The sequence below is a fragment of the Salvia splendens genome, chromosome 19 (genome assembly GCF_004379255.2).
Source record: "Salvia splendens isolate huo1 chromosome 19, SspV2, whole genome shotgun sequence".
NCBI classification, from domain to species: Eukaryota; Viridiplantae; Streptophyta; class Magnoliopsida; order Lamiales; family Lamiaceae; genus Salvia; species Salvia splendens.
The window spans coordinates 2,208,656-2,348,269 of NC_056050.1; the positions used below are offsets into that span (position 1 = coordinate 2,208,656).

The 139,614-nt window shown below is 36.7% G+C and overlaps 18 protein-coding genes and 1 pseudogene across 26 annotated transcripts in view; 8 read left to right on the top strand and 11 right to left on the bottom strand.

The window, feature by feature from the left end:
- LOC121779887 overlaps positions 1-2,721 on the bottom strand; it is a 4,879-nt gene extending 2,158 nt beyond the window's left edge. Inside the window, exons 1-7 of the mRNA XM_042177339.1 lie at positions 2,570-2,721; positions 1,843-1,902; positions 1,716-1,769; positions 1,570-1,630; positions 1,325-1,401; positions 603-652; positions 410-492 (exon numbers count right to left, since the gene is read on the bottom strand). Coding sequence (XP_042033273.1) covers positions 410-492; positions 603-652; positions 1,325-1,401; positions 1,570-1,630; positions 1,716-1,769; positions 1,843-1,902; positions 2,570-2,608 — 424 coding nt within the window. The 5' untranslated portion in view covers positions 2,609-2,721. The remainder of the gene's footprint in view (positions 1-409; positions 493-602; positions 653-1,324; positions 1,402-1,569; positions 1,631-1,715; positions 1,770-1,842; positions 1,903-2,569) is intronic.
- An 11,768-nt stretch (positions 2,722-14,489) lies between these two features.
- LOC121779333 (ethylene-responsive transcription factor ERF014-like) lies at positions 14,490-15,429 on the bottom strand. The gene has a single exon (XM_042176655.1). It carries the CDS (start codon positions 15,318-15,320, stop codon positions 14,748-14,750), a length of 573 nt encoding a protein of 190 aa, XP_042032589.1. The 5' UTR covers positions 15,321-15,429; the 3' UTR covers positions 14,490-14,747.
- Positions 15,430-22,477: 7,048 nt separating this feature from the next.
- On the top strand, positions 22,478-25,073 carry LOC121780437 (transmembrane emp24 domain-containing protein p24delta4-like). The gene is made up of 4 exons (XM_042178068.1): positions 22,478-22,799; positions 23,779-23,988; positions 24,136-24,212; positions 24,631-25,073. The coding sequence occupies exons 1-4, from the start codon at positions 22,578-22,580 to the stop codon at positions 24,773-24,775; spliced, it is 654 nt and encodes a 217-aa protein (XP_042034002.1). The 5' UTR covers positions 22,478-22,577; the 3' UTR covers positions 24,776-25,073.
- A 1,768-nt stretch (positions 25,074-26,841) lies between these two features.
- LOC121779879 lies at positions 26,842-34,981 on the top strand. Its single transcript, XM_042177330.1, has 9 exons — positions 26,842-26,979; positions 27,074-29,079; positions 29,479-29,614; positions 29,764-29,846; positions 32,149-32,387; positions 33,198-33,284; positions 33,722-33,821; positions 34,161-34,371; positions 34,477-34,981. The coding sequence occupies exons 2-9, from the start codon at positions 27,088-27,090 to the stop codon at positions 34,749-34,751; spliced, it is 3,123 nt and encodes a 1,040-aa protein (XP_042033264.1). The 5' UTR covers positions 26,842-26,979; positions 27,074-27,087; the 3' UTR covers positions 34,752-34,981.
- Positions 34,982-36,323: 1,342 nt separating this feature from the next.
- LOC121780184 lies at positions 36,324-47,030 on the top strand. 3 transcript variants are annotated; one of them, XM_042177701.1, is made up of 21 exons: positions 36,324-36,603; positions 38,076-38,142; positions 38,305-38,427; positions 38,624-38,823; positions 38,942-39,008; positions 39,170-39,292; positions 39,470-39,672; positions 39,818-39,985; positions 40,102-40,383; positions 40,545-40,636; positions 40,872-40,956; positions 41,226-41,423; positions 42,275-42,334; positions 42,985-43,064; positions 43,832-44,142; positions 44,213-44,304; positions 44,384-44,513; positions 44,639-45,819; positions 45,900-46,189; positions 46,376-46,549; positions 46,631-47,030. In XM_042177701.1, the coding sequence occupies exons 1-21, from the start codon at positions 36,385-36,387 to the stop codon at positions 46,755-46,757; spliced, it is 4,272 nt and encodes a 1,423-aa protein (XP_042033635.1). In that variant the 5' UTR covers positions 36,324-36,384; the 3' UTR covers positions 46,758-47,030. The 3 variants fall into 3 exon arrangements, with proteins under 3 accessions (XP_042033635.1, XP_042033637.1, XP_042033636.1); XM_042177703.1 differs by having other exon boundaries at positions 40,557-40,636; XM_042177702.1 differs by having other exon boundaries at positions 36,325-36,603; positions 46,379-46,549.
- A 2,395-nt stretch (positions 47,031-49,425) lies between these two features.
- On the bottom strand, positions 49,426-52,466 carry LOC121780380 (UDP-galactose transporter 1-like). The gene is made up of 5 exons (XM_042177971.1): positions 52,056-52,466; positions 51,143-51,392; positions 50,712-50,919; positions 49,917-50,148; positions 49,426-49,825 (listed from the first exon to the last, which is right to left on the bottom strand). Exons 1-5 carry the CDS (start codon positions 52,164-52,166, stop codon positions 49,604-49,606), a joined length of 1,023 nt encoding a protein of 340 aa, XP_042033905.1. The 5' UTR covers positions 52,167-52,466; the 3' UTR covers positions 49,426-49,603.
- Positions 52,467-55,634: 3,168 nt separating this feature from the next.
- On the bottom strand, positions 55,635-57,715 carry LOC121778504. The gene is made up of 2 exons (XM_042175866.1): positions 57,377-57,715; positions 55,635-55,951 (listed from the first exon to the last, which is right to left on the bottom strand). The coding sequence occupies exons 1-2, from the start codon at positions 57,675-57,677 to the stop codon at positions 55,899-55,901; spliced, it is 354 nt and encodes a 117-aa protein (XP_042031800.1). The 5' UTR covers positions 57,678-57,715; the 3' UTR covers positions 55,635-55,898.
- A 625-nt stretch (positions 57,716-58,340) lies between these two features.
- On the top strand, positions 58,341-61,701 carry LOC121780001 (mediator of RNA polymerase II transcription subunit 19a-like). Its single transcript, XM_042177515.1, has 7 exons — positions 58,341-58,485; positions 59,354-59,414; positions 60,010-60,296; positions 60,474-60,638; positions 61,001-61,060; positions 61,154-61,244; positions 61,398-61,701. The coding sequence occupies exons 2-6, from the start codon at positions 59,390-59,392 to the stop codon at positions 61,202-61,204; spliced, it is 588 nt and encodes a 195-aa protein (XP_042033449.1). The 5' UTR covers positions 58,341-58,485; positions 59,354-59,389; the 3' UTR covers positions 61,205-61,244; positions 61,398-61,701.
- A 2,205-nt stretch (positions 61,702-63,906) lies between these two features.
- On the top strand, positions 63,907-65,184 carry LOC121780134 (cytosolic sulfotransferase 5-like). The gene is made up of 2 exons (XM_042177657.1): positions 63,907-63,930; positions 64,321-65,184. The coding sequence occupies exons 1-2, from the start codon at positions 63,907-63,909 to the stop codon at positions 65,155-65,157; spliced, it is 861 nt and encodes a 286-aa protein (XP_042033591.1). The 3' UTR covers positions 65,158-65,184.
- Positions 65,185-72,205: 7,021 nt separating this feature from the next.
- On the top strand, positions 72,206-73,837 carry LOC121778691. Its single transcript, XM_042176086.1, has 2 exons — positions 72,206-72,481; positions 73,371-73,837. The coding sequence occupies exons 1-2, from the start codon at positions 72,280-72,282 to the stop codon at positions 73,634-73,636; spliced, it is 468 nt and encodes a 155-aa protein (XP_042032020.1). The 5' UTR covers positions 72,206-72,279; the 3' UTR covers positions 73,637-73,837.
- A 6,432-nt stretch (positions 73,838-80,269) lies between these two features.
- Positions 80,270-84,834, bottom strand: LOC121778330 (uncharacterized protein At4g08330, chloroplastic-like). 2 transcript variants are annotated; one of them, XR_006045657.1, is made up of 3 exons: positions 84,512-84,834; positions 81,906-82,409; positions 80,270-80,536 (listed from the first exon to the last, which is right to left on the bottom strand). XR_006045657.1 is itself a non-coding variant. In XM_042175659.1 (2 exons), exons 1-2 carry the CDS (start codon positions 84,592-84,594, stop codon positions 82,010-82,012), a joined length of 483 nt encoding a protein of 160 aa, XP_042031593.1. In that variant the 5' UTR covers positions 84,595-84,834; the 3' UTR covers positions 80,270-82,009. The 2 variants fall into 2 exon arrangements, 1 of the variants encoding a protein (XP_042031593.1); XM_042175659.1 differs by having other exon boundaries at positions 80,270-82,409.
- A 1,481-nt stretch (positions 84,835-86,315) lies between these two features.
- Positions 86,316-89,382, top strand: LOC121779620 (annotated as a pseudogene).
- A 4,532-nt stretch (positions 89,383-93,914) lies between these two features.
- LOC121779619 (BTB/POZ domain-containing protein At1g21780-like) lies at positions 93,915-96,373 on the top strand. 2 transcript variants are annotated; one of them, XM_042176968.1, is made up of 4 exons: positions 93,915-94,080; positions 94,167-94,312; positions 95,329-95,444; positions 95,584-96,373. In XM_042176968.1, the coding sequence occupies exons 1-4, from the start codon at positions 93,959-93,961 to the stop codon at positions 96,187-96,189; spliced, it is 990 nt and encodes a 329-aa protein (XP_042032902.1). In that variant the 5' UTR covers positions 93,915-93,958; the 3' UTR covers positions 96,190-96,373. The 2 variants fall into 2 exon arrangements, with proteins under 2 accessions (XP_042032902.1, XP_042032903.1); XM_042176969.1 differs by having other exon boundaries at positions 93,915-94,074.
- Positions 96,374-98,036: 1,663 nt separating this feature from the next.
- LOC121780178 (chlorophyllide a oxygenase, chloroplastic-like) lies at positions 98,037-101,590 on the bottom strand. Its single transcript, XM_042177696.1, has 9 exons — positions 101,353-101,590; positions 100,516-100,752; positions 100,275-100,379; positions 99,843-100,109; positions 99,510-99,657; positions 99,244-99,428; positions 99,043-99,155; positions 98,625-98,922; positions 98,037-98,543 (listed from the first exon to the last, which is right to left on the bottom strand). The coding sequence occupies exons 1-9, from the start codon at positions 101,428-101,430 to the stop codon at positions 98,364-98,366; spliced, it is 1,611 nt and encodes a 536-aa protein (XP_042033630.1). The 5' UTR covers positions 101,431-101,590; the 3' UTR covers positions 98,037-98,363.
- A 3,645-nt stretch (positions 101,591-105,235) lies between these two features.
- LOC121780030 (filament-like plant protein) lies at positions 105,236-108,812 on the bottom strand. Its single transcript, XM_042177549.1, has 5 exons — positions 108,523-108,812; positions 107,956-108,103; positions 107,110-107,302; positions 105,740-107,001; positions 105,236-105,649 (listed from the first exon to the last, which is right to left on the bottom strand). Exons 2-5 carry the CDS (start codon positions 108,064-108,066, stop codon positions 105,380-105,382), a joined length of 1,836 nt encoding a protein of 611 aa, XP_042033483.1. The 5' UTR covers positions 108,067-108,103; positions 108,523-108,812; the 3' UTR covers positions 105,236-105,379.
- Positions 108,813-110,375: 1,563 nt separating this feature from the next.
- Positions 110,376-114,692, bottom strand: LOC121780304 (delta-aminolevulinic acid dehydratase, chloroplastic-like). Of its 4 annotated transcripts, none has more exons than XM_042177861.1 (13): positions 114,484-114,692; positions 113,766-114,088; positions 113,314-113,425; positions 113,158-113,231; positions 112,632-112,733; positions 112,459-112,542; positions 112,296-112,365; positions 111,785-111,840; positions 111,456-111,577; positions 111,300-111,371; positions 111,138-111,219; positions 110,979-111,056; positions 110,376-110,700 (listed from the first exon to the last, which is right to left on the bottom strand). In XM_042177861.1, exons 2-13 carry the CDS (start codon positions 114,060-114,062, stop codon positions 110,533-110,535), a joined length of 1,317 nt encoding a protein of 438 aa, XP_042033795.1. In that variant the 5' UTR covers positions 114,063-114,088; positions 114,484-114,692; the 3' UTR covers positions 110,376-110,532. The 4 variants fall into 4 exon arrangements, with proteins under 4 accessions (XP_042033795.1, XP_042033797.1, XP_042033796.1 ...); XM_042177863.1 differs by having other exon boundaries at positions 112,665-112,733; positions 114,484-114,689; XM_042177862.1 differs by lacking the exon at positions 114,484-114,692 and adding an exon at positions 114,393-114,460.
- Positions 114,693-117,823: 3,131 nt separating this feature from the next.
- Positions 117,824-118,763, bottom strand: LOC121780137 (B3 domain-containing protein REM1-like). Its single transcript, XM_042177659.1, has 3 exons — positions 118,698-118,763; positions 118,348-118,549; positions 117,824-118,263 (listed from the first exon to the last, which is right to left on the bottom strand). Exons 1-3 carry the CDS (start codon positions 118,761-118,763, stop codon positions 117,824-117,826), a joined length of 708 nt encoding a protein of 235 aa, XP_042033593.1.
- Positions 118,764-130,050: 11,287 nt separating this feature from the next.
- On the bottom strand, positions 130,051-134,305 carry LOC121778379 (protein disulfide-isomerase-like). Of its 2 annotated transcripts, none has more exons than XM_042175725.1 (11): positions 134,000-134,305; positions 133,602-133,632; positions 133,210-133,497; positions 132,940-133,128; positions 132,692-132,817; positions 131,967-132,104; positions 131,763-131,882; positions 131,399-131,516; positions 131,090-131,202; positions 130,533-130,729; positions 130,051-130,432 (listed from the first exon to the last, which is right to left on the bottom strand). In XM_042175725.1, exons 1-10 carry the CDS (start codon positions 134,173-134,175, stop codon positions 130,538-130,540), a joined length of 1,491 nt encoding a protein of 496 aa, XP_042031659.1. In that variant the 5' UTR covers positions 134,176-134,305; the 3' UTR covers positions 130,051-130,432; positions 130,533-130,537. The 2 variants fall into 2 exon arrangements, with proteins under 2 accessions (XP_042031659.1, XP_042031658.1); XM_042175724.1 differs by having other exon boundaries at positions 130,051-130,436; positions 134,000-134,304.
- A 1,693-nt stretch (positions 134,306-135,998) lies between these two features.
- Positions 135,999-139,614, bottom strand: part of LOC121780308 (nitrate regulatory gene2 protein-like) — a 4,933-nt gene continuing 1,317 nt past the window's right edge. The window contains exons 1-4 of the mRNA XM_042177867.1: positions 138,976-139,614; positions 138,145-138,359; positions 137,650-137,873; positions 135,999-137,136 (exon numbers count right to left, since the gene is read on the bottom strand). The exon at positions 138,976-139,614 is cut by the window's right edge and continues 1,317 nt beyond it. Coding sequence (XP_042033801.1) covers positions 136,350-137,136; positions 137,650-137,873; positions 138,145-138,359; positions 138,976-139,614 — 1,865 coding nt within the window. The 3' untranslated portion in view covers positions 135,999-136,349. The remainder of the gene's footprint in view (positions 137,137-137,649; positions 137,874-138,144; positions 138,360-138,975) is intronic.

The following is a 139,614-nucleotide window of genomic DNA, read 5'->3' on the forward strand; positions in this document are numbered from 1 at the left end:
TAATTTGTCTTTATTAAGTGTGGGAAATTTCAAAACAAACAATACATGTGTACTTTGGGCTAGAAAGCGAAATTACCTTTTTTATTATGGATTTTATTATTAGAAATACGCTGAAACTCATCTAGCATATCCTATTATACAAGCATTACATTCCAGTCGATAGATTTTTAATAAAAGTCCTCATTCCTACACCCCACATCACAAATTTGATTTTCAGCCTCTTCCTTGAACAATCAAAGACTCAATTCTCCAAATACTCCCCTATTATTTCCAGCAAAACACTCCATATACTGCATGCGTGAAAATTCTCTGGACAGTTCCTCTTTTGGTAATCCAGTTCTCAAACTCCAATGTGTACAAGCAAGAACCTTATTCAACTCAAAATAATATAAATATTATTATCACTTACCAATTGACATGTCATTTGACAACGGATGGAAGAAACAGCGTTCTTGACTTTTAAATCCTTTATCTAACAACAAGGAAACATTCCTTCACAAAAGCAAAAAGGAACTATTTCAATATGCAATTTCATATTCCAGAGAAATGCAGTAAGAACTTTTCATACATTGATGAGCCCAAAAAACCAAAATGAAATGTACCTTGCCGATTCATTCACAAGTGCAAAGGGTGTAACACAACCTAGGGGCACCTATTATAATAAAATAAATGCAAATAGATATAAGCCCATTTATCATTAGAATCAGTAAATGCATCAAGATATTTAGATGAATATCCTACTCAGCGACATAGCAAGAAAATGTATGCCCCTACTCCCTAGGGAAACTAAATTTTTTAAAAAAATAGATGTTATTTATTAAAAAGAATGTAATATCATAAAAATTATCACTTCAATGAAAAATCAATAGTTAAACATGACTACCTCACAAAATTTCTTTTCGATATAATTTTCTTGAAAACACTGCATGATAGCTAAATTTGGCACATTTCATATCTACTTTGGTGCAAACTTCCCCCTCCATTTACATAATAAGATATAGAATAGTTGATCACGACTTGATTTGCTCCCAAGTACGAACAGATATTCTCATACAAAAAATACTAAATGCTCATAATGAGTTCATACAAATCAAGCAAAACTTAGATAACCTTAATCAACCAGCAAATAGTAGTGTGAGCTAACAGAACTAGATTTAAGGATATTATTCCCATGGAAAAAAATACTAACAAAAAAAGAGTATACTTAATCAAGCTGTATTAACAACAAATCTATATTCACATAAAATATAGTGATAGTTAAAAAAATAAATCTCTCTATTCAAATAAGTCAGTTAATAACATCATTAATAAAAGACAGACATACGTGAAGAATCTCTGAAAGTGCCTCTTCTGGAGCCATTCTTACACCTCCTTTTCCCAGACCAAGTCTCTGAGACAGAACTGCGTGGTTCAAATTGAGAGTCCAACATGAATTAGTAAATTGACATTACAAAGTTCCTTATCTTCAGACACCAAACTTTATAGTTGAAGTCCTTCAGTGGAACATAACATAGCAGTGAGCCTATGAAAAACAGATGGATGATCAGTGGGAAAAAAAAGCATATATACCTTTCAGATCCACCTTTGTGTCCGCCAAAGCAGAAACGATATAGTATCTCTGTTTCTTGTCCTGATTATAACAGAGAGCAAACATTGAAGACTTTGATATAAATAAGTAAGAACGAAAAATCAAGCATTTATCATCACTGTCTCACCTTCAAGAACAAATTCTTGCTCAGTGCACCTTTCGCGTTCCCAACATATTTCGCCTGGTTCAAACAACAAGGTCACGTCAAATTAGAAAATTCGATAAACAAATGAATAGCTTCAACGGTCTGTTACCTGTGCTTCCACTGTCAATACAACCGGATGCTCAAACTGGGAGAAACCTATTTGAAGCTCCTGAAGATAAAGTAGCAAAGAGATTAAAAACTAAGCAGTAATTTTTTTTGACAAATAAGGATTGATGTATCTAATGGTAATGGGTGACTGGATCTAATAACATCACAAATTTCCTAACTTCAAAGCAGTATTTCCAGAATAGACGTAAATAATAACCCTGTGGATTATCTGCAGCTGTTTAATAGTCAATACACTGGCTAAATTAAACTAAAAACCTTACTACAGCAAATTCAAGTCTTACAAATTGTTCAGTTTCTGATAACCAACGTATTTTTCCATAAACTAACCTCCTTAAACTAATTTAGCACAATTAACATACGATTTAATTTCAATTAATTATCCAGTATCCTCAAGAGCACGTAAACTGGAATAATCAAATTAATCATCCAGCTCCACGGCTGCAGTTGATATAATTAATCAGCTCAAGTGAATTAATCCAAAGCTGATTCTACCGCGACGCTACATTTACTAAAAAGCATATAAACAAAATCAAGCTCCGTCCTCAAATTAACTTTATATTGCTGCGCGAGCATAAAAGCATACGAAACAAAAACAAAAATCCAATTCAATGTGAATATCGTCTGCATTAAAAACTGGCCAAAACACAAGTTTCGCCCCATTGCAATAATTGAAGAATGCGACCAATAATTGGAAGATAAAAATGAACCTGTAAACGAGTAAGGAGCTGCTCCTTCGTGATAGCCATCTCTCTTCCGATGAAGCGCCGGTTAAATTTTTCTTCAAGCGGCAGAGTGAAATTTGCTGTTGTATCCACTCCAAGAGAGGGCAAAATGTATTTCACTTTGTTTATATTATATGTTTCCAATAATACCCTCCACCAGAATAGAAATGTTTTAGCTTGAGATTAATTTTATCTTAAAACTTTATTAGTACTTCCTTCTTCCCTTAAATTTTGTCACATTTTGACCAGACCCTTTAAAAAATGTGATGGAAAGTGGATTGAAGAGGTTTTTACTTTTTAGTGGAATGTACGTCCTAATTTTATAGTATAATATATAATGTGAGTGAGAATGAGTTAGTAGAATATGTGTCCACTCCTAAAAATGGTAATTTACTAAAAAGTGAAATGTGGCAAATTTTGTGAGACGTATAAAAATAGAAATATGTGACAAATTATAAAATGCGGCACAAAGGAGTAATTTATAGTGTTTCATGTCTAAAATTTTAAGTGTATAAACCACTTGATGAAATTTGGAGGGAAGTGGAGTAAATGGCCGATGCTACTGGAAGGATTCCTCTTTGGATAATAGGTACTGTAACTGGTATTCTTGTGATCGGTTTAGTAGGCATTTTCTTTTATGGTTCATATTCCGGATTAGGTTCATCCTTGTATTAATCGTAAGGTTGGGAATCGGTTCGGTTCGGTTCTAACCGAACTGAAAAGTCGGTTAACCTACTCCCCAATTTTCCGAAAACAAAGAACCGGAACCGGAACCGAGAAGGAATCGGTTCGGTTCGGTTAGGAACCGATTTTACACGGTTCGGTTCGGTTCTAACCGATAGGAACCGAATTGGGAAAAAAAATTAACAAGTTGTTGCCGGGATTCGATCCCTAGTCAATGTGTGAGAAAAATGGCCAGCCTACCACTTGCGCTACAATGCTCTTTGTTTTTCTTATGTTTGTATAAATAATTATGTTTATATTTCGTATTATAAATTAAAAATAATGTTTTGAATAGGGAAATAATAAAAGAATTTTTGAGGGAAAATAAATAATAGAAATTGGAGACTTTTAATTTCGGTTCCCTCGGTTCTTTCGGGTATAATCGATCGGTTATCGGTTAACCGATAACCGATCATGGCTTCAAACGGGAACCGAAACCGAACCGATAACCGAATTTATCGGTTCGGTTATCGGTTAACCGACTAACGAATGACCGAATTCTCAGCCCTAATTAATCGGATGAATGGAGTGGTGACATGAAAGCGTAGAAACTCAATGGGATTCTCTTTTTTAGTTTGTCTGATTCGATGGGAAAAGGCCCGTTGGGTTCTTAAGAATCAGAGTCTTTTTTTGTCTAAATGACAAAGTGAAATTCTTTTGTCTACCAGTGTTTGTATTCCCAATTTCGAGTTTTCTTTAATTTTGTGGATGATTTATAGAAGAGAATTAATAACTTAATTTGAGCGACTGAGTGAGCGACGATGTATCCTCACTCTCCTCTTCTCCATTTTTTTTCCTTTTCAATTTTTATCACTTTCATTTATTTTTCTTTTTTCTAATTTCCATGGTTTACCAATGTAAATTCATGATTCACTGCTTTTCAACAGTACCCAGTATTTCCTCTCACTCATCCAATACCCAATTCCTCATCTTTTCTGTAAATATTGCTTCCTCTTAGTTTCAATTCGTATTTTTTTCTGGTTTTGTTCGAGAATAACAATGAGTAAATTTTAGAAACAAAATTGATTAAATTTTGACATCCACGTTCCTCCAATTTTTCTATTTTCCGAAGAGAGTGTTCGGGTCGAGAACAGAGAAATGTTTAAAGAAATTAAGAGAGGGAGGAAGAGTACCGCCAAAAAAACAAGGGAGAAATTACTGATGTTGGAAAATAATTGATGAGAAAGAAACAAGTTGAAATAATTAATCTTACTGGAATAAATCATAAATCATCTGGGTCTCACCGAAATTGAGATTACAAAAATCAAGAAGAAATAAATTGATTTTGAGAAGAATTCAAGTGTGGTGATTTGAGGAGAGAGAATCAATGAGGTCATTTTTTAAAAAATACAGTACTAAAAGTTTAACACAAAACAGTGTTAAATTTTTATTTTCTTTCCTAAAACAACATTATTTATGCGTTGATACAAAAAAATCATTTCATACGCGAAATGAATCAATTTTTTAGGCACATCTTGTCAAAATGCTGAAAACTGGAAACATTTTGATAAAAAGGAACTAAAATTATACTTCAATTTTTTCAATAAATCAAAGATATTATAAATAATTAAATACGAGTTCTATGGGGCTCTGCTGTTATTGGGCTTGTAATTCTATGATCCATAAAGCCAACTTTTTTAAAATTATACCAGATCCATAAAGCCCACTGTTATAATTACTGTATTAATTAGAAATCACTTTGGTTTTACATAATTTTCATAAATTATTTTTGTGACTACACTATTTTTCAATTTATACCAAAATAGAAACGACAAAATAGTTTTCCACGATGCCCTTAATCAGTTTGTCATTTTTTTGAATAATTTTTAATTATTGCAACGATTGATTGTATGTGTAAATGTTTATGTTTTCGATTATATCATAAAGTTTATTGGATTCATGATCTATGAAACTTAATGACGCAAGCGAATATCAATGTGTAGGATTAATCACGTACATAGCATATGGACAGTGTAATGTATATACTATAAACAAATAATTTCTCATTATTGGATCTAACTTATATGATCAATACCACGATGTTTTTGGATTATATTGCATAATATAGAAAAGAAAAAGTTATGTCATATGTCACAGTATTCAAGAGCGGCTTAGGTTCCCCAAAGACAAAGATCGACATGTGGTAATCACAAATTTAGACTCATATATATAGAAAACAATGGGATGTCTTATTTTGATGAATAGATTCTCCATATTGCACATGACATGTTTGCAAAACAAACTTCAAATAACAAGTTCATTGAGAAATGGTCGGACATAATGAAGAAGATTGTTGCCGGTGACAGAAGTGGTGCGACTGTCATCGCTCGCCAAGCATCTAAATAAGAATCGAAGTGATTTCCAACTATTTTCTAGATGAGTGGATTCTATGTTGCACATTATATGTTAATTTCAAACAATAAACTTCAAACAATTAGCTATACATTGTCTAGTGGATCGGGAAACATAATTCATGGGTTAAACACAATGGAAAAAGGTTGTTGTTAGTGTCAGAAGCGGAGGTGGTGCAACGGTTATTGCTGGCAATGGATCAGACAAAGAATGAAAGTGGACCATATCCCGAAGGATTAGAGTGTGATTTGTTATCGACCCAAAAGACTGAATTTAATGGAGTTTTTCGGTCCTCATAAATCAGCGGTGAAATCGATCTATCCCTATCTCCACATGAATATGTCATTATTTGTGGGTTATAATTACTCTCAAAAATCCAATTTCATAAACTTATCCAAATATTTCATACTAATATGTTATTCTTAATTACATTGGTGATAGCACCATCATTATCCATTTGAATATGGATACTATTGAGATGAAGTGTAGGGAGGGTAGAAACTATTTATCCTGCCAAATCTATCTACCTACTAGCAATTAATACAACACGATAAAAAAAATGGCCAATTTAATAGTGTTGGATGACCTGCAACAATTTTATATTTTTGTTTTAATTGAACATGACCAAGTACAATGTAAGGGAAAATAAAAGAAATGGAACCATGCACTTTAACCTTCTATAAAAAAATAGACAGCTCCATGTGCAAAATCGGCTTCGGATCAGATATTGACATTGGTCACACAAACTTCTTCGAAATCATGTGATCATGAAATAACTCTTGTGTCGTTTCTATCTTTTTATTTTCAAACCACAATAACCTCTAAATAATTAGCATATCTTAAATTAAATTTGATGGGGTACGGACTAAACAAGCCCAATAGCAGTGATGGCCCATCAGCCCAAAGACCAAGGAAGAGTATCAGTTCGGCATTACCAAAGAGTTCGGCCCTAGCCTACAGCTCGGTAAAAGCCGACCAATCAGTTCGGCATTACCAAAGAGTTCGGCCCCAGCCTACAGCTCGGTAAAAGCTGACCAATCAAGCTCTACTCTCAGATCGGCAAAAGCTGCTCGGCAATAGTTCAGCAGTTCGGTCTCAGTATTCGACCGAACTGGGAGATAGTGGACTCATGCAGAACCTCCACGACCTCCACTACACGATCTATTCAGTGGTGGACCCATGCAAGATCTCATGACCTCCACGACATCCACGATCTAATTAGTGATGATGTAAGCCACGACCTAGTTAGTGGTGATGCAAGCCACGATCTTAGTTCAATGTATAAATAGAACTTAGATCAGATAGGAAAGTTCTCTATAGATCAAATATCAAATAGCAAGTCTGTATTGTAAGCTGTAGAAAACAGATCAAGCAATACAACTCTGCCCTCTTTTCTTCCCGTGGACGTAGATTTACCTCAGTAAATCGAACCACGTAAATCTCTGTATCGTGATCTGTATTTTCCTGCATTCATCACCATCAAAAATTCGCCAAACCATCACTGGCGCCGTCTGTGGGAAACAGAGAACCAAATTTGTGATAAAGCGAATTTTTGACCCATTTTCCACCCCAAAAAAATGCATACCAGATCACATACTACCCGTAATACCGTTCGTGAAAACCATGAGGAAGCTAGTCCAGCCCGCAGGTCCGGAAAACAGCCTCGGGAGACATCTACTTCCAGTTTTCACGATGAAGGAACAAGCCGCTCAAAAGGTCCACACACCGAGTCTTCCCAGCAGCCTGATTTGAATGAGGCTGTCAAGCTGTTCTTGGCTGAGAAGCAGGATGAGTTCTTAGCCTTCCTGCAAAAGAGCCAAGAGCCGAAGACAAAAACGGTGGATTCTCCTTCCTCATCCAGACATGAAAGTCACTACCGCAGTAGTGCCGTGTCTTCCAGGAAGAAGAATCCTCAACCCCGACATGTTCCTGTTCCTCCTCAGTACCGGAATCACAGGAGATCTCCATCTCCTCCATACCGAAGAGATGTCGGGTTCGCCATGTACGGAGCATTGAAGACTCCGTTCTCGGACGATATCACCCGAACTCCCCTTCCACAGAACTACCGAACTCCGTCGATGACTTATGATGGGTTAGTGGATCCTCATGATTTCTTGGGACGCTATCAGTATAATATGGCGAACCAAGGTCTCAATGAGGTTCACATGTGTAAGCTGTTTCCCGAGCTGCTTATCGGGAACGCAAGAAGGTGGTTCGATAGCCTCCCCCAAGGCAGCATTAGATCTTACCGAGATCTAATGGATGCTTTCCACAGGAGGTTCTTTCAGAAAGCGGAAGCCCGAATCACTTCGGCTCAGCTGCTTTCTACACGTCAAGGTCGCGACGAAAAGATCAGCGACTTTATGACGAGGTTCCACAAGGAATGCCTACAAGTAGATTATCTCAATGATCTACTTGTCATTTCGGCATTCCAAAATGGAATCCTGCCCGGAGCTCTCTACAGAAAGCTCGTGGAATGCAGTCCGCAAACAGCTCAAGAGATGTGGGACATTGCGGACCAGTTTTCTCGTGCCGATGAGGCAGACCGTCGAAAACGGTCTTTAGACAGCTCATCTAGAGAAGACAAAAAGAAGCCCGATCATAGCGATCAGAGGCTTCCTCGCCGAACTCCTTCCCCACTAAAGGAGGGATAGCGGTCATCCGAGGTGATCAAAAAAGAGCAAGTGTTTGCAGATTGCGCTTAAAAGTGCCGAGCAATCAGCTCGGCACCATCAAGCATAGCAATCACAGCAGCCGGAGTCAGAGGCAGGCGAAATGACCGAAGTCACACCGGAGCCGAACTCGATGGTGTATGGCACTGAAGCCGTGATTCCGGTTGAGATCGGCATACCCAGTCCCCGAACTCTTAATTTCTCGGCAGAACTGAATGAGGACGGACTGAGAGCCGAACTAGATCTGGCCGAAGAAAGAAGAGAATTGGCCTGCATAAAAACAGCCAAGTACAAGGAGCAAGTAGCCCGGTATTATAACCAAAGGGTGAAAAAGCTGCAATTTCAAGTGGGAGATCTTGTCTTGAGAAACAACGAAGTAAGCCGAGCAGAAAAGCTGGGCAAACTCGAACCCACATGGGAAGGTCCATATCGGGTGTCAGAAGTCCTCGGCAAAGGGTCTTGTAAATTGACTCACATGTCAGGAGAACAAGCACCCCGAACATGGTACGTTTCCAACCTCAAGAAGTTCCATTTGTAAGAGACAGTCCGGTCAGTCAGTCTTGTGTCTAGTTCGGTCCTAGGGGTATGTGCTTTCTTTATTTTTTACTTGTGTTTCATGTTTGTCTATGTGCGTTTTGTTTGTCTATGTGCGTTTTGTCTGTCTATGTGCGTGTCGTCTCTTACAAATGTTACTGAGGTATCTTGTTCTTCAAAGGCTGATCCCCTTTTTAGAACATATATAAGCCAACGATTGTGAGTCCAAGCTTCTAAGGAGGATACAAGACCACAATTCAGCTTAAAAAACAAGCAGTTCGTCTGAAACGAACTGCAACAATAAGCCAACGATTGTGAGTCCAAGCTTCTAAGGAGGATACAAGACCACAATTCGGCTTAAGAAACAAGCAGTTCGTCTGAAACGAACTGCAACAAAGGGAAAGTCCGATCCACGCGATAAAACTCGCCGAATTAGGACAAGGGAAAGTCCGATCCACGCGATAAAACTCGCCGAATTAGGACAAGGGAAAGTCCGATCCACGCGATAAAACTCGCCAAATTAGGACAAGGGAAAGTCCGATCCGAGCGATAAAACTCGCCAAATTAGGACACAAGCTTAGTCCGGTCAAAGAAATTTACTTCATAAGACCAAAGACGAGTCCGGTCAAAGAAGTTTACTTCATAAGACCAAAGACGAGTCCGGTCAAAGAAGTTTATTTCATAAGACCGAGGACTAAGTCCGGTCAAAGAAGTTTACTTCATAAGACCAAAGACGAGTCCGGTCAAAGAAGCTTACTTCATAAGACCGAGGACGAGTCCGGTCAAAGAAGTTTACTTCATAAGACCGAGGACGAGCACGATGAAATTTTTTCGCTGAGCTGTAAATACGCAGTGATAGAAGCGAAATGAAGATTTCATTTATTAAAATTTGTTCGGCATACAATTCTGCTGCCCTACGAGAAGGCGTTACGCCATTACAAAGGACTATTCTACTGTCCCTGGTTGCTAAAGTTGAGCCATCTATTCACAAAATCCTCGTGAAGCCGAGTTCGGGTGTTCTCGGCAGCTGAAGAATAAGCAGGTCGACGAGATGCTCTAATCGACCTACCGCCTCTTCCCTGAGCCCGGGAAGCTCTAGCACCTCGGCGGCGAAGAGTCTCTTCACGAAGCATTTGTTGATCTTGCTCACTCATAATCACAGCTCCTCTACGAACTTCAGTCCGTCCTTGTCTTGACGTTTCCGGTTGCTCCTGAGTCCGTTCTCGTCTTGACGTTTCCGGCTGTTCCTGAGTTCGTTGCTGACTTGGAGTAGGGTTTTGAGCAAGTGAATCAGAAGTTTGAGCTGGAGTGCGAGCATCTGTTGGCGGGAAATGCCTAAGGAATCTCTCGATTGAAGGACGCCGGGAAAGAATGATGTCGTACCGAGAAGCATAGCGCCGCAATGAATTCACGACTTGTTGGCAAACCGAGCTCTCCAGCGCATTGTTCCTCCGGAGTACATGATATTCCTCCCACAGTTCGTCAACTCGTTCCTGAACTTCAGAGATGGTCATTCCCCCGCGCCTGCAGATGAAATCCTCATACGCAGTCCTCTCAGCGACGGCGGTATTCAGCTCGGCCTCCAGATCTTTCTTTTCGGACTCTAAGTTCTTATTGTCGGCCTCCAGCTTCACTGAACGAGCCAAGAGTTCGTCATTCTTCACCTGGTCAGCTATGGCTCTTTTCTCAGCTTCGTCTAAAGCCGAAGAGTACAGCCGCTTCCAGTGAAGTACCTCCAGCTCCTTAAGAGTTCAGAATATAGAGCAGCTATGTCAGTTCGACATTTCAGATTACTGAGCAGGTAGTAAACCACAACAGGAGTAAAAGAGAGTACGACAGGCTATACGAAGACACAAGAGCAGAAAGAAGAATTTTTTCATTCATAAGAAAAAATTTTTTCTACACAAGGGCTTCAAGGCCGTTTTACAAGAAGGAAGAAACTAAACTAAGAGAAGGGAGACGAAATCATACTCCGCCAGCTTCGTCTCCGCCTTCTCGGTGAGGTTCAGCTTCCTTCTCCTTGTCTGCTTCAGCTTCAGCCTCGGCCTCCCTGCTCTCCCCAGCCTGCTCGGCGCCACCGTAGCCGATCTGCTGCGCCTCCTGCTCGGCCTGCTCATCGCCGGTCTGCCGCTCATGCTGCTCGGTCTCACCCTCTCCATGGAAAATTGGAGCGGGTGAAACTGACCCTATGGAGGCAAAGATAGCCTCCATGTTCTCATCGCGGTCAGCTCGGCAACTACGAACTTGGTCTGCAGAAAGCAGGACCGAGGACGAAGCAAGCTCCTCAAGCACCGGCAGACTCTGAAGCCGAGCTGCTATCTCTCGGCCGTACAGCGGCAGGATGACTTCGGGACCCTGCTCGGCTTTATCGGTCATCAGTTTCAGCAGATCACCGACAAAGGCTGAAAATTGGTTGCTCAGAAAGAGTTTCTCCGCGAAAGCACGGAGAGCCTCTCCTTGGGTAACCACGGCGGCAGCATCCCTCCGTTTCGTCTGCTCTCGCTGGATGACGAGCTGGTTTTTGGCAAACTGAGCTTCATCCTGGGCCGAAATCCTAGCAGCTCTGGCTTTCTCAAAGTTTGCCTCAGCCTGCTCGGCCCGGTGACAAGCAGCCGCCAACTTCCTCTGCATCTCAGCATAGTCGTTGGACGCTTTGGAGAGTTCAACGGCGACGAGCTTGGAGAGCATATCGTTCCTCTGAAAATGGAAAAAGCAAAAAGTCAACAGAGGGGCTACAAAAAATACAGGAAAAAAGCAAGGCCAGAAAATCAAGAAGAGAATTCACCTCGGCGAAGTCCGTGGGCCATAAAAAGGGCTCACAGATATGTTCCGAAGGAGGCGCCAAGACCACGTCTTTCTCTGGCGCTCTCGGGGGCTTCTGGGTCTTCCCCTTCCTACTTGCCGAAGTCGACTCCGGTTTCTTTGGATCCGAAGAGGTTTTTTGCCTCTTCGGATTCTTCTCGGCATCAGGCGCCGAGCTGGTAGCCTTCTCTTTCTCCGGCTCCTTAAGCTCGGAGGATTTGCGGCTAATCTTATTCAGCATGTACACTGCCAAAAAGCAAGAAAGCAAAGTTAGTTTTCGCCACAAAAGCAGTAAGGCACAAAAAAGAATTCCTCACCCTCGGTCTCTTCATCCGAAGACGAGGATTCGAACACGAAGTCGCCCTTGACGAGCTCAGACTCCAGGTACTGCTTCCTAATCATAGGAATCTTATTGAGCTCGCCCTCGAGCTCGGCCAACGGTTCTAACCGAGGATGAGGAATCACGGACTTCGGCCCTCTCCAAGGAAAGCCCGGAGCCGCTGTCCTATTATAAAAAAAGAAGCGATGTTGCCACTTTGGCCACTTGGTTTTGCAGAAGGCCCTAAAAGGCTGTAAAGGGATCAAGTAAAACCAAGATCCTTTCCTCTTAAACTGGAAAAAATTAAGGATTGCCCTCAGAGACAGATCCTTATCTAGCCTACGCAGTTCGGCAGCAAAGGCCGATAAGTGCCTCCAAGAATTCGGAGTCACCTGACCTAAAGGGAGTTGAAAGAAATCAAGAAGCTCTACAAAAGGTGGGGGAAGAGGGAAACGAAGCCCGCATTCTAAGCAGGCTTCGTAAACGGTGGCATAACCCTCCGGCGGCTCGTTAGCCCTATGATCGTCGTCGGGAACCACCGCCTTCCCCCTGGGAAGAAGATATTTTTCGTATATGGATATCACAGTATCCTTACTCAAGACGCTGTGAAAATACTCTACGGTCTTCTCCCCAGATTCTTTCCGGCTAGAAGACCCCTTACCCCTTTTCCTACCGCTACCTGACTCAGAAGAAGAAGAAGAAGACATAGTTCTTACTCTTCGAAAGTCTGAAGAAATTCTGAAAAAATTCTTGAAAGCGGAAGAAAATTTTTACGCGAAGAAGATAGAGTGCAGAAGAAGCTATAGCAAAAGTATTCAAATGATGAGGAAGGGACATATTTATCAGATTCAGAGAAAATTTCAAAATCATCGCACCGTTTCGAATCCCACCTTTTCAGGATTCAACGGCCGGATTTTACTGTCGCATTTAATGCAGTCACGCGCAAGGCACGTCCCCTGACGTCAGCCTCCCCCGTACCTTTATCAAAATGCCGAAGTGACTCGCTTCGCCGAAGTGATTCACTTCGCTTTTCGGGGGGGTAGTGATGGGGTACGGACTAAACAAGCCCAATAGCAGTGATGGCCCATCAGCCCAAAGACCAAGGAAGAGTATCAGTTCGGCATTACCAAAGAGTTCGGCCCTAGCCTACAGCTCGGTAAAAGCCGACCAATCAGTTCGGCATTACCAAAGAGTTCGGCCCCAGCCTACAGCTCGGTAAAAGCTGACCAATCAAGCTCTACTCTCAGATCGGCAAAAGCTGCTCGGCAATAGTTCAGCAGTTCGGTCTCAGTATTCGACCGAACTGGGAGATAGTGGACTCATGCAGAACCTCCACGACCTCCACTACACGATCTATTCAGTGGTGGACCCATGCAAGATCTCATGACCTCCACGACATCCACGATCTAATTAGTGATGATGTAAGACACGACCTAATTAGTGATGATGTAAGCCACGACCTAGTTAGTGGTGATGCAAGCCACGATCTTAGTTCAATGTATAAATAGAACTTAGATCAGATAGGAAAGTTCTCTATAGATCAAATATCAAATAGCAAGTCTGTATTGTAAGCTGTAGAAAACAGATCAAGCAATACAACTCTGCCCTCTTTTCTTCCCGTGGACGTAGATTTACCTCAGTAAATCGAACCACGTAAATCTCTGTATCGTGATCTGTATTTTCCTGCATTCATCACCATCAAAAATTCGCCAAACCATCAAAATTCGAGTCGGTACCAACGAGAAATCTTAAGTGAATTTAACATCTCCTATTGATTTCTCCATTTATTTAAATTGAGTTTATGAGGTTATAACGTGTCGAAGAGTGATGCCATATAATATAACTATTCAAACAAAGTTTATTAGATTTTTTTTAAAATAAAAACTTTATAAAATAAACATTCAAATTAGATTTTAAATTAACACCAATGAATAAAATAGAGCAATTAATATTTACTAATATTGATTTTTGTATATTGACTGTGGCTACATAGTTTTACTGAAGATCGAAAATTTTTAGTAGTACATGGTACGGAGTAATACTAATACTCCATTTGTTCCACTCTAAGTGACACATTTTTCTTTTTTAGGGATGTCTCACTTTAAATGAAGTATTTTTAAATATGAAAACAACATTCTTTCTACTTTTTTCTTTATCTTACTTTATTATCTTCACTTTACTAACATAATAATACACATAAAATTCTTTGTTGAATTAGAAATGCCATAACCACACTATTGCCACATGAGAATCGTAGATGAAAAAACACTCTTTTCTTCTCATTTGACTTGTCGCATTTATATTTACTTAACATTATTAATGTATGAATTGCACACCTTTATACTGTAAATTCATTTAAATAACCGCGTTAAACAATATGTCAACTATTACACCTCGAACTTGTCATTCTAGATGCTTTGAACTAATATGCCACTGTAAAAGATCCATAATCCTTGGAAGTTGGAACAACTCAATGGAAACAAAACTTCACTCTATATTTATGTAGAGAATATGAATTAAAATGTTATTACAAGCGACAAATCCCACATATATAGATACATAACTATTTAATAGAGTCAAATTCACTCAAAAGAGCCCATGAAAAAATGTCACTCTCTTGCAAATGAAACCCCAAATCTTCAACTCAATAAATTACAAAAATTATAATATATGTATAATTTCCGTCCTAATAAAGTCAGTAATGTCTTCATCAAAATAAACTGAAGATCATCATCCAATAAATAAACAATAAAAAAAAAAATCAAGAAAAGCTCCACAACCGAATATCGCCATCTTCATACGAATAATCCTCCATCATCAAAGGATCGTAAAACACCCCATTAATCATCTCATTGTACTTCGGGGAATCAAAGTTGTACCACGCCGCCACGTCCTTCTCCTCCTCGAAATAGTCCGCCCCCGCCGCCAAAATCCGGTCGTCTTCGATCTGATACGAAGACGACAGCGAGGGCGACTCGCCCTCGCTCGACGTCGGCGACACAGGGCTAGGGTTTCTAGAACCTTCTAGAATTTCAGCACTAGCCGCGGCCGCGGCGGCTATTCTTTGGATTGATTTGGGAGACATGGTTTGATCGGCGTTGATGTGTGAGATCTTGGAGGAAGCGGGGAAGTTGAGGTTGGCGGAGGATCCCTTGAGGCAAAGGAGCGCGGCGTCGTAGGCTCGCGCCGCCGCCTCCGCCGTGGAGTAGGAGCCGAGCCAAATCCTCGTTTTTTGATTGGGCGCTCTGATCTCGGAGACCCATGATCCCCAGCTTCTCATTCTCACTCCCTTGAATCTCCTTTTTGAGTTTTGAGGTGGTGGCGACGACGACATTGATGATGATGACGATGACGGCGATGAAATTTTGGTTTATGTCTTGACCATTTTTGGGAAAATTGATGTTTTGTTGTGTGTGTGTTTTTTTGCTTGTTTTGGTGTTGGAAATGGGATGATGAGGTTGTGGAAGATGGTGAAATTGAGGGTATTTATAGATTGTTCTTTTGGAAAAAAAATTATAAAAAGATGTAAGAAATAAAGTTTAAAATGAAACTATAGTTTTGGTCAAAGTTTAGTTAATTGTGACATGGTTGACAGATAATTGCCAGTGTTAATTCTGAGATTAATTAAAAGAATGAAAAAGAAGAGAGCTTCCTACTCACTTCATATGATAATGACTTTGTTTTTACTTATTACTATCATTTTTAACTGCTGAAATCTATTGTTCCCTCGATTCGTCCTATAAAAATAGATATAATAGGGCATGAATGTACTAAAATAACCCTGAAAATAGTCACATTCGAAGGTGACTATTTTTATGAGACTCGGGATAGTAGTATTTATTAGTGTGGTGAAAATGATAAGATAAAATATTAATTTCGAGTTTGAGAATTAAAAATGGGTTTATGGGGTGGTGTTAATTTTAGAAAGTCATTAATTGATTATAGTATTATATATGTATCCAATTTGGAACTTTTGATGTGTGAAAAGAAGGAAAAATTGAGGCAAATATGCTTTGTAGAGTAATTAGTAACATGGTGAGACAGCTGAGAAATGCCTAACTTTTCAATGGCCAACAGAGTTTTGCTTGGAAAAAGGCAAGCTTATGGAAGCATAGGCAGCACTAATAAATAATTTTATATTTGGAAATTAAATTAGTTTTCACCATTAAAGCTTCTTGACTTAGACAACAAGCTATCCGATTTAGACCTAGGAGTTTTTTACTTGGTAGTATGTCTTATTAGAATAAGAGTCTTGTAGTTAAAAAAAGTCATACACCAAGAAAGTTAATAAAGTTAAACTTTGTTGGATGTTGGAAGTCAGAGGCAATGCGGTAAGAATTGACAGTGAGAAGCAGATGGAGAACATAAGTTAATTAACCGGGACGGGGAAGAGATATCGATAACAAATTGAGTGAAATTTTCTATAGGATTTATTTTTGGGTTACTTCCGAAAATCCGACACAAATCAGAATTTGGGAAATACTAATATTTTGATTTGTTTATTGATTGGAGTAGAAAATTTTAATATGTTAAGAATTTACATCGAGATCGAAGATAATTAGATGGGAAGTTGGTCATCATTAATTATTACTCCCTCCCTCCCCCAAAATTCGTCATCATTTGACCCGGCATTGGGGTTTTAAGAAATATAATAGAAATTGAGTTGAAAAAGTTAGTGGCATGTGAGTCTTACTTTTATATATTAGTTTTAAAATAAAATGTGAGTGAGAATGAGTTAGTGGAATGTGGGGTCCATTACCAAAAATGATAAAAAGTGAAATGTGACAAATTTTCAGGGACGGATGGAGTATAACATAATAACATGGATACATGATCGTTACATAATGATGTTATTGATGAAGTATGAAAATGGGAAAAAAATTTGTGGGATGGGTACATAATTATTTTATACAAAGCATGTGTAATAACTAGAGGGAAATAGAAATCTAGAATCTTAGAAAAAATCACATAGAACAAGACTTGGTAATAATTTGAAAAAAATTTACCAGAAGTGGACAATGGAGTCACTTGATCACATGGGGTAGGATATATTTTAATGGGGTTTTAGGGTAACATCTTAGACCAAGTACTTAATAATAATGGGCTATAATTCATAGCAATAAATCTGAATATTCTACTAGTATAGAATAATGCAATTCTAGAGATAGAAACACTTTGGATTCTGTTGATGAGCAGCTTCATGGTTTCATTAGGAGTGTGCTTATAAGTTGTCTGTAGGCATGTCAAATCGGGTATCGGCGGATACCTGATCCCGAATTTCCCAAAACTAATACCCGATATTCGATCTGAAATTTATTTCGGGTATCTGGATATCCGACTCGGGTATCCAGTCCCGAAAAATTGGATATCCAGTCCCAATTTTGATTATGATTTTGTTAAAATAAATTATTTGCTTCTATAAAGTTAATGGGTTAGAAAAATTAAATTGCACATAGCAACATGGATATGATATCATTCATTTCTGATAAGCATCCTATATTCTTCAGTTAAAGATGAAAACATTGCATAGGTTGGATTTATTAAATTTTATCAAAATTTTAGGTGATTAAAATTTTCTTCTTGCGCGAGTATTATTAAATTCTTATAACTTATCCATGCACCTTAATTTATTAATCGACGCAAATCCCTCCCCTAAATTGGATTTACAAAAGATACAATTGATTATGAAACACACACAATCACTATTTTAATTTTTTATTTCTTAAATAATTTAAATATTTGAAAATCAGAATAAATACATAATTCATAAATTTAAATCGGATAATTCGGTATACCCGATCGGGTATCGGGTATCGGGTAACCCGATATCCGATGATCCAAAAATCCAGTATCCGAAAAATCAGGTTTCGGGTATCCAATTACCCTACTTTTTCGGGTTTGGATATAGGATATCCAATACCCGGTATCCATTTTGACAGGCCATCCTAGTTGTGTGAACATAATCCATCACTAAATATACATTAAAAATTTTAACAAGAATAATAGAACAATAAATATTACTTTATTACTATTATTCTTTTAACCCTTTGCAAGAATGAAAAAACAGCTGGTGCTTTTCTGTCATCGTGAAACTACTCAAAAACGCGTTCTATCTCTATAAATGAAGATTGAATTATTTTATAAATATAATATTTTGCAGAGAATATAAGTACTAATTATTTATGGGAGCAACAAGCTTACGGCTGCAGGAATTGACTTGTAGCATTCAAATTCTTTACATTGGATGAACATGCTTCAATCTATTAGTACTACTTTATGTGTTTAACATTTTGGAATAAGTAATTAAGTGAGATACACGAGAGAAGATATTTAGGGTTGAGAATATTTTCTCAATGTGGGGTCGCTCAGGTTTCACATTTTTAGTTTAATTTTATGCAAATTATTGTATGGCTCAGTTGGCTTAAATTTTGGGCGAAATGGAAGTATAAAAACATTTTAGACACCTTTCATCATTTTTATTTAAATCGATTTTCTGTGCGCATGCACACGGTTAGCTCATAGAAGGCGGGGGAGAGGAGAAGGAGGGTACATACACATATGAGCATGTCCTCTCAACCACACTACTAAATTCGATATACTAAAATTATATATATAAAAACTTCGGATTGAACTAAAATCCTCGAATTATTTCGTAAAGTCTAACGTAAAGCAGATGAAGATCCACTAAGAGCATGCTCGAGGATGTGAAGCCCTATGCAGCACATTTGTGACAAAAACTTGTGTGATTAAAAATTATTTTTCTTACGATTATAAATTACTCACTTTGTTCAAAGTTACCGGTGATATGAATAAGTTATTATGAATGAAAGTCACAATGGGTTTTTTAGATTAATACAAAAATGCTCGAGACAAGCAGTCAAAAGCTATACAGCAAACAACCAAAACCGGAAAAGCAACAGCCTAACACCATCCTAACCAAACAAAAGATAAAAGAAGAGTCAACACCAACCAACAACAAAGCCTAAGAAACACATGCAGCAATAAATCACGAACATAAGCCAAAACACAAGGTTGCCCTAAATTAAAAAAAAAAGAAAAAAAAGAAAAAGGGATACTCTTTCGCTTAAATTTTATTGTTGTTCGAGTTTGACATGCGCTTCCAAACTTGTTCATTCTCACTGTGGGCACATGAGAGCGCGCGCCTCCACGTTTGTTCATTCTCGTTCTCCTAAAGCCGTTAGATTATCGGTAACCGTCAAAGGCGGGACGAAGTGTACGTATGGTTGGGACGGCAGTATGAACTCGTGGGTATGGAAAGGACAGCTCCGTACGTACCTTAGCTAGCATTCATTAATGAAAAGGATAGTTTAACTTGCACATTTTTATGTAGGCCATTGTTTTTTATTAACGCCAGCTATTTGTGTTGGATCAAAAATCTGCATTTGCCCCATAAATATTGAATCTCTGCATTTCCTTTCCTTGATTTTATGGTTTGATTCTTGGAGTTGGTAGAATGTACCATCCATCCATGTTCCCTAGAAATCTCTAGGAAGTATCCTACTTACTAGATTATTTTTAATTTGTTTATCTTATTTATGCCATGTTTGGTAAATTATTATGAACACTTTTGATAAATTATTATATCTATAAAAATTATTATGAACACTTTTTTCTCATTATATTTTCTATTATTATATCTAATAAGGTGAGTTCCATTATTTATCATTATTATATCTAATAAGGTGAGTTCCATTATTTACCAACAATATTATGAACACTTTTTTCTCATTATATTTTCCACTTTATCAATTATACATACTATCTTATATTCATATTGTTCGTATGTGATATGAGATACGTATAGTGCATCCTACCTGTCGTACTTACAGTAAGATATGAAAAATAAAACAGTATAACTTAGTAACTAGGAGTAACATTGAAGTATTAGATGATTTAACGCAATTTTTTGAATAATGAGAATAGCATGCATATTAAAATATTTTAGTAAAATAATTTAATGTGAAAATATAAAAACAATATTAAAAGCGTGTAATTCAAAATAGCAAAAAATGGCATATAATTTTATTTTATGTGCAGTATACATTTTAAGATCCATACTCGAGCTACTATTTTAGGATACACATAAAATTTTCAAATATGTTTATTTCAATTAATGTACATGACTATATTCCGTTAGCAATGCGTGAGCATTTTTTAGGATGTATACACAGTTTTTTGCTTATTTTAATTATGTAGGAAAAGGTTCATCTCCTGCACGTTTAATAAATTCATAGATTTATATAATGAAGCTTTTTACTCAATATAATTTAATCATAAGAAGATAATACTACTATTGTTTGATAGTTGATACTTATATCTTAAAAACCGTGTTTCTAATTTTTACAATGAAATACTATGACCGATGAGAAAATGAGAAATTATTGGCTTCGATCTGATTTTGAAAAAAGAGAACATAATTACAATTTCAAATTCAATATGGACATAATAAAAATGTTGTACTTATTTTGCATAGACAAATTAATTGTGATTCGTTATACTATATTTTAGAAGAAGGTGTCATTTTATTTGCAAGAATATGATTTGAAATATTCCCAACATAAATAACAATGTCAAGTTCAGTAGTTTTATAGGCCTAACTAAGACCTAAGTAACGGCCCATTTGAAAAATCAAAAAGTAAAATATAAGCCTGTTTTTTTATTTCATTCAACTCAAAGCCCAATATCAAAAGAAAAACTGTAGTAGAGGGAAAAAATAGTTGAGTTTTTAGTTGAAAGAGAAAAGGTAAATAATGATGATGTACTTTTTTTCAAAAATGAAACTGTGATATATTTTATGTGATAACAAAAAAATAAAAAATGTGGTTAATTGTATTAATGATGATAATAGTGTGGTTAAATATATTAATGATGATTTACTTTTAAAAGAAAAAATGTGACATTAATTATCAATTATTGGAGTAATAAATAACACAAATAAATGCCAATAGAAATAGTTACATTCATCTTAATGGTCTTATGTAGATAAATATTGTTGTGAAGGGTTTTGATCTGCAAAACTAAATTTAAATACAGAAACGCAGAACAATATCATGCGTAGAGCACTTTTAGGGCATAGTTAGTTAATTTTTAGGTCATGCTAATAAAGCATGACCTAAAATTATCTTAGCATGACATTAAACCCAAATATTATAATATGACCTAAAATTACTTAATTATGACCTTTCGTGTTTTTGGTTTATTATTGACTATTAGATCATCTAATCATAGGACCAAGATTTGGGCTGCATTTCTGGATTTAAATGCATTTTTATTTTGATAATCTCCCTTGTCGTGAATGTCACAATTTTAAGTTATACTCTATTCATCCCTTAAAAATAGAAATGTTTCCCTTTTTTGGTTCGTTTCTAAAAAATAGAAATATTATATTATAAGAAATTTCTTTATTTCTAAGAGCATCCGCAATGGAGAATGTCCCGCCGGACACCCGCGCGGGACGTCCACCATTAGGCGAGGGAGGGGCGGAAGCGGATGTCGGCTGCGGACATCCGCGACTTTCCGGCGATGTCCGTCGGGACGTCCGCCATTGCGGTGCCACGACGGACGTCTTGATTTTTGATTTTTTTTTTAAAATTGTATATATATACGGCTCGTTGCAAACTCTCTATATATAATTTTTTTAAAAACTCTAACGCATGTATTATCTTCGAAAATGAAGGCCTAAAAAAAACATATCATATAGACCCCAGTTCGTCTAGCGGCGAACATAGAGATTCAAGGCATACCATGTACTTTGTTTGAATCGTTTTTTGGTTTGGGATGGTTTTTTTTGTGAACTATGTACTTTTTTTAATTTAAATATGTATGTTTTTTTAAAAAATAAAATCGTTGCATTTTCCCCGTATTCGTGTCAAAATTTTAATTCCGTAAATTGCATATTTGTGAATTTGTGAATTTTTATTATTGTGAATGTCCGTCATTGTGCAATAGGATGTCCTTATGACGTGACAGTGCAGTGGGAGGTCCTTATGACATGGCAGAAGGTGTTTTTGGGAAGTCCGTCGGGACATCCGCACCATTGCGGATGCTCTAATGAGGTGGCATCAATTTTCCGCTATAACATTTTTCTTTCTATCTCTTACTTCACTAATTTACATTAAAATTCATGTCCTTCCAAAAGTTTATATTTTTAATTGACAATAGATACTGACGTTTAATATATTAAAATATTAATAAAAAAGTTAAACTGTATTAATAAGGAAAGAAGATAAATATTATTTTTTATATAAAAAGACAAATATGATTATTTTTAAAAATTAATATATTCCTCACAAATTCAACTGTAGCGGGTGAACAAGACAAGAACACTCCACATACATTCATCTACCGCCCTATTCATACTACGTGGCAAAACATGATTGGCACTCATAGTTGAAACGGCGTGGAGATAATACCCAAAGTTTACAGTTAGTCTCTGCGCGTCGAATCCACACACCTATTTATATCCAATTCCCAGCCGAAAAAATTCAATCATCATTGCTACTATTCGAATCACTTCTATCAAAAATCGTCCGAACTTGTCCTTTCAATTCCCAACAGTTGAGGATCGATTATGAAGTCAGGGGAAGCGCGTTGGTTGTGGACGCTGCTCATGGTGGCAGCGGCTGCTTTCCCGGCGGCGCGTGGTGTGTGGTTGGACTTGCCGACCACGGGATCGAAGTGCATCTCCGAGGAGCTGCACAACAACGCCGTCGTTTTGGCCGATTACTACGCCTTCATCGGGGAGGACTACGATGTCAATGGTACTACTGTGGCTCCGTCTATCACCGTTAAGGTAAATATACTTTGCTTGCATTTAAGTAATTGATTTCGATCATCGGACTCGATTTTTGTTGTAATCTGCTGATGTTTAGAATAAAAAAATATAAAGGAACAAAAATTGAAGCAGAAGGAGATAGGAAAATGTTGTGAAGTTTTCAATTAAGTTAGGTTCTACAATTGAACTCGTTTATTGTTTGTTTCAGTGAGTGATGAATTAAATTGTTTGTTTATTTTGAAGTTTGAGATCAACACTTTGGTTTGTAAACAATGTCTTTTGCTCCTTTACTCTTTTCATTCAGGTTAAAAAAGATATGGTTTGGTTATTCTTTACTTGAGGTTGCTGCTTTCTGGTTAGCTGACAGTGTGATTAATGACTTATACATTGAAATGAGTTATAGTATAGTGTCCACTTGAATGAATTTTTTTTGGTCTGAAGAATTTGCTGATGGATGTGGATAGTGGATTTGAACTTGTTTAAAGAAATTTTTCCTTGAACCGAGACTAAAAATTTGTTTTCATTTTTTTTTCATTTCAATCCGTCCATCCAAACACATATTTTCTGCTGCATATGTTTGAGGGTATCCTAGATCTGTACATAGAATAGCTACTGAATCCTCGAACTATTGTCACGTCTAGCTAGTGATGAATCATAGGGAATCGGGGTTCTAAGCCGTTGTAATTCAATGAAATAGTTAAACTCTGTCAATGCCTGTATTTGTGGAGTGCATTTTTGACCACTTAAAGAGAACACTTTTTCTGCAATAAGAAATTTAAGAGACTTATTATCTGATTACATCTTGCTGAATTTGAGGGGCATCTAGGTTTCATGTATAAGTTGCTTATATTTAAACTGAATATTGTGCGGAAGAAGCTCAGTTTTGAGAAAGTTATCATTCCGTTGGCTTTAATGTGGGTGGTAGAGACATTTTGATGATAAAAAATGAAAAAAATTGCTTATGTGTAATTTTATCTTTCAACACGACGCTTTCTAGGTTACATCACCATATGGGAATGAGATCCATCATAAAGAAAAAGTCGCTCACGGTCAGTTTGCCTTCACAGCAACTGAGGCTGGGAGCTACATAGCATGCTTTTCCCTTGATGGTGATCAAGGAGGTAAAAAGGTTACTGTTGGTATCGACTGGAAAACTGGAATTGCTGCCAAAGATTGGGACACTGTTGCGAGGAAGGAAAAGATTGAGGTAACAATGGCGATTCAACCCTGTGTTTTTCATGCTATATGCTGATAATCTCATAATTCTCATTGATGCCTCTCCTCTCTCTTAGTGCATATGTTCTTACCTTATCATAAACTCTAATTGTGGTTTGGAAATTATAAATAAATGCAGGGGCTTGAACTCGAGTTGAAAAAATTAGAAGCAGCAGTGGAAACTATCCATGATAATTTGATTCGTCTGGTAACCAGGTAAATCCCAATCTGATTACATCTATATGCACTTTACTCCTGTAATGCTTCAACTGCTATATCTATTCCTGTCTTTTCCATGCGTTCCAATTGAAAAATCATTGTAGCCACATATGTTCCGAAATTCTTAGTATCAATTACCAGCGATAACGACCCTCTCAAATAATTGAAAATGGAGAGGTCATGATAAGTGTGTTTGTGGTGCTTTGTGATGTAACCCAAACCACTTGTTGTTTTCTACTTTTTGCTCATGGTGCTGTGGGTTTATCTACTTGATTTGCTATTTCTTATCCATTTCTTTGTGAAACAAACTTGTGGTCTACTTGGGAAGCAAAATACACGTATCTCAGTCGAATCACACTTTATCTTGAGCTATGTATGACTGCACTATTCTGAATTTGCTATGTGATGGATGCAGGGAGGCAGAGATGAGGGGGGTTAGCGAGACTACTAATGCTAGAGTTGCGTGGTATAGTTTGATGGCCCTCGCCATCTGCATCGTGGCTTCGATTCTCCAGGTGCTGTATCTAAGGCGATATTTCAGGAAGAAGAAGCTCATTTAGACCCTGTGCAGGACTAGGTTTTTTCTTCTTACAGAAACCAAATCCCATAACAAGTTTTTGAAGAAATCAGGCAATTATATCATTGATATATACAGCAGAGTGATGTAGTATCCCATTTCGAGTCCCTTTTGATTGACATATTTGTAATTTTGCTGGTGTTCGGATTCGGGTCCGGATCATGACCTATCCGATGAGCTTAATCCGTCGATTAAATTAAAAATGGGATGAAATAGACTAGAGATTGTATACAAAAACCAATTCTGAAGGCAAAAATACTGGAGTATGTGTATTGCTGAAACCATAATGTTTCATGATCAATTTAGTTTAATATTAAGACTTAGAAATATAATTATTGAAACTTAACTACTGACTAACTCGAAAATTGAAAATTTAGGATTGATACACAAGCACACTAGTCAATCCTGACTAACTTGAAATTGAAAATTTAGGACCGAGTCCAAAATAAAAATTTTGTCTGAAATCGAGATGTCTGAATATGCTGGGCCCATTAACTATACGAATATATTTGACGATGTCCAACTAAAAAAAGTTACTAAAAGTGTTTTAATTTACACGCAGCGTGTTTAGGATTCAAATACTAAATTTAATATTAATATCATAAATTACTAACTAATTAAAAAATGTTAAATAATTTTAGAATTATGAATTATATTTAGTAAGAATTATTATTATATTATGTTTAGTGTATTATTATTATTTTAGAATGATAGCATGTTAAATTAAATTTATAACAATTCTGATGTTATTAATTAATGGTAACGTATTAAGAAAATCAGTAATATAATATCAAAATTATAAACCAAAAAAATAAAAACAAAAACATAATGATTATTATTATATTCTTGTTAACTTATCAAGTAAATCTTATTATAATTTTAAAAATTATTATAATTATTATATCAATAAAACTTTTAAGTCAAAAATCTTACCGAATTATTACGTCAATTAGTTAATTCTGTTATTGTGTCAATTGGTTAATTGAATTTAATAATTAATATAAGTGCAAATTCCTAATAAATTTTTTTGATATTTCCAAAACATGATTAAGAACTATTTTCCCTGTAATTATATTCCAAGGAATCACAATCCACTCAACTCTTCAAGTCATCTCCAAACCCTGTTCATTTGACTCGTCGCCTCCAATCTTACAAGCCGATGTTGCCTCTCTCTTTTGTCTTCACATTGTCTTGCATCATTTGTGTTTGATTTCACTAGCAAGGTAAGCATGGAAATTGAGTGTCTAGCACTATATTGCACTATATGTGTATAATTCGGGGGTGTTCGGTTTGCAAGATTGTATCCCAGATTAAATATGTAGTATGTTTGGTTCATAAGATTCAATCCCACAATTCAATACTAGATGGATAATCATGGGATAATTAGTCATAGCTAACCCCTATGACAAAAATAATCTCAAGACTCAATTCTAGATTGTATCTTGATACTATTTTATCTAGCAAACCGAACACCACATTCGGAGACTACGGAAATGGAGTGTCTCTATATTTTTTTTACAGATTATTTGATACTCATTACCTTTTTAGATTTTAGTAATCAATTTATGAATTTTAATATTATATTTTTGAATTATCCGGATCGGATTAGACACAATAGTTTGGATTTCGCATTTGAATTTTGGGCAAATTTTCATAAATTTTTGAATCTCCAGATTAGATTGGGATGGACAAAAATTCAACCATATGCCAATGCTTTTATTCATGTTCTAGTTTCCTTGATTTTATTCATTATATTATAACTCTTGGCATAAAAATCTAATACTACTAATATACAGTATACTATACTCCAACGAACAACTAAATAACTAATGATTTTTTTGGAATTAAAATGAATTTTCTGAAGGTTCCAAACAAGTCAACTGATGCCTCTGAAATTCAAAAATATTTTTAATGAGGAAAATAACAATAATGGAGGGAAAAATTCCCAGATGTCGCAGGATGCGAAATTACAATTGCACCCCCCACAGACCCATAAATTTAAATGGAAAGCTGCAATAAATGTAATTTGCTGTCTTTACAAATCCCCCAATACTCTTTAAAAAGAATACTAAAACCCTCTCTCTCTCTCTCTCTCTCTTTGCAGAAGCTACACAGCATATAGATACAATCAATCTGTACGTATCGACTCGGCTACATTTCTCTGCGTTCACTTCCGCTGCTCTACCGGTAAGATTTGTGATTTTCGGTGTTTTACTCGTACCTGTTTGGTCCAATTGGGAGATGATTGGAGCGTTTTTTAATTTTAATTTTTTTGATGCAGGTAACAGTGGAAGGATGTCGATTGAGGTGGGGGAAGGGAGCGGAGAAGTTGAAGTTGAGTTGATTGATCTGAACAAAGAGCCGCCGGTGGAGAGGAAAAGGAAAAGGGGGGAGAAGAGTAATTCGTCCAACCATAAGGGGAATGGAGGGGCTGACGGTATACCTAAAAGTAGTAGGGTTTTGAGGTCGCGAACGGTTGCCATGAGTGATGGTGAGAAACAAGTGATTGGTATGGAAATAGTGAAGCTGGATGACAAGGACGAGGAGGAAGGCCAGGGTGTTGAGTTTTTGGGTATGAGTGAGGCGATTGATGAGAAGAAGAAGGGTAGGCGGGGGAGACCTCGTAAAACGGAAGGTAAGGGTGAGGTTTCGTCGCCGAGTCAGCAGAAGGAGAGGCTGGGGAGGCCTCTAAAAGAGAAAGGTGCAATAGTTGTTTTTCCTTCAGGTAGTCCTGAGGAGAGTGTTAGGCGGCGTGGGAGGCCTCGGAAAGTAGAAAGGGAAGTCGCGTCGGCTCCCTCATTGGAAATGGTAACATCTCAACCGGAGAAGGTTGACGGGAGAAGTAATGGAGGTAGCAGGGGTCGCGGAAGGCCGAGGAAAGCAGAAACTGAACCTGTGGCAGCTTCCTCTTTGGAAGTGACAATATTCCAATCGAAGAAGGTTGATAATGGAAGTAATGGGGGTGGTAGAGGTCGAGGAAGGCCGAGGAAAGTAGAAAGTGAAAGTCTTGCTTGGTCATTGGATAAGAAACATTTGCAGCCGAAGATGGTTGATGGTGAGAGTAATGGGAGTGGTAGAGGTCGGGGAAGGCCACGGAAAGTAGAAAGCGAAAGTCAGGCTTCGCCATTGGATAAGAAATATTTGCTTCGGAACAAGGTCAATGATAGTGGTAATGGGGGTGGTAGAGGTCGAGGAAGGCCAAGTATTAAGGAAAAGGGGGAAATGTTACCAAAGGTAGAGAATGGGAATGTAGGGTTGAAAATCAAGAAAAAAGTTGTCAAGAGAGGTATAGACCGTAAAAAATCAGGAGATAAGGTTCTGTTGAAGAGGTTAAAGGTTGGTAATAGTGATTTGAGGAATGGTGTTTTGCAGCAGAAAAAGAAAAAAGAGATAAAAGAAGGTGCTGAAGATAAGGAAACGGGGTTAAGGTATCAGAAGCAATTAATTAGGGATGAAATAGTTGCTATGCTTAAGAAGGCTGGATGGTCTGTTGAATACAGGCAGAGACTTTCCAAAGACTACCAGGATGCAGTCTATGTTGATCGGGATGGGAGAGGTCACTGGTCGGTGACATTGGCTTACAAAAAGCTTAAGGAGAAGATTGATAATGGAACTGCCGATAATATTGATGTTTTGGCATTTACTCCTATCCCAGAGGAGACCTTTAGGATGCTATTCAGAATGACTGAGCCAGGCAAGAAGAAAGGTAAACATAAGAAGAATGCCACAGTAAGGACAATCAGAAGAGCAACTAAGGAGTCATCATCTAAAAGTAAATCAGCAGGTGGGAAGATTAAATCAAGACGGACTTTGTTGGCCCGTAAGCCTAGGAATGGGTCTGATTCTGATGATTATGAGTTATATGATGGAAAACGCACTTTGCTTGCGTGGATGATTGATTTGGGAACAGTACCCCTTGGCGCGAAGGTGGAGTATAAGAGAGGGAGGAGTAAAAGAACGCTAATTGAGGGAAAGATTACGAAGGAAGGAATCTGTTGTGATTGCTGTAATGTAACTCATACAATACGGGGCTTTGAGTCTCATGCAGAAAAGACACCTGGAAAACCATTTCGGAATATATATCTGGATTCAGGGAATTCTCTCCTTCAGTGCTTACTAGATTCCTGGGGAAAACATGTGGAAACTGATAAGATTGAATTTGTTTGTGTGGATGTGGAAGGGGATGATCCAAATGATGACACATGTGTTGTGTGTGGTGATGGTGGTGACTTGATATGCTGTGATGGTTGTCCATCGACTTTCCATAACAGTTGTTTGCGTATTGAAGTAAGAATGCATGGAACCTTCTTCTCACATTTTGCTTTCCCTGTCTGTCTTTGTTCTTGGCCCTTAACTATTAAATGCGATTCTCAATATCTGCATTGACAAGTGACAGCCGAAATTTGATTTTGTACATGCTTTAACAATTGCTGTTCTCAAAATTCTGAAGTTTTTTACTATCCTTATAATCATAAACACCACAAATTTTAAGCAATGTAAAGTTCCTTAAATGTTGCTAGGTAATTGTATCATTCATCTGTGTTAAACTGATGAAATTGGCTGTGATATTTATTGTAATTTAATATTAAATGAGTTTACTCTTTAATCTGACCCATTCCTGGAGTTGGATATTATGATTTTTCCTGAATTGAAGTGGTCTAGCACTCATAAGTTCAATTTCTGCAGATTCCTTCTGGAGATTGGTACTGTGTCTACTGTTCATGCAAGTTTTGTGGCTCTGCATGTGAAAGTACCTCAACCAGTGATGATGAACACAATTTATCTTCTGAATTGTTGGCATGCTGTTTGTGCGAGGAAAAATGTAAGCTTAATATGTGCCTCCATGTTACCAAATGGTCTCTGAACTTGTCTATATCCTTGTTCACAGCTTATGTAATGGTTTTCCTAAAAGAAAAGCTTATGTAATAGTTACTTCTTAACTGATTATTCACGATTTCTAACTTTTTGCAGTTCACTTGCATTGCACCAAAGAGAATATGGCTGACGATTTGCAAGATGAAAATAATTCCTTTTGTGGGAAACAATGCTTAATGGTATTTAATGCTTGCTTTCACAAATTAATTACTTTTGGCTTTCAGAAAATATTTTCGTTACTTGTGATATTGGTTCCGAGAATATTTATTTTACTTATGATATTGCTGACATACCTATATGTAATGCACATTTGTCGGTGATAATTTTCTTAATTAGCATGTGTAACACGCCAAATGATAGTTATGATACTAAGTTTTTCGGTTATTTTTTTACTTTCTGTTTTGTGTCCCAATAATGACATGAGTGACATGACATGATACGATAGAGTAAACACCATCCCTAAACCAAAACCAAGACCTGCTGATTTAAATAAACTTTAGCTTTAAGGCATAAATATTTGTCCATTAACTTCTCTAGGCTGTGGAGCCATGGAGGGTGGGGGTTGAGGACTATTAACAGTACGAAACTTTGATGGGCTATGCTAGAACGTTCTTGGAATTGGCATACGGTTCTACCAAAATGGTAACCCAAACTTATTAGAGAAGTGTATTAAATCATCTTTTTAAAATTTATTTTATTTTCCAAAGAAAAGATACACCACAGTTTTCTCCATTGGAGACATGATGTCCTCATTGCGTTCTGTCCTATGCAAGACTGTCCGGTGAATATCTCTCCCAAGACAGCGCTATTCTATCATTATAACATGCTGTTAACATTCCATTAATTCCGCTAATTAACTTCTAAATTTGCTTTTAGCGGTTGTGCAGCCAAAATGATAACACTTAAAACATTTTTGGCTTAAACCATCAAAGCCCATGGACATGTACTATTAACTCATCATTTAATGCTTGCAACATGTGCAATGTCCCTGCGAGCTGTCATTCGTGTCTTTCTTCCTAGAATAGCTAGCCTTTTCGAATTCTTCAGGAGAGGAATATAATACTACGCATTAGGAATTCTCAACCATTTGTTTTCCATCCATTCGGTTAAGAAACAAATGATAATAAATTACCAGAAAGACGTGGCTAGAATAAAATGAGGCGCAATATGAGATTTCATGTTAGGATGGAGAATCGATGCCAAAACCTCTAAAAATAGACAAATGAGAGATGAAATACTCCTTGGCCAAACCATTTAGGGCCTATTTGGTTCCTGGAAGAGATATGTCAAGATAGGTAGAGCAAGATAAGAAACTTGGGCTTTGTGTCAGGATGCACACATAAGATTTTTTCGTTGTTGTTTGGTAAAGAAAGTAATAATCTAAGATTGTGTATTATATAACACATGAAATGGTGCAATCACTCTTATTGGAATATATTTATATATTTTCTTTTATGTACGTATTAGTGATGAAACTATTAATTAAATAAACTAATTTAATAAATTATTGCTTATGAATCATCTAATCACGATTGTAATTGCCACCTATCAAAGAAATTCTAGGAATTGATGGTAGTATTCTTGGCCATTTGGTATCCCTTCGTTCTTTTATATAAATAAAGTAATATAGGATTTGAATAAATCAGGAACTGATATTTAATTATGGAGTGAAAGGCGGAGGACGAATGATACAGGGAAAGTGTTTGCTAAATGCACAAACCAGAAATATTGCACATGAGATGTATTCTGAATTAACTGAAAGGGCTGACTTTGATAAATAGCCTAGACGTGCATACCATTTTTGTTCAAAAATAAGCCAAAAAGTGAAAAAGTACGTCAAATGTGACTATACCGTATAGAATAGATGCTTTAAATGTCAAGATTTTTGTAGAGACTGCATATGTGAAACCCCCAAATAATAAATACCTTTACGTAGTTCAATCTAAATAATACTAACAACTAAGATAACTAAAGAAAATCTGCAGGGAATGATCTCTATGATGATAACATTTATTGTTTAAATATACATTGTTCTTTCTGTGTTAGTAACAACATTATGCATTCCTTTCTGGCATGTGCACCTAGTGACTTATATTGGACTTTTTGAAAAATAAGATTTCTTTTCAACTAGTTGTCGCTCTCGTGACTTAGCCGCCCCTTTTATTGAACCTATCTCTAGGTTGATACCATTTATGCACTATCAAGCATTTTATGTGCTTTACAGTGCATAAGCCTTTTGGTTTTCTTGAATTCCCTACTGGAGTTAAAAGTAATTTCTAAACTTTTAAGTGGGTTTCATATGTAGAAGTCACTCATGACACTTACACCTCACATCAGGTATTCATTTTGCTGCTTGAATTGCTACAGCTCCAAATTTCCCAATTAAAATTTGCCCTCTGAAAGTCTGAAATAGTGAAATATTTTTAATTTATGACTCATTTATTAGTTTGCCACTGATATATCTCGCATTTTCATCTACAGATCTTGGACCGGTTACAGGATCTTCTTGGTGTTAGACATGAAATGGGAGAAGAATTTTCCTATACCATTCTTCAGCATCGTGTTATTAATGATGATGCATCACTTTTTGGTAATTCCTTGAAGATAGAAAGCAATTCCAAGTTGGCTGTTACTTTCTCTGTGATGGATGAATGTTTTGAACCCATCATTGATGATCGAAGTGGAAGCAATATGATTCATAACGTTGTCTACAACTGTGGGTAAGCTTTTCCTACCTCACTTTTTCTCACTTAGGTCTTTACTTGTCAATATATGTTTCGGTATATGGTAATTTGATATACTTTTGATGGTAGTCCACTTCATGAACTTGTTTTAGTTTCACATATACATTACTCTCTCTATTCCTTATAAGTGTGCTCATTTTGCCATTCTAGCCCGTCCCTAATAATGTGTAAAAACGTGCACTTCCCATTTTTGTAAACTACCGTACCATTAACCCCTTATCTTTTACCCTCACTATATCAACTTTTTTACACAAAAGCTAAGCATGACCCACACATTTACCTAACATTTACAATTAAATACAATATCCCTACAACAAACGTGCGGTCCTCATTCCTCTCATCTATACACTTGCCTATCATTTACTAAACCCATGTCGAAAAAAGTATGAGCACACTTATAAGAGCGGAAGGAGTATAATCTTTACCTTAAAGCATTTAAAACTAAGGAGCTTACTATTGAATAAGTAGAAGAAATAGGGAAAAGGCATACAAAGAGAGGGCTAATCAAATTTTCTGTGCTTTGTGTTTAAATGAAGAGTCAGAGTTGTAACTAAGTTATGCACGAAAGTGTTACCTACAAAAGTACAGATTGAAGCCCATAGTTTTGGAGAACAATTGTTGCCTCTTTCCTACTTTAATATGTTTAACTTTCTTTGGTGTATTATATGCTAGTATGCAGTCTTTTGCTTGTTCCGGTTAACATTGAAAGCAGGCACTGTTCTATTTTAGTTTGATTTCAGATAAACTGCATATTTCATTCCTCAATTAATGTTCTATTTTTTGTAGGTCCAATATTAGACGGTTGAATTATGATGGATTTTGTACCATAGTTCTAGAGAAGGGTGATGAAATTGTCTCGGCAGCGTCGATAAGGTCAGCGATTTTCTACTATGGTCTGTATGGACCTGTACATGTTTTATTTACCTTATCTGTCTGTCTGATAGAAAGTGCTTTAGATGTACCTCGTGAATTAGTAAGTCTAGTATTGGCTGACTAATTCATGAAGGAATTACCCTTGTGAAAATATATGTTAATCCTGCAAAGCCCATGAGAATCTTACTTGAAGAAGTAGCATTTTTCAGTGACCATCCAATTTCTTTCATCTGCTGTTTCCTGCAAAGATTTTTTGTATTGTTTAATGTCTTTCGCCAGTCATCACTCGTCATGGATTCCTGGAATAAGTCAATCTGATGTTATTTACACAGTCCACTTAGTTTTTCTTTTGGTGCCTGTTTTAGATCCCTAACTAGTATCTATCTACTGACATGTGTCTTACTGACATATGTCTTTACGTTATTTCTGAAAAGCAGGATCCATGGAAAACAGTTAGCTGAGATGCCTTTTGTCGGAACTCGGTTCAATTACCGGCGTCAAGGGATGTGCAGCAGGCTTTTAACTGCAGTTGATACGGTATGCTTTCTTTCTTTAGAAGATCTCAGTAAATTTTTTTCGTGTAATGCAATATATGCTGTAGTTAAAATGTCCAAAGTTCCCCCATTATTTCCTTTTTGTGGGTAAATATCCATAAATTTCAACAGCATTACTTTATTGTACAAATTCTGGGATCTGATGTATTGTTGGTCTTTCTCTTCAAATTCTACTGCTATCGATAAATCCATCAGCGTTCCCAAAAATAAAGGCAATTTGCCACCATCGCTGCGCGAATTTGAAGTCTGCTTTTCTTGGTGGTCTGATATGATCTATTTTCCTGATTATGCATTTTGGTATCATTGTGTACAATCTCGTCAGATCCTGTCCACTCTCGGTGTCGAGAAACTGGTAATACCAGCCTTATCTGAACTGAATGAGACATGGACGAAAGTATTTGGCTTCGTCCCCCTTGAAGAATCAGAGAGGCAACAAATGCAGCATATGAGCATGATCGTGTTCCCAGGGGTGGACATGCTGCAGAAACCTGTATCAGGCCAACAGTCCGTTAAACCGGTAAACGAGTCAGCAGGTATTGATCCTTTTTTCTGCTTATATATGTGCGTGCAAGTGTGTGCAAATCTGGTGCATGTTGTAGCATAATTTCATGCTGAGGCCACAGCTACCTGTACTGCAGCTGAAGAGAAGCAGTGCAAGGACACTGGAGGCGAAGCTGCTGCCTCAGATGAAGACAAAGCTCGGTCTGACAGGGAAGCTGCTGCCTTGCCCGATCCATTGTTGAGCAAGGAAGGTGATGCCTTTTATGAGGCTATTAACTGCGAACCTTCTCATAATGGGGTTTGTCGCTGCAACCCTGATGAGCCCCAGGAGGAGAGTCTTCCCTCCAAAGCCAATACCGGTATTGACTGCAATGTTGAAGCACCGGAGCCGGCTGATGAGTCCAATGCCTGAGGAGGTGATGGGTTTTGTCAAATAGGGAGGACTGTTGTAAATTGTAGTGACTCTGGTGTTTTGAGGCAGGGGTAGTGAAGCCGGAGCTTACTTTTTAGAAATCCCTTTATTAATATAAACCCAAGTAAATAGGGGTTTAATTTTCCCTACATTTTAGTTGAGATGTCTAGAGTTAAATTTTGTATATAACATTAATCACCTGATTATTGAATGTACATCTTTTTGAGAAAGTAGCTTAATCTCGTGCTAACAAAATTGTAGAAGCTCATACGGGTCGTGAAGGGCAGGGCACGACACGACGAGGGCAAGATTGTGCATGCACCATTGTTGCATGATTGTGCATGCACCATTGTTGCACAATGCGGTCGCGATGTTGCGCAATAATTGCACAACACAATGAGAATGTTGCGCGATAATGACACAACACGAGACAAATAAGGAAAAAAGCTTGTGTGCGAACCCTCCTCCATATTTGTCTACCACTTCCCTTTCTCATTTCACTTCTTCTTTGCAATCACTTCCCCCTCATCCCAAAATAAGCGAAATAGTGGGCACTTAGTTGTTCGCTTGAGATTTTCTAATCAATTTATTGGAATATTAATAAAATTTGGTCAAATTATAATATATTACACAATGTTAAAAATCATCTAAAAAAATCATAATATTTGGTTGCAATTATTCCACAATGAAATTTTTTGATTGTATGCATGACATTGTTGATATAGACAACAATGTCTTTCTTTAGAAATGATGACATAATCTAACTCATTGACGATGACATCCACATATAATTTTCCGACTGTCATATCAAATATATATAATCACACAAACATTCGATGATGTATAGTTGCAGATAAATTTAAACTTTATGGTCTTTCCTAATGTTCTTCAAAGTAGTGCAAACCATATTTTGATTAAATTTCATGATTTTTTCGGTAATTTATTAATTTTAAAAAGAATAATTGTTATTTAAATCATAAATTTCAATGTTAGTCCCATAAATTTTGAAAATTTAAAATAAAATTATAAGTTTTCAATTTTTTCCAACCGCTTTGTGATGGTCAAAATTAAAATTGTCAAGACACCAAAATCACATTGTGCAAGACAAATCATCGTTGTTTTAATTAACTTCCAACATAAAATAACGTTTTTTTTTCAAAATAATACTTTAGTTACATCATATGGAGTATGATTTTGTCATATTCATTTCAGTTTTAATAATATAAGTAAAAAAATTATAGTAGTAATAAAATAAATAGTAGTAGTAGTGATACCATATTAAAATGTTGAATTCGACCTTAATCTGCAAGCTCGGTCGAGCAGGATTAGTCGGATTCCGCCGAATTCGGTACACTGTGGTTAAAAAAAAATGTTGAATTCGAGTTATATATACTATTGGGCTACAGCCCGTCCGGCCCATTGCACGATAAGGCGCGGGAAATATAAAACTGGAGGGAAAAGAGAAGGCAAATTCCGCGCGGGAACAATTATCGGGAAATACATATTTGCTTTTACTTTTCTGCCTCGATAAAAACCGATATTTACCTTTTCTACCCAGTTCCACAATACAAATTCATTACAGCAGAACTCTTGGTCAATTCCGATTCTCCAAATTTTGAGCCCTAATTCAGCTATGGAGGGGAAGGGCACGAAGCGACGATTGGTTCAAGCGACGCTGTTTCCTCACAAGGAGCCTGCAATTAATGCCAGTGAAAACTGCGTCTCGGACAGAGAAGATGCGGTGGTAGAAGAGGAGGATGAGGAGTGGTGTGGAAGTAACAAAAAACGGAGGGGAACTAAAAGGAAGGGAAATTCTAAGCTGAAAAAGACGCCCCGAGCTAATGCGAAGAAGGTACCTTTGTAGATTGTATCGATCACATTATGCATTGTCCTATTTATGATATTTGCTGGTGATGAAAAGGGAGAATTTTGTTTAGAGGAGAATTTCCTTTGAGTTTAGTACTTTGATTACAATATATGCGTATAAATGTTTTGACAGGAGGTAGCGTATAAAATTGGGTGCTCAAATTACGGTATATGTGTGGGAAGAAGAATATTTTCCGAATTTGATAGGGTTTAATACTTTATAAACATTCAGCTCAGCTATTATTTTTGTCTGAAGTGAGGTCCTATGAAAGAAAGTAGTTGTGGATGACTTTGCTAATCAGTCTAGATGTATTCATGTTTTGGTTTGGAATGTTTTCTCTTAATCTAGCTAGATCATTTATCGAATGAATCTTCTTATTAGATAAGGTTTCTAGTGCACCTTTTCCCAATGTTTGTGATCCAACATTGGGAAATGTTGGATCCATGTATATGACAAACACAGAACTTCCAAAGGGACCAAAATAAAATGGAGTATGCTGAGTTTGAACAAAAGATAATCTAAACAAGGATATAAGTTGGAGCATGGATGCATGAATGTGGTTATGAATTAATTCACTAGAGGTACTAGGAAAATGCTAAACAGTAACTCTATGGTGACATTGTAGTTTTAACCTAAAAGTCACAAGCATGCATTCTAAGGATTCAGACTGATATTGTCCCAAAATCTACTACCTCTGTCCCATGCTACTCGCATTATGCTTTTTCACCCCGTCCCAAACTACTTACACTATTTCTATTTTAAGTAAGAATTAGGGTATTTAATTTAGATATTAGAGTTAATTAAGTGTTCCCTTATTAAGTATTCCCTTATTACACTTAAAGTGCGAGTAGCATGGGACATAGGGAATAGTATGTAAGTATTTATACAAAAAATGGTCTCTTCATTAGTTAGGAATTTTATATGCTGCTATGGCAGCACCAGTTGATATGGTAAGTTAGGTTGGGTGATCTAGCTGCTGGTTTTAATTTTGAGGGGAAGTAGGGGTGTTGGTCCTCTTAGCAGTTGATGGGCAGATCTGCATTTTGTGATATTACTCCATTCTGATTATAAAAAACTCAGGCTTGAGTAAATATTTGTTTATCTATTTATTAGTTCCAAAGTTAGCACTTAATGTTAACTGGAACGGAAAATTCAAAATAAAATCAATATATTGCCAAAAAGTGCAGCAAATTTGTCATTTTTTGAAATCAATCCAAAGTATTTCATAAATTGATTTTCAAATTCAGCTGTTCAGGTGGACTAATTTCGTTAGTTAGTTATCACATTCTTTATTAAACATTGATTTAAACAAATCTTAATAGTAAGTGGATGAAATTGATAAAATTAAACATTTTGAATTAAATTGCAATAAATGCAAAGAAACCTTAATTTATAATTTATATTGATTATCTATCTTATGAATGCACTTTTTTTTTTGTGTCTTCTTGACTTTTCAGGAGATAGAAAATGGAAAAGAAACTCCCACAAAACAAGTTAATGCCAGTGACTCCCCAGTTATTCCTAGTAAGTCCATACCCAGCCGAAATTCTCCTGATACTATGTCTTAAATAGGATGAGGAGTAGAGAATGATATTCCTTGCTTAGCCAGTGAGCTATGTCATAGAAAGTTACAGTTGAGGATCAATGGAGTACTTATTCCATTGTCATGCTTACATTTTTTTGCAGAGTCGATTTTTTTTGTGAAAGTCTCTGAGCAGCGTCAGCTTAAAAGGCAGCAAAACCAGCTTGTATCCACAGACTCCCCTGAAGAAAATGGTGATATCTGTTCAGTCCCCAGCTTTGTTGCAAGTATGTTATTACCATGCGATTTCTGAAAGTTGAACGAGCTCTGATTCATACATAGCTGTTATGTTGTGTCACAGTTGTTCTCTTCCATATTCCATCTCGTTGAGATGCTGCTGGTGGCTTATCTCCAAGATATTTGACATCATTTAGAAGTCTATACTATTTACTAACTTACTATCATCGATAAAATTATCCTTAGATGGTAGGACTACTCCTCAAAAGAAGAAGCAGCAATGTAAATCAACCCCGAGGAAGGAAAAGAGTTCAATTGCCAGCAAGAAGATGAAAAGGGGCAAAAGAGAATTACAATTTGATCACATCCAATTTGATCTTCCATCCGATGAACAGCCTATGCAAAAACTCCCTGATCAAAGATTGGAGGCAAAATTGACAGCAGAGGTATAATAATCTGATAGCCCTCTCCCAGAAGTCTGTGCTTTTTCTGTTTAATTTGGTATAGAAGAATGTTTATGTTTCACCAAATGTGTGTATTTGTGGACTTCTCTTAACTATTCAGGAGATAGAAAAAGGCAAAGAAACTCCAACAACGCAAGTTAATGTTGGTGATCCCCCAGTTGTTCTCAGTAAGTCCACACTTAGCTGCAATTCTCATGATACTTTGTCTTAAATAGGATTAGGAGTAGAGAAAGCTACTCCTTGCTTAGCTAGTGAGTCTTGTCATAGAAAGGTACGGTTAAGGATCAATTATGTACTCATGCCATAGTCTTCTTTCATTTGTTTGCAGAGTCGAGTTTCTTTCTGAAGGTCTCTGAGCAGCGTCAGCTGAAAAGGCAGCAAAACCAGCTGGTATCTGCAGACTCCCCTGAAGAAAAGGGTGATATCTGTTCAGTTCCGAGCTCTGTTGCAAGTATGCTATTTCCATGCCAAGTTCAGAAAGTTGAACGGGTTTTATTTCATTCATACACAGTTGTGCTCTTCCATTGTTCCTTCTGCTGGTGGTGGCTTATCTATGAGATATTTAACATAGTAAGAAGAAGACTATACTATTTTACTAACTTGCTATCATCTATAAAATTATCCTTAGATTGTACGACTACTCCTCAAAAGCAGAAGCAGCGGGGTAAATCAACCCCAAGGAAGGAAAGGAGGAGTTCAACGCCCAGCAAGAAGATGAAAAGTGGCAAAAGAGAATTACAATTTGATCACATCCAATTTGATCTTCCACCAGATAAACAGCCTTTGCAAACGCTTCCTGATCTGAGATTGGAGGCAAAATTGACGGCAGAGGTATATTAGCTTAATACTCCCTCCCAGATGTGTGTTTTTGTGTTTGATTTGGTATAGAATGTTTATATTTAACCAAAGTTTGAAGGATTATTACATTTCATTATTATACTACTAGAGTTGTTTTCAGAAATTCTCATGTTTGTAGGAAAACACACGCATGTTTTCTGGACGACAAATTCATCCCTTTTTTATGTCAAGGAAAGGGGGGAAAACAAGTCAATCGTTGGCTGATCCAGAAAGCAATTGGTCCTCTATTGGGAGAAAGGAAAAAGGTGTTGCTTTCAACCCTATCCATGTATTTGAGAATGTTCAGGTATGTTCTCTATTTGTTTTTTACAACTAGGACAGAGGATGTTCTTCAGCAGTTCTGCTACACATGCAAATGTTTTAAGAGGTGATTTCTTGTGTAAAATTTAAATCTGCACTCAGGACTATCATTCAACTTTCAATTGGGGACATTGGATATTTTCTGAAAGAAATGCAACCAGTGAGCTGCAATGCGGAAGCGCACCACTTTATGAAGGATCCATGGCTTCCTTAAATTTTGATAACTCTATGAATGTCCCACTGTTCGCCCCAACATCATTACACCAAAACCCTCATCAGTGTTCTGTACCACAAGAACAGGTTTCTATTGTAGATCAGGATTTAAACTTGATGCCAAAATGTACAGAGGATTTGCCTGCTGGATGTATTGAATCCGTATTGCAGGTAATATTTAGTAGCTATGTTAACTTGTGGTTTAGCAGTGTGATCTAAATGATGAACTTGATGTACTAAGAATATGTTCTCTTCTCAAATCGTGGAACCCCTTTCTCTTTTGCCAAATATTTTCGTATGCCGTGTCAAGAGAATGATTACAATATTTTCAGGATCATAAACAGGAAAGTAATGGTTTTGCCAGCAAGATTCACTTAGGTGGGAACTTGGATCGCCAGCTTGAGGAGAAACTTCTCCAGGAAAGGTAATATGTTTAATTTGTTGTTATGTCTTATGGAATGTATTATAGAAAGTATCTGAGGAGGAAAATTTGTTAGAAAACCTTATTTTTAATTTCATTTGAAAAAATAGTTTCAAAACTTTTAGCAAATGTTTGCATTGTGCCACCCTCTTTAGACACCTGAACACCCATAGGAGTTAAGACTGCTTTAACATGGCAGAAATGATTGTGAATTATTTTTTGTTTTGTTACAAACCAGGATCATGTCTCATTATCATACTAGTCACAACCAGCCTGAGAATTGCCTATGGACGGACAAGTACCAGCCTCTGAATGCCAAGCAGGTTAGTATCCGACACATGATCTCACAAAAAATCCAGTCTGATTCCTAATCTGTTGTATATTTAATTTTATATTTTCACAGTTAATTACATATTAAGATAAATTCATTATAAATAAAAGTGACTTTCTGAAATATCTCACGTCAACATTCTATGCAATTTGAAGCAAAAGCATACTGCTTAAGTTGTCTATCTCTTTATCTCTATGTCATAATCCATCTTTTGAACTCATATTTTCTAGTAAAAAGTCGTAAACATGGTTTTCTTGCCAGATTTGTGGTAATCCCGAATCGGTGAACTTTTTACGCGAATGGCTTCATCTTTGGCACACAAGGGGTTCTCTGATCATTAGGGGTTGCACTGACGAAGTTAATTCTACTCCAAAAGATGATGATTTTGATTATCAGCAAACTGATGACGATGGTGAAGAAAGCTTGAAGAATGTTCTTTTAGTTACTGGACCTGTTGGGGTATACAGTATTTAAATTTAGCTTTTCTGTTTACAAAATTTTAGTTCTTATATCTGCTTTGAGTTAGGGTTATTATTGAACGTAGTTGATATGTTGCGTGTACATGTTTGAACTTGAATCTGAAACACTAACCTTGAGATTGAGTACCCTTGATCAAGCTTAATGTTACGTGTTTGATCTTGATCTGCTTGAAAACGGGATGAACTCAACTTTGATTCAATCATTTATTATGAGTAGTATAAACCTGTAGTAAATAATTTAAATTATACTTATTACTTTGTTGTTTCTTGTAGTTAGGAGGAGTTAGGACATACTATAAGTAAAAACCTAAAACATTTTGAGGACAATTCGTGAGCTTTGGGATCCTTGTGAGCCAGGTACTGCTGGGCTCAATTTCTATCCCCAGTGATACTTGAAAAAGCTTCAATTCAAACAATAACTTTGAGCTGAGCTTTGAATTAGTCTCCAAACCAGTCTGAGTAGCTTGTACTTTGCCCACTCATTGTCAGTTCTCGGTTGGCACCCTTACTTTGGAAGAATTCATGCTTCATTCTATTTCTTCCATTTTCCCTCTCTTAAGTTGGTATAGTGCTGCCACTAGGGTTATTAAACAAAATTGATGACTAACTTAGTTAAAGATAGCCTTCCTTTCCGAAATGTGATTACCTTGATGGAGATGTCATACAAAGTCAGTTTTAAATCCCATCCATCATACTGTCACATAAAATGTTATCCTTTCAGTCTTGGTTTCTTCCAGTTATTGAATAACTAATGCATAAGTTCACCACAAGTCTTAAAAGAAAAAAATAAAAATGCCCTTGTTGATCTACATTGCTTGCTTTGTCTTGCAGAGTGGGAAATCTGCTGCCATCTATGCTTGTGCCAGAGATCAAGGATTTCAGATTATTGAGGTACTGCTTATTGGAGAGTAAAATAGCTAAGTTTTATGTCATGTGAAAATCATACACCTTCCATCCCCCAAAAGTAAAGCATGTTGGACTTGTGCCGGTTTTTAAAAAATTGTTGGTAGACAATGTGTGGTTTTTTGGTTAACAATATGTGCTTATTTGTGTACTAACTTCTGAAGGGGGATGCTTATTAGTTGAACTTTGTTAATTCTGTTCCACCAGTTTTTACTTTGTTTTAGTGTGGGCACACTCAATGAATAAAAAACATTTAACTGCAAGCTTATAACATCGTTTCAGAGATTGCCTCCCGTTGTTTCATTGTTTACATGCCTTTAGCCAATATTTATAAATTATGGTGTAGTGTTCATTGTTTTGTTCCATGATTGTTCATGAGTTTATTATGTACTTTAAAACCCAAGCTAACTGACACGTATACTAATCACTAGATTTACTAGACAATCAAGTATTGAATGTGATTAGGCACCTGAGGTTACCCACTAACCTCTAGAACAATAGGACTTTATGTCATGAAATTCTGTATATGTTTTTATGCTTATGTATGTGTTAAGCTTAAAAGTTTCAATTATAATTGGATGCTTGTTAAGACCTTGTCTGGTTCATGATATATCTGTTTTGTTTACCTTTCTCCCTAGATCAATGCATCAGACTGGCGTAGTGAAGCACTAGTGAAGCAAAAGTTCGGGGAGGCTGTTGAATCTCATTGGCTCCAACGGTTTGTCCGAAAATCAATTTTAGATTTCTTATAATGCCAAGCTTTGAGATACCACATTTTTCTGCAACTGAGTGAATGAATTTCTTTGTAAGCATAACATGATGTGACAAGAAAAAGTGAAAAACTAGAATCCAATTGATATGGAAAATAGTTACTCTGTTAGGACTTAGGAAGGCTGTTTATACAACATTGCCTTTCAGAAGCTAAGCACAAAGGCAGAAAAGGTAAAAAGGATCGAAGTTGAAGGTCTTAATTATTTTGTTTGGTAGGATATCACTATATTACTAAAGTTGGTAACTCGGTATCACTTGAGTAGTTAATAGTCTTTCAGTTTTTATGTGCTTCCGGATGAGCTGAGGATCCCTTCATCACGGGGTTAAAACAATGTCAGGAAAATGATTAATTATAGATTAAGTATAAATATGGTCCAATGTTTCTTTAGTTGCACCCACCTATGTCATTACGCAGTTCTTACAGGCTGTACTGACTTACATGAATGGATACACAAGTTAAGAAAATCTAAACAGGTTTCTTCCGTGTCTTCTTTGTGCTTCGACTTCCATCACCATCCAAGTTGGCTAATCAAGGCCTTCCAAATGCATATTTAGAAGTTGCATGCCCAAAATAGAAATTATTGCTTGAGCATAATCAAGGACATGAATTTATATTTCTGATTTGACTCGTTGAAATGGATGTTATAGGCTTTCTGGAAGTTCATTTGTTTTTATGACTGGATTAATATAAGTAGAATACTTGTTTTGTTTCAGCACAGTAGAAAATGGAACAAGTACGGGAAAAAAATCCTTATCAAAGTTCTTCAAGGCCGTTGACACCGATATGCAATGCTCCAATGATGAAGTAATTGAACTGATACACTTACCAGATGAGGAGTTGGGGGATGTATATTCATCACCTAAGAAATCAGTCAATAAGAGACCTACTAATTGTCAGAATGAAGTTAAAACCTTGATTCTTTTTGAAGATGTGGATGCTTCGATTTCTGAAGATCATGGCTTTATATCTACTATACAGCAACTTGCAGTGACTGCCAAAAGGCCTATGATATTGACAAGCAATAGTAAGACCTTGTATTAGTAATTTTCCTTTTCTCGCCTCAAGCTGACTAACATCTGTTCATCAATTATTAGGTGGCAAACCTGCCCTCCCGAAAAGTTTGGACAAGTTGGAGTTAAAATTTTCTCTCCCATCAGTTGAGGAGCTACTTGGACTTGCCAATATGGTATGAATTGCCGGTGATTTTATTATAAAATCCTGTTTTGGTTATCTCTCATTTTTACAGCATTGTGCTGCCATTTTAGATTTGTGCTGCAGAAAAAGCTGAAATTCATCCATATTTGCTTCAAAGATTTGTCGATCATTGTCGAGGAGACATCCGCAGAACTATACTGCTACTCCAGTTCTGGTGTCAGGGTCAAACTCTTAGGACAGGCAAGCTTCATCAACTTGTTTCTTCTTTGCAATATTAGTCTGAAAAAAACAAAGGAATCAAGTAACCACATGCAGAGTGAACTTGGATTGTCAAACGGCCTCACTAAACTTGTTTTTTTATCCAGGGAATGAACAGCCAACGACATATTGGCCAGTTCCGTTTGACCTTGATGCTGGACATCACATTTTACCAAAAATAATACTTTGGGCTTGTCCTTCACGGCTCTCGGAGCTGGTGGAGGTAGAGATTGTCAAGTCTTTGGCTTTGATAAAGGAAACCGAAAGTGTCATGGGTGAAATTAAGGTTGATGAGGTAAACTATTATAGCGCTGATGATATAAGTATGCAAGAAAATGAACAAGACCCTATTGAGGTGAAGAAGGAAAAGATGTTAAGCTTTCAGTCACTTGATGAAGCAGAATGTACACCATTTGAGGTTGATCCAGAGCTTTTGGATATCTGTTGCTCTCCAGTCGCATCGACTCAGAAAAATAGCCGGAAAAGGGTTAATACAGTTCTTTCCTCAGATTCTGAAGATGAATTTGCATGTGGAAACATTCCTCTCGCTTCTACTGGTGAATTACATGAGATGAAAAACACTTTTCATTGTTTATCCACTGAAATACATCACACCCCAGCTGAGCCAGCCTTCCAATTCAAAGTTGACAATTTGGAAGAAAGTTGTTCTCGGCTTCCACAAATTGTTGATAATTCCCTTGTGGAGGATGCAAGCAGATTACATGACATGTCAATTGTTCCAGAATCGACTTTTGTCCATGAGACTGAGATTATCCAGGAAACAGAGTTATTTTCCACAACTGTAACTTATTGTAATTTTTCCAAAGAAGCAGAATCAAATTGGGCATTCCAAAACCAAGATTCAATGCCCGACCTCAAAACTGCTGCTGGTTCTCAGCTGGCTAAATCTTTGCATATATTCCCGAGTGACCTTGAAATGGTAGGAAGCGATTTTGTTGCTGTTACAGCTTCTGGATGTCAAGAAGAGGTTGGGGATTCTCTTTCAAAATCTGAGCCAGATGTTCCTAGAGAGTTTCAACTTTTGGATGAATGTAGTCGAGTGGATATCATGTGGACAATGAAATCCCTAGACTGTGCAGTAGCTGATCAGAAAATTGACATCATGAAAGAAACATGGAAAAGCCTTCATAATCAGTCTGAGGATTTCAAAAAGTACGTCACTGCAGAAGAGAGATCTGCTTGTCAAGTTTTGAAATTTTCACATGGAATGAGTAATTTGATCTCAGAGGCTGATTTATTACTTAAAGACTGCCTTACGATATTATGTGTAAGTACACTGTCCATTTTGATGCACCTTGTTCTTGCCATTCAGATGTGCATAATGAAATATAGGTTTGTCTGCCACAGGATTCTTTGTCGCCATTGATGATTCCTAGTGAAAAAACACATTCGTATAATTATGATGATAATCAATTGGAGATGTCATCAATTCTAGCTCAGCATGGAATGTGCTACTACGCTAAAGAAATTACTTCGTTACAGTCAACAATGGGATGCCAAAACAATTTGGATTTGGCCTCAGAGATGTTGTCGTCCTCAGCAAACTCAGTTGCATTAGGCAAATTGGCTAGTCAGAACAGGAGAAAGGCCAATAGATCTAGTACAGAAACGACGGGATGCTCCTATATTCTAAAAAGGTGTGAGATTAACTCACTTGATGCCCAATCTCATTCACTTACACTGTTGTTTTTCCTCTTTAGAAGGCGCAATAAAAGTAATTAACCAGGCTATTTGTTAGCATAAGATACACCTTGATCCCTTTTTGCTTGTGCTACCTATATCCCACGATGCAACTAATTCCAAACTTATCTTGTTTTGAGAAGCAGTGAATCAGACTTAGCCCTTGACGATATACTTCAGACTGCAGTCCCTTCAAGGTCGTACCTAGCTGCTAAGGGTAGTGCATTTCATGAATACATCTCAACATTAGGCCAGATTTCAAGATATGAAACCTCTCGTTTGTCCAACTGCATCGACAATAAGAGAAAGGGAAGAGGGTATGAGCTCTCTGTCAAGCTACCTCCTGCAATGCTAGAAATTTATTGCTATGCTAGTAACATTATCTTCGTTTTGCACAGAGGTCGTGTCCCTCAGAACTATTTGTCCGGTTCGTTAGCAATGTCATCGGAGGAAATACAGTTGCTGGATCGACATACCAGCTACGGAGAAGGTCATCGTCCTGCTGGTGATGGAAGTCTCAGATAATAAATCTCAGGCAACATTTATTTGCATAGTTAAAGCATGCTGATTTCTAAGGGTTCTTTCTTGACATAGTAATAATTAGTACTTTTTGAAGGATGTTCATTGATTTTCTTAACCACAGGAGATTGCTAATTGTAGGTGTTTTTTTAATTAATTTTTGAGTTGGAATTTTAGGTACAGTTGTAGCATTTTAAAAGGTATAGTGATCTAGCTAGCTCTTGTTGTTCAATTGAATACTACGATGGAAAGTAGCAATAAAAGGTCATATTTATATAACATGCTTAGAAAATTTCTTGCTTATTCTTATGCTTAATTGATGTTGGATATTAATTTTAAGTTGATCTATCAAACTTTCTGAAGAATCGAGTTATGACCATAAAATTTGGAATACGCCAAATTTCAAAAGAAGAAATAAAAATTCATATACGTATTTGTTAACCAAAATTATAAAATTAAATAAAATATCCAAAAATGTTGAGATCCTGTAATATAAAGTCTCTATTTAACAAAAAAAGATGAACACTCTTGCAAGATCATCCTTTATTTTATTAATTTAGATAGATTTCCGCTAAAACACTAGAATTATGTACTGACATGGATTAATAATTTAAAGCCCGCAAATATGTATCAAAAGCATCAAATTCGACCTTCGATTTTCTTCCTCTTTTCTGCTGAAGGAGGGAGAATCTCCTTCAAGTCTTCAGCTCTTTAAAATATTACTATTACTTTTGTAACATATATTCTCTATGTCCCAACTTTATACACTTCAAGATATTCAGTTTGACAATCATTAGATACTTATTTCCTTACCCAAAATATACAATGCTGATACGAAGCTCCTTATAATGAAATAAAACAAATCATGAAAACTTACGGGTATCTAGCATCACCAACCCTGCCTGTGTATGAGACCTGCTGCCGAGTTCTTCTCATATCACACGCTGCCTGCAAAGAATTTGTTCGCCTCAGATTAGCAACTACACCAGACAGCCTTTCCATTCTCTTATAAGGGTGCACCCATGCTCCAGTTGAAAAGGCGACCATTAGTGATGATCGAGGCATCCAGGTAGTGGTCGATGGACTGCACCTCTCTATCCTTGTAGAGATCTCTCGCCTCTTCGCATGTTTGATATGCACAGCAAGTTCTCGTTCAAGAAGCTCACCTGCCAACTCCACCCTCTTGTTCCTGAAATCATCTCTGTTGTCAACTTTGCGGCGTCCTCTGTAGGCATCCAGCAGGCACTTGACCATAGAAGCAAGAAAAGAAGCTTTACTCCTAAGGTTGGGAAAGAGATAGGTATGTATTAAAGTGATTCTGTAGATGGAAACTTACTGCCCTGCATCAGTTTCATGATATGCCCCTACTACATTGCCAGCGTATTTGCTCCTGGGCAATGAATGTGTACACTACACCAATCGTTGATGACAATTAATCAACTGTTTGAAGCAACTTTAAGCCAACAGAAGACAATGAACTTGGTACAGCTTAAAATGTCAAAGGATTTTTCATATTAAACTAGTGTTCCATTAATTTTATTTGCCCACCTTTTATACATTTTTTAAAATTTATATTGAGTCAAAGTTAGATATTTTGAGGAAGTAATATTTTTATATTAGTGGATTTTTAAAATGTCTAACTTAAGATAGTAAATTTTAAGAGTATTTATTTATATGAAACTTTGAAATATTAACTTGTTTAGTATTTTGCACCACAACTCAAATTTAAGATTACTTTTAGTTGTGAATATGCTATTTTAGGCTACTATTCACAACCACTACAAGTGTTAATTATGAACCAAAAATTGTAGACATAATTCTCAATAATTACTTTTTCTATTGTGAGCTATCATTCAGTACTCAGAATATTTTTATTGTGAATTATAATTTTTAGACTATTAGTAACAGCTCGGAATTATTTTTAGAAGAGAATGTCAGTTTCTAAATAATTATTCACAAGTCGAAATATTCTTGGTTGTGAATGACAATATTTTGAATATTATTCACAATTCAAAATACTCTGGTTGACATGAGGGATTGGTTGTCAATTACAACCTGAAATACTTTTAGTTGTGAATTGCGAATGAGAATAGTTAGATTATCATTCACAATTCAAATATTCCTTTATTGTGCATGGGAGTTTTTGGACACCATTTACAATTAAAGTTACTTTAGGTTTAAGCTATCATTCACAACTAAAAATATATTTTGCTGTGGAAAAAATATTTTATGTTAAACTTTAATTTACAACTTGAAATTACTATGAATTATGAATGAGAAATTTTGGGATTATTATTTCTAATTCAAAAACTACTTGATCTAACAACAACAAAAAAAATAAGTATAAGAGTCTTATACATCTTTCAAACTCAGAAATATTTTTGTATGTGAATGGGGGATTTCACTCAAAATTATTTTACAAGTTTACAATTCAATTGACACACAGTTTTCCGTTTAACCAAGATTCGAATTTGTCATACTTGTTTTCATTTTTATTGCAACCTTGTATTTTATGATTATTATAGCCAAAAATGTTCTAGCCATATTTTTCCTTTTCAAAGTCTTTCATTTTTTTTTGCTAAATTTGTTGTGTAAATACGCAATGTTTTGAAAGGAATTTCTTTTCCTAGAAAAAAAAAAAAATCAAAATGAGCATTTGCAGAAAACAAAGATGTAAAGGCAAAACAAATAAGCTCTTCTCATTGCCAAAAAACATGTAGGCTATTAGATTTGTGGTTCTCTTACAAGAATGAAATTCGTCGATCGGCATTGGTTAAAATGAATAAGGCTGCAATATATTTATATGTATATGTATGTATATATGATCGGTTAAGAGGGGGCTGTAGCAAGAGTCATACTTTGCTGTCCAGTTTGTCGCTGACCAACGGGAGCAGCTCCGTTTTGCTCCGTGGAGTGTGAGGCAAGGCGGGCGCGCCCGGGGATTGGTTCGACAGCATCTGCCTCACGTACCCGTAGAAGGTGCACCCCACGAGCGTCACCCCACATCCGATGGCGTTCATGACGGAGATCGGATTCCGGAAGATGAGCCAAGAACACGCGAACGCAACTGCAACCTGATGCGACAAAGGGGAGTCGGATTTCAAGAATTAACGCGAGGATTTCAAATTTCAATTGATCTCGAGAGTGAGATGGTTAGTTACGCACCTTGAGATTTCCAGCGACGTTGAAGGTCACAGCAGTGGTGGAGTGAATGACGTAAAAAATCGAGAAATTGAGGCAGAAGGCCAGTACTCCAGACCCGAAAATGATGACGAGGGACGAAAAGAGAGAGGGGCACGTGAGAAGCCAGTCCGTGACCCCTTGCCCTTCCAGCACCATTGCCGGCCCAGCCAAGATCATAGTTGCGAAAGGAGCCATGTAGTAAACTGTGTTTATGCTGCAGTCGGCTCAAAAACCATCAACTTATAATCAGTAAATATCAAACGAAACGAAGCGGTCAAAGCAAGACGTAAAAAGAGTTGATATCAACTCATTGTAGTGATAAAATAACTCTGCAGATCAAGCAGGACGGGCTTATTCTAAGAAGTCGTGATTATATAAACGAGGAGTCCTTTGAACCGAATATTTTCCTAGAACAAATTCTTTCATCACAAATACTTAGCTCTCTCTTCCCTCCAGAAAGTTATCAACAGCAGCAGCACAAACTAAATAACTGTTGAAATGAATCTCAATACAGCCGAGAACGATGAGAAAAATATGTTTCTTGAAAGGGAATATGATGCACTAATTAGAAAGGAATACCCTTCTACAAAAGCACCAGTGAGAAAGGTAAGGGAATTTATTCGAGAAACTATTACTTCAAGTCAAAATCAAACTTAGGAAAATGGACGTCGAGGAAGAACAAATCATGAATGCTGCTATCTCTAATCTCTATGCTGTTATTCGTGGTAAGAAACAGTTTATGATGGACATGTGTAGGTGAAGGACTATGATTGTTACCTGTCAAATTTGTACCCGTGCAACAAAGACTCTGCTAGAATGGTTTTTGTAGATGTAGCAATGCAACCAAATAAAGCAGCGCAAAATCCTAGCATGTTAAAACTCAGCTCCGTGACTGACGAGAGCAGAATCCCACCAACAATGGGAATCAGAGCAGCCCAAATTCGCCAGTCGAAGTGCTTTTTCCAGATTAGCCACTGCAAGATGACTTTCAAAAGCCAATAAAGTTATTCAGCAATGTCACGCCAAATTTTTCAAAAATCATCATAATTTCATTCAATATAATCTACTCCATCAAAGTTCATTCATGTAGGTAAACGGAAATTGTTCGCAAATCATATGTATGTGACATCTCAGTTTTTCAAGATCGGCTCCTAGCAAACAGTTCTAGACATATCGAGATTGTGATTTGAATTTCATTCAACACTCACCTGTTGTTGCAGGGGTAAACGACTTGATCGTTTGCATGAAGGAAACAGGAATATAGCGAAGGCTCACATTTCCCAAAACAATGTTTATGCAAAATATAAACGACATGGGAAAAATTCTCCTCCAGCGATCTTCTGGATCAACTTGAATAAGAGGCTTAAGTTTCAGCACTTTAATAACCAAGTATGCACCAATTGCCGAAGCAATAAAATGAATACACGATACTGTTAACGGAAACTTGAACTCCAGCTTCTGCAAAGATAAAGGCAGTTAATTTTGCAAGCAACAACATATGAACAAACAACTCAGTCAAAGATTTAGCAAATTGACACATCAATCAATATCCAAAATACACAAAATTACACTCTACGAACATGCAAATATAAAAATGAATACGGCATGTAACTACACTGACGAAAAGTCATCCACACTCGTATGCATAAATTCTCTATGCTGACACTCACACAATGCAATCTAGATACATGTTATTAACATTGAAACAAATAGGCAACCACTACATATTGCACATTCAAACTATGCAACCACATATATGTATAGATGCACATTTATACTAGCAACACCAATATATAGCTATATAAACACCCTTCTATCCACCAGGCCAAAAAATTCCAACTTAGAAGCTAAAAGGTTCAAACTTCACAGAGCACAAATGCTTCAAAATAAGTTAAAAAAGGAAGCATTGTAATCAGTATACACTATTCAAGATACCAAACACACATAATTCTGAGTTTAATCAGCATCACAAGTCTAAAAGTGTACCAATTTATTCCACCATTTAGAGTAACTTCCATTCAAAATATTGGAAGAGTGAACACAAAATATTAACATCACAGCAAAAAGTAATGCATGTAAAGCTCAAGAAATCAAACAACATCAAAACTAAACAGCACAAACCTGAAAGATCCATTTGTTCATGATGATAACAGTGACATTGAAGCCCCACCATTGAACAATAGCCAATATAGATCGAATTACACTCCACTGGCACAACCTGCTCTCCTCCATGATATGATCGAATAAAAATTCGATCTTTATCCCGAAAAGGTGTTCAAAATTCAAGACAAAGAGGCCCAACAAGCTGAAAACGGAAACCCCAGAATGAAATTCAGTGAGAACAAATTGAATTTGAGTAGCGGCGCAAGGCTCAATGCAGCAAGCCGGAATTATGCCATTATAAATTCCGAGGAAAAAGGGGAGCTTTCTATGTGTTTGTTTGATAATTTTGCTCCCAAAATTTGATTTTTGAGAAGGAATTTGAGACGTCTTTGAATGGAATCCATGGAAAATGGACCCCTCACACAAATTGTGTTTATGGGAATTCCAACTGTTACGTATTTTTCACAATATTATATTTATTTATTTTGTTTGTTTTTTAAAGCAAAGTGCTGTAATTAATTACTGCTATTAGTCGATTTAATTACTATTATTAGGTGGGCTGAATTTAGCTGCCTACTATTTTCCAAGGTGTTTGGCTATTTTCCTTTTTAGGGGACGTCAGAATGGAAAATAGATAAAAGTATAATATTCTATTTGTATTTGATACAAATTTTAAGAAATACTACTATTAATAGTAAAAATTTGATACAACATGAATCATATTTTTATAGTAGTTTGTTAATAAAATTGGAAAATATTAATTGAAAAAAATTGACGAAATATGAATCATATTTTTAGTAGTTTAATATATACTAATGAGACGAATGTAATAATTTCATGTAGGGTGAGATTCACTAGTAATTTTTTAATTTAATGAAATATTCCTTAATCATAATAGATAAATAGATAGATGTATTGCATATTACACTCTTATTCTTCTGCTATATGTTAGGGAAATGATACAAATTACTTTGTTGATGTGTTAATGATGAGATGGATACTATTCATTAAAAGGAAATGGAATAGCAATTAATCTAGTTAATAAATTAATGATAACACAAAAGTAACGCAACAACAAAATGTATGCATTGAATATTTATTTCCAATTTTACCATTTTGATTTTTTGGTGGAGGACGAATTTGGTCTTATTTTTTATAATTAAATTTGGTCATATTTTTATGCGAATAGTATTTTAAAATAAAATATTTTTTTTGGTAAGGACTATTCAAGTTTTTCTGTGTGTAGATCAGTTGCTCTATTTCAGGTCAGAAATCTCCCACTTATAGTCGTACAAAATTGTTGCTATTTCTTCTACCGGAAAATAAATGTATTAATTAATTGGATGTATTTCAGATAACATTAGTGACACCGATAACTGAAAACATAATCAAATATCATAAATATTTTACGTAAATAAATAAATTTGGTACCAAATCGGTCCAACATATGAAATAGAATGGCCTATATTAATTATTATTTTTAAATCAATTGGATAGAAAGAGTAATATATTCTTAATTAACTTTTTTCATTCACGCACGCTCCTTATTAAAAATAAAATGACCCACTAATAGCACAACTAAAAAACTACTTATACTTATAATACTCCTTCCATCCCACAATAAGAGTCTTATTTTGCCATTTCCGTCCGTCCCATAATAAAAGTCCTATTTCAATTTTACCATAAATGGTAAGTAGGCCGACATTCTACCAACTTATTTCACTCATATTTTATTATAAAACTAATATATATATATATATATATATATATATATATAACTCAAATTTCACTAACTTATTCAACTTACTTTTATTTATATTTCTTATAATCCGTGCTCAAACTAAATATGACTCATATTTTGAGACGGAGGGAGTAGTGCAGACAAAATAAAGAATTCCAACCTTCCAATGCCCTACAAAGAGTACAATGAATATTCATGGAAGATGCCTTGGATACTTCCAAATAAACAAATTCAAGTTACTAGGGCAACACAGAATTAAACAAAATCAAAATTCTTGTGCTCCATTCTAATTTCTACACACTCAATGACAAACACTACAAGAGAGCAACGTCAAATTCTTGAAATCTCTTATTCCATTTAATAAAATTCAAGGGAAACAAAAAAATTGTTTAGTTGATAAATTATTTTCTCTTTTAACCAATAAATTAGAGATTCGAGTCAACACAAAAATGAGTTAAATAAAAAATAATCACTACATCTGTCCAAAAAAAAGTCATATATTTTCCATTTTGATATGTCCAAAATTACTTCATTTATATTTTTAGAAACATTTTCACATCGGTTAACATTACTAATGACATGATTTCCACTTTTAACTAACATTCCTTTAATCATTTTTAACTTTCTCTCTCATACTCACCAATTGCACATTAAAACACTGTCATCCTTCCTCTATGGAACTATTTTTAGGACACAAAAAGTGTACTATTATTCATCTTTAAAAATAATAGTAATAAATAATTAAAACTAGAAAGCAATTATTGTAACTAACTTGTAGCCTTTTCTGAGATCCAGTAACTAAGTATTTCTTCCTTTGTCCGTCATTAATTATTCCATTTGGGCAAAACACGGGTTTTAAGAAACACTCCATCAAGGAGCGTGAATGAAAAAAAGTTAATTGAATGTGATACTTAGTTACAAAAACTAAGTATCGCGTGAGACATGTAATGACGAATATCCCGAAATTGCAAAATGAAACATTTAATGATGAATGAGAGTGTACATAACAACAAACACCTGTATCATTTCCCTTTGGAAAAGTACCAAACATCATATTTAGTAGCATGCGTGCATAGTATGCAAAGGTGGTCAATTTAAGATGATGTAAAAGTCACATAAGTAAAAGGGGTGGTTTTTGGAGAAGCAGCAAGCAAAGGTTCACACACTTAAGGAAATCAATAAATTATTTCACTACATTATAAAAAGGGTGGTGCACATGTAGCTAAGATATTAAGCCAAGCATGTAAGAGAATCAATTCTAACAAACTTGCTGTGACAATTCAATAAAGGCAAACAATGGAAACACTGCACATGGTCAGGATTCAAAGCTTCTTCCAAAATAAGATTTGCTATCAGTTTTTCATCAACAAAAGATTATTATCAAATTTCATCTCTAAACAGCAAGTACAGTAACTCAAAATGACCACTGTTTCTAGCCTTATTAGCTAAACATAAAAATCAAATATCTATGAGTATGAAGCCAGCATGATACGCGAATTTTGTCATATAATTCCACTGTGCACCTAGAAACGAACATATCACATCAATAATAGATGTCAACAGAGTACGCTGATGCCCAGGAAGAAAATAAACCAGGGAAGTGGACAAGTACCAGACCTTAGTTGCAGTCAAATTCAAAGCATTGTTAATTGTGCTCCTAAGTTGGTGAGAAAGTAACTCAGAGTTGGAAAACTTCACAATCTAGTATTAAATTGATTCTATAAGCCCAGTCCACTACAAAAAGTTGGTAGATAGGCCCATCTGAACATATACTGAGCAATCAAGCTTAATCTGTAGCAATTTCAATATTTTATACTTTTCTCTTTCCTATGCCATAATTTGAGGCCTCAGTAGAATGGTTACTCAACAAGACAGTTGATTAAAAGAGTAACATGCTTCTCAAGCGTTTTATGTGAAATGACATAACCATATAACATCCAACAACCGTGGACATACAAGAAGTTGGTAGTGTCACGAGTCATATTATCGGAGTAGAACACAGGGCAGGATAGTTGCAAGCTTTCTCTAGTTTCATTCTGGTACCAGTTGATGCTACTTACCACAAAATGCTAGCGTTTTCTCTCACACCTAAAATTATTTTTTCTGGATCCGATGACCTTCTACATAATGAGCCTTTCCTTGGAAGGGTTTCCTTCTTGCGCATTGTCTCCAGCTGCAATCAAAGAACGAGGTGCATGACTATGAGAGTTTGCATACAAGACCAAGAATACTTCAAAACCATAGTGTAAGGAACATAATGCACTTTTTTCTATAACTCTTTAGTAATTTTAGGGCATCATGGCCTCAAAATTAAATTTCATAAAAATAGAAATTGCTATTGTTCTTTCAAGAACATAACCGAAAGAAAAAACGCAAGGATATCTCTTGTAGCATAAGTTTCTATAATTCCATAATCATACAATAAGTTTCTTAGGCCAGATCGGGAGCAGAACATGGAGTTTGGTGCAATTAATATGACAAACCAGCCAAACCTTAACGGCCAGTTTGAAAAAGTGAACTAATATCTGAAAACCATCTCAAGAGAAACCAGATACTGCATTTGCTATACATAAAAATGATTGGTGGACAGAGACTGCCACATACCAATAAAGTAATACTAATACTATACATAATCACATTCTTCTTCTTCTTAACTATGATTCTTTACTATGCATAAAAGAGATGTAATCATATAGAATCAACGGAAGCAAATTATGTTTTTCTTTTCTACTGGTCTGGAAGTAGTTACTTGAACAGCACACACTTTTTTTTTTCAATCTCCAGTTAAACTGATTATATTCTGGAATTCTAGTTGTTGAGGGCCTTTTGTGTGCCAAAAAGACTTAACTGATAACTACTCAACTACCTCGGCCATGACTCCGATCACAATAGCCTCCATTTGTTTAAATCAAACTATGAACGCTACGACCGCATAACTTTGTTCTGTTTAACACATCAATGAGGTTTCAGCTACTCTCTGGACTAGTATGATCACTGAAGCTAGAAATGCGCAAAGGAAAACGGAATTATGCTTGATTCTTCCTCTTTTTTCCACATGCTACCCAAAACTTCATTGCTGTCCAACTTCAGCTGTTCAAAATTTTACGAGAATTTTCTACTGTACTTGGTGACCGACCCTTCTCATGCTTGGATGTGTTTAGTTCTACCAAATCAGTGTCTACTTCTACTAAACCATTACCATTGATCTTCGTTGGACTGTCTATCCTCTTCCCCAACTGAACCACCACTTGTAAATTGCAATACTATCCCCCGTCGCCAAGAGACAAATTATCGATTGCTTATTGCTTAACACAACACTGACATATACATTTGCTTTACATTAAAACTTTCTTCACTCACACGATTTTGAAATAGCAAATCAGCCTAAAGTAACACAAATTTCCCATAATACCAAGAATCTGTTTCGCAATTACCATATGCTATCAAATGAAAATCACATACATATGCAACGAACATCAACAATTGAGCTTAAATAACAAAATCAAAATAATACTCAAGGTACAATAAACCTCCAATAGCGAAACTCACAACACATAGATGCAGCACTAGGAGAAAAAAAAGCGGAGAGTGAAATTACCAGATACGGCGACAGATTCAACAACATCGCCGTAGATAGCCTGCAGAGTGGAGAGTGGGACGAGAGCCTTCTCCGGATCAGCCTTTGCCTCCGAGTATAGCGTCTGCTTCCATTCCCAAATCGTATTCTTCATCTGACTGTTTGTTTTCACCAACGCCTCGTTCTCCGCCTCGAGCGCCCGGACCGTCTGCGTCTGCTCCCACGACCGCGCCGCCAGAGCGCAGAAAACGGCTCCCATAAACGTGTTCACGACGGCGTTGCTGCTGGCCGCCCGATTCAGCGCGCCGATTACTCGATCCATTTCTCTCCGGCGAGGGTTTTGCCTCTTTTGTTTCTTTGCTAAAACCTCTCACCTTTTACGATAGCTGATTTATTTCTCTCGGGCCGAGTCCATTGGGCTTTGCAATATATCGGCCCAACATCGACGAGCCTATTATTATTGGCGCGAAGGTTTGCAACGAAAATGAAACGAAATTCGATCTGAAACTCCAATAAATATATATTGAATAATTTGTAGTATGATTCAATTAGATTAACTCTTTTATCTACCTCTACATTTTTCTCCTCTTATTTAATTATATTGCCATTTTTTGTTTATTTTTTCTATTTAACCAATTTAAGATTGTCAAGTTTCGATACTAATATTATTTTCGAGTTTTCGGTAAATTTTGTAAATTGTATTTTATTTAAATCACTATAATATCCTACCTTCATTTTAATCATATAGATTTAATTGGAATTGTTAAAAGAATTGAGAATGCCATTGCCTCATTGGTAAGGAAAAATATGAAACTTTCTATAATGCCTAAATTTTTTTATGACGAATTAATGCTTGAGAGTTAAATAAAAATACATACTGATACTCTTATAAATATGATTTAAAAGTTAATGAGAAAAAGAAAGTGAATTAAGCTATATAATTGTGGGTGAGGAAAAATATATTATTAAAACATTCTGTATCACAACCCTTTACAGATCCAACAAATAGTGGGAGAGTTTATTCTCAAACAATCGTTTGATTCCCAAAACCTAAAATCGGTTAAATGAGTGAGAGAATCTGATTTGAGACGCAATCGAATTCACAGAAAATCCGAGGCGAACATTCTGCAGTGAGTTTTTCGTTTCGTTTCAAAATTTCCTTGTTGGTTTTATCTAACATTATCAGTTTTCTGGATTTTTCAATGTATTCTGAACTTCAATTGACTGTTATTCGTGATTTAATGCATGAATTTTTTTCCATCGCTATCGTAGTTCAATTATGCTGTGAATGTGGACAGGTTTCTTGGGTGTTTTCGTTGAATTTCGTGGTTGGTTAATTCATGTAGTTGTATTATCATAAATTCATGATACGGATAATCTTTCGCGTTTCTGCTGTTAGAAGTAATAGCTACTCCTTTGCTGAATGCAATTGGTGCTTGGCTAATGTTTTTGATTACATCAATTGGCAAAGTTCACAAACAGGTTAATTACAAAGCACATCCAAAATTTTCGAGTCCGTGCAAATTATTATATTATTTTTTGGAAACCTGAAAGCCTAAATTTGCTGAAATTGTCTTAGGGATTCAGATGTTTCACCTTTTAAAGAAAAAGAAAATGTTTAGAAGTTTATACTTGTCTTGTATTTGGGCGAATGCTGTTAGAAATCCTGAAAAATATAGACCATCGTATGGTTAAGTGCGAGTTTGTAAAGTTAATATAGCTAGCCTAGTGATCTGAAACAAGTACATATAGTCAATGCAAATGATCATGATGTTTAGGTGTTTTGTTGCAAGTGCTGTTCAGACTTTGCAAAAGTTGCAGTTCGCAAGTTTAGTTCATGTTGAAATTTAAGGATAGGAATTTATTGGCCGGATATGTATTTTGGCAATTAGGGGGTAGGATGCACTGTATAGTTTCTTGTATGGTTCAACTATGTTCTCTAGATAAGGGTTTAGCTTGCTGTTGATTAATCGTTTGTGCTGTGCTTTAACGTACCAGGGGTTAGTGCTCTCTTGTTGCCTCCCAGCTGATAAAATGGATGGTAATAGGTTTGGAAAAGGTATGATAAATTGCTTATAATGATGAGAGTTTGTTATTACTTTTTGGTATTGCACCATGGCTCATTTTGAGCTTGTTTTCCCTTCTCTAATTCATTTCACATAGACATAAAAGAAATTTCTATCCACAAATAGAGAGTATGAAGATGCATAATAACCTCTTTCTAGAGCTAGCCTTTTAACTCCCTTGTAATAGTTTGAACATTATTGTGAAGTTTCAGTTAGGTTCCATTTAACTTTAATGGGCCATGTCTTTTTAGACATAATGGAAAAGCCTAGAGAATACATGGAGTCATGGACTGACCAAACAAGTTCAGGTTCCTCTTAATTTTATTATTCAAGGAACAGATGGTGATTAATTTAATCTAAGTTTCTGATAGTTTGAGACGTAAAGAGTTCCCATTTCAAGACTGGTATGCTGCATTTCAGGGCCACAAATCTGTAACATTTAAGTCCGGTCTTGTGAGCAAAAGGAATTCTATCTATTTAGCTGTTTCCCTTATCAATTATCTCAATTGCTTTTCCAACATTCTCAGCTTGCAATTCAATTAACATCCTAAGTTGATACTAACCAACTTGGCACTCTTATGAAAGTAGGGCCAAGAGAACTTACAGGTGCTCGAGATCTTATAAGTCACTTCAAGTTATTACCTCATCATGATTTTTTCTGCAAAAATCCACGTCCTGTGTCAGTACTGGACACACACTACCTCTCCAACGTGGTTGGTGATACAGAGATCAGGAAAGGGGAAGGGATGCAATTGGATCAGCTTGTTCAGACTACATTTTCAAGACATAGTTCTGCATGTATAAAGCCATTTAACTTAGATTTACTTGGAGAAGCCTTCCACCTTCAGGAATCAGCTCCTGTCAACCTGTCTCCTGTAAGAAGTTCATCGAGTATTTCTTTGATATTGTACTTTTTTCATAAATTCCCCTTACAGTCGTTTGTTTATTCTAAATTTAGGACTCAGCTTGAGTCTCTCTATATCTAGAATCATAACTTAACTTCGATAAATTTTAAGCTAAAATTAGTATTAACAACCCATGCTGTTTTTTAGGCCGAGAAGGGAATCCCCACGATTGCTGTAAAATCCAAAACTGAGTCTAAAGTGAAGGACAAGCACAGAAAGCACAAGGACAAACACAAGGTGAAGGATAAAGACCGTAAGAAGCACAAAAGAAGTAAAGAGGAGAAGGAGAAAAAGCGAGAGAAGCGCGAAAAGGTTTTTAACTAATGCCACTCTTGCTGCTTTTCTTGGGTAAAAAGTGTAATCTAATCTGACATATTAGATTTACAAGCTAGTTGAATGACTTTCAACTCTTGCTTTGCATCCACCATTCTGTTAAGTGAAACACGATGTCCTTGATTGTTCCCTTTTCTTTCGTTCACTAATTGAGAAGTGTGAAAGAGGAAATAGAGATGTCTTATAAGTGGTTAAAATCAGTCTCGTCCAAACTTTAATTTGTTTCACTTTTATACTAATTTCTTCTAAGACCCTTTTATCTAGAAATAGTTTACCTCCTCCGATACCTCTAAGTTTTTCAATAATTTGACTCTGCTATGTAAATCATGATGGTGATTCAGAGAAAGAAGCGTGATGGAGATGATGATACCAGTGGGGTTAAGAAGCACAAGAAAAGTAAGGTAACATGGAGAAGAACAATATTGGTTAGAGCTCCTTAATCTTTTTTTTTCACCAATGCCTCTTTCTTTTCTCACTTGTTTGACTATATGCAGCATAAGAGCTCAAAGATTGACGAGGTGGGGGCGAAATGGTTTCCCGCATAAAGGGCTGTGAATGACCTCTCCATGTCTTTATGTTGCTGAGGTACAGCTATGAACTTTGCAAAACATTCTACATTATCCATTTTCAAGGAATTCTATATCCGAGGCTTGGAGCTAACTGAAAACCTATGATCTTACACAAATCCACACGAGCTTTTGTCATCTTGGTGTTGCTTGATTGTCTTTCTTGACGCAGAATACCAAGAAAGGTGAATCGTTGTAGAATTTCTTTCAAGAAGATTTCAAATGCTGCAAATGGTATATATATATATACACCAATGCCTCTTTCAAGAACATGTGCTTGACATTCCCTCGTGATGCTTCAGTCGAATGAACGAATATCTGCTCGAAACAACAAATAAAGTTTGTTGTTACCATTGCTTTTGGAATTCACTTCCAAATTACGACTCTTTTTCAGTATTATATCTTACAGATGAATTTACTGCATGTATTGGTTTTACATATTTTCAGTGAAATGATAATTCAACTATTAAGGTCTAGTATTAATTATGATATTCTTATGCTAAAGTCGAATATATTTTTCTATCTAAAAAAATTGAAGTAAATTGACGCCCGTATTATTTTCTATACAATAAATTATTACATTGGTGTTAGATATTTTAAATGGATATTAACAATGTCTAATACGTCATATCTCAATTAATTACTACTATTTGTACTACTTTAGGCCAAAGGTTACACTTTGCCACAGTCATGACTCATGAGATTGATATTAGTGTAGCCAAGTAAAACAAAATTCAGGTGTGATTTGGTGAACAAATACCTTTCACAAAATCAAGACCTCGTTTTCTATTTTCTATTATTGCTAAATACCGGACAAGAACTGCAAGAACATTACCGGTCTACTTTTATATAAGCAGTCAAATTGATTATGTTAACACCATGTATCAAAACATTTGAAGAGATGCAATATACAATAAATTACTGTAATATGGTTCTAGTTTTATGTACTACTTCATTCGTCCCTGAAAATTTGTCACTTATATTCATTTTCGTCCATTCCTAAAAAAATGCACTTTATACTTTTCAACCTACATTCTATTTCATTTCTTAAAACTCATGCCGAGTCAAATGGTGACAAAATATTAGGAATGGAAGGAGTATTAATTTTATAATAAAATATAATTAAATAAATTAATAATTTTGTAATACAATATAAGTTATTTATCTTATATAATAAAGTGAATTGAGATAAATAATAATGGAAGGACCAAAGTAGCAAAATTGGATATGCATAGCTAGAATAATGAGAATACTACTCCCTCCGTCCAGCCACTTCTTTTGACGCAAGATTTAATGAATTGATATTGAAAAAGTCAAAGTGTAGAGAGTAAAATATGAGAGAGAAAAAATAGAGTGAAAAAATAAAGTAGCTAGGTGGAAAAATAAAGTACTAAGAAGGTTGATTTTTTACTTAAAATGAAAATGATTCATTTTTAATGGGACATCTAAAAAAATGATTCACTTACAGTCAAACGGATTGACTAGTACTCCTTCCGTCCATGAAATATTGTCCAAGTTTGACTAGACACGGATGTTAAGAAATGTAAAGAAAAATGAATTGAAAAAAATTAGTGGAATGAGGGTTCCACATTTATATATTAATTTTATAATAGAATGTAACTGTAAAGAGTTAGTGAAAAGTTGAGTCCATTTACTAAAATTAGAAAAAAAACAAAATGAATAACTTTTCATGAACGGACTAAAATAATAAAACTGGACAACATTTCATGTACGGAGTGAGTAATATTTTGTTACCCAAAATGAATTGAATACGACAACTTGTACATGGTAGGCACGTTAGGTTCGCAATTCGATTATAAACTACACACTGTTCGACGAGGTATAAATTAAAAAGTTATATCCCACCACAACTGCTGCATATTTTATTGGAATAAATAAATTTTATAGATTTGAAATGATTGGAACATGAGTCTTTATGTTTAAAAAACACAGAAAACTTGAATTGATTATAAACTTGAATTAACTAATCAATTTGGGTTGCCACATGATCATGTATTGAGAATACTTCATCAACGAGATTATCGATTAATGATTATTGAACTATGCGATCAGATCTCAATCTATTTAATTTCATTAAAAAACACGAAGCTATAATTAATATTTTTGGCATCGATCAAGAGTTTTATTTCTCAGTAAATCTTTCAAGTTTCAATGGGGTACGAAGCGGTGTTACCGGTGCATATCAGCATGGTTAAAACAATTTATTATTTATTCCTCCCTCCGTTCCTCATAAATTTGATTTAACTCAGCTTTCAGAAATATTAGTATAATAAAAAATAAGTTGAAAGGTTAGTGAATTTTAAGTTATACTAGTATTAATAGGAGTAATTAAAAAAAAATATATGAGTAGAATAAAATTAGTGAATTTTCAGATCCATTACCAAAAATAAATGACGAACGAAGTACATACATAAATTAAGGAAGTATGAAAATACATAGGATTTGAAACCAATCTTTTATTGTAAAATTTTTTTAATAAGATGAGTACTATCATTTTCCATTACAACTTTTTTATTCACATAGTATTTTTTACTTCAATAATTTTGCACTATTTTTAATATACGAAGTAAGTATATTTATTAATCAAATTGACTACACGCATGCACAAAGTATGCTGATACACACTTAACAATATTTAATCATCATTAAAAATACTAACAATGAATAATGATCCATGCATCACGGTAGCTACCAACCTTTCATCACTATATATTCAATCAAAACCATCTTTTAAATCCATTTTCATTCAAAAAAAATGTCATCAAACTCCGCCGACGATAGCAACTCCGGTACCCCAAAATCCCCCTTCTGGGAAGAGCCAGGCGTCCGTAAATTTTAAAAAAATTAAAAGACGCATGAGGGAGATGCGTCTCTCCCTAAGACGCATAAGCGTCATGCGTCGTTAAAAAAAATTCAGAAATATTGAGAGACGCATGTTCCTCATGCGTCTCCCACAAAGACGCATAATCGTCATGTGTTTCATTAAAAGGAGACGCATGAGGGTCATGCGTCTCTCCCAAAGGCGGAATAAAAAAAAAGTCCAGTACACTCGAGGAATGATAATTGCAGTCTAGAACCAAAAAAGAAAAAACCCCCTCACCCTACGAGAGGGCTTCTGGCTCCCCACCTTCCTCCTCAACTCCGCCGCCTCCTTCCCCCAAAACTTCCACGCCCGCGAGGACGACGTCGTCCTCACCTCCCCAATCAAAACCGGCACCACCTGGCTCATGGCCATCTCCCACTCCCTTCTCCACAAACCCAAATCCAATGATACCTACAATGCCGATGCCGATGTCCTAACCAACAACCCTCATTCCCTGGTCCCCACAGTCGAATTCGAGCTGTGGTCCCCCACCACAAACGTCAACATCTTCGACCCCACCCCCCTCCTCCACACCCACCTCCCCCTCCCCCTCCTCCCTGCCTCCGCGGCAAAAATCGTCTACATCGCGCGCAATCCCAGGGACACCGTCATCTCCATGTGGCACTTCTTCAACGCCATGATCCAGCCACTGCCGCTGGAGAGGGCGGTGGAGTGCTTCTGCTCCGGGGCCCACCCCTTCGGCCCGTTTGCGGGCCACGTGGCGGAGTACTGGCTGGAGAGCAGGAGGCGGCCGGAGACGGTGCTGTTTGTGAAGTATGAGGACATGAAGAGGGACCCGAAGATGGGGGTTTTGAGGATTGCGGAGTTTCTCGGGAGGGCGGTGGCGGGGACGGGGGAGGTAGAGGAGATTCTGTGGCGGTGCAGTTTGGAGAGGCTCAAGGGTTCGGAGGTGAATGCGGCGGCGCATTCGGCTTATTTTAGGGAAGGGGAGGTCGGAGATTGGAGGAATTATTTGACGGCGGAGATGGAAGAGGGGATTCATCGGAGCGTGGGCGTTAAGCTCGAGGCACTGGGCCTCTTTTTCTAAAAGACGACGAAGTGCAGTTCAGTTTATTAAGACGCTTCTCATCCAACTAATTGTTGGCTGGGGATGCCAGTCAACAAGTGTGTGTGAGTGTTTGTAAGCAATGTTTTAAAAACCAGACCGGACCGGCCGGTTCGACCGGTCGAACCGCGAGTCGGTAGGTAGTCTGGTCCGGTTCACCCCTTTAAACCACTACTGCATTGAACCGCCGTGAATCGGTGAAACCGGCCGGTTGGACCGTGAACCGGAAACCGGTTTTCTAATTTTTTTTTAAAATTTTTTAAAAATTTGTTGTTGGTAGAGGTTGAACTCATGAGCTCTCTTCTAGTTAAGAAGACCTCTACCACTCCACTACATGAGCTCATTGAACAATTTGAACATTAAATATTTTTATACATTAACCATTAATTTTATCTACAAAAACTAATAATTCATTTTAATTTTATTATTCTTTAATATAATTGTTAATTATAATATATATAATTATCATCCTTTATATTTTAATGATTCTCTACTTACCACCTATATTATTATTAGTACCATATAAGATTCATTATTTACTATAAATAATTTTTTTATATTACATACTTAATTTATATACCTTAGCTATTGACATTAATGAATAATCTTATCTAAACTAATTAATAAGTACTTAATTCATATTTAATTATATATTATTTAATGAAATAATTTTCTTAAATTAATATAAACATTATCTATTTTAATACATGAAATATTAAATTTTTTATCTAGACTAACTAATATTAAATATATATATATATATATGAATATATTTACTAAATTTTAATATTATTTATATTTATACATCACTAATTATCTATAAGGTTTAATGTTTTGTGATATATTATTAATTGTAAATCATTTACTAAATTTAATATATTTTTATATATATTCGCAACAGTAAAACGGTTAGACCGGTGATTCGACCGGTTGGACCGGTTGAACCGTGAACCAGTAACGTCGCCGGTCCGGTTTTTAAAATATTATTTGTAAGTGTATGGCTCATTTCAATTTAATAAGACGTTTTTCATCTAACTAATTATTCCCTCGTCACATTTAAGTAGAACATTTCATATGCAAAATTTTATGCAGTTTTGTTCTGTGAGTTGAGTGGAGTATAAATAAATTAAGAGAAAGAATAAATGTACTTGAGTGAGTTAGTGCTATAACTCGGAAAAAAAATAATGTAGGTGTGATAATGTTTTTTTACTATAGAGTATATACACTCTATCCGTCTCATTTTGGGAGTCCCATTTGAGTTTGACACTGATTTTAAGAAATGTAAAAGAAAATGGTGAAAAAAAATAGTAGAATGTGAGTCCTACATTTATAATAAAATGTGAGTGAAAAATGTTAGTGGAATGTGAGATTTATTGTCATCTATTAAATATTCCAACCGGGACTCCTATAGTGGGACACCCAAAAATGATAAATCGGAAATGGTAAAGTGAAACGGAGGGAGTAAATACTAGCCTAAGTCTATCGAAGCAGTGAGCGATAGTTCAACAGAAGGCCAGCCAAAAAATTGCTTCACACACTCACCAAAATCGATAAAGCAACAAAACTAACATATGCAAAGAGAGGCACCATTTGGTGATAGTGTTGAAGCAGGATCTCTTTTTTTGTGTGTTTTATTAAGATGTAAGAAATATAATTAATCTGGTACGGTTTAAGGTTTAAGATTTTTGAACAAATTGAATTATATTAAATAGGGGTGGGTGGGTAGGATATGTTTGATGGCAACTAAACATAATTATTTTTTTTTTGGGTGAATTTGGAAATGAAGTCCCTTAATAGGACACTTCTTTTTTTTGTACATTTTGCAAATAGGAAAAACGCTAATGTGATTACGTTTTTAAAGTTGAAAAACGGCAATTCGATATCTGCCTTTACAAAAATCAACTTGTTTAGTAGAAAAACATGAATACTTAGTTGCCCAAACTTCGGATGCTCTTTGACGATCTAAAAGATCTTTTCAAACTCAAATTCTTTTTTTCTTTATCCGAAAACGTCTTAAAGCCTTGCGCCGAATGTCGTCCCAACTATGGCCGCTCGCCCACATCTTCTGGAAGATGTTTGCATATTTGGCCACCTCAACGGCCACCCGATCCCAATGTTTGTGTAGATGGTCCCACTCGCGCTCACATGCCCATTTGGGCTTCATTTGGTTGCATCTCACGGCGATTTTCGACCAAAATTGGCACACTTTTGGTTGGTGGCTACGCATCGTTTCCTTAGACACATCAACGTAGCAGTGAGCCACCACAATTGTTTCTTCAAGAGTATACAATTTCCCCTTAGCACGAGAATCCAAAACTACCACTGGCGGCGGCGGTGCCACCGCAGGAATAAACTCAAAATCGGAAATCTCATAGTCATCTACGTTGATTTTAGAGCTATGCACATCTTGGTGTGGGAGTGCTGGTTGGTACCCTACTTGGTCCCACGGTGCTACATTGTCGAAATCCAATTCTAACGAAGCGCAGTACATAAAGAAATCATCTTGAACTTTCGGGGTCATAGAATGCATTGTTATTCATTGCTACAAATTATGAGATATGTAGAGAGACAATATAGAAAGAGGGATGTGAAATGAAGTGCGGAATGCAGATATTTATAGGAAAAAATGTATTAAAATGAAAAATAAATTATATTGAAAATTAAAAATAAAAGCAAATTTCTTTTTCAGCCAAAGGAAGTACTGCTATATGGCCGAAAATAGGCAGCCATTATTATTTTCCTAATATTATATCCATATTCAATATTCAATTCAATTTTCCATTCTCCTTATATATTCATCTACATTTAAGAATTAGTTATTAATTTATTACTACTCCAATTAGACAACTTTTCTATTTTTTATTCAAATTATCGGTGTCTAGTCAATCCAGCATGTGACATGATTTTATTACTCACATTATAAATTTGAAATATCAGACTGGGTGCTACATAAGAACAAACAATAAATTTATTAATATATATACTAGTTTTTTACTATTTAAATAAAAATATTTAGCCTGAACAAATTACCAAAATACATGAGTTGTCAACTGGGCCGAGTCGGCCCTCTGGGTTACACTTAAATTTTCTAAAAAATAATTACAATAAAATATGGAGTATTTAAATATGCATATTTATATAATTGATAACAATATAGTATTTCATGTAATTCTAAAATCATCCAATATATATGTATATATATATATATATATATGAATTACAATTAAAAATATAAAATTTTATAAATAGTTTTGTACTTTAAATATAACCACTTTTAGTTTATATTCACTCCTTCTCAGCGTAAGTGACGCTGAGATGTATTCATTTTTAGAATGTCCCAACCTAAGGGATGCATTTACCTTTTTTGAAAATAATTAATTCAGCTCTATCTCCTGCCTTATCTTCTTATCTCTTACTTAATTTTTTTCTTACTTAATTCTACTTTATACTTTCTTTTTCTTTTCTATTTTATTTTTTCTACTTTTTTAGTATTTATAATTTACTTCAATAAACACAATTATACAAACTCATATGCCTAAATAGAATGACTCACTTAAACTGGGTCGGAGGAAGTAATTTTAATAACAAATTTAAAAATACATATGAAATTACCAAAATATAATTTAAAAATAAATCAGCCCGCTGACAAAGTGGGTCTTGACTATATGTTGAAAATAACTTAGAGTGAACTACAAAACTAGTACCCAGAAAATGGAGTTTGCACCTTTTTAATACCCAACATTTACAAAATCACATTTTCAATTAAAAAGTTTCATAAATTCCAAATTTAGTCCTGATTTTTACTATTCTATCATTTAGCCTTTGAGGGGTACATTTGTCCATTTAGTTTAATTTGAGGACCAAACTTGTAATTTTTTAATGTTTATGTACTTCTTTTGTGATTTTTTAAGTACCAAAAATCTTTGTGGTATTATTAAATCTTTGTATATTATCTCAAAATAAATTATTTAAATCTTTATAGTGTTATCTAAAAATGATTTATTTAAATCTTTATAATATTATTTAAGTTATTGTATTATAATTAGAAAATTATTATGTATTTGTAGTATTATTTAGAAAATATTGAATAATTATTTTTAAAGCATTCATTTTTAATTTAATGCTTGATTGGAGCAATAATATGTTATGCATAAAAGGCGCTGATTCTCTACAATGGGCCATGGTATTAGGGTTCGGGCCCAAAAATAGTATATGGAGTAGTACATATTTAGGTGGATTAAAACATTAATATTATTCTGTCAAATAAATACATGTAGATGTCGATATTATGAACTTCTCATTTTTATAGTCAGATTTAGAAGTTATGACCAAAACCAAAACCAAAACCAAAACTCTGGCTTGATTTGGGCCTGGGCCAGATTGTTTCGCCCATTTAATAACTTACCAAAATGTGATATGCATAAAAGGCCTCACTGTCTATAATGGGCCATTATATTAGGGGTTAGGCCCAACGATAGTATTTATTTGTATGGTTATATGTTACTTCCTCCGTCCCAACTAAGATAAACAATTTTCTTTTTAATTTGTCATAACTAAGATGATATATTTTTATTTTTGGCAATTTTCTCTCTCAAACTAATACACTCAATCATTTTTTTCTCTTTCAAATTAAATATTCAATGCTCTTTCGATTTCTATTTAATACGTACATCCATCATTTCTTTCTCCAATTAACTGCATTAACCAATCATTCCTAAAATGTTATTTTATCCCGAGCCGACTAAGAAATATGTTATTTTAGCCAGGAGAAAAGGAGTATATTATTTCTTTATCCAATTAACTGCATTAACCATCATTTCTTTCTCCAATTAACTGCATAAACCAATCTCGAGCCGACTAAGAAATATGTTATTTTAGCCAAGAGAAAAGGAGTATATTATTTTTATCCCTTAAAGATATGAACTACTCCTTGAAATAATAAACGTTTTTTCCACTTTCCAATTTTATCAATTTGATATTAAACCTATCATTCATTTCAACCCTACTGATATGGCTGAAATTTCTTAATAATTAAATAGTAAGATGCTCTATCATGTGCATAGCTTTTCAATGACCTTATCTACTTTGATTCCTTGGCAAAGACCTCAATCTTTCTAATTCTACTAAATAGAAAATTAATGCAATCTGAAACCAACAGGCTAATCCATACCGTCTCCAAAATTTAGAGAGTACGGGGTTAAAAAATTTTAACTCCATAAAATTCTAACTCAATTAATCTTGCATTAGATTAGCTCACAATATAAGTGGTTGATCTAAAACTCATGAATTATCCCAATAAATTGTGCTAAAAATTATTGTTTTGTTAGAATCCCACTAACAACCCATCAAGTGAATTACATCTAACAGATTTGTGAATAGAATCACTACAAAACTTAACCAAATTAATAATTAAATGAAGGGATAGTATAAACGCACGTAGAGGGTGATGTCCTTGAAGATAATTAAATAAAGTAAAATCCACCAAAGGGCAGAATGCCAGAATCCTCTATTTATTTACATAATTAATCTAAGTATCATGAGATTTTATAATTATAGGGAATGAGGAACCTGAATACAAAAATCGAGTCACTCTAAACCACATCTTCTCTCTCTTTTTTTTAATACCAAAATGTACACATGAACACAAAATTTCTTTTAAAAAAACCACTAATTAATCAAGGAATAATAAGATAAAAAAGCGAAGGTCAATTTTGGGAAAGGGATGAGTCCAACTAGTTTGAAAAGGATGAGCCTATTTATCACCAACTAATTAAAACAGTGTAACATCACACTATAAATTGCTAGGATCAATCATCCCTATCAACAAAAGCTACATAGAATAGAAATAAGAGGTTAAATTAGTCGAGATGAATTTTGTCACATCAGTTATTTTAGGAGCAGCCTAAGATTAAAGAAATTTAAGATTAATCCAACACCTTAATGCACAACAATTAGTAATTATATATAGTAGTCACCTGGTCCGAAAAGAAATGCACTATATCTAATCACCCAAGCATCAATATAGAGCAAACAAAATGTAATTACATGGGCACTTTGTCAAACAAAAATATACAAGCCATTTACTTTTGGGATTTCATGATTGATGGGGATATTTCTAAATTTTGAGAGGTTAATTGCGTTGATATACTCATGTCATGTGTTAATATATACTCACGTCGTTGTGCTAATATGTTGAATATACTATGTTGACATTGTTTATTATCAATTATGGCGTTTATCCTGCATGTTTTTATTGGATATTGATATAGTGACAAGTTTTTATTTTTTTATGACTAAATGAATATAAATTTGAAGGTAGTGACATCTTTATTGATACTCCGTGTGGTTTAATTGTATTTTACAAATAATATTTTACATGTTGATATTATCATTGTATTAATATTGTTAACATGTTAGGTTGATATTCCAATAGGTATATATGATGAATGTGGATGTAATTAACAAATAGTGTAGACTAAAGAAATGTAGGCGAAATCTGCAAATCCAATGACTAAATATATTGTGTAGTAGAAGTACTATAACGGGAATAAATTGAAATATTGTGAGAATTAATTGACAAGAATAAAAGAAAGATTACAGTTTTAGCTTTTTCAAAAAAAAAAATAAAAATTTCCACATGGTCTTAATTCAAGCCATTGGATCAAAAAATCTTACGGTTCAGATTTGATAATTAGTACTCCATCCGTCCCGGAATAAGATCCTATTTAGTTATGGCACGAGTTTTAAGAAATGTAAAGAAATGTGAGTTGAATAAGTTAGTGGAATATGAGTCTCACTTATATATAGTATTAGTTTTATAGCAAAATATGAGTGAAATAAGTTGATGGAATGTGACCATTTATCGTAAAAGTAAAATAAGACTCTTACTGTAGGGCGACCGAAATGATAAAACATGACTCTTCTTGTGGGACAGGGGGAATAATATCTAAATTTTATTATTTTCAAATTACATCCATATATATATATATGCACACATTCACTTGCTCCCATCTCATTCTTCTCTCATCAGTTATGTTGTTTTAAACATCCCAAACCAAATTCTTGAATTTCTTGGCTCATCACATAGAGAGAGAGAGAGAGAGAATGGATTGCAGCAGAGATGAGAGGAGATGGTGCTGTTATCATCCAACAGAAATGGTAGTTGGAGTTTGTGCTTTATGCTTGAATGAAAAGCTCTTAGTTGTTGCAAAGCGACGCCAACGAACTCACTACTCTTTCTTACCAAAAATCTTTGCTCTTACCAATCTGCGCAGATCCCACACTCCTTCTTCTCCATCTCCAGAAGGTCACACCTCTCTCTCTCACACACACACACACACACATACAAAATACACACTGATCTGCCACGTGGAGTTATTGATATTTTATTACGACAATGGTATGAAAGAATTTAATCCACGTCATAATCGAGTTAAAATTAAAAGTTCAATAATTGCTGAATGGTTGATTTTTATATTGGTATATGGGAAATTATGATTTGATTATGTTATAAGTGTGGGTAGAGAAACGATTTGGTGGGCAGTTGCTACTTTTTGACTAAATTCATCACCAAAATAGTATATTATTATTATTATTATTATTTTTATTATTATTATTAATAAATGGTTGCATTGTTTTTAGTGAAAGATATTTTTGGATCGAGAGTTGTTTGATGTAATCAAAAAACAAACTTTGCACCATCCCAACATTATGTGCATCATTACAAAATAGTAGAACTAATATATATCCAAAGATCGATATTATTATACACTGTGAAAAATATGTAATTAATCCAAGAATTTGATTTGCATAACAATTTCACGATGAATATTTTGTGGTTTGGTTTTTGAAAATTCCTGCATTTTATGTGTGTACTCCTTTTTTCTTTTCTTTTTTTTCTATCAATCAATTAATGATATTTTCTTGAAACAATTGTGATCTTGAATTATTATCATTTTATTTTTTAGTTGGAGAAGGGGAAACCATAAAGATTGATCCTTAGACTTTTCTCTTTAAACATAGGAGATTCATAATGTCTGGATGTCTCTAAAGTGACATGAATTATCACCTTTTATTGATTATTGATATCTGTATAATTTTCAACTTTATTCTAAGTCATGGGACCATATTTTGTTAGCAAAATATATCTGATTTGGTTGGCAATGAATATATGCATAACACTTTATCCAATGCAGACTCATTCATATCAATCAAGTTCGAAGAGAATGGTGTGGCCTCATGGGACAAAGGGAAAACCTCCAAAATTGCACATGATGAGAAATATTGTGATGAAAAGTTCAAGAGTGTGGTCGAAAACACGAAGCCACGCAGGTCGCTGAGGTGGCGGAGGCGGATTGGCCACCTCTTCCACCTCATCAAGCGGAAGAGGCAGGCCAAGGCCTCGTCAGCACCTAGCACCTTGAAGGGGAGAATGTTAAATATAGGTGGATATGGATTCTGACAAAGAAGAGGACCAAAGAATAAAGGGTTTTGCAAGAAAAAAAAAAAAGACACCCTAGCTTCCTTTCTTTTTTTTCTTTCACACCCACAATTTTTTTGTGTAGGAATTCATCACATCACACCATATATATATATAATTGAGATGTGGGATCTAGTCAAAATTGCATCTTGCCAAAATAAAAAGTCATTTTATTTTGGTGAATTTCAAGAGCAAAATTCTATGTATCCATTACTAGCTAGAACATGCAAGTGACATGTAGATAGATGTATCATGTGTGATCTATGCTTTTGTATATGAAAGTTGAAACATCAAGAAAGTAACACAAATTTGAATTATTAGGTGCTCCAATGATCAAGGAAGCAAGAGGGCCATAAAAAACATAATGCTAAATCATGGCCTCTTCCAATTAATCTTCAAGAATTCAGTTCATCAACACATGCATGATGATGAAACATGACTTTCTTTTTTGCTATCTTAACACTATTCATTTTGAAAGCTTAACCCCACAAATTGCAAAAATGGGAAGGGATGGATGCATGTGCAAAATTGCTTGTATGCCACAATTCTTACAGGACCACAATTCTTGGACATTATTGATATAGGTGTATTTCTCTTGACCAAAATTCAATAGACAGCTTGATTTAGTTGAGCCTTGTTGTTGGAATGTATTCTACTTTGTTTAAGCATCCTTCCACATGAAAGTTGTCCTTGCTTATCTTTTTCATTCTCATCTTAAGTTTTTCTTATTATAGGTGAACATGGAAAGTGAAAGATGTTTTTTTTTCTGGTTAATTATAAGAAACTAGTATCATCCCGATGCACAGATAATTAATTTACTTTACATTTATTCAAGTTTATAAAAATAAAGAAATATTTATATTACACAAAACAAAATAACTAATTAACTATATTAGTTACGAAGGCAGCGACAATGTAACATTCATTAAAATAAAACAACATATATACATCATACAATTATAAATAATAAAAATAAAAATCATTTGTTTGGCCATACCAAACGTTTTTGCAGATACATTATATTCATCCAACATTTTTTTGTATTTCCACAGCTATTTCTAAGCGAAGATTCTTCACAGTATTGTTGTCCTAGTGTCCCTTAAATATAGAAAAAAAAATAGACTAAAACATTGTAATCTATTATTAACCTCATTCTCAATATCATATTCGTATAATTGAGCAAATTTTGGTGGATAACCATGCAACGGCAATAAACTACCAAGTAGATGGAAATTCTGGCCATGCAAACGAAAATAGGAGGTGAACGGCCAGTGTTCAAACTACGACTATCAATCTTACCTCCCATCAAGGTAAATCCAAACATATAAAATGTTTTTCAAACCGTGAATATTAATGTACAAATAATAATAACAACAATAATAAGAATATAATTGCAAAAGTAGTACTCAAAAAGTACCAAAGAGTGACTCTTTATTAATTATTTGATTAGCTTGATTAGATCAACTATCTCAAATGAATACATAAATCTTGAAAATTTGGAGTCGCTGACTTCAGATATCCTTATTTTGGAGCACATAGTAATTGCAAATTCATGATACGTAGGAGTATAAACTCAAAATTTTCTTACAATAAAATGGCAAATTGTAACAATTGGACATGGGTGAGCATTCGAGTTTCGGTTCAGTTTTTTGCCCAAACCAAACCAAAACTGAAAAACCGAATTTAGTTCAAAACCCAAACCGAACCGAACCGAAAAAACAAAAACCGAACTTCAAAAACCGAACAAACCCGAAAAAACTGAAATTTTAAAAAAAACCGAAAAACTGAAAAACCGAAAAAAATATGGAGTATACATTAATATATATATAATATTTTATTTTATATATACTAATAGTCTATAATATATAATAAAAAATTAATAGAATATATATAATGCATATTATATAAAATATATTAAAAGAATATATATTATATATATGATATAATATACTCCCTCCGTCCAAAGGTAGATGTCACACTTGGGAGATGGCACGAGATTTTAGAAGATGTTATTTTGTGTGCTAAGTGGTGAGAGAAAATATAATTTTATAATTGATGTGAGAGAGAACTTTTTCCAAATGAAGAAATGTGACATCTTTTGTGGAACAAACTAAAAAGGAAAGTGTGACATCTACCTTGGGACAGAGTGAGTATTAAATTAATAGAATTAATATATATAATATTATATTTAAAATATAATTCGGTTTTTCGGTTTTTATTTTTGCCCGAACCGAACCGAAAAATTGAAATTTTTGAATTTTTAAAACCGAACCGAACCGAAAAACTAAAAAAACTGAACCGAATTTCAAAATTTCGGTTTGATTCGGTTCGGATATTCAGTTTTCAATTTTTTTGCTCACCCCTACAATTGAACATTTCTTAATTTGGTCACGAAACTTATTTTGTAAATTGCGGGGAACATGTCTTGAATCCTAGTGCCCTGCATGGAAAAATAAACAATTAATGGTTTTAGATAAATAACTAAAAACGTAATAAGGTATGACACGACACTCATACCACACGGTAGTAGAGAATACAATACATTCCAAGGAGATTACATTGGATTTGTCTTCACATTTAATGAATTCATAAATACGCACAAACCAAACTCGAATGACTGACTACGTATTGCTAGACTGTAGATCGTTAAGAAAGGTGAAATCAATGCATGGTTTCAACAAATTCTTTTTTTAGAAAATTTGTAATTTGGAATACAATAAGGGAACATAATGAAAAAGTGAATTATAACCTTGCATATGCCACATATTTATAGACGTAGATGAGTCCTCCTATTTTGGAAACAAATAAGAAAGAATGATGTTTCCCATAATTATTGAAATTATTATAGTAATAAATATTCATATAAATTGAAGTTTGTAACGGTAGTAACTGCCTTTGAAATGCATATTCCAATATGAATACTCAGTATCATTTAGTAGTATTTAAAACACTTTTTAACTTCTCTAAATTTGTTAAATGATCAATTAATATGCATGGGTCGTAGCATGTGGAATGAAATCTTGAAAAAGATACATCAATTATCTTTTATTTTATAGTATTGTAATGATTCAAAATGATACTTATGCGCACAGTATATTGTAATTTATTAGCGGTTACTTTTTTGGATTTATCAATTGGCCTTTATTTTTTTTATTGGCTGAATAATAGTGTAAATATTTGCGTTTCATTGGCTGTATGACATTTATATTAAAAGTCATTGGCCGTTACTTTACGTTTTATTAACTTAATATTCAAATTAGTCATAAATCCTTATTATGTTAAATATGTTAAAATAGAGTTTTAGAACAAATGTTAAAATATTACTGTAGTATTTAATTATTCATTAAGCTGTAATTATAAATAAAGCTGTAACGGTGACTAATTATGTTTAAATATAGTTATAGATAGCAAATATTCAAATTCCTACCCTAAATTTATAAATATTCAAATTATACCCAAAATTCATAAATATTTCAAAAGGAGGTCAAAACTCGCCTTTTATTTTATATATGTATAGATAGATTATTCATTAACTCAGATTATTGAATCAAGCACGAAATTAAAATGGTTTGATAGCTCAACTGATCTGCAACTAAAGTTACTGGCTTTTGAAAAAATGAAACTATAAAATTAAAGTTTTCGGATTGATGGATTAAACAAGATACTATCTGGTACTTAATCGCGGAACAATGTCATGCAGGATTAGTTTCGACTTATGGGTCTTGATGGATTAGTTTTTTTTTATTATCATAATAATAATAATTTATTAAATAATTAAATATAATTATAATTATATAATTATATAATAATTATTAATTTATAAATTAGTAATTAACAATAAAATTGTAATGAAATTTTAAATTATAAAATTTACTCAATTAAAAATTAAGTAAATATAATGATAATAATAATAATAATCTTATTTATTATTATATTATTCTATATTATGATGTATAATCCATATTTAAACTATCCATCGTAATAATAAATAATATAATATAATTATTATCATTTGTGATTAATAATTTATTAAATAATATATATTATTATTTTTTATAAATAAAAAATGATAAGTATATTTTTAGTTTAGTGTTTAAATCAAATATATACTTTCAAATCTTGATATTTTCCAAACACGGGAAAGTAAAGTTATTAGAAATCATATTCCCGGGATTCATTTTCTCAGGAATCATTTTCCTTGCCAACTTTACTTTCCCGCCAACCAAACATGGCCTTAGTGACTTGCCTTTCCATAATATTCCATTTCCCAAATATCAAAATTTGGGACATTTTTGTTAATTTTGATATATATGAGTGATTCGGAATATTTCTGTTATAAGATAAATAGTTCAAGTAATTAATTTTGATTTATATATAGTTCAGGGTATTATCTTTGAGAGATGAAATTTTCAGAGATTATTAGGGCACCCGCAACGCGTTACGCGGGTGTCCCGCGTTTCGTCACGGAGGGACGGGACGCCGGCACGACGCGTTGCGGCGCCCCGTCTCGTCCCCAGCCCGTCCCGATCCCGTCCCGCGTCCCGTCACGGCGTGACGAGCCGTCTCGCCGCGTCCATGCGCCATGCGTGACGCCCACTCGCCGGCCCGCAAGTGGACATCGTCACGCTGAAGCAATAAATCATTTTTTTTAAAATTCGAATTTAAAAAAAATAAAAAAAATAAAAAAATTGTAAATGGTAATATTACCGTTTAATTAGCCGTTTCTTATTTTTTTACTCTATAAATACTCATAATCCATCCTCATTTCACACACAACTACACATTTTCTCTCCCCAAATCATCTCCATTTCCTCTCCAATTTTCATCTAACATCTCATCACAAAATGTCCGGCGACGGAAATTCCGACGGTGGCGGCTCCGGCGGGTGGGATCTCAACGCGTTCGGCGACTGGGCGAGCATGTACAACAAATTGGGTGGTTCCGGTTCGTCGATGCCGGGGGGTTACCAACCACCCAATTTTGATGTGGATGCATACACCCGTCCCTCTGCCCCGCTGTATTCGCAGGGATTATCCCAGATTCGGGAGGATTATTCCGTTGAACCCACTTCGGGAGGAGGCCGAGGCGGTGGAAGCTCCAGGGAGGCGGAGGCGGGCGAGGAGGAGGACCTAGGCCGACATCCGTACAGCAGCAAAGAAACGATGGTGGTGTACAACACCTGGATCCGTGTTTCATACGATCCCATCGTCGGGAATCAACAAAGCCGGAAGTGTTTCTGGGAAAAGGTCTTCGAGGCCTACCACCAGATTAAGCTGAAGGGGTCCCGCCACCGCACATATAAGATGCTTCGCGCTCACTTTGACCGAGTCGACAGAGAGGTCAAAAGATTTTACGGCATCTACACGAACGAAACGGCTCAGTACCAAAGCGGATCCACGGGCGCCGACATTCTGAGGTCGGCTTTGTGCGTCTACCACGACGACACCGGCAAACAATTCAAATTTGTTGATGTTTGGCAGGTCATCAAGGACGAGGAAAGGTGGGTCGTCGGTGTCCGCTCCAGCTGGGGCTCAACCTCCAAGCGCACGAAGCACACGACGAGTGGCCAATACTCGTCTGGTGACGTCGGTGAGGGTAGCAGCGAACAAGAGGGTGCCTCGCGGGAGGTTGAGGGCACGACCGGCGATGCCGGGGGATCCTCCCATGGGCGCCGTCGGCGACCAAGGCGGCGAATGTGGCTAGAGCGAGGAAAGGCCGAGGCAAATCAAACCAGGCTGGCTCGGGCTCGGGGGAGGCTCGAACTCCCTTATGGCCATGTACATCACCGCCACAATGGCGGACACTTCCCGCTTTACACCCGCCCAGTACCAAGCCTGGTGGAACGGAATTGTCTTTATGGCAGCACAACTTGGCCTTCCGCCTCCAACCGGCTTTAGTGCACCTCCACCGCCTTCGGGGGATGATTCGCCGGCAGAGTAGTTTTTTTATTTTCTATAAAATTGTATTTTAAATTATGCCACGTTTATTTTTTTTTAGGATTTTAATTGTGTATTTTTTTTATTTTTTTAACTTTTAAGTTGTATTTTTATTTTATGTTATAAATTTATTTTATTGTTAATGAAGTGTGTTTTTTATTAATTGAATTTGTTGGAAAAAAAATAAAAAAAATGAAATTGAATGAATAGTAATTTAAGGGAAGGTTAAGGGACGGAACCTGCAACCCTCCGTATCCAAGCCCCTTGGCCTAGTGGTAAAGGGTGCTGGATACTGCGTCCATCCTGGAGGTCTCGAGTTCGAACCCTGGGTGGCGTAATTTGTCTTTCCTCCTTGTTATAGGAGTTGATTTGTAATTTCCTCCTTCATATATATGATATAAATATATGAAGTTAATTTAAAAAAAAAACCCTGCAACCCTCCGTCCCTTAAAACACTATTTGCGGGCTCCACTGTACTTTTTTACTCAATCCCTTAACTAAGGGACGGAATGACCTTATACTTTTTTTAATCTAGATTTTTATCCAAGGTTTCTTCGATTCATATTTGGCCTAATCTAATATATATGCATACTTAACAAAAAGATACTCATATCCCCCTCCCAGCAACAAAAATAAATCAACAAATTTATAAAAAAATATCACCGATAATAACACAAAATTAATTTTAAAGTTCACTACCATTTCATAAATCATGTGAAAATTACAAATCTAGATCAACATTATATTATTCCCAAGTATTAACCCATAAACATAAAACCCTAGAAGCATGAAAATGTTTATCACCGAGGCTCGGTGGAGGTGATCGCATGAGGTCAGCGAATATCACCGTCGATTCACGAATACCGAAGAGTTAATTCTTCCGAATCATCGTTGATCAAATGTCTAGTAGCTCCGACTCTCCAAGTTCCGTTTTCTAGACCTGTCGCTGAATTATCATACCATAGCAAAACACTCTTTTATACACACACAATATCACATGCATGTATATAGAACTATATATAGATTCTTTGTATTAAGTGCACATGAATTCCATAGAGAAAAAAGATAGTGAGATGAGGAAAGAGTGGGTGAAGAAGGGGCCCCTTCCTTATATATCATCTACCATACAATCTTGAAAAAATGTGGGCTGCATAATAAAGGACACAAGCGTTTATTTTGCTTTTCATCTTAATCTCCCATTTAAAGATAAACCTTTTTTCTACACCAAGTCAAACCAACTTTTATGAGCCCACACTGTTTTGTCACACTTTTATGTATGTTATCCCTACGTCCACACATAATTATAAAATATTTTGCATGTCGATTGTTTAAGTAACATGCTATATCGTATGATATATCTATGTCAATAAAGTGTTATGTAAAGTAGTGTATTAAGTAACCTTTTCGACCATTGGTTTAGGTTCTCGGCCTCAAAGGGAAAAGAAAATGGAGCACATAATACCGATTTTCACTTACCAAAAACTACAAGATCACCCCCTCCATTATGTGGCAACAGAGGGATTGTTTGTACCACTGGTTTAGACAATAAATCATAGTATCAAATCTAACATACTAAATTTTTCTGAAAATAAATAAATACAAAAGGCAACTCAACTTATTGTTGCTTAAACAGTGATCTGAAATCTTTGAATTTAAGAAAGAACTGTAATTCTTGGTGCTTCTCATCAACAACTCTCTCTCTCTCTCTCTCTCTCTCTCCCCCTATCTCACACACACACACATATTTAGTACTAGGACACAAGAACAAAGAAGTGGGACCTTTGTAGAGCTTTTAACAATTTGATATCTCAAGTATGCAGCAATCACTCTGTCTATACACCGAATACAAACCACCTTTCACAAACTGAGAGTGAAGTATCGCAGAAGCAATGGACAATGTCAGGGAGATTTCACTATCTCATCAGCAAATCATTTGCACATACAATATAAGAAGCTTCATTAGTCGTAAGTTCGAATCGTTTAGCACCTTATACCTACAAGACCTAACAACCTTAGAAAAACCCAAGCTTGAGCACGCCAATAATGGATACACAATTGACAAGTCGGATGAAAGCAACAAATCGACGTTCTGGACAGGTAGGCCGACATCGACAAAAACTGAATCACCAAACAATGAACAAACCACTGGACTCAACTACCGACATAATCCCCACATTTGATGCAGGTTTCATAGTTTTGTACAACATCGACTATCATTCATTCAGCTCGACCATGTATGAATTTACTAACAATGATTAAGTGGGCAAGCAGAGATAAAAATACGGAAAAAATCAAATTCTATACAAGCAGCTTACCTCATGCTTCTTACTTACGCATGAAAACATGGGTGCCAACATGACTTCTTCGGTGTTAAGCAATAGGTTCGATGCATACATGGTACTGGTTCAACTGACGACCATCATGAGACAAGATGAGTACCAAAACCAGCTGAACTAGGTTGCAAGGAACGAATCCTGATGTCGTACTTTCTCTTACTGGTGAATTCACTACTAGAGGGTGAATCTGACCCGTCTGTTATGAGGTGGATAGGAGAATCGTTGTTCAGGTTAGAAGCTATTCCAATAAGGTTCCCACATTTCCGGCATAGGAGTTTTGTTTTCCGACTGAAAATACCACAAGAGTGCTTGAAGATGAAGTAGGGCACACAACTAAATTCTTCAGCCTGATTGAACCGACTCTCATCAATTGAGAAAAATGATATGATCCCTTTCTTGATAGATTTACCATATTTGGAACCAATGGTAGATGTATTCCGACTAGATGAGTTCAGGTTTAAATCATAGCCACAGGAACCACAGCTGCAGAGAGAAAAAATAAGTAATTACTTCAACCCCAGCATCACAAATGAAGCTCAATTTGAAACCAAATAGATATAAAACTTTATGAATGCATCATTTAGACAATCTTTTCAAGCAGAGCATGCAAATTTTTAAGTTGACAATCAAAAAATAGACTCAACAATTTATAAATGATCACCACTCACTAAAAAAACAAAAGAACAGTAAAGCAAGAACACAACAATGGACAGTAAAAAAGTATGAGAATACATATAGTACATAATATTTGTGAGTAAGGGGTCGTTTGCCTTTGTGTGGGTAAGCACAGTAGATATGGAAAAAAAATCCTTCTCGATCTGCATAGTCACTGGATAAAAATGTTATGAAGAACTGATTGGATAGAATTACTACAAACTCTAAAACAACTCAGTAAATCTCATCATAAGATCTGGGACGTCCAGCTCTTCTCTTAGTAACTACAAACAGCATTTTGTGCAATCCAAAAATTGCTCCTAAAAGTTCAATTCCCGTCACCCTTATAGCTTATCATAGCTTACAATACAAGGTAGACCTTTGACCACTGCAGTGTTGAGCCTCCCACAGTTTTACAAATTGTTATTGTACTAACACAAACAATATGGATTGTCCTGATAATGCATTTTGATGCAAGTTCTTATCTGCTCTCAAATGAAAGAATTAGAAATTTCCCACATGTCATGTACAATTCACTAGTGTGGTATTATCTAAGACGACTTGAAATAGTAAGGTGTTCCCAGAATATTTGCCCTCTAAAGCTTCTACAAAGAAACTATTGTACTATGTGTTTGTTCTATAAAAGTATGATTAAGGCTACAAAGCCCACATCATTCAAACAGTGAGGAAACAACATTAGAATATACAGTAGACACATACACAAGAAATATCTGAATGCATGGACTCAATAGTTAAGACACACATTAAACAGCATGATCTATATTTAAGACACATTATAAGTTGGCGGCCCTCATTTACGCTTTTCTTTCAAATTCATAACATCAAAATTAATGATTTTCAAGTATCTCAATTTACACCAACATTGGAACATGGACTGTGGCCCCAAGAAAATTAAAAACCAAACGCTCTTCCCAGGTGACACATCAAAAACCTCGAATTTGACACCTTATGTGCTTAACTTGGTGGTCACCACTTTCTACACTCCCTTCCTCAACATACACACACAATCACACTCAATAACACCTTATACTGCCTATGTCAATGTTGTAGCCAAAACCACTTATATAGCTTTGTGCATGGCATGGTCTCTACTTTTACTCAGTTGTAACCTTAGTGAGAAGCTCAATCTTAGGAATGGATCATTTTTTTGAAGAAAGTGTGGCATTGAACACACATAGGCTAGTTATTTTCGAATCCTTGCAAGATTTTGCTAAGAAAGAAACATTTTGGTCTAAATAAGTAACACCGACTACATTTTGCTTAAGAACCCCACATCCAACCATCAAATAACTTCTTGCCCCCAAATTTATTAGTTAGACTAGACCATTCAAAGAAAGCATAGGCTGCATAGCTAGGTTCATAATTTAATGCATTGTCCGTGGTCCACCGTTTATATGCTGCAACCAAGAACATTAATAATTAATATGATAGTACACTTAGGCTGTCAAAAATTGACCTAAAACCATTAAACCATATATCCTTTGAAAGAACAATAATAGTCATTTCCTATGTACTCTAAACACTCATTTGGGCGCAAGTACGTCTAGTTCTGCATTTTTGCTGCCGGTGTTCATATAGCGTTTGCACTACACTACATGTTAAGGGGAACGAAAATCCATCCAGCAAAACAACACTAATCTAACCTCAATAATATCATTTCTGGATATGTGATTCAGTAAAATTGGTCTCATTGCAACTTACTTATAACTCAAACCTAGCAACACGGCCGAATTAGCTAGAAGCCTTTAACATATCATGCACCTGATCACCTCAAAAAAAAAACATCACTTCAGCATATTCATAATTCACACACTTCAGCATATTCATAAGTCACCGGTTTTCAAATGAAAATACCCTAAATTCTCACTCAATCCTATTGAAAGGAAATGAAATTATTATCTATCACTCACCTGTAAGTAACATCTCGCCGTGAACCGGCAAAGGAGGCTGAAAACTGCTGATTCGAAGAATAACAACCACCGGAAGTCTCCATGAGAAGTAAAAGGCGGAGAAACCGATGCGGCGGTGGGGTTTAATTGAGATGGCGTCCACTGCAAAAATCAAAGAGGATGCAATCAGTCAACTGAGTATGATTCGAGTGGCTTCTCTACTGTGATTATTTTGTGTTATTGTGTGAGATAAGCGATTGTAGGTGCCACTGGTGTCACTGCAGGGGAGGTAACCGGAGAGGAGTGGGAGATTATTTTGGGTGAGATTTGTATTTCGAATTAATTTTTACAGAATTCCAACTTCTCTAAATTTTGAATTTTGAGATATTATAAATAGTTGAAGAATCACTATTTTAAAATATTTGAATTTGCAAATTCAAAATGTTACCAATATGAACTGAACCCAAAAAATTCCAGATATCCGAAAAGTAAAAAAAAATATGCTACAGAAATATTTAAAATAATATTTGAAAAAATATTATATTTTCAGTACGATATTAAATATTACTATATTATATTTAAATAATATTGTATGTATTAAAAATGATTTGGATTTTTCAGAAAAAAACATTTTCAAAACACCAATCTGAACTATTTGGTTATTCAATTCTGCCTGGATCTCTATATATAATTTGATTTTCGTGAAATTTTTGGAGGTGACCTCTTTTACTAGTATTGATATTGCAATATTATAGATATAAATATTTTATAGGAAATAAATAAATTAATTGAAATATATAGTTATCAAATAATTAATTGACATATATATTTAACAAATATTGTGTTCCCTTTTATATCATTAAGCGTTTCTATTTTTTATAACACTTCTTCTTTTTAAAGCACTTGATCCAATTAAGTTTCTTGTTTTTTCCATGAACGAGGATGTCACATTTAATTTGAAATTGATGTGCTGGTTTAAATAGATCGAATATAAATATGTTTAAGATCCTAAATTTACAAATTAAGAAACATTAACGCGATGGAAGAATATGTATATGAAACCTTGATCTTTTACTCTTATGTGAATAATGAGTATTGTTAGGCTATGAATTTATATGAAAAAAATGATCTTAGACTTTATTGTTTGGTTTGATCATAGGTGTAAGAAACACGCATTTAGCGGAATCTGACTAATCCTGCTCGATCGAGCTGAAAGTCTCTAAGTGGATAGCAGGGTTTGAACCCATAACCTTAAGGTCATCAATGTTGATGTCTTAATCAATAAATCTGAAATACTTAGGAGAGATAAAGAGATAGTAAAGCATGATAAAATAAAATAAGAGTGATTTGATATTTTGTTTTTAGTCAAATAGGGAAATAACTCAACTTTATTGGGACGTTCCAAAAAGGAATACTAGTCAACTTAGTTGAGACGGAGGGAGTACTATTAAAACCAAATACTATTAACTTGGTACCCTTGATTGGGTTGATTCAGTTAACTGGTCTGGACCCGTGCTTGGGACCAAGGCGCTGGGGGAGATAGGTTAACTTGGTACCCTTGATTGGGTTGATACAGTTAACTGGTCTGGACCCGTGCTTGGGGAAAGGTTGGCTGACTCGTTCCTTCCCATCCCGACAACGAAGCGCAGCTCGGTGGTAAACGCTTCACCTCCGACCGTTAGGCTGGGGTCCGAGTCACTTCGAGGTAGATGGGAACCATCGTCGATCCTTTAAAAAAAACAACAACGTAATTAGTCATCATCGTAATATCAGTAGAATGTCTGGGGCAGAACGGTAATTTAAACTAGAGTCAGTTACTGACCCGGAAGTATCGGGTCGGGTCACCCGCAGTCATTGGTTCCTGTTTCTGTGTGTCTGCTCTCTCCCAACTCCAGAAATAAAAGCGAAGAAGAAAAGGAAAATTCACGAGCTTGGTTCAATGACTTCTGGTAATCACTCACCATCTCATTTCCGATCTAATTATGTACTATTTTCAGCAATAAATTCAATGAAACTTGAATTTACTAATTGTTTTAGTTTCGTATATGATCACTGTAATTTGTTGTTTACGGAAAGTTTGATTGTAAATTGAGAGAGGTATTCTATGTTAGGCTGTTAGAGATTATTGAACTTGATTGATGCAACTTCAATGCTACGGTGTAATTATTTTTGGAAGTTTTCATGGTATTTAAAATTTGAGACGAATTATGTCGACAATCGTTGATTCGTTGAATTTTTTTAGCTTATCTAGTTATGTTTCTGCTGAATTGTATACTACGGATGCATGTTCTGAGCTAGCTAGTTTCATTGTTGTCAGATTATGCGATTAAACTTGCTGCGGAGCTCGAATCAGCTTCGCGTTTGAAAGCTGCTCAATTCTTAGTGACGCAGAGGCCGTGGCTTGGTACTAAGTTAATCTCACTTTTTCTTTCTCTGTGATTGTATGCTAGTACGTGTTAGTTCAATTCCTATGTCAATTATGTTCTGCGTTGTTTTCTAAATTTTAAGTTTGGGATTTTGAGGAGACAATTTTCTTGCTATTTGACCTGATCACGGGTGTTATTATACAATAATCCACAAAAACACCCCGATGTTTTAGCGATATTGAATGAAAATTCACTTAATCCCCCTTCGTCCCCACTTGCGTCCGCCAGTGGTGCTTTGGTCATTTAACTGAAACAACTTGTCTTGGCTTCTTGCTCTGCAGATCTTTATGGGGTTAATGTCAGACCTGTTACTCCTTTCCGTAGCTTGAGCAAACAGTTTGTTGATACAGCACTTCTGCACCGCAACTTGCCGGATGAGTTGCTTTTTGAGGTATGGCTCTGCTATGAAGTCTTGATAATCTATGGTTTTTGTAGCTTGTCAGGACATTGTGATTGTAGTTTACTCCCTCTGCAGATATTTTCGAAGATGAGTCCTTATACCCTTGGGAGGGCAGCTTGTGTCTGTCAAAAATGGAGGTATACTATCCGTAACCCTGTGTTCTGGCGAAATGCATGTTTAAGGGCTTGGCAGGTAACTGTTTAGTGACTATCTTTTCATTATTGAGACATGCTTATGTACTTATATTTTGTCCCTGCGCTGCAGCTGAATGGAATTGTGGAAATTATAAGATTTTCCAATCGATGTATCATGGCTTATGGCGGAAAATGTGGCTTTTAAGACCAAGACTTATGACTGGTGGTAAAGTATTCTGTTTGTAACTTTAAGTTGTTGTGTTTTGCATCATAGTCTCAATTTTCCGTAAATCTGCAGACGGGAAAATAAAGCTATCAAATTTCCACTTCCAAATCTAAGCGTTGCTCTCAACTCTAAACCCCTGTAAGAAACTTGGGGTTTAGGGCATGTTAAGCCAGACATCTATGCAAAAGAGCAGTTTGTTGACACAGCATAACTATCAAAAGAAGAAAGAAGATGATCCTAATAAAACCTTGAGCATAAGAACTAATCAAACCTTTCAATGTGTTAGCCTTAATGGTATCTGGATGGGTGCGGGTTTTGTTGACACTAATCAGACATTAATTAAAAGTGCTTCTAGCCAGCTCTAGAGTTTTCTTTACGCGTTATAAGAATGACAATGATATAAATATTCTACAACGTGTGCATCTTAGATCGAGTCTTGTACACTGCTAAATCTGTGACTTGGATTTCCAGGGCTTTATGTCAGTCGGAATACCTACATTAGTGTTGGGCTTGCAGAGGGGAGAACCACCAATCCTGTGCATATTGTATGGTTTTTTTGGCATTCTCTTTTCTGTTCAATTGAAGCCCAATAACTTAAGAGTCTGATCAATTATTTTTAGTTTTATGAGAGAAGGATGAAGTCGGGAAAGGGCCGATATATATCTATGGCTAATATCAAATGTAAGATCGTTGTGTTCTATATCAGTCCAGTGACAGTTGGGTAGACTGTTCAGTAAACAGTGGGTAGAGGGAAGAAAATCAAATTATTGTACATCTATGACTCCTTTTTGTGCTGTTAAACCTTAATTTTTGTTCCTTTACTAACTAAATAGTGAAGTGACTTGGGCATCATCTATGATTTTCTATTTTTAAAGATTTTTGTGGGAAAATGAAAATGAAAATTTAAATTTGTATAGATAGAAGTGGATAGCAGTCCTATGCTACTTTTCACTAAAGTAGCTTAACTAAACTAAATTTAGAGCATTGGTTTCTCCCTACTTCACATTTGTTATACTTTTTGTAATTGTGTAAGGAATTTTTGATCTCATTCTACAGGTTTGCTATTATCGGTATATGCGATTTTATTCTTCTGGAAGGTTCCTCTATAAGGTCATAAGGAATAGTTGTTTTCGAAGCTTAGCAATTTCGGAACTACTTTACTATTGGGGAGTCTACTTACCATTAATCTCTTTGGCTTCTGTCAATAGAACTCGTCCCAAAAAGTAAAAGATGTTGCAAAATACAAGAATGTTCGTTCAGCAAGATCTGAATCATCTGATAGTGTTTTTAGCGGACAATACACACTTTCTGAAGATAAGATCAGTTTTACTTTTGCCATCCGCTTCTAATTTTTTCTAATGATGTAACCCATGGAGGAGAAATTTATACGTCCATCTTTTGCTAATTAATTGGTACTCCATATGGCTGTCCACTGAACTTATTTGGACGTGTGTGTATTAGATTAAATTTTTTGTTACTGGATATTACTAGAGCGAATAGTGCAGTAGCAATAAATGCAAGAATATTTACTTCCATAATCTCATTGGTTTTCACTTCACAATATCTCGTGATTTAATCTATGATAAATCTTTCGTCTATCATCTGTAAATTCAACGAATGAATGATTTAGTATTTCCACTCACAGGTTGAAGCTGCTATTCTGTATCCTGGCTTACGCCCAACTGTTTTAAGAATCCGCTTGAGGTATTTCCGTAGTTACTCTGCAATTTGTTTTCTTTCTCCAAGAGAACCTTCTAGCACACCCTTTATAAGATTTTCAAGATAGAGACACTTTTATCAATTTTTGAGGTTTCATCAGGCTATCTCATAATTTTTGAAGTATTAACTTTAATTTTTGAAGACCAGTTTATATGCTGGTCAATCCTTCTATGAGAAAACTATATCTGTTGCGGCTTCAATGTATTTGATAAGTTCTGGAAGCCACTGGTTTACTATTAAAAGTGTTAAGTTTATAACGAATGGACACAGTTGAGCTGGAAAACTTTGCCTCTTGAAACGAAGAAGTAGAAGTTGGAGATGTCAGGGGGTGGGCTATGTCCAGATTTTTAGCTGTTTCTTAGAGAAGTGGAAGCCCAAAACACATTTCCAAACACCCTCAATTTCCTAAATTTGATCCATAGACAGTTTTTTTAACAGTACTTGCAAATTTTACCTAACTATCTGTTGGTCCGAATAACTGCTGTGGGTCATATGGATCACTGTCACTAGGGCCATAGGCAGAGGGAGTCTAGCACCATTCGTATTCGTGGGGGGCATGAATGAAAGGTCTTGACTGAACAGTTAAGTTTCTGTCGTGTGAATTGTGACAATAGTTTGTTCATTCCTTCCTTTCCATCCATCTCCTGGAGTTAACTACATTTTGCTCAGGAAGATTAATATCTGCATGGTAGAGTTATTGGCAGTCCTCATCTTTTACTATAAACACGAAGTTGATATTTTTATCGTTATATTCTACGAGCAACGATCTTAGTTTGTGTTTCAGAGAAGTGTGATAACTTATGTTAGTCAGTCATATTTCATTACTCTACTGAATCAATGTTGGCCAATTATTTAGTGTCTGCATATAAATTTCAAGCAATGTTACTTTTTATTTACCATCTTTGTAATCAGTACCTTTGAAAATAGGTTAAGGGGGACTGAACAAGGCGCTAACAACAGAATGGGTCTGATATCACTTGTCACAAGCGGCGTGAATGATGTCGAGGCCAGTGGATCCGATGAGGACATCCTCGGAGTAGTCGAGGGGTGGGAGGAGGATGAAACCCACAACCCTGACGTCCCAGCAGTTTCGCACAAGAGTATATTTTTATGAGGCAAATGAAACTGGAGAATGGATGGAATATGTTGTAAACATCACTCAAAATATCTAAAGTATCGTAACCTAACTTGGTAAGTATGTGAACAGACTTGTTAGCATAATTACTAGCAGGACCACTATAGGAAAGTGTATGAATGAGGTTATATTTACTTACCAATATTTTCAGTGTATTAGAAAATGTAGTCTATGCAATATAATAGGTGATCTCTTCTGGGTTTTCATCAAATTCTTATTGCATCATTGCCTATCTCTTGAAAAAATTTCAAAAACTTTAACAGTTCCAGTCACATTTGAACAGTAACTAATCATATATTTGCGAACTGATTTGGCTTATCGGAACACATTAACATTGACATACCCTCTTTTAAAAATAGATATCGATTCCATGTTATGAATTGAAAAAAATGTATGGTCTCTTTAATTTTTTTCTCATCACTTTCATATGCTATAATGCTTAACTTTTTGAATTGGTTACTTTAATAATGGCTGAATTAATGCCTTCTATGCTTTGACACTATCCAAACATAAATATGAATGACAATATATGGTTGTTTAACTTATCTTCAGATTGTTCGAAAATAATTTATCAAAAATGATCGAAATTAATTTTGCCACATATTCATAAGTCAAGATTAATCATAGATGCAGTTATTAAAAAAAAAAACATAGCCTCGCATCTACCCAATTAAATAATAGCACTACTATTCATAAAAACATAATATTATTATCTAATTTATTACGCTGAACACCACTAAACTCATAAAATTTGATACATTACTTGAACTAATTTTGTCTGAAGTTCTATTTTCATTAACCTACCAAAAATATCAAGGTATTCTAATTTCTAACTCTGTCAAAAAATTGATTTTTCTTTTATTTTTCTTATCATTATACTCCTAAAATCCTTTGTTTTAGTCAAATTATTTTCTCTCTCTAGTAGGTAGAAATTAATAATAATTCAAAGAGATTTAACATTCAATAAAATTTGTTGCTTCTCTTAATATTTTATAAAAGAGGGAACATCTTTTTTTTTCACAAACTTTGTCAAACTCTAATTTTAGATCCATGAATTTTGAAAATATCATTTGATATCCGTCAACTATGAGTATGTGATAAGTTTATTAAAAATATATACCCTCTTGAAGGGTATATATTTTTAATAAACTTATCACATACTCATATTTTTATAAATAGCTTTACTATATATTTTTTCTAATTTCTAAATATAATTTGACCTTCAATATCATTTAATTCTGTGACATGTAATAAACATTCCTTCTTCAACTTGTTATAATTAAATAATTTAAAAATATTTTTAGGTATTGGGTCAATAGATGATACTTGAATATTGATATATTGACTGTGAGAGCATCCGCAGCGGTGTTCTTCCGCAAGGACGACATCCGTTCTGCTGGCACGACACACCCATGTCCGCCGTTGTGCTCTTGCCAATGGCACGGCTCTGCTCGATACATCGAGCACGTCCGTGCCGCTGAGCAGGGCGACGTGGCGCGTTTCTATTGGTTGTTGGCATTTTCATTTTCATTTTCTTTTAAAAAAAAATAAAAAATAAAACCAAAAAAATCGGATTCCCAAAAATATAGTCGTTTTATTACCATTTTTTTGAATTTTTTTTTGAAATTAATTCCGAAATCATCTATAAATACACACATTCATCATCCATTTGGGCGAAATTCGGCCACGAGTAGTGGATTTTTTTAATTTATGAATTTAATTATGTAATTTTTAATTTTTAGGATTTTAATTATGTAATTTTTAATTTTTTTTGTAATTTGCAATAGTATTCCGGGTATTTTTAATGCATTTTAATATTGTGGAAACATTTTTAGTAATTGAAGTATTTAAATTAAATAACGGAATGGTGAGACCCTTGAGCATGTCCTTGCGGAAGAGCATGATTGTGGGTGTTGTGCTTTTGGGGAAGAGCAGGGAGTAAAAAAGTAGTAATAAAAGTGGATCCGGGCCCACATCCGTGCTCTTTGGCAAGAGCACGGATGAGATGCTCTGACATTCATTTTTACGAGTATTCATATCTTTAAAATTCTTTAATTATAAAAAGTTGAAAAATAAACTTTTCTCACAAAATTAAGTAATAATATTGAAGGTCAAATTATATTTAAAAAATTTATCAAAAATATATAGTAAATATATTTATAAAAAATATGAATATGTGATAAGTTTATTAAAAATATATATCCTTCAAGATATTGAAGGTATTTTCGTCCGGAAAAACTTGAAATGGTAAAAAAGTACTTCGATTGATATGAACTCCTAGCTGACAAGCCTCAAATGATATTTTAAAATTCACGGACCTAAAATAAGAGTATAAAAAAGTTATTATAAAAAAAAGACATTCCCTCTTTATAAAATGAGGGAACATCATTTTAGGTCCATGAACTTTGCCAAAGTATCATTTTAGGTCCGTAAACTTTGAAAATCTTATTTTAGGTCCATGAACTTTGAGTTAGTATCATTTTAGGTCCTTTTTACTATTTCCAAGTTTTTTTGGACGAAAATACCCTCAATACCTTAAAATATATATATTTTTAATAAATTTATCATATACTCATATTTTTTTATAAATATCTTTACAATATATTTTTATCAAATTTTCTAAATATAATTTGACCTTAAATATTATCACTTAATTTTGTGACATGCAAGTAAAATTGCTTCTTCAATTTTTTATATTAATTTTTTTAAAAATTGAATAAAGAACTTTTCTTTAATAATAAAAAAATTGAATAAAGATCTTTTTATAAATATATTTACAATATATTTTTGACAAATTTTCTAAATATAATTTGACCTTCAATATTATAATTTAATTTTGTGACATGCAAGAAAAGATCTTTATTCAATTTTTTATTATTAGAGAAAAGTTATTTATTCAATTTTAAAAAAATTAATATAAAAAATTGAAGAAGCAATTTTACTTGCATGTAACAAAATTAAGTGATAATATTTAAGGTCAAATTATATTTAGAAAATTTGACAAAAATATATTGTAAAGATATTTATAAAAAAATATGAGTATATGATAAATTTATTAAAAATATATATATTTTAAGGCATTGAGGGTATTTTCGTCCAAAAAACTTGGAAATAGTAAAAAGGACCTAAAATGAAACTAACTCAAAGTTCACGGACCTAAAATAAGATTTTCAAAGTTCACGGACCTAAAATGATACTTTGGCAAATTTCATAGACTTAAAATGATGTTCCCTCTTATAAAATTATCCTTTTATTGTTAAATTGCATAACTTTATTCGTCAATCCCAAGAAAGCAAAAAAAAATAAGTCAACTTTTACCCAATTACATTTGACTTCTCACTTATCTTTAAATCCAAAAAGCCAATAATTAAGCTTCATTAAATAAAGAAATCAATTTCTCTTTCTCTCTCACACAGTCACATACAACAATGGCGGACACGAAGGTGGAGACGATAGCAAGACTGGCGCAGTGGAAAATCGAGAGCTTCGGTCCAACCAATGTGTACAAGAGATCCGAGCCGTTCAAAATCGGCATTTGGAACTGGTATCTGTAAGCTACCGCTTTGTGCCTATATCTACGCTTACACAACGTATTACACATGACGGCGATCGTGAATTTCCGATCGGTTGTTTCAGGCATTTATCGGTGGAGAAGAACCGCTCCGTGTACATCAGGCTTTTCCCCGAGCCTTCTCGTGTTTCGAAGGAGCAGCCGCCGCTTGCTCGCTTCATCATTCGTGTTTCCACCTCCGCCTCCAATCGCAGGCCTTACGTTTCGCCCAGTGCGTATCTCTTTGAATTCGTTGACCTTTTTTGTGATCGATTCAGCATTTTTTGTGTGGTTTTTGTTGATTTTGCTGGATTTTGTTTGTTTCTTTATTTATTTATGTTTTGCTCTGTTTTCGTGAAGATTGAATAGCTTTTGATTGGGAAAATGTACTCAATTTTACCTCATGAATGCATATTCAGCGCTTAACCAGTAAGCGACTATTTAGTTTCTGCTAAATCGAGTCAATAAGTTTATTTGAGTCAATTTATTGATCAGCACCTAAAATTTGACATCGGTTTATATTTGAGAAAGTTTTCAATTTATCTGGTATTTTTTGGTGAATTCTAGGTTAGATTTGGAAATGCAAGCATTTATCAGGTTAAATTATCAGTAAAAATTGATACTATTAGTGAAGAAATTAATGCTGTAGAGTTAGCTTCTGAGTTCTGAAGATAAGGAAATCAGATTTTTAGATAAATTTTGGGGGAAAGAGAATCAAGAGATTATGCATGAAGGGAAGAGATTGTGAAATTTTTGAGTGTGATTCGATCATCCATGGTATCAAACAGGCAATTTGTCTTTTTTGTGAATATCTCTTTTCAGACTTTGATATCAATCTAATTCAAAGGATTCTTTGTTTTGGTGGTTTGTATAGTTTTAGGAAAAGGAAGTTAGTGATTGTAAATTCAAGACACTCTCAGACTTCGTGTTGAAGACTTCATTGATAGTATGCTTCTGTGTTCTTTCCTGTGTTACAACAGAACGATCAAGTTCTGGTGCAGAAAAAAAAAACATAAGCTCATTATGTAGATGTTTTAATTTTTCATTGAAAAGACTTAATAAGTGTGCATATCATTGGATATATAGAGAAATGCACCCCTCGCCCTTGATCAACTGCATTGTGGTTGTAAAGTTCGAAAATTTACACTCACTATTTTGCATGTACTATGTTTCTATGTATATGTAGATGTGTTACTAGATAGTAGTCTTTTTGTTATTATTAATGTTTGTTATCCTATATGCCTGCAGTTCATGAGAGACTACTTCGTTCTAGTGATGACTTTGCTTGCCCTATCGATATTAACTTTCAAGGACGTTTTGTCATTGATGTTGAGTTTCTGGACCTTAAGATCTGTCCTCTAAATGTGAGTGCTGCTTTGCATCATTTCTATTAGAAAGAAATAGACTTCAGATTCATGCTGAAATATTGAGATGCCTAGAAATAGTTTGCTTTGAGAAACATGTTAGCGAAACGCTTCATTTACTGTCGCTGCTGAACTTCAGGGTGGAGAAGGCAGTTCTATATGGCCCAGTGACGGCCTGATGCAAAGTCAAGCGAGCCAAAGCACTCTCAGATGTCTTTGTCGCATGCTTGAAGAGGAGATTCATGCAGACGTCACCATCAACTCCTCCGATGGATCTCTACGCGCTCACAGAGCTATTCTCGCTGCTAGTTCTCCCGTCTTTATGAGCATGTTCGAGCATGATCTCAACGAGAAAGAGTCCTCAACAATCGATATTGAAGACATGACATCCGAGTCCTGCATGGCCCTCCTCACTTACCTGTACGGGGCGATAAGCCAGGAGGACTTCTGGAAGCACCGGCTGGCATTGCTGAGCGCAGCAAACAAGTACGACATAATGGACTTGAAGGATGCTTGCGAGGAGAGCCTGTTGGAAGATATTAACTCGGGGAACGTGCTCGAGAGACTACAGGAAGCTTGGCTCTACCAGCTTGATAAATTGAAGAAGGGATGCTTGGTGTACTTGCTTGATTTTGGCAAGATTTATGATGTGAGAGAAGAAATGAGTGATTTCTTCAGAAATGCAGACAGAGAACTAGTTGTAGAGATGTTCCAAGAGTTACTTGCAGTTTGGAAACCCACATAAATAAATATTGATTGTATGTAATATATTACCACTACTCTTAATAATTATTATGAGTGGAGAAAGTGTATGAGTGTGATATTATGATGACTATTGTTATGGTGAAACATGGAATTGTATAGTATGAGAAGAGAATGATTCATTTCTTCATATTGGATTTATGGTTATTAGTTTGTACGTTACTAAACTTTTGCTAATTTTTTATTTTTTCCCACCATGATTACTTATCCCCAAATTGATAATGATATTACATGACATGTCTATAATCCAATTTTGTCAATGATTAAAATTTACTCCTTTTACTCCGCATTTTCTATATATATATATATATATATATATATATATATATATATATAGGGTTGTGATCAATTGAGATTTTTTAGCCTAATTGAGAATTGAGATGCATTATTAGCCACTCATTTTTATTAAATGAGTGGTCCAGAATTTACCACATGGAAAATATTTTTACATTATTAATTGTGAAAGCGCAGAATGGTAATTTCATCATACATTTTATTTAATAAATATTTTTTTATTTTTTTAAAAAAAATTAAATTTTTTTTCGATTTTTTATTTTTTTATTATTTTTATTTTTTTTGTCAACTACATATACAATTCATGTCAACTACACACATATAATGTCAACTACATATACAATTCATGTCAACTGCACATATATAATGTCAACTACATATATGATTCATATCACCTATACACATATAATGTCAACTATAAGCTGTTGACATTTGATGTGCAGGCTATTGACATTTGATGTGCAGGCTACACATCGTAGTTGACATCGCGTGAAAATTAAAAAAATTAAAAAAAAATTTAAAAATTTTTTTTAAAAATTTTTTAAAAAATAAAAAAATAATTTTTTTTTAGTTGTTGACATTTTAATACGAGTTGTTGACATTTGATATTCTGGCTATTGAAATGAAATGACGATAATACCCTTAGTTGATATAATCTCTACTTGTAGTTGACATTTCAAAATGAGTGGCTGAAAATGCATCTCAATTCTCAATTAAGCTAAAAAATCTCAACCTAACAAGACCCTATATATATATATATATATATATATATATATATATATGGAGATGATCAAAATAAGTATGTGTTTAAATCCAGAAATGCAGACCAAATCTCAGCCCTAGGATTAGATGATCTAATGGTCAATAATTAACCAAAAACACGGAAGGTCATAATTAAGCAATTTTAGATCATATTATAATATTTGGATTTAATGTCATACTAAGATCGTTTTAGGTCATGCTTTGTTAGCATGACCTACAAATTACCTAATTATGACCTAAAAGTGCCTAATTATGATATTGTTCTACGTTTCTGTATTTAAATCCAGTTTTACATAGATCAAAACCATATATATATATATATATATTTTGGAATGTCTCATTTAGAGTGATGCATTTCTAAAACTAGAAACAACAATATAGTAATATATATTTTTTCTCTCTTCACTTTACACATAATCAACTTTGTATAAAATCTCATGCAAGAAAAAGAAGCTTTGAATGAGATGGAGAGACTATTTACCTTTGTTCTTTGGCAATAAACCAAGATTGTGAAAGTTGAATTTGGTACAGTAATTCATAGGCTATCGACTGTAAAATCAGCCTTTAAATACACGAATTTTCAATGTTTCTCGTTTTTCCAAAAAATTACATTTGTTGCCACATAAGCATCAAGTTTGCCGAGTAACAAAAATATGAAAGTTCACGCACTTACGAGCTGATTTATGTGAAAATTCGTGAATTTCGGCACAATAACCATCCCTATATGTATCTTCGAAGTTGGAATAGATATGATAGTTTCAATTGACACATTGCTTGGATTCAAACTCCCAACTATATTAAACACAATTTCAGCATATGATACAACTGACATTTCCTATCAAAAAGGAAAGTTGAAAAAAAAAATCAGTGACACCACTGGGTCTTCTGGTCACTATTTGAACCAAAAAAAAGTAGGAGGGGCCAATGTTTATTTCAAACCTGTACAAGGGAAAAAAAAACTATACAAATGCAAAGACTGTGATTTCTCTTATTATCACCAAGGATGTGTGTTTAGACCATTTTCAACTAACTATTTGTTGTTGAAATCCGCAGGCATAATTGGTGATGGTTAATGGAGCAATGGGAGCAAACCAAGTAACACTATTGGTCAAGAAAGTTGTATTGCGAATGCAGCTCTTTCGAGCCTCGTTCCACTGAATCCCTCCATTGCCTATACCTTACTCCCAGCTTGTCATAGGAAACTGGCAAGTTCCAAACATTTGTGCCGTTGAGCATGCGCTCCTGTTGGCCAAGTACGAGCCGCAGATCCTCATTCAGAACCTGCACACAGAATTCGAGGATTTCATGGAGCAAAGAGCAAGAGTTGAGGTGTTTTCCTTGTTATAGGGACTATTCTTGTACCTTCTCAGCAAAATATCTCCACAGGTGTTGCATGAACGGGACGTGTTTCAGAATTGGAGCAAAGTCGAGTGACATTCTGTACAGCAACCTCGTCTTCTGTTTAGACGAAGGTAAGCAGACGTGAAGTTGGTGGAGATGAGTAGCGCACTCTCTTGTGCTCTGCCCTTGTAATTTCCCGGGCTTGGAGATCCCAATCGTTGATAGCACCATGCAGGGTGGATGGAATTCCATATCTATGGGATATGGATCCCAGTAGCCTTGCAGACTAGATGCAGAAGGTGTCAAAAACTTCACCAAGCTGAGAATAGAGACAACTAGAATATTATTCAGTTATATATGTCACACCCTTGAACAGAAAATGAGGTGATTCAACAACTAGTGAGCATACAATGAATGTGTAAAAAAGTGAAACACGAACCTTGGAACGCTCCATCCCTTAGCAAATGTCGAAGTGTGAGTAAAAGGAGCATGTGCAAGATCCAAAAGGTTGTCTAGTAGGAGCCCATGTTCCACTGGAAGTTCCATGACAATCTGGTTTTAGACAGGTTGCATCAGAATCAAGATTGAGAATGTTTTTTTTATCGAACCTAACTTGATTAGTATTTGCAGGTAAACATACCTCAGCATGTATTTGGAATCCTGAAGGTGGTAATAACGAAGGAAGTTTTGGCGTTGGAGGATCATTCCCTGGCCAGATCCAGATCATTCCCTCTTGTTCGAAGCATGGCAGCGCCTTGATCTTTACGTTGAGGAACTTTGTAGAGGGCATTTTCTCACATTTTCCATCAGTAGAGTATTCCCATCCTGATTTTATGGAAGATGATCAGTCATCTTGTAATTGATAATATACTACATAAATGTTTACTAATGTCCTCATAAACTCACCATGATAGGGACACTTTATACGTCCCTCATTAATCGAACCTAAATCGAGTGGGCAGGCTCTGTGTGCACAAGTATTCTGAACACACCCTGGTTTTCCCTCCTTTCCACGGAAAAGAACCCAAGGTTCCTCGAAGCAATCAATTGGCATCTGAATCATAAACCAACAATCAAGAAGAGAGAAAGATAATAAAAGTGGAACACAAACTTCTACAGTGTAAAGGCTGATCCAGCCAGAAACTTCAGAGAAAGAGGGATAAATGACAACTAGCAATGAGAATAAATAAGATCACTCGATACTTACAAGGAAGGCAAGGTTTGTGGAAATAGACTCACCATGGTATCATCCTTGAGGCCTGCAGAAAAAGCAACGGGATACCAGAAGTTTTTCAGGTGATCATTGTAAGGTTGGACAGGACCAGATACATTGATGCTTCTCTTTGGCTGCCTGCTCTTTGCAGGTGGAAGAGACAGAGTGGAAGAAGGGAGTAACAAGTCGGGTCCTGTCGTGCTCGTATCTTGCAAGATTTTATCAGTAACCAGTGTCTCCATGTAGGCTAGCTTGTCTAAAGCTGTTGACACCCTTGCTTCTGATATATGCACCTGTAGATTTTCAAGATTATAGCACATATCAGCAGCAGCAGCAGAGGACTCTATGTTTAATCAGGTTTGTCATTGTGAAAAACAGTGATTTCCATCTACACCACTTGCACTCAAATAAAGGATAACCAATACAGTAAATTCATTTTTGCACAAGTATTACTTTACCTGGTTGTGGGCTTGTGCCAGTTCCACCTGCAAATCTGCTAGTTCTTTCCGAAGTGTTCCAATAGATTTGAACTCCCGCGCAAGAGGGTTTATGACTTCCACAACCTATACACGACTTATGATTTCAGAATTGCAAAGAACAGAAAATGCATAAAAATATTCATACACAGACCACAAACACAATAACCAGCGACATCCTTAAACCACATAGAGAAATGGTAACGAGAAGATGGTAGTTAACCTTTTCGTGGAGAAGCATGATTGTGAGAACATCTTGCCTAGCTTTCCAGTCACAGTATTGAATGTCATATCTAGCCACCTCTAGAGCTTGATTCACATCGAGAAACTTACCTTTATACTGAGGGACCTTCGCCCGCGGATCTTCTACATCAAAGAGTGAAGTCCAAGGGCTTTTCCTCTCAACCAGCCCACCTTCCTCTCCAATGATAGCAAATACTCCAAACCCTCCCCTCAGACACTGACATCCACGACGCACCCAAAAGTCAGAAAAGATACAATCTCATTTGAAGCTCATCTTCAAAGAGTGACAAGCAAAACAAGAATGATTTACTTGAAAGCCTAAAAAAGACTTAATCATCTATTACGCTAAAAGCAAAACTCATCAAAGAAACTCTTCTCATAATCCTTTTCACAAGTTTCCACTTACATATATAAAAATACACACATTTAAGCGACAGGAATAAGCCTCTACTCAACATTTAAGTAAAAATAGGCATAACATTACCAAATTATCATTTAAAAAAAAAGAGCTACTATCAATCATCCAACATTTACACATCGATTCCGACACCAAATCCCTAAAACCACGGAAATCCATATATCAGAGAGCAGAAAACCAAAAATTGCTAATAATTACTCATCCGCTGAAAAATGAAATGCTCCGTCACCATGCAGTATGCACGTACAAATAAACCTAATCAAATCCAAAATATTATCAGGAAATCAAGCAATTCATCTCCATACAAGTGTCACGCTTCCATTTCCGATTACGGAAACTTCCTTGCAACTCAATCAAAGCAAAAACGAGGCAAAGCTAAATAAATTGAAGTAGTCATACCTTTGTAGCGTGAAACTTGTTTGATCGAGAAAGAGAGATAGGAAGAGAGAGAGCAGCAGCGGCAGCAACGATGGACATGGCAGAAAACGGGTCGGGTCGGAAAACTGGGAGAAAACCGGCCGAGTAGAGAGAGAAAGGAAAACTCAAAACAGAGAGTTTTTAGTGAGAGAGAATAACTGATGGATAAGAGGTCGGTATTCCGCGCGATCTCATCTGCCCTTCTCGAGCTGCCACGTGGACTATCTCAACATTCTACAACTTATTTTCATCGTTTTCACTATCTCCCTTATTTATAGCCACGTTAGAGTTACACATCACTTTAAAATTAAATAAATCCACAGCTATAATTTTCTAATTTCAAGCTCTTTATAGTATAAAAAAAAAGGTTCAATTATTTTCAAAGCGTGCAAGGATATTTTATTAAATCCGAACCTACAAGTTCCGTTTCTTGAATACTCTCTCTCCATAAAAAATAGACAAAATTATAAATGACCATGATTTTAATGTATAATTGGTAAAGTAAGAGAGATAAAAAGAAAATATGGTGGAAGTAGTGTTAGTGGATGGTCCATATATAGAATGATGTGTATGATTAGTATTCCCTCCGTCCGTGAAATGTTGTCCAGTTTTATCATTTCGATCCATCCGTGAAATGTTGTCTACTTTGCTTCTTTTTTTCCATTTTTGATAAATGTACCTACTTTACACTAACCCATTACACTCACATTATATTATAAAACTAAGAGTAAAAGCCAAAATTGGTCCTGAATATATGCTCATTTTATCATTTTGGTCCTAAATTTTATCTTTTGAATTTTTTGGTCCTCGACATTTCAAATCGGATCACAATTGGTCCTCCGTCAACAATTCCGTTAATATTTAACGGTCAACGATTTTAATCACAATTTTGACCAACTTAAACAATTTTTACTTATTTAATCATCAAAATTATTTTTTTAAATAAAATCATAAATTATTTATTAGAAATAATTAAATAATTTTAAATAATTAAATTATTTATTCCAACTTAAACAATTTTTAAATAACAAAATTATTTATGATTTTATTTAAAAAAATAATTTTGATGGTTAAATAATTAAAAATTATTTAAGTTGGTCAAAATTGTGTTTATCATAAAAAAATCATAAATTATTTATTACAACTTAAATAATTTTTAAATAATTAAATTATTTATGATTTTATTTAAAAATAATTATTTTGATGATTAAATACTGAAAATTTGTTTAAGTTGGTCAAAATTGTGTTTATCATCAAAAAATCATAAATTATTTATTACAACTTAAACAATTTTTAAATAATCAAATTATTTATGATTTTATTTAAAAAAAATATTTTTGATGATTAAATAATTAAAAATTGTTTAGGTTGGTCAAAATTGTGATTAAAATCGTTGACCGTTAAATATTAACGGAATTGTTAACGGATGACCAATTGTGATCCGATTTGAAATGTCCAGGACCAAAAAATTCAAAAGATAATGTTTAGGACCAAAATGATAAAATGAACATATGTTCAGGACCAATTTTGGCATTTACTCTAAAACTAATATATAAATATGGGGCTTACATTCCACTAATATTTTCCACTCACTTTTCTTTACATTTCTTAAAACTCGCGTTGAGTCAAACATGGACAACATTTTGCGGATGGAGTTTTTGTTTAAAACTTTCTATTTTAGAATGAGTCTAATTTTGATGGACCCTCCGAAACGATAAAACACGTCAATTTTTTTTTTAGATAAAGGGAGTAGACATTGTGTTCACTTTGCGAAACAATTTTCTATAACATACCCCATCATTATATTTTTATAAAAGAATTTTTTGTAGATGTCATTTTGGGAATATTGCCTTTATAACTTCGAAATAATTACTAAATCATCTAGGAGTACAATACAAATATACAGTTAAAAGGAGGTATTAAAAGAACGAATGATACTACTTCATTTTGCAACAAGATTTTAATATCAAAATGACATGTGATGAAAATAGAGTTGGATATTAGAGAATAAATTAGAACATCTGATGTTTCAAACTTTGGAGGAATCAAAGTGTTGGCATATCATCTCAAAGTGCCATGGCATGTATAAAACGTCTCTTTCTTATTCAGAAAGGATCTGATCTCCTAGTGCGGGAGCTCCGTCTCAATTATTCGCAATTGAAGTTCACTCCCGTTCTTCATCCACCACCCATCATCAACGAAGATAGCCACATCGCTTCTGTCATCTTCAACACTATCAATGACCTTCTTGAATGTGTCGAATCCACAAATTTTATTTTTTGAAAAGGTAATAATCAACTAGTATAATGTTGCTGTCAAAAATTAAAAATGCAGTCTTCTCATCAATTCAGCAAGCTATGAACAAATTTAAACATATGATTATTGGGATTGTGTTTCTTCAGGAAATTTCCACTACTATGCTCTATGCATCACTCTCATTAATCATTAAGTTAGGTTACTATTTTATCCATGATGCTCTATTTAGTACTTCTACCAATTTAATGCATGATGAAACTATAGATTTCTGAAAATATATTTTGATGTTGACATTTAGAAATTTTAGCTAGTAGGCATTCAAAAATGAATTAAATCATTAAATAAAATTTACTGGCTACAATTCGAATAAAGGTAGAAAGCCAAAACAAGAAAGACAGTGAGAAATGTGGTAGAAATTAATTTCATTTCCAAAATGTAATTAGTAAAAAACCAAAATATACAATGGGTAAGATTGCCACATGCCATGTTACAAACTTATTAGATCGATCAACTAAAATTTAAAACTTTAGTTATGCATTTTCTCAAAGAAGTGGTGTTTCTCCCATTCCCATAAAAAAATGTAGAAAAAAATCATCAATTTAAGTAAATTAGTCATAAGAGTTCCTAGGATATAATATTCATAACAAGAAATAAATTCAAAATCGTGACATCAATATAAAACTAAGTTACGACTGCCTAACTTTCCATTAATTTTGACAGCGAATTTGCCTATAATCGAAGTAGTACTAAACTTTTGTGAAAATTGGTATTTTTTTCTCTTATAGAAATAATAGTTGTCATAGAATTCGATTATTGGTCTTTAATATTTTTATTTTTATTTTTATTTTATTAATATATTTTCCTCTGCAAGACAAAAATGTCATCTCAATTAATAGCCATCAATTTCCGTGACATGAATCCGTATATTGGAAAATGCCAAGTAGTCATATACAGTTGTTCCTGTTTCATTAATAGCCAACTATAAATTTTGGGATTAGGGTTTGAATACTAAGATTTAGTAATTCATGATTAATTTAATTAGTTTTCATTAAATACTTATCAAAATAAAGAAAATTGACAATGTTGCACTATATGAACCATAGACTAACTCTTGACGAACAAATTATTTGAACTTGTCATTATTTTATTAGAATAGATTTCCGACACAAAATAGATATCTGGCCTCAAAGTGAAAAAAAATAGCATTTGGGCTAAGCTAGATATTCTATTAAGTATTGTGCAACTTCTTCAATATCATCAAGCATCAATGAAACTAGGGAATACACTAAATTTTGATCATGAAAATTCACAAAAAAGTAATGGGAAAAAACTAAATACTATTGGAACAAACAAGAAAAAGCCTGGACTCGTGCCTGGGAGGTCGGTGGACCCGTTGGTTCCCACCTTGACAACGAGGCGCAGCTCGGTGGTAAGACGCTTCACCTCCGACCGTTAGGCCGGGGGTCCGAGTCACTTCGGGGTAGATGGGGAACCATCGTTGATCCTCCTTTAAAATGAAAGAAAATAATAATAATAATAATAATAATAATAATAATAATAATAATAATAATAATAATAATAATAATAATAATAATAATAATAATAATAATAAAAAACAACAACAACAACAACAAGAAACCATTTGAACTCAAAGCTTTTGACAATCCATACATTTCCACACAAGCAATTCCAATCAAACAGTATTTGATCAGCAACCTCAACACCTAAATCCTTAAACAGCAGGGAAGTTGCCCTAATCTTGTCGAATTCCGATCTCGGCGCCGCTCTTGCTCCGGGAGAAAAACTTCCCGAAACCATTCCTGCTCTTGGCAGCAGTCACATGGCCGGTCATCTCGTCACTAGAAGGCACCTTTGGAATTCCCGAGAGCAATCCCCCGTCAGGTATGCTGGTCGTGTCTATCAAGAAATCTTCCAACGTCGCGAGAGACTTGAGCTGCATTCCAAGAGACACTATCGTTCTCTGACACTCAGCGAGTTTGTCAGCAGCCACAGCCAGATCCTCCTGCAGCGAAAGAGTACAACAAACAATGCATAAATAACATAAAAACGAAGCATTCAACACTCGGAAGGCAGCATCAACAACAGCCCTAACCTGCTTTATCTTAAGTTCACCATTTGAATTCGGTGTGTTCTTCTGCAAAACACACTCAGTCTCCAATTCTTGACACTTGATCGAGAGTTCAGCTGATAACGTTCGTTCATCTTGAATTTCTGCGTTCAGCAAATCGACATTTGCAGACATAGTCCTTGCTTCTACTTCCATTGCAATGAGTTGAGACTCTAGCAGCTCCTTTGCCTCGTTCACGGCCTTCAGCTCCTTCTGCAGCTCCTCCGACTTCGTTTCAGCTGCTCTGGCCAATTCGTGGCTTTCATCTAAAGCAGCCTCGAGTGCAGCCCTCTCAGCTTCCATCTCCTCCAACTTTTTTTCCAGTTCAGCCACTCGTTCAGTCACTGACTCGAGCTCGGCTCTAAGTAGTTGATTGTCCATGGAAACAGATTCCCCTGAAGCTGATTCAGATGCTGTAAGAGGGGTATTGCTCTTAGTATCAGGCAATGCAACTAGTCGCTCCATCTCGAGAAAATCATCCATCATGTCAAATTCAACAGAGCAGGCCATTAGACTGCTTGGCAAGAGTTTCTCGTTTTTGAACTGATCGAGCTCTGCAATCAAGGCTGATGCCCATGAGTCCGAGCAACTTGGTTCGGACCCGTTCCTGTCCACGTTACTCGTCCTACAAGCATCCATCTCTACTGCATTCAGTCTCTCCCCGCTATCCGAGTGACTATCTGTCAAAGATTCAGCGTAAAAATGGGAAGTCGGGTTGGGCTTCAAATTGTTCAGTGGAGATGATTTTCGAGATAGAGATTGAAGCCTTCTGCATTCAGCTTCAAGCTTAGCAACCTTTTTAATATTCTCCAACTGCATCTTGCTGGCAGTTTCTGCAGCTTGTATGCTTAAATCCCTCTCGATTATCACGCTTTCTAACTCCTTGCAGCGAGCCTTCATCCCTTGCTTTAAGAACAAGTTCTCCTTCTCCATACTCTCGAGAATTTGAAGAGACTTCGGGTTTATAGCAGCAGAATTTCCGCTTTCGGTTGCTTTGGCTCGTGCCTGAAGTTGAACAATGTGCTTCTCGAGTTCAGCCTTTTCAGACTCCCACGCCCTATTTCCCTCTGCTATGGCATCAGAGATTCTCTTTTCCTGTTCGTCTCGTCCTTGTCTCAGCTGTCTGACGCATTCCTTGAGAGCGCCATCGAGATGGCTGACTCGAACTTCCAAGTTCACATTCTGCTGCAACGCAACCTCGAGTTGCTGCTTCAATGCTGCCACTTCATTTTCTGCCTTCTCCCACCCTTGTTATGCAGAATCAGTTGTTAAAGCAAATGCAGTACTATTTGTAGGAGCAACTAAAGAGATAAAATCGAGCAACAAATGCCACCAAACTCGCGTAAAATGCTCACCAGCGACAGCTTCTTCAGCAACTTTAGCATGCTGCTTAACAAGCTCTTCTTTGGCACCAACATTCACAAGAGCAGCCGATAGCTTCTCTGTCAGTCTCTTCACGTTCTCTTTTGCTTCATCATCAGTAAATGAGAGCTTAGATGTGATTTCCGGTGACTGTACGCTACCATTGGGAGACTCCCTCGACACATCCTGCTTCCAATAAATAAATAAAAAATCAACAAAATGTACTAAGACAACTCAACACATACAGATTCCTTTCCTTCACAACTTGTCAATGAGATCTTTCTAAATACTTCCATTTCTCTTTCTCGAAACAGATAATCACCACGCTCATCTAATACCAAAGCAATTACACACAGAAAGTAGACACATTCGAGTTTCAACAGCAAGTCAGCAAAACAGCAATGCAATACCAACACAGTGGCGTTCTAATAAGCGAACAGAAATGAGTTGTGCTTCACTTCTAATTGAATATCCCAACACCATGTCAGTTTATTAAACACACACACAAGGTAAGCATAACAAGTAGACTAAACTAGCTATAACCATGGTGACTACAACATCTGAACACGAAACAGAGAGCTTAGCACGAACCATTCATCTTAGTTTAAGCAATGCTGCCCGGGGAACATGTAGAAATGATAAAGATTCGAGTTTTAATAGCAACACAACGATTCAATAGTCAATACCAAAACACTGGCTTTCCAAGAAGCAAACAGAAACCATTTGTGTTTTACTTACTAATTAAATACCCCAAACACTAAACTAGTTGATTAAACACACACACAAACACAAACAAATAAAAAAAAAACCGTGTCAGCTAAGAACGAACGCATATCCACCTGCTCATCCGAGTATCTCTCGGAAGGGGAAGAAAATGATCCCGAGCTTTCACCCTCACCAGGGCTCCTCTCTGAAGCTCTTCTCTTCCACAGCCATTTCTTCTTTTCCATTTTTATCTCCAAACAAAATCAGCTTCAATTTCAAATCCTAAAAATCATCAGAAATTACACAAGTTATAGGCAAAATGCAAACTGGTTTTGGGAAAACAATGAAGTAGAATTGACTCAGATTGAATTTCTGCAGTCTTAGCTTCCAATCCAACTCGCTCACAGCTCAACCCTAAACGAATTCAATACTTCACTCCTTCCCAACATTCTCGAAAATGAAATCAAACCAACATTTCCTGTGTAAATCTCCCTTTAAATCGAAGTCTTCATTTATGAACAATAAACATTCAAATCAATAAAGAAATACCCACAAAGCAACTCGCACAATAAGCCAATTTAGAGCTTTCGAATTAAACTCAGAAATCTAAAATAATCAAATTCAAAACAAGATGATTGCTAATTTTAGATTGACCTAATCTAGAGGGAGAGAGAAGCAGAATTTAGTAGCAGAAGCATTACCTGGAACAAGAATTCAAGAAAAAACACCTCAATTTCTCTATCAAAAATCCCAAATTCCACGCATCAAAAATCAGTATCTTTTTTCTGGGATTCCATTCATCTCAGCGAAAAAATTGAATCTTGAAATAATAATCAGTGATTATTTCAGATTGCAAGCCATGCACCCATTTTTCTTGAGGTATTAACAGATAAGGGACCCTTTTTAAATTCAAAATTACAGTTAATCTTTTCTCAAATCATCGAGGGCCAGAGCATGTGAAGTTAAGACGACTAATATGCAGCTTGTCCAAATTTGTGTATATAAATAAAATTAATTTTGAATTTGTTGTTTTATTTGTTTGAAATTGAAATTACTGTTTGTCTTATTCCCGCCCAAGATAGAAGAGGAGCGTCTACTTCTTTACAATAAATTCAAAAGTTTGAGAAAAGGTAAATTAAAATTCAAAAGTTTGGAAAAAAGTAAATACAAAAGGTCATATGTCACATGCAAAATAAAATCTTACTGCATGGTAACAGACTCTTAATTGTATTTGAAATGATAGATATACTGTGAAACGGGGTGTGTTAAAATGCTTAACTTTTCTTAAATTGCTAACTTGCTAACTCATCAATGCAATGCATTAAAAATGTCAACACGATGATACTGAAATGTCAACACAGTTTATTAAAATGTCAACACAAATATGTGTTGACATTTTAATGTGATCGCGTTGACATTTTAATGTGATTTAACTCATCAACGTAGTGTATTAAAAATGTCAACACATATTAGTGCTGACATTTTAATAAACTGTGTTGACATTTCAGTATCATCGTGTTGACATTTTTAATGCATTGCATTGATGAGTTAGCAAGTTAGCAACCTAAGAAGAGAAAATTGCTATCTTGATTTGATCATGTAACACATTTAGAAGTCTATAGTTGATTTTAACTCATAGAAAGCGTTTAGAATTTAGATGGTTGATTGGATATTCATTGTCTTATATTTGGTATTCCTCAGTGATATAAGAGTTAAACTAACAACGGTGTAAAACCCTTACTCGATCACTAAATTTTTATTCGACCTCAAGGCCTGATATTAATGATAATAGGTTTGTTAATTTTTTTGGGTTTGTTTGCTGCTGATTGAGAAGAGTAGGCCTAATTTTGATGATTTTTATGTAACTAGCCATTCCAAAATCCACTTGAATTTAAGAATATTAATGATGTGTTTGACATATAGAAAGGGTCCATAAAAACCTTACTACTTTAAATTTATCCAATGTTAGGAAAAATATAGATCAAAAATTAGTACTAGTATTTTTAAAATTTTACTTCACAATCTTACCTGTGTCTCATCTATCAATACTAAAAGAAAGTAAATTTTGTTAAAGGAAAAATTAGAAGAATGAGGAAAAAGTATGAAAAAATCAAGAGCAAAGAGGTTCATACTTTTTCTTCAATCTCCTAATCTTTCTCACAGCAAAATCTTTTGAATATTACTCAACAAAATTCATTGTAGATATCGGAAGTGGAATAGATGAGAGAAGAAGAGGAGGCTTTTAGTTAATGTATTTTAATTTATTTCATTATGGTATTTTTAATGTATTTTAAGCTTTTTCAATTGTGTATTTTTTTTATTAAATAAAAAATATATTCATAACCAAACCTTATTATAATTTGTATGAAATCATTGATTATAAAGTGGATAGTTATGATTTAGGTAAAAATATATGTATAATTGAAAGGTATAAAAATAGAAAAAGATATACTCCATGAAAAAAAATGTCTCTGGACAATAACACGAATCTCATTTTAAAGTACTTTTACATTGTTTTCAAAAAAATTTCCCTTTCACAAAAAAAATAACATAATTGAGAATCAAAATCCTATTGACATTATTAAACTCAAATTGAGATAATTCGCCACAGTAGGTAGAGGTTAGGATATGAAATCATGTGAGCAAATAAATACCTAAAATACACTCGATTTTCACAACATTCTACACATGGGAGAGTTAGGTTACATCTCTCACCTCTTCTCCCCACACATGCATCTAGCAGCTTGCAAAGCAAAATATGTCAGGATGATGTCGGCGCCGGCTCGTCGAAGACACATCAGCGACTCCATCATCACCCTCTCCTCGTCGATCATTTTCAGGGCTCCGCCAGCCTTGATCATCGAGTATTCGCCCGACACCTAGTATAATGCAGCAAGAACGATTGCGTGAGTGATATGATAGATTGTGTTCGACTTTGAATAATACTCCATCCGTTTCATAAAAATAGGAACTTTGGAAACCGCATGAATTTTAATGCAAAATTGGTAAAATAAGAGAGATGAAGAGTTGGATTGTGGGGTCCATTTCCTAAAACGAAAAGTTTCTATGTTTAAGAAACACACCAAAAAGGAAATCTTTTATATTTTTAGGAAACGCAGCGAGTATGATGGATTGAGTTCGATTTTGAACGAGCTACCTGATATGCAGCAACGGGTAAAGAAGAGTTATCCCTTAGAAGGCGTATGATGTCGAGGTAAGGTAGACCTGGTTTAACCTATCAACAAGGGAAATAGCACCAGTCAGCAAGTGACCGAATTAAAGTCCGATGCATCAAAGATATTATGGTCTTGCTAACCAGAAGGATATCAGCTCCTTCAGCCTCGTCCTCATGGGTTTCGATGAGAGCCTCTCTGTAATTTGCAGGATTCATCTGATACCTGTTTTTACAAGTTCATGTTAGTGCCATAGAAATGAATGAGTGAGGAAACTCGAGAATGGATGGTAGTAAGTAACGCACGTTTTCTTGTCACCAAAACGTGGATTTGAGTCCAACGCTTCCCGGAAGGGGCCATAGAACGAGCTAGCGTATCTGAAAAATAAAAATCCAGTTATAAAGATGTCCACGTGCTTATGTATAAATTGCTACTAGAGAGGTATTTGAATTAATAATTACTTGGCCGTGTAGGACATGATGGAGACGTGCTGAAAGCCTTCAGCATCAAGAGCAGCTCGAATGGCCCCTACACGACCATCCATCATATCACTGGGGCTCACGACATCCGCTCCTGCTCTGGCCTAAAACAGACGTTTACAAGCTAATAAATCACGATTCATGAACTAGTCTAGCCAAGCATTCGGTAAATTTAATTTATATTAAATGCTGTTTCAATTTGGACTTATGAGGCAGGACCGCTACAATTCAAGTCATTTTAGAGTGTAAGTTTGCGAGAGCTGAAACGATAGGCTCGTTTTGTCTTTATGCTATGTTGGATCCGTAATTACCTGAGATACTGCCTGTTTACAGAGCTGATGTACAGTTTCGTCATTCAAGATGACTCCTGCACGTTTCAGAAATCACAAGTTATCTTCGAGTGCTAAGAAAACCGGGCGCATATCAATATATATACACATTTCTTATTTACAAAAATTTACTAAAACCTTACAGTCAAGATTAAGACTTGTGTGCACAAACATTTTCTCTTAAAGGCCTATAGCTAACGTTTCGATTGCTTCAATTTAACAGTCTTTTAACTTTTCGAAATTCTACTAATCTTAAAGTCCGTACGTTCTTATTATTGCCAAATTTAAAGGTTAAAAACACAGTTGAGATGCCAAAAAATTCTCATAAAAACAGGACAATCATATCTAAGATAAACTGCCACGAAGCTAACCATAACATGAGCATTTCTATACTAACTGAGTCGAAAAATTAGAGTATGATAAAGTGACATTCAGCAAATTTTAGAGAATCTAGATTATAGCTTCTCAGTACACAAATCGAAGCAGATCTTACCATCTTCCCTTACGATGCCATCATGTCCATCAGAGGAATATGGATCTAACGCAACATCGGTGTATATAATCTACGAAGGATAAAGATTGAAGACCATCAAATTCATGAATACGAGATAGATCAAGATTCAAAAAGAAGAAATATACGAGAAGAAATAACATACGAGATCCGGATACTTGTCTTTCAAAAGTCTTATTGTTCTTGGCACCAGCCCATTGTCATTATATGCTTCATCTCCCGTGGAAGTCTAGAACATAATCCAATTAAAATTAATGCCTCCACTGACTCAACGGAACTAGATAAGGACTTTCATCCATGCTTGGGTAGTAATAGTACAAAATGGCAACACAATTTTGAATAAGAAAGAACCGTTAAAGCATCGGGAACTTTTGGAAAGAGCACAATGCTGTTAACACCAACATCTCGAGCCTTAGCAACCTGCGCAAGATGCGTAAACAAACTAGAAAATAACTTTTGAGGACAGCATGTACTACATGGACAAGTATTGAGTTCAAAACAATCACTGGTTAAGACAATTAATGCAGTATCGTTGCAGACACTATACCCACATGTCATCAAATAAATCGTAAAATGAGACAATTGCTTCAAATAATTGTAACCGTATAAAACTTAGCTTTCTCTCATCTATTTAGAGCAAAGGATCAACTAAACTTATAGCACTAACAGCATAACAGACCTACGGGCTGCAATTGACATTATGAGGTAAGATATGATCAAGCTTGTGAAATAGCACTAACAAGGACCTTTTACAAAAAAATGTTAAACATAATATACAGTCAAGTAAACTTTAATCAAGAATGCAAGGATTCTTATCAGCGACGAAAGGACCAGAGAGAACAACCTCTTCCACAAGTCCGTGTCTCCACCCAAGCCTATAGCATCCAGGCATTGCTCCAATTGGAGTGTCTTCTTCCCCTGCACGTTATAATGTCATGAGATTGTTGCCAAGCACAACATCAAAAGCGTATAAGACGCATCAAGACAACTTTCAATTCACCTTCATGGATGAAGAGTGGATAAACCAGGTTTGCAGGGCTTATGCTAGTTTCTTGGAAGGCAGCCCTCAGTACTGGTGATCTGCGATTCCGCCTTGGTCTCCTACTAAGAGGCTGTTACAAACAATACAAAGATCACATATAGCATTATCAGTGCATGAGTGTAGTCGTAAAAGCACAAGCAGAGTCATCAAAACACGTGGCATCGATCTCCCACCAAACAACGTATGCCTTACAAAACCGAGACAAGATTATTCTAGAGTGGAAATGTGAGAACTAGTGCAGCTAAGCATAATTATAGCTAAGTAAAATCCAATTCTCTACAGATACCAAAACTATCTTAAACTCCTGATTTCGTGATCAAGATAAGCACGCACGTGCACACACATTCCTAGAGAGGCCATCAGAATCAATCATAGAACACTTGCTAAATTCCTATAACAAGCAAGCTTACAAGGGGGGTGGCGAGAGGGGTGCCAGCCGGTGCAGCTGGTTTGGGGGGAACAGGGGGCGCTTCTGGGACAATCCCTGCAACCACCGCGGCCTCACACTCCTCATCACTCTTTCCCAACTTCTTAACCGGCCCACCCCCCTGAGCCTCGCCTGCATTCACTGTAAGCGCCCTTGGCACGAATTTGACCGAGTGAGGCCTTGCACCAGTGATATTCTGGTGCACTTTCAGCCCCACATACTCAAAATTCACGGCTTTCGCCGCCCCAAAGTTCACCGAGTTGAGCGTCATTGCAGTCATAAGTCCACTTATCGATATATAAACCTCTGCAGGAAAGCACAATTTCACTCTCAAACTTATGACATATTTTCACACCAATGCAATATATACATTTTCATCTTTTTTCTATAATTACACCAATGCTGCACATAATAGAGCTCATAGAATTCGAGAGAAGCACGAAAAGATAGAAAAAGGAAAAACATCAAACACATCATATTCAAAGAATTTAGACGAAAAAATAAAAATGGAATCTTGGACTTGATTGGAAGTAAATTATAATAGCTCGCTCAGCAAATTAAAAACTAATTGAGATCAAGGTTTAACAAGGAAAGGATTTAAGGAAATCACAAGCACAACGCATTTGGGAATTGGGAATATCTTAGCTCCGAATTCTGAAACACAGTAAATTCCCTAGCATAAACAGAAATAAAAATATGACCTTGTGAGACTCTCTCTCTCTCTCTCTCTGGGTGAGGCCTTATCTGGAAAAGGAAGTGAATCGGAGAGGTTTTAGATTACAGTCAGATTTTGACCTCTTTGTGTTGAAGATGGCGATTACAGATAGGATTGATGATATAAAGCAACTTTAGATATAATTGGATAAAAATGTAGGAAAGTAAACGCAGGCATAGAGGTAGTTGGTGATTGCGGTTGTTTATTTTCTATTCTTCACCACGAAATTGCAATTCGCCAATTTGGAATTCAGTAGCAAATTGCAATTAATATTCATTCGAATACAAAAATGGCAAAATTTTAAATCTTGATTATATGCATTCGTCACCTTTTTATTAGTTTTAAAATATTAAAATTTTGAAAAATTTAGTATAAATAAGTGTTGATCCAGCTTGTTAATTTCTTTAGAAGTCGAATTTTTATATGTTAATGTTATGATTTTAGTACTATAAAGTATTGTATTTGATAGTTTTATGTCCTAAATATCATGAATTAGTCCATTTTTTCTTTTAAAAATGAAAATACTGTTAAATTTAATAATCACAATGATTTTACCCCAATTAATAACTTAAGTAGTAGTAGTTAAATAATTAAACGATGGACTAAAGTTTTTTTTTCCCTAAACATACTAGCATTTTATTTTAAGTGTTTAATTATGTTTTAAACCAAAATATTGATATACTCATATATTTAGGGCTCGCTTGATTGGCCCGATAGGGTGAGATAAGCACTCTTATCTTGGGCTTGTCTAGAGTTTGATTGCCCTGACAGTGTTGCACAACGACCCGGGATACAACCACCAACCCGGGCCGCATTAAGATACGAACACAGTTTTTAGGGGTATGCGTATCAGGCTTATCGGCTCCGATACGCCTTATGTCGTCATTCCCGATAGTCGGATTGTCTAAAAGACCCCGCATATTGTCGATTGTATGTGGTGTTGTGGGATTATAGGCTATAAAATAGGGGTTGTTCGAATTGAAGTTCAGCGTGCTCTCGATTTGTGGTGAGGCTCGAATTCAGACGGCTAATTGGTAAGAATTTCGATTCAGTTGTTCATTAATTGCATAATTGACCCTTTATTGTAAACATTGAATTGGTGTGTTTGTTATTTTCATCGGAATCGCGCAGCAAACTTTTTTCGATAGTGTAATCGGCGGTCAATGGATAATGGAGGGGATTTCGGTGAGGTATGTGAATTCCATAGCGCACCATTGTTTACGCATTTGAATAGATCTGAATGTGTATGTTTCCATCTTTTCTGTGATATGGATTGAACGTAATACGAATTGGTAATTTTTTTGGTATATGCACCTTCTAGTTGATGCTTGTAGTATAGGTTGTTCTGATAGAAATAAGTGGTGGGCATAAGGTTTCAAACGATTGCCTTCGCTGTGTAAGTTTATACTAGGAATCTGAAAACTCGAATTGAAGTTTGCATTGTCTATTATGGACGGCTTGATCAGGTTTCATATACACAAAATGACATGACGACCGTGTTGATTTTGCTTGAAGAGGTTATACGCAACTATCAAATTAACATGCTGCTGATCTCTTTGATGATATCATTGATTTGCCCTAAAAACCGCAAGCGTAAACGTTGGGATCGTCTAAATCAGTCATTGGTTTTAGATTCTATTCCGGCTCATGTACGTCAGCTGGATAGACTAGTGCGTGTAATAGATAGGGCATGCGTAGATAATTTACGGATGGATAGGAACACCTTTGGGCGTCTATGTCGCATTCTCCGGGACCGGGTAGGATTAATTGATCAAAGACTAGTCAGTGTGGAAGAACAAGTAGCCATGTTCCTTTGTGTGCTAGCACATCACAAGAAATCTCGCATCGTTGGGCATAATTTCATGCGGTCGTCTCAGACTGTGTCAAAGTACATACACATTGTATTCCGTGGTATTCTCACACTACATAGTATTTTTTTGGTGAAGCCCACCCCCATAGATGAAGATTGCCCTGATCGTAGGTGGAAATGGTTCAAGGTACATATACAGATTGTAATGCTTCCTTAAATCTTCGTTATAATGCTTGATTGTTTTTGTTATCTATATACAGGGTTGTCTTGGTGCTTTGGATGGTACTTATATCAATGTGCGTGTTCCCATTGCTGATGTTCCTCGGTACCGTAATCGTAAAGGCCACATCACTACCAACACATTGGCCGTGTGTGACCCCAAGCTCAGATTCATTTATCTATTACCCGGATGGGAGGGCTCTGCGGGTGACTCGCGGATTTTAAGAGATGCTGTCAGCAGACCATTAGGCCTCAAAGTTCCCAAAGTTAAGTTTCATATAGTTGGTTCAGTTAATATCACTTGAATTCGTAGCAAGTTTTCTGATAACACATGGTATCCAATTACAGGTTGCTACTACCTATGTGACAATGGATACCCCAACGCTGAAGGTTTCTTGACTCCTTATAAAGCAGTTCGATATCATCTTAAGGAATGGGGCGTCGGTCGGCAAGCTCCCCAGAATGCGGCAGAGCTTTTTAACCTCAGACATTCTAAGGCGAGGAACGTCATCGAACGATCGTTTGCCGTGCTGAAAATGAGATGGGGTATCCTCCGATCAGCAAGCTTTTACCCGATAGACGTTCAAACCGGCCTAATAATCGCATGTTTTCTACTTCACAATTACATACGAAGTCAGATGGTGGTTGATCCTGTGGAGGCTGAGTTGGTAAACGAGGATTGTGATGACGAAAGTGATAATGAGCCTCCGTTGGTTTGTGATAATATCAGCAGTGTGGAACCCTCAGCAATATGGAATACAAAAAGGGATGATCTGGCAAGGGCAATGTGGGCCGAAAGAAATAATGGATAGGTAGTCCGATTGTTCTGAAATTGATTCTTGAGTTATGCTTTCCTTAAATCGGTTTGTAGTTTGGATAGATTGTTCTATGTATTACTCGTTTGCTTGTATGAATTCTAAACAATTTTCTACTCTGTTGTAACGTGACATTTTTCCACAGAAGGGAGACATCAAATTTTTAAGACTTGGTGCTTAATTGTTTTAAGGGAGACATTATTTTGTATTAGTATTTGTTACTTCAAGTTTCGTACTTGCGATATTGCAATATTAGAATTTGATGCATACAATTTGATAGATGGGAGACATCAGCTAGTTTGATATTCGAGTTAATCACATCACATACACGGCGGCAACATATTAACTTAACATCGACTGTAATAACAACACTAACTGAAAATTTGGTGAAATTTAATCACCTCGACACAGCCGAAACACATATTGCACCCACTATTACATACTCCATACGTAAAACAGTTTCACATCATTCCTAATACTTATTAAGGCCGATCAAACCACACATAAAACTGGACGTCAATCCGATCAATAAGCTTGAAATGGCAGCGCGTACCAACAACAATGTTGTTGGCAATTTTGAAACGTCGCCATCCACGTTTCACCCAAATCTTGGTGGCACTGTGGTCAAGAACAATGAACCATGAGTCTCCGTTGACGTTGAAGTAAACCGGATCTTGCAGTGATATCATCCGAATGTGGCGACGCCAAAACGCCATCGGAATCTCTAGAGAACGGGAAATGTTTGAGCTGTCCAAAGTTACAGTGAAAGTCGGGCAACCATCATCAGCTAAAACCCCGGGGTCCGGCACATACTCTTCCTCATCGGATGAGTCTCCCCCATCCGTGTCCGATGGCACATAGTCGTCTGACGTTTCCATGTCCGGAGCACAACTGTGTTCCGAGTCTCCGTATACACCTTCCTCTGCGACGTTAATGCATAGCAAAGAATTAAATACAGAGGCAACCATATATCTAACAAGATTAAAGTTGGTCTACGGGAATTGACCTTGTAAATCACTGAGTCGAGGACATCCCGTCCTCGGGTTATAGCGCTTCACATGGAATATGCCCGCATCAACCATAGTGAATGTAAGGACGTCATCGTGAATAATGTTGTTCGTGAGACGAAATTCGGCCCAACCAGTGTGGAAATGGCAACCACTCGCAATGTTCAGGAGTCTCACGGGCCAACTCCTTCCACGGCATGACTAGACGACAGTCAAACATTAGCCGTGATCCATGTAGAGATACAAATTCTGGTGGTATGCGCTGCAAATAAACGACCCACCTACTTCAATACAACCAACATACAATATAAAACAACCAAGTATATACGAAAAAGGATGAAGAACTAACCAACTCGGTCAGGCAGTGCTCTATCGAGATTTTCTTCATGAACGAATGGAACTGAGGGTAATCCATAGACGCAGGGAATGTTTGGTGAAATGTGGATGGGTGCTCTCGATATTGTACTAGCTTATTTAACCACCCTCAACCACAATTGTCACTGTTGCAAGACATGGATTTGATAAGCCACATCACTGCCTCAATGCATAAACGCATGCTGTCAGGTGTCTATACAACAAAAGGTGCATAGTATTTGGAATTATATGCACAGATCTTGCTTATAGAATTGGAGAAGTGATTCATCACGGGTGGAAGCTTTACAATTTGTCATGTTGTGGTCAAAGTGTATGTTTGTGGAATTAATATATCTACTACCTGCCAACATCATTTCCAATCAAAGCTAGGTAAGATAGACAATATTTATTGCTCAACCACAATTCATAAATTCCTTCGGTAGAAAAGGGTGCCCCCCTTTGTGACAAATATCATCTACAACAATTTGCCCAGCCATCGTCACGAGCCAGATTTCTATTTACACAATGAGCTTGAAAATACCTCCACAAGCAATGTTCTTCTATAGGGGTAAGTGGACCCAAGAGATGGATGCCATGCTCCTTTCGACGCTGATCACTCTGAGGACCGGACGTGAATGGGAAGATGGCAATGTGCCGGCCGAGGTGCTCCGCAATGTCCGTGATGTGATCAATCATCCTTTTGGATTGGATCTTACAACCGACGATATATCAGTACGTGTTAAATTATTGAAGGCTAGGTTCGTGCGTTATAAAAAATTGGTCAAGACTAACGGTGTCCAGTGGAATACTCAAGACCGAATAGTGGCCGCAACGGATGAGACGTGGAAGTTTATATTCAAGGTTCGTAGAAGCACATGTGTTTTTTTCCTAAGTCCAGAAAATGTGTGCTTTTTAATAGGAAATCATGAACGCGCGTCCATTCATTAAATATAATGCACTCTGTTTGCGTAACCTTGCATGGTAGAGGGATGCTTCGGCGGCGGCGTATTACTATCGTGACGAGCCAGATTTCAGCCTTCTTGCGAGTTTCTTTGGCTCGTACGACGTCAAGGTTGAAATCCCCGACGAGGTGATTACAATTTCAGACAACAGTGAGGAGGTCATAGTGCTTTCTGACTCCGACGTCCCGGAGGCGCCAATGCAAAACCGGCTAATTGTTTCACCCGCAATCTCTGACGAAGCGACATCACCGATGCCGGTCTCCTCAACGTTTGTTCGGCGTAAGCTCTTTGAAGCAGACAAACCAAGCTTCCATGCGCGTCCCAGTACCTCATTGCCTACTGTGTATAACACTGAAAAAATGGTCAACTTGTCGCCACCCGATGGAGAGTCGTGCGCTTCTTGGAGTCCTTCCCCGAAATAAGGTTATGGTGCCCTGAGGCGCCAACCATGTGTCGCAACCTTTTGTTTTGTAGGTCTATGAAAATGACTAGTTTTGTGGTAGGAATGGTTCAACTTATTTAATATGAAGTCTTTTAGTTTATCTAATCTTTGGGTGTGTACTGGGAAGCCTCATGTGTGTACATGAACCACTTAATCAGAACACTACTAAGCAGACATTAACAAAGAAGCTAACATTATGAAATAAGGTTCCATCAAAAACTATGCATAACAAAGTTTCATGTTCAGGTAAAGATCACAAAATAACAAAAAATGCATACAAAAGCAGGGCCATACACAAGAGTTCCCAAATGCTACTGCTGCCCGAAACAAAACCACCAACTGCTGCACCATGAAAGCACAAAAACATTACCAACCATTTCGTCACCAAGATCAGCCTTGCAACACGTTGTCGGATTCCAATAGGTCGAAGACAAACGCTGCACGAGCAGTTTCCGGCAACCCCCCGAAACAGGTCAAGTAGCTCGGGTTCTTTGACCAGCTTCTTACTCACATAGAATTGTAGCTTAAGAGATAAGCCGGGTTGACCTTTCAGTTGGTCAAAGACCTCAGCCCGCTTGTTGCTTAGATCGAACTCGTATCATATTCTCTTCGAAATCTCGGTCAAACGATCATTAGTATCGCTGTGAAGCTGTCCCATGAGCGTTAGCACGCCGTCCATCTTGTCTTCGACCTTTCGCTTCTTCATCACCTTCTTAGTTAGTTTTTGTTCTGGACCAGACCCCGACCCAGATGCAGCCCCCCACGGCATGTGGTTGACGCACCCCCGCCCCCGAAACTGTCCCGACATCAACACCAGCACCAGATCCAGGCACTCCACCCTCTGTTACAGATTGGCTGTCGTCTATCATGTCTGGAAGGATCCCGTCCGGGATTGGCTCGTCAGGAAATAGCTCTGCAAACGTCATGTGGGGGGAAATGGCCTCATCGACTGGAACTTCATTTTGTTGGCCGTATATTGTACCCGCAGCAGCAGACACATCTATACCACGTTCACCATCCGCACGGTCCTGACCAAACACTTCCTTCCAGTCTTCGTATTGAGGCCACGATTTGTTCCTCATGTACTTCACATGTCTGTCTTTCTGGGTACAAACATCCAAAGCAAACATATCAAGATTTATAAACGCACTGATCACTCCAGCAGTAGGCACGCATAGAGAAAAAAAAAACCATTTTCCAAACCCCAAAGCAAATAGCACATTACGGACCTTGCTATAAAATGAAGATTTATATAAGCAATGATCAATTCAATGTTATGAATCCTAAGCAGTAGGCACGCAGGGAAAAAAACCATTTTGCAAACCAAATATCAAATACAACTATACATACCTTGCAAAAAAGTACCCACTGTTCATCATCGGCTTCAATTCTGTATGTACCATCCGAATTGAAGCCAATGCCACTGTGGTTTAGCATCATCTTTAGTGATCCATAACTCCTCTTCCTAGTAGTTATTTTGGGAGGATATCGGTATTTGGAAATTCACGCTTAATCGCCTCCCTCGCGCGTACCAGGTAACCAGAGCGAAACCCATTGTCGGATTTCCATCCATTAGCTGACAACTCCTTTAGAGTTGCCATTAGGATCTCTTCTTCACGGACCGACCATATGCGTCTAGACCTGTCAACTTTTGAGTTCCTATTCGGATAGAAGTAGTTGCTACCTATTGCGCGAAACAACTGATGAATCTCGAATTTTTGAGTATACATACCATAGTAAACGATTACATGAATCAAGAACAACATTACCCTCTGGACTTCATTCGTTCTCGCTAACTTCATAGTGTTGAGAGGCCATAACACCCAAAATCTACCAAGAGGCAGAAGCAACAATGCACTATAAATCCTATACAATCGCTCAAACACCAACATACCAAAAAATCAAACACCAACATTGGAGAAAGTATAAACACCGCTCAAATGAACCCAGATTTCATACAGTTTTACAGCAATAAATTCCAACGAAGGCCAAATGAACCCAGATTTCATACATTCACAGCAATCAACTTGGTTAATCATTGTAAATTAAGTGGTTCGAAGGAATGCATACCTGTCGATATGAAAATTAGGGCGAATGGCGATGGGAATTAAGTAGTTCGAATGTCTTTTGCCTGATATCTGCGAGGTCGTTCGTCACCAACGTGGTTCTCGGCGAGACGCGGGAATGATTTGGGCGGAAACTTGAATACACTCTATTTAGGGCTGCAAGGACAAAATGGGGTATTGAGTAAAATTATGAGGACAAAACAGACTATTTAACATCTTATCATACATTTTCTATTGCCTAATCAAAGACAATAAAAGAAACCCTAAAAACAATATCAGGGCTATCAAACATCATACTCAGATAAGGCCTATCACACATATCATGCAAAACCATATAAAAAAACCCTATCTCACCCAACCCTATGTGGCCAATCAAACGAGGCCTTAGGATTAGAAATAAACTTAAGTTGCACGTTGGATATTTAAGTTGGGTCACGTATTAATATATAAACCATCTTAATGAAATCCTGTGCCTCCATTGTCCAGTAATTCTCAATTTCCAGCAATTCTCAATATTGTGTTCTATATACAAATGTACAAATTAAAGTTAGGAGATAGTTTAGTTTGAAATATTAGAATAATCAGAGATATTACCTTGTATTTAGTTGCTGCAGGCATAAAACATCAAAGTCATATCCTAAGCAGTGACATTTGAAATTGGGAAGCGAATAGGACATAGCATAGTATTTCAGAATTTGATTAAGATCATTCTCATCTTTATATTGTAGACGTTGGAGGTCAGTGGGTTCACTTTTCGTATCCTTGGCCATATTGTAAAGTATGCCTTCAGGATTATTGTTACCCTTCCACAAGTTTCCATGATATTCTTTTTCTACATGGATTGCTCTAAGGCTAGAAACAACAGCGGCAAAAATAGATTTAAACTTTGCTTGTATCTCATTCCACCAACTTTCAGCGCTATTATATCGACAGAAGTAGTTATTTGCACGTTTTTTACTCCTCGCTTTGGTTAAGAACTTTTTTTTTCTAACCATTCGTCTAAATTACAAGTGAATTCCTCTACTATGGTAACTTCCTTTTTTGCATCATAGAACTTAATCTGTAAAAATGCCTTATAGCATTGAATTTTGATAACTAAAAACACTTCTTCCGGATGATGTATATGATGTTGTTTAAATACCTCCAACAGACTGTTACATCTTCTTTTGTGAACAAAGATTGGGGTAGACAAGGGAAGGAACATAGAACTCAGAACGTGCTTAATGTCTTAAACCGTGACATAATGCGCAAAAGTGTATCTGTTACGAATTAACTCGCAACGATAACAGAGGCGAGAGGTTCGCCGGCTGATGGTCCGTTCGCAGAGATAAATCTCCGTCGAGCAACCGCAATTCCCACGCCAACTAGGGTTTGGCCGTGGAGAAGGAAACTTGGCGGAAAAGAAAACGCACGAAAATTAGGAAATTCTGATATATTGATTGTCTATCAACATTCGCAAAATCCCTATTTATATATCTATGGACCCTAGGTTTGGTTCGACTCGATCATACCGGGAAAGAACCAACAAGAAAACCCGGCACGGAGCTTATAATTACGCTCGACTCATAAAATTAATTAAATAAGTTCAAAAATATAAATATTGTTTAAAATAGCAAAATGTAAAACTATCGAGACACAAAGTCTCCAAACGTCACAGGCTTCTTGGATTGCCTCTTCGGTCTTCCGTCTCCTCCTCTCAGCTCTACCGACATCTGACCCCTCTGTCCCTTCTTTCTCGGCACTCCCTCTGCGACGCTCTCTTCTGTCCGTGCCACGCCGTTCTCGTTAGTAGTTTGGATCACGGAAGTGTCAGTCACCGTTACTGGGGGTATTGGGGTATCACCCGTATCAACTCCCCCCCGGTTAAGAGACTCCTTGTCCTCAAGGAGTTGCGGAAATCGCCGACGCACAACCGACACTGGCTCCCAGGTAGGCTGATTCTGCGAGGTTCCTGCCCATTCCACCAATACCTGATCCACAGCCTGACCCTCCTGTAGAGCAACGCGGCGGTCCAGGACCTTGATTGGCCTGAGAATCGGCCTAGTCCCCAAAATATCAGCCGGTAACTCGCCCGTCGTCGCAGCTGAGGTCCCCTCAACAAATGGTTTGAGCAAGCTGACGTGAAACACGTCGTGTATACGAGCGCCCTCCGGAAGCTTTAAACGGTACGCTACTGGCCCAATCCTTTCGAGCACCTCAAAAGGGCCAAAAAATCGCCGTGCAAGCTTGGCTGACAGCGGTTTGGCCACCGAATGTTGGCGATACTGCTGGAGCTTAAGCAGAACCTTGTCTCCCACCGCAAAGCTGACATCACGGCGGTGTTTATTTGCTGATGCCCGCATTCGCTGCTGCGCGCGTTCCAGATTCTTCCGCAACTCGACTAAGAGCTCGCCCCTCTGACGAATCAACTCCATAGTAGGAGGATCATGGCGTTTGGCTGATGGTTGGGCAGCCACCAAGGGCGGCGGATCTCGTCCATAAAGAGCACGGAAAGGCGATGTGCCCAGCCCCTCGTGATGGAAGCAGTTAAGAGCTAATTCCGCCCAAGGAAGGAAATTTGCCCACTTAGTGGGGCGATCCGCCGCGAAGGTCCGCAGGTATTGCTCGAGACCTCTGTTGCGAACCTCAGTCTGTCCATCGGATTGAGGGTGGTACGCCGTTGAGAAGTGTAATTTAGTACCGCTAAGAGTGAGCATATTCTTCCACGCCTCGCTCAAGAGCACAGGATCACGGTCCGACACCAATGTTTTAGGGAATCCGTGATGTTTAACCACCGTATCAATAAAAAGGCGAGCTATGCGCATCGCATCAAAACGTGCAGGCAAGGGCGCGAAGTGCGCGTACTTGGATAAACGGTCCACCGCGACCATGATGGTGGTGTACCCCTTTGAGAGCGGTAGGCCAACCACAAAATCCATAGACACGTCGTCCCATACTTGCGTCGGGATCGGAAGTGGCTGCAATAAACCCCCTGGCTTCTGAGTTGAGTACTTGGAGGTTTGACACTCCATACAAGATGCTACGAAACGCTTCACGTCGCGCCGCATTTGCGGCCAATAGAACTGCATCGACAGACGACGCAGTGTACGGTCAAACCCAGGATGTCCAGCCTGCGGAGTGCTGTGATACTCGTACAGCAGTGCTTCCCGGAATGGCGAAAATTCATCGACGTAGATCCTGCGCCCGCAGTAAATCAGCCCATCACAAATAGTAAACTTCGGATCAGCAGACCCATTCTCGATTCGTCGTCGCAAGTCACACAAAGGGGCTGATTGTGCCGTTTCCTCCACTAGCAGCTGCAGAATGTCGGGAATAGGGTGTGCGATAGCGCTAAGTATGGACGCGTCAGGCTCTACCTCTTCGTCGCGCCTAGACAAGGCATCTGCCACCCGATTAGCCGCCCCGGATTTGTACTCAATACTGAACTTATAACCCATCAACTTACGAACGTAAAGGTGCTGCTCTGGCGTCTGTATCACTTGCTGCAGTAATTCCCGAAGACTCTTCTGGTCGCTTCGTATAACAAACTCTCTGCCCAACAGATATTGTCTCCATTTCGAAACTGCCTCCACAATTGCGTACAACTCTTTGTGGTAGGTGGAAGCACTTCGACGGCGAGGTCCCAATTTTTTGCTAAAGAAAGCCAAGGGATGGCCATCCTGCATCAGAACTGCGCCAACACCAAAATCCGAAGCATCCGTTTCCAAATAAAACGTCCGAGAAAAATCTGGTAGGCGAAGTACAGGAGCTTCCGTCATAGCTCGTTTCAAAGCCTCAAAGCTGTCAGAAGCTGCTTGCGTCCAGCAGAAAGCATCCTTTTTCAAAAGGTCCGTCAATGGGGCTGCTATAACCGCATAATGAGCAACGAACCGGCGGTAATATCCCGTGAGGCCCAAAAATCCCCGAAGCTGTTTTACCGTCACAGGCGTCGGCCAAGCCACCATTGCGTCGATCTTGGACGGGTCTGCCTTGAGCTGTCCATCGGTAATCAAATGCCCCAAGTAGTCCACTGTCTGACTGCAGAACGAGCATTTAGATAGCTTTACAAAAAACTGATGCTCCTCTAAAATAGATAGCACGATGCGAAGGTGATCCGCGTGAGACTCCAAAGATGGACTGTAGACCAGGATATCGTCGAAGAAGACGATGACTGACTTGCGCAGGAAGGGCTGGAAAATGCAATTCATGGCCGCCTGAAATGTCGATGGGGCGTTGGTCAATCCGAAAGGCATCACCAAAAATTCGAAATGTCCGTCATGCGTGCGAAAAGCTGTTTTATATGCATCTGCCTCATGCATCCTGATCTGGTGGTATCCTGAACGAAGATCCAATTTAGTGAAGTACCGAGCCGCCCCTAATTCATCAAATAATTCATCCGCAGTCGGTATTGGAAAATGGTCAGGAACCGTTGCCTTGTTCAGTGCTCTGTAATCGATGCAGAAGCGGAACGTGCCGTCCTTTTTGCGGACCAGCAAAACCGGTGATGAAAAAGGACTCTGACTGCGCTGTATGACCCCCTGATCGAGCATCTCCTTCACCTGCTTCTCTATCTCATTCTTCTGAAAGTATGGGTACCTATATGGCCGGACATTCACAGGCTTGGAGTTTGGTAATAAGTGAATGCGATGATCAAACTGCCTCGTGGGGGGAAGGCCCTGAGGCATCATAAATACGCAGGCGAAGGCACGAAGAACGGAGCTGATCGTCGGCGGTAGTGACGCCGGAAATTCTTCGATCGCTGACGGCGGGTCAGCCTGAGTGTGAGGGTCCAGCGGGACCATCTCGTACAATTCAAACAACGAAGTTGATGACATGATGCAGGATAACGACGATAATGATATGCGGCGGGGTGGCTGAGCCATACCATGGAGAACAATTAAGTTATCTCCTCTAACGAACTCCATGGATTTCGTCACAAAGTCTGTAGTCACACGCCCCAACGATTCCAGCCAGTCCATACCCAAGATTACATCTGGGCCGTGAACGGGCAAAACATGGAGATCAATGACAAACGAAGTCCCTTGGACCACCAATTTGGTCCCCTTGCACATGTAAGAGCATACAATAGACGCTCCATTTCCAACATATACCCGAAACGGTTTGATAGCCGTGAGGGGAAGATGCAGACGCTCGGCCACCCAAGGATGTAAGAAGTCGTGTGTGCTGCCGGTATCTACTAGAACCTTAACATCGACCGACTCAATGGACCCGGACAATGTCAGAGACTTCGAAGTCCTTTTTCCATCCATCGCGTGCAAATGAGAGAGGTCCGCGGTCACCACCTCTTCATTCAACTTGTCCTCTAAAGGTTCATAAAAATCATCCTCGTCATCGTCGTCGGCGCCCATATAGGCGAGAAACATGTGTTTGCAGATATGACCAGAAACCCACTTCTCGTCACAGTAGTAGCATAACCCCCGACGAGCCCGATCAGCCTTCTCGGCAGCTGATAGGCGAATGATAGGGAGCTTGGAGAGATCTGACTGTCTTCCCGGAGCACCAGGTGGGCGATTGCCCGCGATCTGCGGTTGGTGGGTCCCGGCGCCGGAATGCAGTGGGGTCTGCCCCGTCCGCTGGTCACGCGGCTGCCACTGACGCCGCTGCTGGCCCCCAGATGGCTGGTTGTATTCCGGCCTACAAGAAGCAATCCGAATAGCCAAGGCAAATGCCGCCGCTAGGGAGTGTGGACGGTGGAGTAATACCTCATCCTGGATAGGTTGCCTCAGGCCGGCCACATATAAATCCAAAAGAACGTGGTCAGGGACACCAACAACACTATTCTGCAATTTCTCGAAAGCCAACTGGTAATCAAAGACCGTACCTGTCTGTGTTAGCTTCTTGAGGAGGCCGACGTGGCTCGTGTAGCAATTTGGGTCAAAGCGGCGCCTCACGTCATCCAAAAATCCAAACCACGTAGCAGATTCGTGGCTGGCCACATAACTCCAAATCCAATCTGCGACATTCGGTTCAAAGAGCATGACGACGTAGTGTAACCGCTGCTCTTCCGGAGTCCCCACATGATCAAAGTAGTATTGTATACTCCGAATCCAATTATTCACCTCCGTACCATCGAAACGAGGTGGTTCCATTTTGACTTTGGAGGACTTCTGATCCCCGGTCTGAGCACCAAACGTGACCTGCTGCCTGGACTGTGGAGGGCCCCAACAGGAGGATTGACTGATCATATTGGGCCGTTGGATAGGTACCTGGCTGGGAACACCGAAATTCGTGTGATCATGCCGCCACGGCTGAGATAACTACTGCTGTAGGTGCGCATTAGAGACCTGTAGACCCGATCCTGAGGCCAGGGTGAACGGTGGTAGGCCATATGAAGTAGTCACCGCCGACAGCGAAGGCATCCCGCTTAGTGTTTGGGGCAGAGATAGGTAATGGGCTCCAGAGTGAACCACAGACCCCGGGGTCGTGTGATCGCTTCCCACGATATGAGGAATCGTCGACCAAGACGCCGGAGGAGTCCAAATAGCGGTCGACTGCGGCAGGGTCAGCGGAAAAGGCGAATAAGAACTCAATGGTTGGATTGAGAATGGAGGCGCCGGGATAGGGCGGCTTGACGTTGGAATCTCTCCCCCTCTCCGATCGCTCATGTCCATTCTGGACTCCAAACGACCCACCGTCGCTGAGAGCCTCTCAAGTTGGGACGCAAAGCGATCAATCATCGCCGTCGGATCGACGGTAATCACCGGAGCAGTCGTGACCATGGTGACCGCATCGGTTCGAACTGAAGAACCTTCAATCGTCATGAGATCGGAATGAAAGCACCAAAATGTTACGAATTAACTCGCAACGATAACAGAGGCGAGAGGTTCGCCGGCTGATGGTCCGTTCGCAGAAATAAATCTCCGTCGAGCAACCGCAATTCCCACGCCAACTAGGGTTTGGCCGTGGAGAAGGAAACTTGGCGGAAAAGAAAACGCACGAAAATTAGGAAATTCTGATATATTGATTGTCTATCAACATTCGCAAAATCCCTATTTATATATCTATGGACCCTAGGTTTGGTTCGACTCGATCATACCGGGAAAGAACCAACAAGAAAACCCGGCACGGAGCTTATAATTACGCTCGACTCATAAAATTAATTAAATAAGTTCAAAAATATAAATATTGTTTAAAATAGCAAAATGTAAAACTATCGAGACACAAAGTCTCCAAACGTCACAGGCTTCTTGGATTGCCTCTTCGGTCTTCCGTCTCCTCCTCTCAGCTCTACCGACATCTGACCCCTCTGTCCCTTCTTTCTCGGCACTCCCTCTGCGACGCTCTCTTCTGTCCGTGCCACGCCGTTCTCGTTAGTAGTTTGGATCACGGAAGTGTCAGTCACCGTTACTAGGGGTATTGGGGTATCACCCGTATCAGTATCCGTGCACATATCTAGTAGTGTTATGGAAGAAGCATGAGATGATACACTTCTTGCATATGATGTATATGACGTTGTTTAAATCAGGTATTGTGAACAAAGGTTAGGTTAGACAAGGAAAGAAACATGGAACTCAGAACGTGCAAAAGTCAGGGATGGACAAGCTACGTTTGTATAGAAACTGCATAGAGCATATTGATCCAGATTATGATTGATGACGCATAGAACATATCAATATTTCGATACATAATTACTAGTATTATACATTTTAATACTTATTTTATATGCAACTTATAGGGTATGTATAGTAGCATGGACATCTATATAACCATTATCGAAATAATCCTAGAGTTGATTCCGGAAGTTGTGGATACCGCACATATTATGATCACTGACAAACTTATTAGCTAGAGGGTTCTTTTGATATTTTTTATTATTTTGTGCAGATTTAGCAAATATGTAAAAAGTTTGATAGGATATTAGCCCTAATATCATGGAACTTACAAAAAATTAAATTTTTTCCGGCAAAATAATATCACTAACTTTACTCTAAAAAGTACTAGTACTTTCAATTTTCCATCTAACGATAAAAGAACCGAACTCAAGTATTTGGCAACCAACATCAAAGTAGACTATCTAATCCGAAAATTAAGTTACCAAAATCACTCTGCAAACCTACGACAAATATTTCTGAAATCAAAACTGTCTGAACGACCGGTTGCAAACAGAAAACGCGCTCCAGATTAGAGTTACAGCCAATATCAGCACAGCAGAGAGGGGAGAAGCAGGTACAGGATTTCAGTAGACTCCAGCAATCCACTGCCGTGTGATTAAGCTCGTCGCTATCATCTGAATCATTTCAAGACCGAGAATGGCGTTTTCCTACCTAGAAACAAATGAAATGCGAATATTAGTGACAGCAACTCCTTTTACTTCAAAGAAAGGTAAATGGAAGTAGCATCACAGGAGAAAATCCATTTACCTTCTTCAGAGTTCATCATTTCTCGACTCCGGTTTCACAGCTGCAGCTGCTCGGTGCTTCTTGATGAACTCAATTATGTCATCCTTAGTCCTGTCTCCATCATACTGCAGCAGGTTTCCGGTTGATGACCTAAAATATAGTGTCGGGTAACCTTTCACATCGAAAGTCCCTGGTGGAAGATCATTTGCAGTTGCATCCTAAAAATCACCAGCAGCAGATGAACTAATGAAAACCACAATTGCAATATCCCGAAAGGTAAAGGTAAACCGGTTCTAATTAAACTGGCATTACTCAAAAGATTCAAGATATTTTACTCACAGTCAATGGAAGCAAAGCAGAAATGTAACAACAGTAATTAGATGGAATATAGCATTCTTTGTTAGCAATATTGGTTCTCTGCGGTTTTACAATAATTGGTACAATCACTAAGTGAAAAGGTCCAATTTAACAACTCATTATTTCCTTTCACCATAGATTATTCTCATGAAGTGAAGGGAAACATGGTATGGATGATAATAACTAAGAGAATGAGTTATAGACTGATAAGTAAATCTTACTAGCTTTGCGATCAGAACATCAGCATCATTTTCAAACGAGAGAGCCACTTCGTCCACGATTGGAGCCAACTTTTTGCAGTGTCCACACCATGGTGCATAGAACTCTATCAGAACTGCATAAAACATAGTGCTTGCTTCAAAACGAGTTTGATAAATGGCAGGCACAGTTGAAAATGTGCACTAATCAAATGTAGCAAGCAGATGAAAATCAGGGAGTAAACTGAGAAACAGCTGTAAAAATGTTACAACCAGAATGAGCTCACAAAGAGTTAACATGAAGACAATTTCAAAGTGTAGGAAGATAAATACCATTTTTGCCAGAATTGAAAACCATGTCCTGCAGGGTATCAGCCACTACCACCTTAACAGGTTCATTGTTAACTTCGGGAATGGGCTCCGACTTCTTATAAGGTTTCACCTTCCCATCCTTCACATGGAAAATAACATGACACAATTAGTTTATTTACAAAGGCTGCAATAAAACTATTTTCCTGCTGCACTAAAAAGACGTATATCCATCAATTGCCTCATTAATCATGCATATCATTAAACAATGAAATGGCATATCTGATATCACAAATGAGGGAAAAGGTTAGAGCCTGAGGCAATTCATAATTTAATAAACAAGCTTCTTAACACCCCTGAAAAAAGTAAACTATGTAGGTAGTATCACCTTAAAGTCCTTCACCCATGATGCAATCTGATCAGGCTCAACATTTGGTTTTAGGAATTTCTCTCCATCATTTGTCTGGATAATGATGACTGGGACTTGCTCATCCTTAATGCCAAAGTACTTTTCAAAGGGTAAAAAACAATCATCAGCAGGTGGTGTCATACATTTAGAAATATCAATTAGAAAGCATAAATAGGCACTGACCTGGAAGGCACCTTGACTAGCCTCAACATCACCCATTAGAAAATTCAAGTCTTTTCCCTTGTAAAGCTGAGCTGCTTCGTGATACTTTGACTTGAATGCGTCAAAGTGTTCAGTGGTGAAGTTTAGAAACAACATTGCCTGGCAATATAAAAGCCTATTGAAATGACCCTCACTTTACAAAAAACGCTAAACCATTAAGCATTTCATAACAAAATAATTAAAACACGAGGGAGAATATAAAAGGACAGGCAGCCAAAAAATGTAGGAACGGAAATATTCCAATATGAGTAGATAAACATAAAATGATAGAGTTACAGTGAAAAATAAAGTGTAGAATATGGTGGGTGTTTCCTGAAAAAAATAACCACGGAACCACCAAGCATAAGCCTAGAAATGATGGAGATGCATTTAGTAATTGCAGATCATGAAACGTATAAGAAAAGCAAGGAAAAGAAAATTAAGAAACACCAATAGCATTACTGACTCATAATATCCTGTGTTTGAGAAACAACAGAAGATAAAGACTATCAAAATTGCTCTTATAAGAAATTTTAGCTTCTAAAGAACCCATTGTACCCACATTCCTCTAAATTCGAAAATGAAATATTTTTTCAATAGCTAGATGCACTTTTTTTAGCCTCTTTTTGTAGCACAGTTACTGCAGTCTGCATAGAATATATATTGGTTTGAGGAAGAAAAAACTGAAAAAGTAAATTGTACTGAACCTTGGCATTGGGGAAGTTGAAGTATTTAATAACAAAAGGATGGTTCTTTGGGTCCTTGTTGAAGAGAGTTACAGTTGGAGTACTAGTTTCTTCAACAAATTTCACTAAAGCATCAACATCAAATTCCTGCAAGAAGTTTATGTTCAAGTTAAGAAGATGATAAATTATATAAGTATATTTTAGGGGTGAGAAATATATAGGTGGTCACATGATTATGCCAGGGGAGCCAAATTGCAAGAGATGTATACCTCGAAGTCTACAAAGAGTTCATCAAAAGGCTTCAATAATCTAACAAGAGGCCCTGTAGCAGATGAGTCCCCACGAGGAAGAACTTTGGCAGCCAAAGTGTGACCAAACTCATAGTCAGCACGCAACCTCTCGGCTAAAGTGGTGAAATTCTCAAACTTCTCTCCCGAAAATTCAGGGAATACACCAACCTATAAATCACAGCAGATATCTTAGTGTCGATCATACGTACATGCATCAGAGAGAGAGAGAGAGAGGAATGGGGAACTCACAACAAGAATCTTATTGTCATTAATTATAGAATTGGCTTCTTCTGGGGCTTTAATCTCAAAAGTTGCAGGACCACTTTGTTTTTTCAAATAGGTTACAATTCCTTCCGCTTCTCGAGGTCCTTTGTATTCTTGAACAACACTACCACCATACCTCAGTATTTTGATTGTGGGGAAACCTCTGACCTCGAACTCATTAGATATGGCCTTATTTTGCTCTTCGTTTGCGTCAACTTTTGCTAAGACAACCGGAGGATCACTTGTGCTTAGAACAGAAGCAGCTTTTTCATACTGTAAGTTCAACAATATATGCCAAGGTGGAAACAGCACTTTACGTAACACTTTCTAGTTATAAGCACAAAGTTTATTTCAAAAGATAATCAATAGATTCACACCTCTGGAGCAAGTTTCTTGCAGTGACCACACCTGTAACAACATATCCAAATATCAGTGGGAGAATCCAATAAATTAATTCGTTAAAACAGAAGATCGATAGCAGCCATCACACTGAATTTCTCAATATGCAGATTTAGTACTGAAACAAACGACGAAACACAGTTTCTGGACATATTAATGCAAAACAAGTAAATACGATCAGTACTAGCAATACAATCAAATAATTCACCATATCCGTCAAAGTTTTGACTAGGAAACACGCACATCAAGTATAGTTCCATACACTAATCAAATCCATCGAATATGCAAAACAGGTAAAATACTAAAATAGATGCAAATGCCTCAATCCAGAATAAATTGAGGCGGAAAATGAAATTCGAAAGCAGAGATGAGGTACCAAGGCGCGTAAAACTCGACGACGACGAACTTGTGCTTGGCGACGAATTCAGTGAAATTGGAGTGGTCTAACGTCACCACAAACTCTTTGGACTCCGATTCCTCGGCAGTGGAGATGGTTGCGGCGAAGGCGAAGGCGATCAGCAACAATGGCATCCAGAAATTGGATGACGCCATGGCTATTGTAGATCTCAGCTGGAAGAAAATTCGTCTCAAATTCCGTTACTAGCTCGTGAGGAGGAGCCGGAGCCGGAGCCACGCGTTGGGATTTGGGGTTTTTATAAGGATTTAAGGTTCACGAGATTTTATAAATGTGACTGTGACTTTATAGTATGTTAATATACAAATTTCTCCTTTCGTAACGAACGATGCTATTAAGTTTAATAAATAGAGTATAGTACCATTATTTATTACTGCTTTAATAATGCATTTAATATAGTTTACTGTTTAGTGCAACTTATTTAATTCATAAGGTTAAAATGTACAATGATCCATAAGATTTCTCATTTTTACTATTATAGGTTAAAATACGGTAAGGGCACCCGCAACGCTGTGCCGTTGCGGTTCCTATGCCGTTCCGGCGGAACGGTTCCGCGGCGGCACGTGTTGCAGGCCTCGTTCCGTCGCCATTCCGTTCCCATACCGTGCCGCGTTCTGTTCCGGAGGAACGCGGAACGAAACGTTCCGCCACGCGCCGAGGCGACGTGGCGGCCTCCCATTCGACGCGTGAAGCCCACTCGCTGCCCCGCGAGTGGGCTTCGTCCCGGTGACGCAATAATTCAATTTTTTTTAAAAAATTCGAATTTAATTAAAAAAAATTTTGCAACGGTAATGTGACCGTTTTTTTATATCCGTTTTGTATTTTTTTTATTTATTTACTCTATAAATACTCCTATTTCATACTCATTTCAATCACAAACACACATCTATTCCCCTCTATTTCCACCCCAATTTTCATCTCAAATCAACTCTGCTTTCCTTCTCCCAAATTTAATCAAACTAATGGATCCTTTTGAACAAATGCGTCAGATATTGCAACAATCACTTGAAGAAGATCGACGACGGGAGGCCGAAGAAGTCGCGCCGCCCCAACGACGCTCCCGTACGTACATCCATCGTAACCAGGAGGCTGCTCGCAAGGATGTGGAGAGGGCGTTCGGGGTTCTCCAAGCGCGCTTCAACATCATCAAAGCCCCGGCTCGTACGTGGTTCATGGAAAACATGATCGACATCATGTATACGTGCATAATCTTGCACAACATGATTGTCCAAGACGAAGGACCTGAGGCGGGAAATTGGTTCGACGACGAATCCCCCGGAAGCTCAACCGCAAATAGTCCGCCTCAAAGTGGAACGCATCCGTCTATACAAGAACGGTTATCTATTTGTGCAAGGACACGCGACTCTAGTGCCCACACCCAACTCCAACAGGATCTAATTGAGCACATTTGGGCAAATTTTGGCGGATGAAATTATTAAAATTGTGTACTTTTATTTTTTAGGATTTTAATTGTGTGCTTTTTATTTTTTTAGGATTTTAATTGTGTGCTTTTTATTTTTCTAAAAGTTTAAATTTTTTTAATATTGTGTGTTTTTTAATAAAGTGTGTTTGTTTTTTTATTAAAGTGTGTTTATTTAAATTGAATTGGGTTGGAAATAAAAAAAATGAAATTGAATGAATAGTAATTTAAGGAACGGTTAAGGAACGGAGGGTTGCAGGTTTTGTTCCTTAGTTAATGAATGGAGTAAAAAAGTACAGTGGGGCCCTCAAATAGTGGTTTAAGGAACGGTATAGAAACAGCGTTGTGGATGGCCTAAATGAGGCCAAAAATAGACGAAATGGTCATAATAAAACTTTGAACATTCTATTCATATATCGTGTCAAGGGAAATGCGATTTTCTCTTTTTATTTCATAAAAAAGGATTTCCATTTTTCCAGATGAACAATATGAAGACATTTTAATAACTAATTGCATAGTTAAATGATATAAATGACAGCATGATGCAATTATAGCCTGAAACCAGCTAGATTTAATAAAAGAACCCAGCAATCAATAAATAAATGAAATCTCTGTACAAAACTATACTCCTTGGCTACAAAAGGGCGTACCGCAACTGATACACATCTGCGGGTCTCCACGAATAGTCACGAATTCTCCCATTATCGATCTTTACTACCAGCACGAGCTCCAGCTAGCACGCCCCTGACTAAAACTAGTTGCCTAAAACAAATTTGGCTACAAAATTCTTCCATCTCGTCTGCTTCTGCAACAACTGAACAATTTACATGTTTCCTTCACCGACTGGCTTGAACAGGAACACCAACTGGCTATAGGCCTGGAGCGCCTTTGTCAAGTGGCCTTCCCGGGTTGCTTCACTCTGACATGTTCATGAGCTTTGACAGCTTCTGAAGTGAAGATCTCCAAGGCCTTGAAAATCGGGACTAGACCGCCCTTTAAACTGCCAGCAGCTGCGTCATGCACCAATTTCATAGCATCCTTGTGCTTCAGCCTCTCTTCGGTCAATTTGTGTTTCATGGAATCCAAGTCCACCTTCAGGTCATCCAGAGCCGACACCCCACTATTATTATCCGATGGGAACACTGATATTGCATCTTGATCTCGATCTATTTTCCCCCTCTCCATACGATTTGCTCTCAGGTGTTTCTCGTAATCCTTTGAAAGATACTCTGCTTTCAGCCTTTGACGCCCCTCGTCATCTTGTTTTTCCCATAGCTGGTGTAAGCTTGACGCAAAAGAATTCATGGCACTTGCCACCCTCGACTCAGAGATGGCTTCCATTGCCTGGTGCCAATCGTTGCAAATGACGAAGATGGGAGGAGCTCCAAACCTTCCTGGGGAATAGGGAATGGGTCCATCTGGGGTCTCTTCTGGTTCATACTGAAGACAGCGAATAAGCCACTCGTTCAAGGACTCAACATAAGACCTTTGAAAGCGAATCCAATCATTAAAACGTCCACACCATATACGAAGCTCCCTTTCAAGCTCAGTAGCAGCCCGTGAGCCTGAATCTGCCTGCTGATCAATATTTAATTTAAGCCTCCGCATTCTACTCTCCATTACAGCTTGGAACTGCTTTTGATGGCACTTAAGCATTGCCTTCCACATTCTGGTAAGCCTGTATATCACATCATAAAGTTCATAAAAATGGATTTCTTGCAGCAAAAAGGGATAAAACAACAGGTCCTGTTTGCAAAATGAAAAACCAATTTAATGCAACACTTCCTCACAACAAGTACACTGTAAAAGATCTGAGGCATCAAAAATTACGACTGAAATATAACGGAAATAGAGTAGAAATTGAGATCGAGGAAGAAACCAATTTTGGAATGGCACCATATATCAAATGAATAAAGCATTTATTGAAGAGCTAGTAAATTTTCGTCGTGTTAAATAGTAAGCACGAACAAAAAAGCAAACAAATGATTTCAAATCACCTTCTGATCAAAAGCCGAATTTAAATAAATATCTTGATGGGAATGAATTGCACACTCTGAAATAGCGTACTGTTATCAGCAATGGTGTATGTTAAGAGAAAAAGCATTTGAAAACATCTTAGGCAAATAAGGTAAGATTTGAGTGCATCAGTTTGTGCAATAGCTATGTCAATATCACTGTATCATATTCATACCCATGAACTAATTCAGCAAGCTGGGGCTGCAATTCTTCATCTCTAAGCTTGTGTATTCTGCTTGAAATGGAATCAATCGCTTTGACACTAACATCAAGCTTTGTAAGTAATCTTCTGATAGATGCCCGAGCAGCATCCATCTTTCGAGCTTCGGCTCCTTCCTCATCTAAGGTTTTTAACCTCTTGTGCTGCTTCTCATACATGGTCCGGATTCTTTCTTCATCCTATAAAAGTAATAACCTATCAAAACTCAGCAAGATTGAATTGCAAGACAGGGCTTAAAATGAATTTAAAGGTGAAACTGAAAATATAATTAATAAGAAGCAGTCGCCAGTTTCGCATGTGTGGAACTGGAACATAGTCTTTAGTTTAGTTTTACATCTCGTGAATCAATTTATTTGAGAAGTCTTTCCTTTTCTCTTACCAAGCTAAAATAGTTAATGAAGGGGAGTAATTAATCTTCCAGTAGCAATCAAGAAACCAAAATGATATTACCTTTACTTCTTTGCATAACTTCTTCTCCCAAGCATATAGCTTATCCATAGTAGACGAGAGGTTACAAGCCATTGAGTCTACATCATTCCCAACATCTTCAAAGTAAGATTTTGCCATCTTCATTGTGCTGGAAGCTAACTTTGCAGATTCCTTTGAGGGGGAATCCCACAACGTCGTCGACGGGTGTATGAGATACAATATTCGGGACATCATTACTGTAAAAGTACTAATTAGTTTTCAACAAAGCAGTCAGCATGACCAAAAGAAGGAAGGTGTTAATCTAAAATATTACTACTCCATAGAATCAATAAATTACAGTTTACATTGACAAACACAGGAACATAGAAACAAAAAAAAAACTACAGCACACAAGTTTTTAATAGATAAAAGAGGGGCAGCGCCATTGTCAAAATAGCAATCTCAGTAGTTACAACAACACTGCGATATTGCACAGAAAGAACGCAAAGTAATTCATAGGAAAACGTCAAGGAGTCCAATAAAAACATAATCTCTATTAGCAATATGTGAATGGCTGTCCACATGTATGAACTACTAGCAGGACATGAAATTTGGCAGTTCATACACTTCAGAAACGAGGATGTAGATTCAGATTGTGCCCATCTATATATTACGAATATTTTATGTACAGTGAATTAGCCGCAGCAGCTTCAGTCGGATACAAAATTCTAGGAATGATAACAACAAGCAAATGGAATCAACAGCTAGTCATGAATCTTGAGATTTATGAAGGAAATGTTCAGCAGAATGATACGATATAAGATTATGAAGTAGAAAACAGAAAAATTGAATTGTATAAGCAGAAAATGACACCTTTTAGAAATCTAGGCTGATAAGGCAGCTTCCCAACTTCAAGCATCATGGCCACCTCTTTCCCATAACTAGAAGCTGTCTCAAAATCATCCCTAATCTCAGCAACAACTTCCCTCAGATCCCTTGTGCCACGAGGTGACGACAAAGTAACACTACTAAACTTTGAAGAATCACCATCCTGCTTTGACGTCTCCTCCACATCAAATGTCACCCCTTTCTTCTTGCCAGCACCCTCATCCACACTCTTCACCACTATATGATCCGAGCTGCTTTTCTCATGCGTTAAACTAATCGAAGCGGTTTCTCCACCTACCCACGATGCCCCCTCACCATGTGGAGTTGTTGGCATTGATGGCTTCACACTCTCCTCTCCATAATGCGAAGCCACTGATGGCTTGGGATGGTGGTTCCCATCGTTATGCATTTGCATGGATGGTCTCTCACTCTCCTCACTACTCCAAGAAGGGACAGACGTCGAACTACTATCAATCTTGTATAGTGAAGCTGATCTAGAACTGCCCTTGCTTTTGCTAGATGGCACTGATCTTGAACTATCCTCACCTCTATGCAACCTTGAGCTAAACTCACTTCTCTGCGGCAGCTTTGATCTCAAATTACCATTCTCACTCCTATGCTTCG

What these genes read in the sequence shown, in the direction of transcription:
- LOC121780304 (XM_042177861.1), bottom strand. Translation starts at nt 114,062, where the DNA reads ATGACTGCAATGACGCTCAACTCGGTGAACTTTGGGGCGGCGAAAGCC. An exon ending in TCCACTCTTCATCCATGAAG is followed by an intron (nt 113,232 to 113,313) that starts GTGAATTGAAAG and finishes TATAACGTGCAG; the next exon opens with GGGAAGAAGACACTCCAATT. An exon ending in TACCCGTTGCTGCATATCAG is followed by an intron (nt 110,701 to 110,978) that starts GTAGCTCGTTCA and finishes GCATTATACTAG; the next exon opens with GTGTCGGGCGAATACTCGAT.
- LOC121778330 (XM_042175659.1), bottom strand. Translation starts at nt 84,594, where the DNA reads ATGGAGACTTCCGGTGGTTGTTATTCTTCGAATCAGCAGTTTTCAGCC. An exon ending in CGGCGAGATGTTACTTACAG is followed by an intron (nt 82,410 to 84,511) that starts GTGAGTGATAGA and finishes TTCTCTCTGCAG; the next exon opens with CTGTGGTTCCTGTGGCTATG.
- LOC121780380 (XM_042177971.1), bottom strand. Translation starts at nt 52,166, where the DNA reads ATGGAGGAGAGCAGGTTGTGCCAGTGGAGTGTAATTCGATCTATATTG. An exon ending in CACGGGTACAAATTTGACAG is followed by an intron (nt 50,149 to 50,711) that starts GTAACAATCATA and finishes AGCCGACTGCAG; the next exon opens with CATAAACACAGTTTACTACA. An exon ending in ACGTCGCTGGAAATCTCAAG is followed by an intron (nt 49,826 to 49,916) that starts GTGCGTAACTAA and finishes TTGTCGCATCAG; the next exon opens with GTTGCAGTTGCGTTCGCGTG.
- LOC121779619 (XM_042176968.1), top strand. Translation starts at nt 93,959, where the DNA reads ATGGCGGACACGAAGGTGGAGACGATAGCAAGACTGGCGCAGTGGAAA. An exon ending in GGCATTTGGAACTGGTATCT is followed by an intron (nt 94,081 to 94,166) that starts GTAAGCTACCGC and finishes CGGTTGTTTCAG; the next exon opens with GCATTTATCGGTGGAGAAGA. An exon ending in CAGGCCTTACGTTTCGCCCA is followed by an intron (nt 94,313 to 95,328) that starts GTGCGTATCTCT and finishes ATATGCCTGCAG; the next exon opens with TTCATGAGAGACTACTTCGT.
- LOC121780134 (XM_042177657.1), top strand. Translation starts at nt 63,907, where the DNA reads ATGAATAATGATCCATGCATCACG. An exon ending in ATAATGATCCATGCATCACG is followed by an intron (nt 63,931 to 64,320) that starts GTAGCTACCAAC and finishes ATTGCAGTCTAG; the next exon opens with AACCAAAAAAGAAAAAACCC.
- LOC121778379 (XM_042175725.1), bottom strand. Translation starts at nt 134,175, where the DNA reads ATGGCGTCATCCAATTTCTGGATGCCATTGTTGCTGATCGCCTTCGCC. An exon ending in GTCGAGTTTTACGCGCCTTG is followed by an intron (nt 133,633 to 133,999) that starts GTACCTCATCTC and finishes ATGTTGTTACAG; the next exon opens with GTGTGGTCACTGCAAGAAAC. An exon ending in CTAGTCAAGGTGCCTTCCAG is followed by an intron (nt 131,883 to 131,966) that starts GTCAGTGCCTAT and finishes CCCTTTGAAAAG; the next exon opens with TACTTTGGCATTAAGGATGA.
- LOC121780001 (XM_042177515.1), top strand. Translation starts at nt 59,390, where the DNA reads ATGGATGGTAATAGGTTTGGAAAAG. An exon ending in CTCCTGTCAACCTGTCTCCT is followed by an intron (nt 60,297 to 60,473) that starts GTAAGAAGTTCA and finishes GCTGTTTTTTAG; the next exon opens with GCCGAGAAGGGAATCCCCAC. An exon ending in AGAAGCACAAGAAAAGTAAG is followed by an intron (nt 61,061 to 61,153) that starts GTAACATGGAGA and finishes GACTATATGCAG; the next exon opens with CATAAGAGCTCAAAGATTGA.
- LOC121780184 (XM_042177701.1), top strand. Translation starts at nt 36,385, where the DNA reads ATGGAGGGGAAGGGCACGAAGCGACGATTGGTTCAAGCGACGCTGTTT. An exon ending in ATGTATTTGAGAATGTTCAG is followed by an intron (nt 39,986 to 40,101) that starts GTATGTTCTCTA and finishes ATCTGCACTCAG; the next exon opens with GACTATCATTCAACTTTCAA. An exon ending in TGCTCCTATATTCTAAAAAG is followed by an intron (nt 46,190 to 46,375) that starts GTGTGAGATTAA and finishes TGTTTTGAGAAG; the next exon opens with CAGTGAATCAGACTTAGCCC.
- LOC121780437 (XM_042178068.1), top strand. Translation starts at nt 22,578, where the DNA reads ATGAAGTCAGGGGAAGCGCGTTGGTTGTGGACGCTGCTCATGGTGGCA. An exon ending in CTCCGTCTATCACCGTTAAG is followed by an intron (nt 22,800 to 23,778) that starts GTAAATATACTT and finishes GACGCTTTCTAG; the next exon opens with GTTACATCACCATATGGGAA. An exon ending in TTGATTCGTCTGGTAACCAG is followed by an intron (nt 24,213 to 24,630) that starts GTAAATCCCAAT and finishes TGATGGATGCAG; the next exon opens with GGAGGCAGAGATGAGGGGGG.
- LOC121779879 (XM_042177330.1), top strand. Translation starts at nt 27,088, where the DNA reads ATGTCGATTGAGGTGGGGGAAGGGAGCGGAGAAGTTGAAGTTGAGTTG. An exon ending in GTCTCGGCAGCGTCGATAAG is followed by an intron (nt 33,285 to 33,721) that starts GTCAGCGATTTT and finishes TCTGAAAAGCAG; the next exon opens with GATCCATGGAAAACAGTTAG. An exon ending in TTTTAACTGCAGTTGATACG is followed by an intron (nt 33,822 to 34,160) that starts GTATGCTTTCTT and finishes CAATCTCGTCAG; the next exon opens with ATCCTGTCCACTCTCGGTGT.
- LOC121780030 (XM_042177549.1), bottom strand. Translation starts at nt 108,066, where the DNA reads ATGGAAAAGAAGAAATGGCTGTGGAAGAGAAGAGCTTCAGAGAGGAGC. An exon ending in AGAGATACTCGGATGAGCAG is followed by an intron (nt 107,303 to 107,955) that starts GTGGATATGCGT and finishes TATTGGAAGCAG; the next exon opens with GATGTGTCGAGGGAGTCTCC. An exon ending in GTGAACTTAAGATAAAGCAG is followed by an intron (nt 105,650 to 105,739) that starts GTTAGGGCTGTT and finishes CTTTCGCTGCAG; the next exon opens with GAGGATCTGGCTGTGGCTGC.
- LOC121780178 (XM_042177696.1), bottom strand. Translation starts at nt 101,430, where the DNA reads ATGTCCATCGTTGCTGCCGCTGCTGCTCTCTCTCTTCCTATCTCTCTT. An exon ending in ACAAGTTTCACGCTACAAAG is followed by an intron (nt 100,753 to 101,352) that starts GTATGACTACTT and finishes CGTGGATGTCAG; the next exon opens with TGTCTGAGGGGAGGGTTTGG. An exon ending in TGGCACAAGCCCACAACCAG is followed by an intron (nt 100,110 to 100,274) that starts GTAAAGTAATAC and finishes GAAAATCTACAG; the next exon opens with GTGCATATATCAGAAGCAAG.
- LOC121778504 (XM_042175866.1), bottom strand. Translation starts at nt 57,677, where the DNA reads ATGGATCGAGTAATCGGCGCGCTGAATCGGGCGGCCAGCAGCAACGCC. An exon ending in TGAATCTGTCGCCGTATCTG is followed by an intron (nt 55,952 to 57,376) that starts GTAATTTCACTC and finishes CTTTGATTGCAG; the next exon opens with CTGGAGACAATGCGCAAGAA.
- LOC121778691 (XM_042176086.1), top strand. Translation starts at nt 72,280, where the DNA reads ATGGATTGCAGCAGAGATGAGAGGAGATGGTGCTGTTATCATCCAACA. An exon ending in TTCTTCTCCATCTCCAGAAG is followed by an intron (nt 72,482 to 73,370) that starts GTCACACCTCTC and finishes TATCCAATGCAG; the next exon opens with ACTCATTCATATCAATCAAG.
- LOC121780137 (XM_042177659.1), bottom strand. Translation starts at nt 118,763, where the DNA reads ATGGATTACCCTCAGTTCCATTCGTTCATGAAGAAAATCTCGATAGAG. An exon ending in AGCACTGCCTGACCGAGTTG is followed by an intron (nt 118,550 to 118,697) that starts GTTAGTTCTTCA and finishes ACTGTCGTCTAG; the next exon opens with TCATGCCGTGGAAGGAGTTG. An exon ending in TCGACTCAGTGATTTACAAG is followed by an intron (nt 118,264 to 118,347) that starts GTCAATTCCCGT and finishes TTAACGTCGCAG; the next exon opens with AGGAAGGTGTATACGGAGAC.
- LOC121779333 (XM_042176655.1), bottom strand. Translation starts at nt 15,320, where the DNA reads ATGTCGTCGTCGCCACCACCTCAAAACTCAAAAAGGAGATTCAAGGGA.